This window comes from Chaetodon trifascialis, chromosome 5 (assembly GCF_039877785.1).
Source record: "Chaetodon trifascialis isolate fChaTrf1 chromosome 5, fChaTrf1.hap1, whole genome shotgun sequence".
NCBI lineage: Eukaryota > Metazoa > Chordata > Actinopteri > Chaetodontiformes > Chaetodontidae > Chaetodon > Chaetodon trifascialis.
The window spans coordinates 7,326,559-7,470,737 of NC_092060.1; the positions used below are offsets into that span (position 1 = coordinate 7,326,559).

A 144,179-nucleotide genomic window follows, 5' to 3' on the forward strand; every position below is an offset into this window, starting at 1 on the left:
TGTCCTGCCTTCAGGACATTTTCCTGCTCTACATCTCCTTACATTGGCTCAAACTGGCCTGTCTGCCATGCTGTAACATCAAGGTTATCCCCCACTGTTGTAAAAAACACCTTTGCTCATGCATTATGTTTGATGTAATTTAGGTTTCTGACTCCTGCAAATAGAGTGTAGCATTAAAGTAAAATGAATAGCAAATGAAGTATTGGTGAGCAAGACAAAATCAAGAAAACTGAGTTTGTGTCTACTTTAATTTCAGTTGTGTCAGTCTTGTGAGTTGGCAATAAAAGTTTGTTATATTATGGTCATTGTGTACGGAAATGCCCTTCTTTCTCCCCATTGTGCTTTAAATATTGTGTTGCTTTTGTTTGCATTTTTTTTAGAAAATCTGCATTTTAATCTTATCACAGGATCACTTTGCTTTATTATTGTCAGCTAAATTTGTACAATACACACAAAATGCCTTGAGTCTCGGCACAACATACAGAACAGGTTTCCTGACCTGGAAAGTACTGATATGACGCTGTTGCAACTCTCTGCCTGACCTGTTTGACCTATTCTCTCTTGCAGGAGCCTGAAGTCAGTGAGGGCTGTAAGCATAAAGTTGTACCTCTTCAGGACTCCACCACACTTATTAAACAGCCCTTTGTTCACTTGGCCTCATACAAGAACATGTTTTCTTATTGTCTTATTTTTTCCCTGTCATAGCTTCACTGAACAAACACATCATAAATTGTTTGTTTCAGCGTGATGAATGCCACCAGTTGATGAAGAGGTGCTCCCCTGATAGCAGTGAGAGTGCAGGGCTTGTTTAGTTGAATATGTGAGTCTGATCTGCTTGACTCATTCTTCCTGTATCTGACTGAAGTTTGTCCAAGTTAGAATCTATTGCGTCAACCATGGCTCTGAAATACCAGTAGCCTAACTGTGCTGTGTATTAATAAATCCATGGTGCTGTCTGTGGTGCTGAAACAGCAGACATTTTTGTAATTGAGAGTTTTTCTCTCAGGCCCCCCTTCTATCAGTTTCATGTCAGATCTATAATGCTTTCTGAAATATAAGATAGATAGATAGATAGATAGATAGATAGATAGATAGATAGATAGATAGATAGATAGATAGATAGATAGATAGATAGATAGATAATTTTTGCTGTTCTATAAATAGTACAAAGATGCTCATAGGTATACTTTAGAGGGCTAATGGTGAGTGAAATTGAAGTACTTGCTATAGCAAAATAAATGAATAAATACAAGAAATAAATGAAATTAAAAAGGCTGCCTTACGATGAGTGACAGCTGGCTAAAAATTGCTGTTGTTAGAATATTACATAATGAAATGAAATGTTCACAAACCTCCCCTGATTATTCATTGAGCATTGGGAGGCTATAAACTTACTCTTCGCTATAAAACAACAAATAGGCTATCAAAAACTTTTTATCTAAACTTTTAACAACAAACTTGATCATCAGAAAATAATGCACCGCAACTATGAATGAGGCGATCTCTGCTGTGATAAAATCAACACCTGGGTTGTAAACCATTTGTCAGGTGGCCTGCTGTGGCCAACCTACCTAACGCCTAGTCAACATAACAAAACCTGCACATTACATTACATAACATTATCTTACGGGCTCAGACTTAATTTAGTTAAGGAATTATCACAGTGCAGCTGACTTACTAACATTAGTCTGTTACTGATGTTGGTACCTTTGGTGCCACTTTATATCAAGGTGCACATACTCACCATTAACATGTTGCTTATTAGCATGCATATTAGTTGAATAATGACTTTTTATCAGCACATTGTCAATGACTTATTCTGCACGGCCTTTAATTAGCAGTTTTCAATCAATAACAATGTAATTACTGTTCATTGATAGTAAGGAATTTGTTGTACATGAATTTCTTTGCTTAGTATGGGCTTTTTTAAGGTTGTAATACCGCAAGAATACTCATTCTTCCTTAATGACATTAATGTCAACTAACTTGCATGTCTGTCTCTCTGTCTCTCTCTCTCTCTCTGACTGCATTTCTGTCTGTCTGTCTGTCTGTCTGTCTGTCTGTCTGTCTCACTCTCTCTCTCTTGCTCTTCCTCTCTCACCCAACCGGTCGAGGCAGATGGCCGCCCAACCAGAGTCTGGTTCTGCTCGAGGTTTCTGCCTGTTAAAAGGAAGTTTTTTCTCGCCACTGTCGCCAAGTGCTTGCTCATGGGGGAATTGTTGGTTTCTTTGTAGATAAAAGAGCTTGGTCTGTACCAGCTCTATATGGAAAGTGTCCTGAGACAACTTCTGTTGTGATTTGGCGCTATACAAATAAAATTGAATTGAATTGAATTGAACTTAGAATATGGAGGCCTATTGAGATGAACAGGTTCTATTCCCACGTTAGAAGAACAAAGGCAGCACAAGTGGAAATACGTCCTTTATTAATGGACCACTTCAGAGAGTTTCAAACATATTTATTAAAAGGTTTTTTGTTTAGTTTTTTTCTTTTTTCAAACTGTCTTCAAGGCCAAGAACAAACTGGACTTGCTGTTTAATTTTCAGCTGACAGATCTTTTGAGCATGTAAAAGATCAGAGATTTTCTATTTCTCAGAAACAGGCTCCATTTAAGCAGTCTAAATCCCACATCATAAAACCTACACAGGTCAAAATGAACTTGATCTTTTGAATTTTAACTAACATTTTTTTTTAATATTTAACACTTCCAGTACAACATATTAAAATTTGAACTGAACAAAGGAGCTAAGTAAGTATTTAAGACTTTATCAACAAGGAAAAGATTTGGCCTTTCAAGCTTTTTTGTCTTCGATAATATTCTGTTCTCGGAGGGTAAAGTGGGTCGCTCACTTCTTAGCAATGGACCACAGGGTCTCAGTTACAGGATCGAACTTCAGGCTGTAGAAGATTTCAGGGTCCATAATGTTGAATAAATGGTACTGAAAATAAATAAACCCCTCACAGGTACACTACCAGTTTAAAATTCATGATGCCACTGGCTTCTTTAGTTTTACTATTTTCCACATTTTGGAGCTACAAAAACAAATAATTCAGTGTCAAAACTTTGACTGGTTGTGTAAATCAGCTTGCTATCTGAAATATCTGCAAATACATTTCATACAGGCTTCATACTGAATATGCTTTTCTTGATGCCACGCAAAAGTATTCCAAATGGTCCATTTCTGTGATGGTTTCCATGCCAGTAAGTCCACTCATCTAAGTGATGGGTGGACTTACATTTAAGTAATCTTTCAATATATTTCAGGTACGGTTCCCTCATAGTCTCCACTTCAGAGTCTCTCCAGGTTCTGTGTATGTGCACCTGTAACAGCATCAACGAAAACTTCTTGATGTTTCACAGTCAGGTGATTGCAACCTCATCCTGAAGAGAGCAGTACAGGCTCCATCCATCTGAAATGACATGCTTCTTCATAAATGGCATACAATAATTGGCTGAACAATCTTAAGAATGGGTCTCATCCCGTCATCTTTGAGGCGTAGCGATACCCGGGAACTCCTGCTGCTTGCCCATCCCCAGTTGTACTAAAATTCTCAATAAGGCAAACATGTTAAAATAAGGACAGTGACATTCACAATAAAATGTTCTGCAGTCAGAGTGTAAGATAGAAAATAATACACAACAAATCTAAATTTCAGGAGTATACTGAGTATACCACAAGAGGAGGAAGGGTCAGATCCAGAAACTCTGGATGTGCAACATCTGCATGTGAATCTGAATGTGTCTTCAAAGCAGCTAGATCAAAAGGGTAAGTTTTGCAGAAAAACACCTGCAGTCTAAAGGCAACAGAAGCAATTTTGACATGAGACAGGAACTCCAGGAAAACGGAATCACTCAGCATCGGATCATCTTCCCAGCCAGGTTGCTGTTGTCTCTGATAAAGTGCAGGTGTAATATTAACTGGGTGACTCAGCATACAGGAATAATCTGCTCAGGTAAAATCACACCTCACAGGGATGGATAGCAGATAATCTATTACTCGTCAGAGGCCTGTGAAAAACCAGATGAACAGATGAATGGATTCTCATTCATTCGTCTTTTTGTTTTTCTTTGCTAATTGTTGGACCCTTATGCCACCTTCCATGATAAAGTTAATGGAATAGCATAGATATAGAATTAAACATGGTTAATGGAAAAAGAAAGACACAAGAAAAACAATAATAGCATTATAGACTTGTGTATTGTTCTCTCAAGTCTGTCACATTTGGATGAAAGCTGGTTTTGTCATATGCTCATCTATAGTCTGGGTTTCATCCAGCATAGTGTCAGGCTAACCTTCTGCTGCTAACAATAGCAGCTCAGAAAGGTGAAGGAAAGCTGGCGAAATGAAATGATATTCATTGCTGAATAAGATGTGGCGTCATCATCTTACAATGAATTGTTTGCCTGGAGTCTCAACCCACCACAATATAATTACATTTTGACATAAGCTTCATATGGTGCTAAACGAACCTATTCTGTGGATTATTTTTTCTTTGTATGTGCAGCAGCATCAAAATATGTTTATCATATGAAATGGTTGATTCTTAACCTCTATACCGCTACTGTTAATACAAAAAACACATTCTCTACATTTAAATATGCGCCTATTTTATATGTAAACAGTGTCAGGTGGTGAGTAATTTTAGAAACATTAATGCCGCATAAACACCTGTCACCGTTGTTGGTGAATATCTTGAAAGGAAGCAGTTCTTATTATCATCATTAAACACATGGCACATTGCTTGGATTAGCAGAGCTGCAATGAATTGCTAATATGTTTCCATTTAGATGACTCATTTTTTTCCTGTAATGGTCTACAACATGAATTATATCTAGTTGCCATAGTATCAGGCTTTTCTATCACTGACAACGGCCTTACATCACTGCTTTTCAAAAATGACCTGCTCCACACTCTTTGCACAAGCGTAGAGGTTCTGAGGAAGGGCTTACACCGATGTTAAAACCAGACATGCCTCTATGGTAGAAAGGACCACCTACGAATATCTGCTGCTGGGTGTTCAATAACTATAATTCGAATAGAGTGCACAATTTGGCCCTCAGTCAATGGACAGTTGTGTTTTATACAAAGGCACCTATTTCACTGTGGAGTGATTTCATGAGCAGGCTTGGGGCATTCATAATAATATGCAAGGTTCTACTATCTTATTACCCTGGAGGATACAGAATCTTTTATTCTTTTTTTATGTCCACATCACAGATTAGACTTTCCAACCTAAAAATGTGGCACAGCATTTTCACTTTGAAAATGTAAAGTGGCCTGAGAAATGAATAGAACCCATATTCCACGAGATGGACGTTGCCTTCACCTTTATTACTAAAATGAAGATGTTTAGGATTTGTGCCACTGGCGTCATGGCTGAAGGCCAAACGCTTTGTCAGCAGTTCAATTAAATCAGCAGTTCATTAAATTTATGAACTTTTTTGCGACGGAAATGTCATTACAAGGACTGGAAAATTCTTGTATGTGCAGTCATTTTACTTTGGACAGGTGGGAGCCCCAGTACTGAGCTAAGAACTAATCACAGTAACTGCTCTGTGGTTGCCAACAAGGACCAACATGAAAGTCTTCATCTACATCATGTCCCCACAACAAGTGGAAAACCTTGACCTCTGCAAGGTCAAGTATGGATTGATTTGTTTCTTCATCAGGTATGCCCTGATGGTAATAAGCTTCAATTGCAGCAATGGACAGTATGAGAAAAAACATTAAAGCATGTAAACCTAATCCAGTAGACAGCTGACATAAAAGTATGAACCTGAAAATAGCATCTAATATGGCACCTTTAAATCCTGTGAAATTGAATGAGCTTCGCTCTGGATGGTTGTCTCATGTTTAAAAGCTATTGGCTAGATTCTGCCCACTCAATTTGTCATCATTATGTCACTGAGTACTTTTACTAGTTTTGAACATCACCTGTTGGCCTGTAAACCATGTTCTGAACTGCTTCATCATGAAAGACAACAACCAACACCACACATTTTTACTCACGAGCCAATACGTAGGTAAATAAGTAAAAATATAAGCACTGTGGAAATTATTGATATCTTTGGCTTCTGGTAAATCTGTAAAAAACCACATTAAACAAAGAAAACATTCAACAGTAGTGTGTATATAGCACCATAGTTTGGGTCAGAAGGATTGAGGGAGACTGTTGTTTATCCCGTGTCCTTTTTGTCTTGATCTTTCTATGCCACTGCTTTTGCCTATTTTTTAATACTTTGGTGACTGTAACAACTTCATTTTCCCCAGTGTGGGATCAATAAACTTTTATCTTGTCATATCTTTTTTTAGATATTTCCAAATCTCCCTGATAATTATTAGGAGAAATGACAACACTGCAATCTGGTTTTATGTCCCCTATTAATCTATAATTAGTTTATGTGTGTCAAGCAATGCAAACTGTATTAATGCATGATTTTTCAGCACACAAGTATCGTACAGTGACTTCCGGAGGCTCTGGTGTCAGCTGTGGACCTCTACAGGACATGTTCAATAATGACAGATCATACACGTCCAATGATGCTTATGAAAAGGGTCTTTCATTAGACCCTCTCTGCCTGGAAGACATCCAGACCTCTCAAAATCCACATGCCCACTTTGTATCCACAGGCACAGAATACATTACACAAATGTTTTACAGAAGCTAATCCCATAGTGATTACCATGGCTGACATCCTCACAGTGTTACAGTAATCTGAAATACATGTTTGGCTCTTTTACCACTATACTAAAATGATGTGCTTTGGTGTCTACCCTGCTGCTGTTTTTCCTGATAAGCCCAGTCACTGTATGTTACAACTGTTGGTCAATGGCTGTCTGTATTTTGCCAACACATGGGTGTTTGTCACAATTTCTAGCCTATATTTCCTTTTCAGTAATGTCTTGCTTTCCTGTGGATCACTGGTCATGATGTTCTGTCAGCTGGGTGAATTATAGTCAATTGGTTGCATAATCAACCCACACATTCATCATAGATGCTGTTCCCCATGGCAACCCCGTTAAATAAATTAGTCCCTCACTCGTTTCTGCCTCACTCTGATTCCTGCTTCGCCCTTTAATTCTCTCTGTTGCTTGATCTGTCTCTTTCTCTGTCCCTCTCTGTCACTCCTGGTTGCTGTTCTTGTCTTTATCTGTCCCTCAGTCATTTTCACAGTTTCCAGCTTTCTATTTCTATTGCTCACTGTGTCCTTTCTTGTCCATTTTCTGTTAGTTCCCTGTTGTCTGCCTCTGGGTGTCCTGTGTCTTCCTCTATCTGTCCATCTATCTGTCTAGACATCCTCCCACCTCACGAGTGCTCTGTCTCCCTTTGCTTTCACCCTCTTTGGCTTTGTCTTTCTCCCGTTTGTCACTTTATCTGTCCTTTCTTCTCTGTCTCTCCAGTCTCCAGACAGTGGAGCAGACAGACATACTGGGAGCTGGAAGCGGTGTCTAATGGAGACACATTAACACAATGTTACTGATGCTCTGAAGACATTAATTCAGGCTCCAGAGAGCAACAGAGTTCACTGATGGCTTTGAGTAACTGCTCACACTCCCTCTGATTAAATAGTCATACTGAAAGTTCGAAGTGTTTCCAGGGGCCTCAAAGTTGAATTTAAGATGCCAAAATGAATATTTTGTGTTGTTCTTCTCAGCAGTATATTGCATTCACATTAAAAATGCACACTGCCACCTTGTTATTTTCACTGTGTTGTTTAATTGCAGCCAATTAAGGAAAATCGTCCTTTATATCTGTTATGAGAACAGCTATAAAATCTTGTACCGCATGACAATTTTGCACCAAATGAGTGTCCAAAATCTCAATTTATTGCTCAGTACATTACTTAATGTACTTTAGGGGGTAACACTTGAACAAGCGGTTGTTTTTGAACACAGCCTCAGTTGCCCTTCTCAGGCACATCAAGCTAAAACTAACTAGGTGTTGATCCAGCATTATGGAGGCTGTCGCTATAATGCAGCACAGTCAATGACTGTTTTATTCAACTGTAAGACTGTTAGTCAGCACTGCAGCAGCCTTTTCTGTTTTATATCACTGTAAACTGAAGTCAGTAAGACAACCTAAGATGTTTGAAGAGGTCATCTTGGGATCTTAGAAATTGAGGTGGGAACATTTCAGTCCATGACATTTAAACAATTATGGGTAGATCAAATATTAAAATCAGTACAACACAATTCAAAAATGCAGGCTTCAAAATGGTCATAAAGTGAAATCATCACCTTTCTAAAACAGTTTGAACAAAGGAAGGATTTACTGCAGCCTCTTGCATTATTGTGAAGACAAGAACACCCCTGTTTGCAGTATGCCGTTATCCTGAGATCACATATTAATTATTTTATTATCTGGAGAAAACAAAGTTCATTTTCTCCAGATAATGGGTTAATTTATGCCATTATATTGAGAAAACAAGAGGCAGACTTCTGCCAGAAATTAAAAAAAAAAAAAAAAAAAGACAATCAACCTGCTATCAATACAATTTTGTTTCCTCTTATCATTCGTAATGCCTGACATCTGGAGCAACTGATTTAAGATGTAAATGTCAAACCACGTATCACTGATCAACACATCAGACTGTACTTCAGTCTCACTTATTTATACACATCAACACACGTTATTACACAACTGAAACACCCACCAATGTGGATGTAAAAAGCAATCTTACAACAGACAGCAAAGGTTCATAAAAAGTTCATATGGTTTTCTTTGTGACTTCCAAACCCTCCCACAGAGCAGTGTGTCCGCTATGGTCCACTCTTATGAATCTCATGAAGCTGTTTTCCTGTGATAATGGGTTACTTAATCTTATTATCTTGAGAAATCGGCTGTTTGTTTTCTCAAGATAATGAGATAAATTAACCCGTTATCATGAGAAAACAAGCCTTGTTATCTCAAGATAACTAAATACTGTGATTAACTTGTGATCTTGAGATCATGGCATCGAAAACATAACTTAAAGGAAGGCTGTTTTGACTTCTGCAGGTCTCTGACCTCGCTGAACATTTTCCTTTCAACGCCATGTGACAACATAAACAGATAGCATGTACAATGGCATGTAATGCAATATAATAGCACTGTAATGAATGCTACACCGCATCAGAGAAAGAGTTAACTCATTCGTGATGCTGCAGTTTTTTAAATGACTCATACGTTGGAAGTAAACATCTTCCAGTACAGGCTAGTCTAATGTAAGACCACGATAAATTGCATTACATTGTACACATATTTATTTTTTCAAATTATTTAGATTCCTGTCTTGATGAGGAACTTCTTACCTTCCATTGGAGATGGAGTGCAATCTGCCCTCCACAACTCCACAACAATTTCATATTCAATGGAAGTCTGGTCATATTCATATTGTTAATTAATAAATAAATGATATTAAAGCAAGTGTGAGTGTGAATGGTTGTGTGTATGTGCCCTGCGATCGGCTGGCGACCGGTCCAGGGTGTACCCCGCCTCCCGCCCATTGACAGCCGAGATAGGCTCCGGCCCCCCTGCGACCCCGAAAGGAATAAGCGGTATAGAAAATGGATGGATGGATGGATGGATGGATGATATTAAAGCAGCCAAACCAACAATGAATGTATCCTTACTGACAAGTATGGTGCATGTACCCAAAGTGTGATATATCCTACTCCTCTGTACCACACATTTTAGTTTATCTTGACTCAATCCCATACACACCGTTCTGCTGCCCCAAATGCTCACCAGAACACCAAATCTAGATTAATCCGCCACTGAAAATAGCTGGTCCACATATGCACCACTTGCTAAAACCTACACTGACGACCTGCTTTATGACATTGCTTAGCCTTTTTAAAATATGAAACCATACATTTGTGAGCTTTTTTCAGAGACATACAGAGAGACAGAGGGAAGGTTGATATTCAGAGATAGTCTAACATTGTTGTTTTTGGCCTTTTTTATTTTTTATTTTTCTATTGTATTATTGTGTATTGTTTGTTTGCAATGTAGAATAACAGATATCAGATTTCAGAAATGAACTGAAATTAATATACTGCCTGTAATCCATTTTTAAGAAGATAAAAATATATCATTTCATTTGTTTAAAAGGCACTGTAATTGCCCAAAATAGCTGGGGAAATAGTGCATTTGTTGAGGACTATTTTAAGCAGTATAATAATCCACGTTTGGTGTTTGCTGTGTGTTTCTTTTGTAGATTAGCACAAACTCTTGTGCGTTGTAGCGTGTGTTTTGCCATTGAGAACGATGTAAGGGTAATCACTAGCTTCAAGACTGACTTCAGTTATCAAAGGTTAGGGTGCTGCTAACGTAGCTTTTGGTACTTAACACCACAAGTTGCAGTAGAACCCAAACATTCTGTGTAGTACTTTTCTGACTTGCAAATGATTTAGTGCATGTTTGAGGGAAATGCCAGCATTCACAAATATTAAGCTGTGTTCATTTTGCAGTTTTACACGAAGCAAGTGGTGTTTTGCCACATAGCACAATTAGCTAACACCAACCACTAGCTTCTAGTTAGCAATCAGCATGGTCTTCATATGCAAACTCAGCGACCAGGTCGGTCAAGCGATACATACACAGATGCTCCGCCGGGTTTAAGCTTCGGGAATTTGTGAAACTAATGCATTTGGAAATATTTTCTAAACTGTAGAAAAACTATGTATGTTAGAAAAACTAACTAAAAACTAACTCCATTTAAATTGCATGTTTAACAGTTTTAAAAATAATAATAATAATCATCATCAGGGATGGCTGGCAACCGGTTCAGGGTGTACCCCGCCTCTCGCCCATTGTAGCTGGGATAGGCTCCAGCCCCCCGTAACCCCGAAAGGGATAGGCGGTATAGATAATGGATGGATGGATCATCAGGGATTAATCCCTAAACCCCCTATTAGGTAGGTACTGATAAACACGTCTGAACACTTTCTACCATAACATAGGCCTTATCAATTTTGGTGAAGTGTCACATTCTGCGTCTGCCACTGACACACAATACTTCTTAATCAGCTCATTTAGTTTGGGTCTGTGCTGAAAAGGCTGTAGGCTTGATAGGTGGCTCTGAAAAGTTTGCATCTTGCAGCTTCACAGAGGACAGCTGCTGTAGTCATTTCAGACTCTAATATGTATCACAGAAGACATCAACGCAATTTCACAGAAAGTAAAGCATCACAACATCCGTAGAAACTTCTGAAAAAGCATAAATCTGCTTCTCTGTTGTCTATCTGTGTTGTGGCTACATACCAAGCACGCAGCAAAAACTCTCACAATGGATTTATAGTCATGTGACTCCTGTCAGCGATAACACATAATGAGGATAACTGTCTGAAATTATTTATTTTGCTTACTAGAATGAATTATTGAATGTCTATTAAAGATGGCTGAATGATGAAGTGGTTTTGGACTCATCATAGAAGGAAAAGCATGTGTAATTCATGGTAATGGTGATTTGGTTCCATTTAAGTGTCCCAGTAAGCCATGACTCATCATATATAACACCAGGTCCTGGAACTGACATACCTAAAGGGAATGCATCCATTACATCTGTGCTGTCCTGCTAGGACATGTCAAAATGTCTGCCATAATAAAGGTCTAATGCTAACTGGATAATGCCCAGACTACAGCTGTACTTGTAAGTTCTTTTTTAAAGACTGTCCATCTTTTGAAAGAAAGGAAAAAAATCACACAGTATTCCTCCTACAAATGAGAAGTTAAGCCCATAAGCAACAAAACAAACCAGTATGATTTTACTGGGACAGCCTTTTTAGGTCTAGTATGACCACTAGCGTATGGTGCCTAATGCTGACTAGCATTAGCTAAGTTTAAAGCGATATTGCTGTGAAACTTGTTCTCTATTTGCACTAATGTTACCTTACACTTTGCCTAGAAAGTCCACAGTAGCCGCTGTTCACCAAAAGCATGTGACGTTATGATGTAGCTGTGAGCAGAAACTACACATACACCTTTAACCCTTGTGTTACTGTATGTTCACTTTTTGGACTACTTTGGTACTGTTGGGGTCAAATTGACCTGGGACATTATTGTTGGTTTTAAAAGAAATACAAAAATAAAAATTAACATAAAAAACTCCAACATAGATTATCTTTATCTCAATTCCAAGCAATATAGATAAGATAAATGATAAATGTTTTCAATTAATCTCTGCTAGATAACATTTAACCATGGAAGTGTCATTCGTTTTTTTGTGATAAAATGATAATGTATGTAAGAAAAATCCACTATAATAAAGCCTTGGGTGGTATTTATGCTTATCTATGAAAAAAATAAATGAAACAATGTTTTCATTGATGTTTTTTATTTTAAAGTTATATTCTCAATTGATTTTCATCTTTATCTTATAATCAAAGCCGGAGAGCAAAAACAGGTGAATAACAACAAAGGGAACACGAACCAAACTCTGACTGTTACATGAATTACTGAATGAATTGAATTGAATTGAGTGAATTGAACGAATGAATGAATAAATGAATGAATATATGAATGAATCGTTATGAAATACAAATAGAACACATAGAGCACAGAACCTTGAAGGAAACGTGCACTAAACAACACGTGATGCACAGAACTTGAGTGTGTGTGTGTCTACTACATAAGTACTTTTTGCATTTGCTGCATGTGGTTTGTGTCACAGCATGAAGGAAGTGTGTGTTTACCACAGATGTAGTTTTTGCATTTGTGGCATGTGGTCTGTGTCTTTGAGTCCTTTGAGGGACCACACAGTTTGCAGCGTTTCCTCTTGCTGCCACCAGCTGCCCTCTGGAATAATGAAAAGGCTTTATTAGTTCATGAATTCTTTTTTCCACCACATTTCCTAATACTCTGAAAGCAGGAGCCTCTTGCATCCTCCTCACCATGGCAAGAGAAGCTGTGGTTTTGAGCAAATGTTGTCTCCTCTGTATGTGTGGTGTCACCAGTGCCTTGCCTAGCTCCTCCAGAAAAAGGTGTCTTCTTTGAAGCTTCTTTTGGTTCCAGTCTGGGTTAATTGCCGCCCAGATTGCAAACGCATTGTAGGCCGAGACATCCAGGATATTGAAGAAGATCACAAGTGGCCACCGCAAAGTTCTTCTTTGGCAGCCGTAGCAGGACAGCAGTTTGTCCAGATTGTCTACCCCTCCTTTGGTGGCGTTATAATGGAGTATGATCTCTGCCTTACAGTCATCCCGGTCACTGATCCTTCCATCCCTATGGAGGGTGCTCATGAGCACTACATTTTTGCTTTTCTTGGGTATGTAGGATACCAGAGCAGTGTTTGCCGTAAACACAAAGTCAGAGGAGTGGACTGGCCTGCTCTTTACAGTTAAGAGCTGAGGTGGGATCTCGTTCTTGTTTTATCTTAGAGTTCCTACCATTGTCAGCTTTCTTTCCAGAAGCTCCTGTCCCAGGCTGTAAGATGTGAAAAAAATGATCACAGGTGATGTTGTGGCCACTGAGGCCCTGTGACATATCCAGCACCACCCGTGCCCCCTGGTTTCTCTCAGGGATAAATTTGCATGTCCCATGCATAAGATGAAAAGGCATCACAGGCAGTCCAGATTTTAAATCCGTACCTCACTGGTTTGGAGGGTATATACTGCCTGAAGGGGCAACGGCCTCTAAACCCCACAAGCTGTTCATCTATGGTCACATTGGGCCCAGGGTTGTAAAAAAGGGGAAGCCGTTCCACCCACTTGTCCCACACAATTGCTGCCAACTTGTCACCTCGCCGTCTAGCCGGGCTAGATTCCCGGTCATCAAATCTGAAGACCCTCGAGAAAATATGGAAGCTCTCCAGTGACATTGTGGCTCCAAAAATCACTCTCCCTGTCTCAGCATCCCACAGATTTTCAGTCGACTCCCCTCTTGACCTATACACACCTGCAAGGATGAGGATCCCAAAGTAGGCATGTAAATGTACATTGTCCATCTCTTTCCAGTGCTCCCTGAAGACGCGTCTCCCCTCAAGGTTGGTCATATCCAGAATGATTTTCTGAATCGAGTCAGGAATCAGCAACGCTGTGGGGCTCTTACAGTGGCTAGCTGTGGGGCTCCTCCTGTGTCTAGCTGTGGGGCTCCTCTTGTGGCTAGCTGTGGAGCTACTCCTGTGGCTAGTTGTGGGGCTCTTACAGCAGCTTACTGTGGGGCTCTTCCTGTGGCTAGCTGTGGGGCTCTTACAGCAGCTTACTGTGGGGCTCCTCCTGTGGCTAGCTGTGGGGCTCTTACAGAGGCTTACTGTGGGGCTCCTCCTGTGGCTAGCTGTGGGGCTCTTACAGCGGCTTACTGTGGGGCTCCTCCTGTGGCTAGCTGTCCTTCTGGTGCATGCTCCGAGTCAAAATCATCTTCAGATTCACTTTCATACTCTATTTCTACATATTGCTCATATTGCTGGTGGAGATTGCGGGTGAAGTGACCTATGATGTATGATATATCTGGTACAGGTTCCAATGCTTCAGAGGGTAAAAAGAGCGGGAAAACTTGTATTGTGTGTGTGTGTGTGTGTGTGTGTGTGTGTGTCTGTCTGTCTGTCTGTCTGTCTGTCTGAAAAAGAGTGAGAAAGCTTGTATTGTGTGTGTGTGTGTGTGTGTGTGTGTGTGTGTGTGTGTGTGTGTGTGAGAGAGAGAGAGAGAGAGAGAGAGAGAGAGAGAGAGAGAGAGAGAGAGAGAGAGAGAGACTAGGTATTTATCACGTTGTGGGGACAAAAATCTGTTTACAGTCACATTGTTGGGACTCACCTGCCTTATGGGGACAAAATGCAAGTCCCCACAAGTGAAAAAAAAACAACGTGCGTGTGTGTCTTAGTGTGTGTGTGTTTCTGTGGGTGTGTGTCAGTGTGTGTGTGTGTGTGTGTGTGTGTGTGTGTGTGTGTGTGTGTGTGTGTGTGTGTGTGTGTGTGTGTGTGTGTTTGTGTTTGTGTGTGTGTGTCTGTCAGGCGTTGTATGCATGTGGGTCAAATTGACCCGAACATCCTATGAAGGACATAAATGTGTAGGGGGTATTGTATCAGGTAAAGTCTTTTTTTTTTTTTTTTTCACATGTTCGTCACATAAAATAAGCCAAGGCCATGGAGTTTCAGGTCAAAATGTCACATCTTTGTATCATTTTTCTTTTTGTAAAAATTTGAAACCGGTCAATTTGACCCGAACACCACATAATAAGGGTTAAATGACAGCAGCTTTTACACCATAATAGTTTTACTTTCAAGACATGCTAACTTAAATACTATATGACGGATTGGGCAGGGATGTCAAAACTGATCATATTTAATTCCTTCTTGTCCTTCTGTCCTACCTTTTGCCTATGTCCACCAAAAACGTTTCCTTCAGCCTTCATAATTCCAATGTTTGTTTATAACTCTTAGAAGTGGAACCCTTTCTGAGCTCCATCCATCCATCCATTTTCTATGCCGCTTATCCCTTTCGGGGTCGCGAGGGGGCCCCGGGGCCTATCTCGGCTGTCAGCGGGTGGGAGGCGGGGTACACCCTGGACCGGTCACCAGCCGATCGCAGGGCACATACACACACACCTAGGGGCAATTTAGAGTCACCAATCAACCTAATGAGCATGTTTTTGGTCTGTGGGAGGAAGCCGGAGTACCCAGAGAGAACCCACGCATGCACGGGAAGAACATGCAAACTTCACACAGAAAGGCCCAATCGGGAAACGAACCTGCGACCTTCTTGCTGTGAGGCACGCGCACTACCTGCTGCGCCACCATGCAGCCCCCTTTCCGAGCTCATCAGTATCAAAAAAATATACATGTCCATACAATTTCCAAAATCAAATGATTGTTGTCTATTGAATGCTGTAGATATGCCCGCACAGCCACAGCTCACTGTAGCTGAAAAATTCATCTTGTTTAGAGGACCTTTATTAGCTGAGCTCATGTCATCATCTGTCCAGTTTTCAGAAGCTGCAGTTTCCCTCAGCTCTACAGAGTTTTATAGTGTCCATTAACCTCTCTTTCTTTAATTTCATAGTGTCATTTCCAGAAGATTTTTTCAGCAAAATAAGCTGTGACAAACCCAGCATTTGCCACCTGCCCAGCAGGTACTTGAATACGTGCATAAAATATGTTTACTGAAACATGGCCAGTGGGTCTAAACTGGTTAGCCTAGTTCTGGGTATGGCCCTGCATATTTGGCACACAAATTCATTTTTATTTTCTAAGATGGACACTTCAGTGATTGAGTTTAGCCCTCTTGAGCAAGAACATAGCAGAGCATTTTGCAGCTTAAGATATTTCTCCCAGTTGTGAGTGAAAAGTGAAAATCCATATTTTGACTTAGATTCATCAGTTAGCCAGAAACACAGCTACAAATAAATGCTAATGCTGCTCCATGTCATCTGGATGTATACCAAAGTGTTTGTGAACAAGTTTATCATATCAACCTTAAATATCGTCGCTGTCCGATAAAAAGCACGTATCTCCAAAACTTGTTTTTTTTCAGGAGCATGAAAAAAGTGTTTTACTCATCAATTAACTTACAAATTAAACCCAAAACACAGTAATTAGACACACTTAGGACTCGAAATGAAAACCTATAGTTACATGGTGATTAGCAACCCGTTTAGTCTTTTAATTGGATTTACGTGCGTTGTTGTGAGTGACATTGGACATACGTATTTTTTAAATAATGCGTTCCAATGATGTCCGGTCATTTACGAGCCTCGAGTCTCCCGTTCATGTCCCACTAATACTGTATTAACGCACATGCATCAATCTGACTCCGTTCAAGGAAATCACAGAGTTTATCGTCTATCCCTTGCTTAAAACCTAACGTTATTTACCCAAAGATATCATCTAAACCCCTGTCATAATTTCTCTGTTCCTGCGTAACACTGCACCACACAAATTACTGCAGAAACTTACCTTTCGGCCTACGTGTATTGGTGGGCTATTAAGATGCTTTGTTACAAGAAACGGTGCAGTGTTTCCTCCTGAACAGATACATTTGGCATCGCTCGATGCAAGGACAACATTAGCCTAGCGTTAGATGCTATAATAAGTCTGCCAAGTACTGACGGTATACGGTCTGTGTTTACGGACATGACAAATCATCTGATATACAGGCTAAGGTTAGCTAGCAGTTAGCCCTCAGGATTGAGTTGTACAGAACGAAAATATGTGAAATACTACATGCAAATGACAATCGTGAATGTCTGTTAACTAGTTGAAAACTTGAACACAGTTGTCATACAATAGATTGACATACGCGCATACGGGAGATACGCGCATTGATGGACACTTCTGACACCCAATGGAGATACGTGTTAAATATATGATGTAATAAAACGTCTTTCCATTGGTCACTTGGATCCCCAATGCTACCTGTTGCTGGGGGAGAATGTGAATATTCCTTAGCCAATGGAAAGTCAAAATCGTTAAAAGTGGAGATACGTGTTTTTTATCGGACAGCGACAATATGATTATATATATTAACCTTTTCCTGCTGAAGGTGACCACAGGCTTTCACATAATAGTCAACTGCCCTGCACACCAGTCCACCACCCCATCCTCTGAAACTCTTACTACAAAGCTTCCACCAACCAATGGCTATAGCAGCAAAAGGAAAGATTCATGTTGTAATTATCTGTAGGATAGTAACCCTTCTTAGTGAAATTACCTCTCCAGGAAGGCAAAAAAATGGTCACTTCATGAACTGCTGACTTTTGAAGACACTAGGCTTCCATCCAATGCCCATCCTCTGTTTTCTTTCACACTTCAGAGCAAGACATCCCAGATTAAAGACCTCTTCTTTGGAAAGTTGCCATACTAGAATCACTTTACAGCCTTGGAGTGAGAAGTCGGGAAAAAAAAGGAAGAAGCCATTTTGGCTGTTAATCTTGCCCAGCATGCCTCACTGATTCTGGAAGGCATTTCTCTGGTGGCTGCCTTATTTGTTTCATCATCAAAAAGCTCTTTAGAAGGATTTGCTCCGTTTGGCTTGACTCTACAGGGAAGACCAGGGTTAGAAGGGAGAAAGAGGCAGAGCAGATTTGGACAGAGTTGGGAAAACATGTGCAGGGTCCCCTTTTCAACAACCAGGGCTGTGCTGAAAAGATGGCTGGCTGTTAAAAGAAGAAGGGAGGTGAAACAGAAGAGAGGGGACATGGGAAGGGGAAGGGGAGAGAGGGCTGGCCAGTTTTATTAGAATAGAGATCTTGGCAAGTGGCAAGACAGGCATAAAAAAGTCATGACAAGAAAGATATAATTATCTGCGACAAAAAAAGGAGATTTAAGATGAAAAACATTTCCCTTTATCCTTAAACACCTCCCTATTAAAAGTATGTATTTTCCATATTTGAACTTCTTCAACTGAATTTGGCAAAAAGCCCTATCTAAGCCTGCTGTAACTCCACTAATAAGCACATTTTAAAGTCTTTACTTTTCATGGAAAATCCATTAGCCTCCGACAGCTGCTAAAATGTTCATCCCCATAATGTCCGGATTTACAGTCAAAGCAACAAAGATAAAAATTTCATAAAGTTTTTCGATCTCCTCAGTCTTCTTTCAATAGAAATGGAGCTGGCTAAAGTGTCATCTCATGCTGATAGGTGTGAAATTTGATTAGTCATTGACTAGTAGCAAAATCTTTGACAGTGCTGATTTTTGACGGAAAGGAATTACAACAATGTAAAACAGGAAGCTGCTGTCCATTATTTGTTGTGTTACACAATATATTTTTTTATTTAATCAGCTTCTCTGTGGGAGTATAAACTGCTCCATGAAAGGTGCGTGAATTGTAGACAGTTATGAGACAGCTTCAATGCCACAAATTATTGGTAAAATAACTATAACTATGTAAAGTTATGGTCTAGTTAGAACCAAGCCAACTAGCTTGTTAACTGAACAAAGGAACAAGGTTAACAAGGTTTGTGGACAGTTCGAAGACTATTGGCTGGTTTCTTGGTGGGTCATGTGTCAGCGGTTTGCTTACCACATAGCTCAACAACTGGCCTTGCAAATAGTCACCAGGTTGCTATACTTCTTGAACCATTTATTTCAGATGCACAGATTAACTTCACTGTGCCTCTTTTTACTGTGACCATGGCAATAATGTCCTGCTGAAATAAAATTGCAATCTTTTTGTATGTGTGGCATTTGTTCTGCTCCAGTCAAGTCTTGGTAATGTTGCATGCACGTATGAACTTTTGACTTGCATACATTTTACAATTCAGTGATAATACTCCCAGAAGCATCATAACTTCCCTTCCTTTGGGGATTTATGACTTGACTCAGGTTGTTAGATCAATGTCAAAATGTAATGTTTGCAATTCTGTACTAATAAAGCTATTACATCTGTGGTTGTGAGGAGGTAAGGACATTTACAGTACGGTAAAGAAATGTATATAAGTATTGTTTTTTTTTTTTCGCTCGAGCAGCACAAAAAAGATGGACAGGTCTTTGAAGACACACATGAGAGGGAGCACAGAAGAAGTGATGAGAGAGGAAGTGACAGAAAGGGGGAGAAAAGTAGAGAGGGACAGAGTCACCATTACCCCTAATGGAGCAGGCTTCTCCAATGCTTTTCCCCCTGATTACACTAATGACCAATTTGAAGCAGCTTAAGAGCCACTTTTGAGTCTCTCTCTCTTTCTCTCCTTTTCTCCTCTTCCTCTCCATCCACTCTCTTTCTTGCTCTCCCTTATGCCTCGTCCCCCTTTCTTATCTCTCTTCTCTCTTGTTCTCGGTTGAGAGATGATATATCTACCTCTGTGTCTGTGTGTGTTCTCCAGCTAGCTGCCCATTCGTCTGTATCAAATATACAAAGTGCCGCACAGAGAGAGAAGAATATGGAGAGAGAGAAAGCAAGAGTGAGAATGGAAGAGAGGGGAAAGAGCAAAACACAATGAAAGAGGATCACAGAAAAAATTGTACACGGGAGTAGGTACAGCAGGAGGCAGACAGGAGTTTTCTAAAGCAAATATGCTAATATATCTTAGAGGCAAAGCTTTTCTGGATGCAGGAAGGACCTAATTGGTTGAGTTAGACATCAAGGGCTTCTGGAAATGTCCAATTAGGCAGCAAGAAGTCAAATTAAACTTGAATTATCCTTGGTCAAAATGTAAAAACAAGATATAAATAGAATTGTCTTGAAAGTTTAGTAATTCAAACTAACTGAGGTAACTAAAGTTGGTTTAAACTTGGCTGAAAGCTTCAGTTGCCTCTTTATTTGAAACAGGCTTATATTAAAACCAGACTAAGGCTGTCCTTGTCGCTGTAGGTTAAATACAACTATGAACTGCAACATCTCTGGTACAAGTTAGGTTGGGGGCGATTAATGGAGGGACTGCAGGGGGAAAGTGTCAACCGCCCCAGGGCCCACACTCAGTAGGGGATCCCTGCCCAGCTACTTTTTGCCTGGACTGCAGCAGCAGATGTCTGCAAGTGAGCAATGAAGTTACATTAGTCAGCCAAATTCCACGTGACCGATGTATTTTTTTTATCTAGCTAGGCAGTAAAATGGAGACAAAGTGCAAACTGGGTGCGTTAAAATGCAAGGAGTAAGAGAGTATGAAAAATTTTATTGCATCTACTTCTCATCTTGTTTGTTCATTCAACACAACTGCGATGAGATCATCAGTCTGACATTATGGCTAGCAGTACTACCCCGACAGTAATTAATGACATCACTAGCGTTGATCAAAGCAATCTTTCAAACCCTTGCCATGAAAAAACACACTGGAATTTACTGTCACAAGCAACTGGGAGGCACAAGCATGGAAAGTGATGATGTTTAGGACCGTTGCCCAGCCTATTGATGCTTCCAGCTGCAGTGGCAGCACACAACCTGGCCACCACCCTGGCAACCCAACCAACCCAAGGCTTCTCACCACTGAGGTAAGCTAAGAACAAGCATGGGATGTGTCAACCTGATTAGAAGGACAGCTATAATTATTTGCCATCCATATGACCAGAGGAAATGATGCTTCAATCTAGTATGGTATAATCAAATCAAATCAAGTCAAATCAAATCAAACTTTGTTTATATAGCACCTTTCATACATATTAAAATGCAACACAAAGTGCTTCACAGGATTTAAAAACAATATAAATCAAAATAAAGCAGCAATAAAAACCAATCCCTCCCACCCTCCGTATGTACCGACAGACCGGTGGACCCCACACCAAGGTAGGGAGTCCCCCAACCAGCCGGGCCAAGAGAGCCCGAGGACAGCGCCCTCTGCAACAGACCAGACACATCTCTCAGTATGGAGGACCTGCCGAGGAAACACTGGAATTAAAAAAATAAATAAATAAATATAGAATAATAAATAAATAAAATAAAATAAAATAAACATTTAAAAGAAGAAAAGTTCATAAGACAATAAGTAAAGTAAATAAAATAGTAAAATAATACAACATATAAAACATGAACATTGAATGAAATAAGATGAGTAAAGGAAATAAATAGTAAATAAACTATAAATGAAAGCTATAGATAAACTATAAATAAACTGAGTAAATGAAATAAATAGTAAATAGTCATGTCGTTAAAACATACAACTAAAATAAGATAAGAAGCCTGATTAAAGGAATGAGATAATCAAACATATCAATTAAAAGCCTGATTAAAAAAGTGAGTCTTGAGCCTCTTTTTAAAAACATCAACAGTCTCTGCGGCCCTGAGGTTCTCCGGCAGGCTGTTCCACAGTCGGAGGCCATAATGACTAAAAGCCGCCTCCCCATGTGTTTTAGTTCTTACTTTTGGTATGGTTAAGAGGCCGGAGCCGGAGGACCTCAGGGTCCGCGAGGGTTGATATGGTAAAAGTAGGTCAGATAAATGAGAAGGCCCGAGACCGTTAAGACATTTAAAAACTAATAAAAGAACCTCAAAATCTATCCTGAAACGCACGGGGAGCCAATGCAGCGATTTTAAAACTGGTGTAATGTGCTCCCGCCCTCTGGTCCTCGTCAGCACGCGAGCGGCTGAGTTCTGTAGTAATTGAAAATTTGAGATTCTCTTTTTGGGAAGACCGGAGAGCAGGGCATTACAATAATCTAAGCGACAAGAGATAAAAGCATGCGTCAGCACCTCCGTGCTGGCCTGAGAGAGAAACGGGCGGACTCTGGCTATATTCTTAAGATGGTAAAAACCTATCTTTGTTATATTTTTGATGTGTGGAGTAAAAGTAAGCTCAGAGTCAAAAATCACGCCCAGACTTTTTACAGAATGTGTTGGTTTCAGATCTTGTAGTTTTGGTAAAAGTTTCTCTCTCTGGCCTTCAGGACCAATGACTAAGACCTCTGTTTTGTCCTGATTGAGCTGAAGGAAATTTTCTGCCATCCATGACTTGATGTCTAAAATACAGTTAAAAAGGGTATCAATTGGCCCTGTGTCGTCAGGAGACAGGGCAATGTACAGTTGCGTATCATCAGCATAACTATGGAAGCTGATGCCGTGCCTCCTGATGACATCCCCGAGGGGTAGCATGTAAAGATTAAAAAGAGTTGGACCTAAAATTGACCCCTGGGGAACCCCACACTTGATCTCATGGGTACCTGAGGAACATGCATCCCAACTTACAAAGAAGTGTCGGTCAGTGAGGTATGAGACAAACCAGTTAAAAGCAGTACCTGAGAGGCCGACCAGGTGCCTCAGTCTGTTTAATAAAATGTGATGGTCTACTGTATCGAAGGCGGCAGTTAGATCCAGTAGTACCAAGACTGTGAGCTTGTGTTTATCTAAGTTGCATCTGATATCATTTAGAATCTTTAAAAGGGCTGTCTTGGTACTGTGGTTCATCCTAAAACCAGACTGATACCTTTCTAAAATGTTCTTTTTGTTTAAAAAATCATTTACTTGGTTAAAAACCAGTTTTTCTAAAATTTTACTTAAAAAAGGTAAGTTGGATACAGGTCGGTAGTTATTAAGAATATTGGGGTCTAAATTGCTCTTCTTCAGAAGGGGCTTCACCATCGCTGTTTTAAAGGAGGCGGGGAAGACACCTGTCAGAAGAGAGCAATTCACCATGTATAACAGCTGTTCCTCAAAGAACCCACAGAGCATTTTAAAAAATGGTGTGGGAATTGGATCTAAAAGGCAGGTTGTGGGGTTTACCTGGGAGAAAACTCGACCAAGTGTCCTTGCGTCAACCAGGGCAAAACTCTCCAGTGTTTCCTCAGGTAATACCTGTGATCCAGACGTATTGGTAGTTAAAACCTGTTGAGATAAAAGACTGGATCTGATGTTATCAATTTTGCGCCTGAAGTGGTCTGCAAAGTCTTCACGCAGGTTATTTGTTATTGTCTTATGAGGTCTGTTAAAATTACTGTTTATTAAAAGATCAATTGTGGAGAAGAGAAATTTGGGATTTTTTTTTGTGGTCAGAGATTAGCTTTTTGAAGTGAGAAATTCTTGCCTGTTTAATGGTGTTATTGTAAGTTTTGAGGTGATGACGTAAAATTTCATAGTGGACTGTCAGTTTTGATTTTCTCCATTTCCTCTCAGCACTCCTGCAGTTTCTTTTCAGATACTTAATATCTTCATTTCTCCACGGAGGTGTAGGTTTTTTCCTAATTGTTTTTGTTAAAAGAGGAGCCACTGAGTCCAGCATTGACTTCAGATTACTGTTAAAATTGTCAACGATAAAATCACAGGGTGCTGGTAAAATCTCTGCAGGAGTGCTCTGTAAAATCTGGATAAAATTTGCAGCCACTTCAGGAGTTAGGTAGCGTTTCCTCACTATTCTCACTGGTGCCTCCCGCTGAATAAAACTGGCGATGTTAAAAAACACACGAGTGATCGGACACAGCCAGATCCACAACACACTGCATGAAAAGTCACATTTCCAGCAATTTCCGTTACTGTAAATTGCCGTGGAAGTTCTCCCTCAGCCACTGTGACCATGAGGTTTTAAAATGCAAATGTAAATGCTGCAAAGCTATACAAATGCAAATTGAGATTTTGTGTGTGTGTGTGTGTGTGTGTGTGTGTGTGTGTGTGTGTGTGTGTGTGTGTGTGTGTGTTCTGTGCCTACAGAATACAAAGATTTTTTTTTTTCATGAGGATTTAAAAGTGTGTTCAAATAATTTTATAGGTTACATACAGGATAAGTGTCCTGACTCTCAAAGGTCTTTAATTTTCCACTTAATTTTTTGGCATTTTGCCACCACAACACCAGGTGAACAATGCTTGTGTGATTAGCTTGCAAAATTCCAGCAGAGTAAGTCCACTGATGATTCTTTAAGTAGGAATAAAAAGGGAACACACCAAAGTAACTTTTCTTTTTTTTATTTTTGATGATGTCACTTCAGAAAATCAATTTAGAAAATCAAAGTACCTAACAAAATCACAGCATGTTTTTCATTTACGCAACAAAAATGGTCTCGCGAGAAATTCCGAGAGCGCGACCTCGCATATGATTGGACGCCTCCTCTGACGCAATGACGTCGGCAGAAAACGACCTCGGCGCGTTTGTGAACACGAATCGAGCTTGGATTACAACAGTTACGTTTCGGGTCCTGCTAAACTTTAACTCTGTTCATACAATGGCCGGACGTCGTCTTCAGTTCATCCCAGAAGGCAGTCCTCTGCGACGAGTGGACGGCCTGGCTGCGGAGCGACCATATCCAGAAAGTCCAAACAATTTAGAGAAGAAACTGCTGTGCGCCTTCAGTGGATTGTCTCGGCTGCTAACGCAGCTGATGGCGCAGTTGGCGAGGAGAATGGCCGCGACAAAAGCCAGACTGCTCGCTCTGGAGGAGCAGCCCCGACCGAACTGCAGCTGCGGAGACGAAGAGACGGGTGCGCAAGTTACGTAAGTAACGTTAGCATTTAGTACCACATTGTGCAGTTTTTAGGGCGCCAAACCTTTATTATTCTTATTGCACTACGTTCTGAATGTTTGGTAATCGTTCACGTTACATTTAACATTACAATGTATTTTGTATTTTAAAGGAAAAGGTGCGACGTCTGCACGGACACGACAGGCGATATGAACCTGAGCAGGGGTAAGTTAATAAAATACACAGGAAATATTCTGCAGAATATAAGTAAACGTAAACGTTGCATGACCTGTACTTTTTGTGTTTTACAGACTAAACTCGCCCCACAACGAAACGGTGACGTCATATTTGATGGCGACTTTAACTGGGAGTCCAGACATGGATGGTGTGGACAGCAGTCTTTTAAACCCTTTCTGTTGTTTCTTGTTGTTGTTTTTACTGAAGCCTGTCTTAATTATTTCAAACCAATATATATTTTCTTCCAGTGGCCTGTAAGACATATTATGAGATGGTGTGGAGGAGCTCACCTGCTCAGGTTCATATCGCCTGTCGTGTCCGTCACTATTGTGCAGACGTCGCACCTTTTCCTTTAAAATACAAAATACATTGTAATGTTAAATGTAACGTGAACAATTACCAAACGTTCGTAACGTAGTGCAATAAGAATAATAAAGGTTTGGCGCCCTAAAAACTGCACAATGTGGTACTAAATGCTAACGTAACTTACGCAACTTACGCACCCGTCTCTTCGTCTCCGCAGCTGCAGTTCGGTCGGGGCTGCTCCTCCAGAGCGAGCAGTCTGGCTTTTATCACGGCCATTCTCCTCGCCAACTGCGCCATCAGCTGCGTTAGCAGCCGAGACAGTCCACTGAAGACGCTCAGCAGTTTCTTCTCTAAATTGTTTGGACTTTCTGGATATGGTCGCTCCGCAGCCAGGCCGTCCACTCTGCCTTCTGGGATGAACTGAAGACGACGTCCGACCATTGTATGAACATAGTTAAAGTTACCAGGACCCGAAACGTAACTGTTGTAATCCAAGCTCGATTCGCGTTCACAGACGCGCCGAGGTCATTTTCTGCCGACGTCATTGCGTCAGAGGAGGCGTCCAATCATATGCGAGGTCGCGCTCTTGGAATTTCTCGCGAGACCATTTTTGTTGCGTAAATGAAAAACATGCTGTGATTTTGTTTGGTACTTTGATTTTCTAAATGGATTTTCTAAAGTGACATCATCGAAAATAAAAAAAAGAAAAGTTACTTTGGTGTGTCCCTTTTTATTCCTACTTAAAGAATCATCAGTGGACTGCTGGAATTTTGCAAGCTAATCACACAAGCATTGTTCATCTGGTGTTGAGGTGGCAAAATGCGAAAAATTGTGACCACTGTCCAAGAACTGTAGATGCTTTAATTTTCACAATTTTGATTTAGCAATTTAAGTGGAAAATTAAAGACCTTTGAGAGTCAGGACACTTATCCTGTATGTAACCTATAAAATTATTTGAACACACTTTTAAATCCTCATGAAAAAAAAAAAAAAAAATCTTTGTATTCTGTAGGCACAGAACACACACACACACACACACACACACACACACACACACACACACACACACACACACAATTTGCATTTGTATAGCTTTGCAGCATTTACATTTGCATTTTAACACCTCATGGTCACAGTGGCTGAGGGAGAATTTCCACGGCAATTTACAGTGACGGAAATTGCCGGAAATGTGACTTTTCATGCAGTGAAACATCATTTAGATGAAGACTTTGTGAAGGAGTGCCTTGTTGTTGCTGAAGAGCTGAGACCAACAGACAAAGCAAGATTGCTCGAAAAAGTCTGTTTGTCTGAAATAATTCATAGAGTTTAAGAGAAAACTTGATGTGGAAACTCAGTGTTTTCAAGTATCTGTGTGCTTTGGCTTTCATGGTGAAGGTACCAAATTCCTCTCAGAGCTGAACCTCAAGCTCCAGCCAACATCTCAGCTCTCTGCTTTTAAATGTGAAATTATTTGAAGCAAAACTAAAGCTCTAGCAAGTGCAACTGAAAAGAGGAAACACTGTGTATTTTCCCACTCTGCAAACCCCTTCTATGACATCTGTAGATGGTGGTGAGTCTGAAAACTCCTTCAGGCATTTGGAGAGAAGTTCTGGGACACGTTTGCTGTTTAATGTGGAACCAGCCAATGAGCCAGACAACCTGCAACATGAAATCATTGAGTTGCAAAGCAACAGCTTAAGACTGTGAGCAGTTCTTTTCATCATCACTGCCATTCGGCATCAGATGCCTTGCAAAGCAGTCCAGAAATCTCCTGAACTTTGCAGGGCTGAACAGCCAAATGAGCATGTGTGTAATAGGCTTAAACACTGCTGTGGATCTCATTGACGCCACTATGAAACAGATCTAAGAATTATGCATGGATGAGGCCTTTGACACAATGGAGAGGAGCGCTAAAAAGAGTTTCTGGAGAAAGAGAAAGTCATTTTGATGCAGAGGATGACCAAATCCACAACAGTAGAAGTCATTTTAAAGTTTATTCATAGACTTCTTAATTTGATCATGTGTAAGGAAGACCTCTCCCTGTTGTCTGAATTTTACTGTTGATGCAAATGCATGTTTACCTCTTATATTTATTAATCCAATATAATTTATATCATCGATTCCCTCATCAACAGTGTCGTATTCACCACTATGCTGTTTTCAGTCACCAGTTAACTGCACAAATTGTGGTTGTTCTACTTTGTGGTCTTTTTGGTTAAACGTTAAGCTACAGTCAGTATAACTTGACGCCTCTGACATTGTTTCAAATTAAAAGCCTTTCAGTGGCTTAAAAGACATAATCTTTCCCTATGTAAAATATCTTAAGCAAGTATTGAGTTTCACTGAAAAGAGCTTAACACTGATCAAGAGAATGGCGAAGTTGAAGCGATTAGAATTGATTAGTGAACAAAAACAACATTTCCATTAAAAAGAGAAACTCAGAGCAACAAAGCAACAAGACTTGACTTTATTTGTATTTATCACGGAAACATGCATTATGCTGATTTACCATTTTCGCCGTTGTAGTACAGGTTGTCTGGACTGTGAAACAAGCATAGTATGTTTTTTTTTGGTTTGTCTGTTTTCCCCTCACAGTGGCACCCATTTATACAGGGAGTCTGACTGATTTAGGGGCCCACAGCTAGACAGGGACCCAGGATCACACTTGGGATCAAATGTGTTTAGTGTTTCAGGACCTTGAATTGGAACGTTGGAACAACTCAACGACTTAAACCCCCATCTTGTGATACCATGGCACAAAAGAGTTTGCAAGTCTTTCACTTCAGATTTAAGTATTCAGTCAGTCTTTGTTGAATTACCTTTGAATTAGACTGCCAAGAAGAAGAAGTTCAAGTTCAGCAGCCATGGAGTACTGAGCTGGAGGCCAAGAGTTAAGTTCTAATGTACACATTAGTCATACTGTTTGCTCTGCTGACAAGACAAATCCAGTTTATGATATTAGCTCTGTCCTCTTTTAACCTTTCTCATTTTTGACTCAGCAAAAATGTGTTACTTCAGTTTTCCACTGGAAAATGACAGACTAGCATAGGCAGATGGAATTGGTCTTGAAGGAAGCGGTCCTAAAGTTGCCTGATAGAGGAGAGCTGCGAGAGAGGGACACCGGGATAAGAAATGAAATTAGAAGAGAAGCAGAGAAGGAGCTGGGTGACAGAGATGGGTGTCTTTGTGCAGATAGCACAGACTGAGACTGCAGTCACCTGCAGCATGAAACAAGCTCCTAGCACACACAGAGAGAAAGGGGGAACAGAGGATGAAAGGGAAGGAAAGAAGGCCACAGTGTGAAGAAGAATGCAACTCTTTATTTATCCCTCATTGAGGAAATTCAATTTTGAAATAAGAAATCCAGAAATGTGTATTTGCATTGGAAAAAAGGAAAATTGTTTTCTGCTTGTTTTGGACTCCAGTCAGTTAATAGGGCCACTAGCTGCATGGCTAAATGAGCTAATTAACTAATGGCACCTAGTAGCTACTGCCACAGTAAGCTAAAGCAAAGAATATAGTGAGCAGTAGTTAGTGCTTACTCAGGTGACATACATGCATGCCCCCATTTGTTTTGGCGCAACCTTGACAGGTGGTCAATCTTTACACATTATACTTTTAAACTGGCCCAAACTCTGTGCAGCATTGTCCATTCGAAGCTTCTCAATTAGCATTCTATTTCAATTCATATTGCTCACAACCATTATGTACACACACCAGCTCATGCTGCAGCGTGACACTTCCCTCAAGCTCTGTGCCAGATATGTCAGCAATAGAGTAATGACACACCCAAGACACGTGGTATCGTCACGCACTAGGTGAGCTTCTTCTGCCAGAAAAGGAAGGAAAACCTTTCAGTTCTCTCTCCTCCTGTCTTCGGTGTCTTCTCTCATTTCTGTCATTCTGAGAGTCACTCCGTTTTGCTCATGTTACCCTCAGTGTCTTTCTCTACTTCTTTGACTAGAAGTAGTTTGAGAAACTATTCAGGATTTTTTTTTCTAATTTATTTTGACTCTCATTTTGCCGTCACATTGTTGCCGTCCTACTTGATCATTCTCAAATTTGTGTACCTTACATTCAGTTCCTATCTGAAATAATAATAATGAAAAGAATACAAATAGCAACAACAGAAATTACCTGTCCTTTTAAATGTCCATGCCCTGATCAGCAGTGGACACTTAATTTATTAGCCTTTATTAGCTGTACTGAGTGGAATGGTTGTAGGGATGGTGGTGAGGTCTCTCAGTTTGCTGGTCCAAATTTTTGTAACTTTTACAATTGTAACATTCACTCTCACTTAATACAGTGATTGTCCAAATGAATAACTTGGTGGGTTTGATCTTTCTCTCACTCTCTTTTTATTCTTGACGCAACTATTTCTGTCACTTTTCATGTGATCATCCAAGTGCAACACTATATGTTATCCCTGTATTAAAACAATATCACATCTCCTCTTTCAGAATTTCCCCTCACAGGATGAATAAAGGAATATTGAATTTCGCTGTGTCTGACAGGTACAAACAGGAGGTCAAACGGCACATACAAACTACCTCTCTTCAAACATAACCTAACAGTCCGTTTCAATTATACGAATCAAAATATCTGCTTTTGGAGCACACTCAAAACACAGAGTAAACATGCCCTCACATTTCTATCAGTTACAGATATGTGTCTTTTGGTTCCATAGAGCACTTGTGTAATAATTACACAAATAACACAATTTAAAATTAAATGCTACATGATTGTGTTTTTTTACAGAGTGTAGACAGATTCATGTCTCTACATCTTGCTAGTTTGGCCTCTGGATGAGATTGCTGACCTGCAGGAGAGGAGACCTGGAATATTTAGGGTTCAAGCCCGGAAGGAATCAAACTCAATTGGCTATTATTAGACAAATAACTGGAAATGATGTGCCGGTACTTCCCAAGAAATATGAGCCCAATCTGCCAAAAGGTGGTTTTCGGAGAGGGCAGGCACTTCACACTGTAAGTCCAATTGACTTGATATTGGACACACAAGTCTAGCTTAATGTACACAAGCCTGATGGACCATTAATCCATGACAGATTTCCCACTTTTTTTTTTCTTTTTTTTTTGAGAAACTGTAATATGAATAGAACTTGTTTGATTTTTACTGTATCAAGCATCAGGGAGCTAAGATAAATGTTTAAAAAATGAACAAGATCAATTGAAAAGACATGGCAACATCAACCAAAAAACTTTGCAAGGGCTGGAACTTATCAGAAAAATGGCCCTGTTAATAATTTGTCCAATCACCATTAATCTACATAGATATTTTTGGGCCATGATTGGGAATAGACCTACTGAAGCATAAAATCTGAAGTGCCATGTTGATTGGTGCAAGTAGACGTTGCCTAGCACATATTTGCTCATAACTCACGATGTATCTGCTCATTAAACTCACTGGGGACATTCTGTCATACCTCCTGAACATTGAGCATTCAACTGAAGTTTCCTTCAAATCCAGTGAAGGAGGGACAAATAGCAGTACTTTGAGTCCGTGATTATTGAAATGCTGCAGACTTTGTGATGAATCGAGTGTGTGATTAGTCTCACTGCTTCTTTAAACAGAATGAAACTGGCTGAACTGACTTTGCTCACTGTCATGAAGCCTTAAATCTGCTGGTTGCTGCTCATGGCTTTAACTTTGGTCCATTGAGCTGCTTCCTTCTGAGGAGCACAAAGGGCTTGAACCCAGAATTACTGGCTTTTTTTTTTTTTTTTGTCTTTGTATCTTTGAAATATACTTATTGAATAACAGACGTGCCCCTCTGTCTGTTTGTCTGTTAGGTCTCTCATTTGTCATTTCGCTCTTGTTTGAGTTGGATTTGACTGTTTGAGTTGGATTTCCAATGGTTGTTGTCTTTAATGTTAAAAGTGACACATATTTTGGCATGATTTCAAATTTTAACACCATTTCTTTTTTTTTGCAATTGTCATATAATTGTCTTTAAAAAAAAAAAAAAAAACCTGCAGACATCAACCCAAATGTAACATGACCATGGGCTGAATTTCCTCCTCTTCTTCTTTGCCATACCCAAGCTCTCATTTGTCATTCTTTGATGTGTTTGCACCTTTTTACTTTCTTACTCTCTCTATCTTCCTGTCTCCCACATGCACACACTCATTCATTTTGTCATGCACCCTCACTGTCTCATTTTGAAGCATTTCTCTTTATGATCCTGCTCAGCTGTCTGCTCCTTTTCCTCCTTTCTTACCTCCTCTATCTCATTTCTTAGCATTTTCTTTCAGTTCTTCACTCTCCACGCCTGATCTATCTCTCACTCTATTTGTCCTTGGCACACTGACTTCCTCTCAGCTCTGTTCTTACAGCTTTTTAAATTTTTCTTCTTTCTCAATGCAATAATGGGTGAGAGGTGCAGAGGGACCCTCGGGCCCCTGTCTTCTTCACTCCTCTATCCCTCTCTTTCCTCTTCCTGTTGCTCTTTCATTCATCTCTGGCTGTCTTCCCCTCTTTCAAGCCAGTATTAGGGGTGGGGGGTGGTGGGTAATTATACAGATGATATTCATGATGCCAGTTCCCATGGTGACTGCACTATTGCAATGCAGGGAAGAGTAAAATGGCTGACAGTCAGTTGCCAAGAGGTTCACTCACTGTAAAAAGTCCACACACAAGTAATACAAAGGTTAAATAAATGCAGGTTTTTGAGAGCGTATGTGGGAGTGACTCCAATAAACTGCTGTGGTCATCATGGAAATGAAGGAAAATGTCACTCAGTTTTTGGACAAGAGTGGAGCACCATAGGAATAATGTGTCAGGCTTACACTAGACAATATATGTTAGCTTGAGTTTGGTCTTTGTGTGGGACCTTAAGACAAATCTAAAATATCACCCGTCTCATCCATTTGTACAAAATAAGGGTATTTTGTAACTTAATAGTGATTTTTGTATTGTTTCATTTTATTTTTCAGTTAAAATATTACAGCCCAGTGAAGTCCACATGGCTAATGTGTTAGCAAGCTGCCCATTAACAAATCCAGCTGACATGAAACAACAAGAGCTTGAATTTGGAGTCGTGTTTCTAATGACCCTACAAACTCTCTGAACTCTGTTTGGTCTCCACTATATCCTCATGGAAATATCTGGCTCAACACTCGGTGTTGAAACTAGAAACAAGACTAATAACAGCAGTGAGACCGAGCCAAACAGTGAATTTATGGGCAAGAAAGGCAAAACTATGTGGTAAAAGAGTCTATTAAGCTCTGTGGAGCTGAGGGGAACTGCAGAGCTGAGTGATTATCACTATGAATGACCTCTTTCATACCGCACACATTGAGTTAATCCATTGTTTGTCAGAAAATATTGATTAGCGCAGTTTTAATGGCTGAAGTCCTAAAATGACCATTGGGGCCCATAATGGAACACATGCCTCTATTGTAGACTTTTGCATAACAACGTTATCATTACCTGAGCGCTAGAAAGTGACTGCATTTTTAATTTCATTTCCTTTTTGCAACCCTTCCTTTCCCAGAGGTTTCTCAGTGAGAGGGGTTCTAAAAAGGTGCTAAGCTGTCATAAACAAAGACTTTGCAACCCTCATCGAGTATGGTGGACTTTGTTTTGTGGGTTGGGAGGGTTCCTCGTCAGGAATATGTGCCAAGAAAGGCACAGCGGGGAAACACTGGCGTTTGTCTTCAAGAAGCAATTTCAAAAGAGGATGGTGACAACACTGTTCATGCCCTGAATGTTAAATTTACTATATGAGGTAAATGATATTCAGTCATTGGAGCAGAAGAATAACACTTTGTATCTTTTCCTGGCAGTCACTGGGAAGCAGTTCAGTGAAGATGTTACTGTGCATTTAAGCATGAGAATGGTATGAGAAGGTCCTGTTTTAGCAGGGTTCACATTTTCCTCAAGCCTGCCTTAAAACAATACTAACATACCCATATGTGCAGTAAAATACTTTTTGATAACTGTAGTCATTCCTCTTGAAGAGATCCCTCTCTACCTTAACTCATCCTAACTCTACCTTAATGTGAGAGATGGGGACAAAATCCACTCATTCTGTCATTCTGTGCAGAAATGCAGCTAAGTCAAAGCTCATGTGTGGCCTCAGCAGTCTAGAATAAGCCTTTTTAGCACAAAGACCCATCTTTGTTTCCACGCACAGCGTTTCACTGCAGAGCTGCTGTGCATGGGCTGGAACACAAAGAGGGAGTTTCTTGCTAAAAAGACTGTAGCTTTGATAGATTTCCACTCGATTCAACCAACTCAGACTACTACAGGCTTGTATCAGCTTCAGCTGGATTTTAAAATGCATTATTACACTGAATGAGCATATTGTTCTGAGACAGACTTGAACAAATGTGAACGTAGTCTTTAAACACAAAGTACAGCTGAGGATATTGGATTTTTTTTTTTTCTGCAGGCATTTGCCAAAGTACCTTACACGTGAAAATTTTGGCCTGACGATGGTATCAAACTTTATGCCAATCCATCTAGTAGATGTTGAGCTGGATGTGTGAAAAGTTGTGGCGCGAGACAAAAGGTCAGGAGATCAATATTTGTGTAGAATAAGAAGAAGAGGAAGAAGAATTCAGTCAAAACGGTTGACCAAGCAACTGACCAGCCATCACAGACTGCCATCCACACAGCCATGCTGCCCATGTGACTAAAATAATAATCACTGTTTGAAGTGTTGCTTTACTGTGCAGACCATTCAGAAACATTTGGAGACATAGTGACATAAAAAAAAAATATAGACATTGTAGCTTTAACTCATTGAAAAGGCAAAACAAAGAAGAATTCATCCAACAGAGAGAAATGACATAAACTATGCATTAAAAACCTTAAAATTTAAAGGCAAGAGCTACTTCCCCCTAATTTACAACTCACAATTCCAGTCACCCCTCACTCTAATCTGGATATTATATAACCTCTGGAAATTAATGGCACGTAACGACCACCATAAATACACTTCTAATTATCCCCGGTCGATCCCTCAGTGCACTTTGACTTCAGTGTAATAACACCATAAACTCTGGAGAACGTATGTACTCAGCGTTATGGGCACAGGGTTAAGAGCCGTGCAGAGACTGGCCAAATACAGCCATAACATGCTTTGCAAATTCCTTGATGGAGAATCTTTGCTGACTGTTAAGCCTGCTGCCGTGGCCTCTGATTGACGGCTGGGACACAAGAGCGATGAGCAAAGACACTGATCGTAAAAAGATAAGGGCTGTGACCCAGCGTGAGGAGATTGGAATCGACGAGGTTTCTCCATGTTCACAACAAAGCTGTATTTTGAATTTTATCTGGTCATGTCAGATTTAGATTCTTTTTTCTGTTTTGTTCATTTGATCTCCTGGCACTTTATCTTAATTAATCCACCCCAAAATGCACAAAAATTAGAAACTGCTGTGTTGCAGCCGACAACTTGAGGTGATAATGAGGAGTTTGCTTTTTGTTATTTGGGTTGACTGATGCACCCAAACACTGCACACACGCACACACACACACCTGGAATCAAAGCAGTTGGAAGTCATGCTTGTTGGCATTTATTTTCATGGCGTTGCCTTCGACCAGGCAGCAGCGTGGCTCCCTGCTGGGCCGGGTGGACACTGCCTGTCACTATTCGAATCCTAAAGGATTTACAGGCCAATTAGCCCACTGAAGTATGAAGGGAGTGCCATGAGGTCAGCGTCACAGGCAGACAGCTTACAGTTGGCTAATCACCCAAAATTCTGTACTCCTTATCTTAGAAGTGATCATCACACGAGGGACGGGCACGACATCAGTGCTCATATATTCTGAAGGCCTCTCCACTGGCCAGGCCAGCGAACTCTGGATCCATCTGGGTCTCAGTCATATAGAAAATACCCTGTAGAGTTCAATGCTAATTTTATTCAAAGCAGATTGAGTGCATAATGTGTATGTGCGAGTGTGTGCTCACAGGAGAGACGCAGAGAAGGAGAGACACTATGTGTGTGGCCTGCTGCCACACTGTAATATAAGATTACAGTAGAGTGTAATGGAGGAGACAGTTGAGCAGGTCACTGAGACCAAATAACTGTGTGGTGAATCAGATAATTTACTCTCTTGGTTTCCATGATGGCAGAGGGCAGTGCAGCTCAAAGGAAATGTTCAGCATATGCTCGATCTTCTGTTATGATTCACTTGTTTGGTCACACCTGGAGTATTGCCAAGTCATTTAGTCAAATACTGATGAGGAATCCCCCCCAAAAAACTTAAGGTTGCACAAAACCAAACAACCTGTTAACTCCTCATTGTTCTTTCTGTGCTAAGGTCTGTAAGATGGATATCATTACCTGTGCAGGCTAAATTAAAATCTACTCTAACTCATGCAAAACGTCATTTGGAATAATAGACCACAGTTCTTTTGTAAAAGAAACGAGAACATGCTGGTTTTATCTGGACATCTGCTGTCATGTTCCCAAACAAACTGTATGATTTCAATTTCAATTTCAATTTTATTTGTATAGCGCCAAATCACAACAGAAGTTGTCTCAGGAAACTTTCCATACAGAGCTGGTACATGATGAGAACTGTTCTTTACAGAGCATCTTGTGTCACATTAAAAGTACATTTCATTCAACCAAAGTGTCTTTAGACAGTGTCAACTTGTCAGATTTGGTCTGCATGACATTGTCATGAACGCCATATCACAAATCTGTACAACAGGCTTTAGAAGTGCAAGACTGCATATCTCATTTGGTGTCACCACATCTAGGAGTTTAAATGGTTGCTGGAGGAGAACGCTAATGTATCAGTTTATGCTAATTTACAATCATTATGGCTCATTAACCTGAGATTTATCATCAACCTCATTAGGGCACGGTGCAATAAATGAGGCTAAGGAGGCAGAAAGACTGCTATAGTAAATAAACTGATCATTTATAGAAATTACTTGTTTATATACTTGTTAAGACATTGAGTAGTAACCTGTTTTTTCTGCATCCAGTAGCCTAAATGCATAATTAGTTGCATCAATATGTCAGCGATTATTTATATTTTATTTAGGCCTGCAGTTGTTCCATATTGATCCATGCCTGTGTTAAGTAAGGCATGGAAAATATTAACTTAAATATATATTTTCAAATACAAATTTATTGAAAATGACATTGGAAGCGGCATATATTTAGGGTGAATACAAGTTTGAAAAAAGCCTTTTGAATATTGAATTTGGTGTGTTTCTTATAACATTAGACAAACATCTCTGTCCTCCTACCACCTCATGCCTGGCTGTCCCCTCTAACCCCATTTCACTTTTATGATCACATTCGTTGTGTATGTAAGTCTTCTGTTCACATCAATGATCACACACACACGCACACACACACACACACACACACACACACACACACACACACACACACACACACACACACAGTATGAATATGCAGAATTCAGGATCATGCCCCTTGTACAAAGTGACAGGATGACAAATGATGCAATGTTCTGAAATAAAACTGTGCTGCCTGCCTGGGACTGTCTATGTACGTGCATGTACATATGGTGTGGATGTGAGAAAGAGAAAAAAGTGACTACTGCGTGTGCATATATGAAAGAGCGAGAGACAGATGGAGTGTGGCAGGTGCTGGAAAGGAAGTGTGTACAATACGTACTGTGCATATGGCAGAGTGTACATGCTCTCAGCTGTACTTCTATGAAGAGCCATCTACTAGCTTCCATTCAGTGGGCTGCCATTTACATCCTCCTGAGCTTCAGTGAGCCCAAGTGCTGTCAGTGTTTCCATCAGCAGCAGCATTCATTTGTTTGGAAAAAGGATACAAGTACTTTCTCGATGCTCGAAGAGTGAGCATTTTTCAAGTGGCATGGAGATGAGAGTAAATATACATAATCAGTGTCTGATCTGAGATTCATGAACCGTGAATCTGGACGCCTGGGTATGTTTCCACAGACACTGACAAACACACACAGAGCCCAGGAGCTGGATCCCTGAAGCATCTTAAGATTCTCTTAAAAAATGCTGTTGATGTTTCCTTAAAGGAAACTTAAGTAGGACAAAAGCGCTTAAAAGTTGTTTCAACTCAAATGATTTAGTTGTTTTCTTTATCCAAAGAAATCCTGGAGATGGACACATAAGCAATCTAACACATCCCCAGATGATGTCATCAGGGTTTCTCAGTTGTGGCTTGGAGACTACAAATGAACACAAAGCCTGTGTTAGAAACTCTGTTTGAGAGATATGGGCTTAACCAGTCAGGGAGGATCTAATTAAAAAGCTGCATTGTGGCATCTTAGTTCTTGTTCAGACAGTACAAATCGATCCAGATTGTATCAAGATTGATTTTAGGAAGTTTGAACAGCAAAAAAGTTTAAATAAAATAAAAACAAACAAAAAACATTAAATGCACTAAATGCAAAAAAAAAAAAAAAAAAAGTTAAAAAAGAAAGAAAGAAAAGAAATTCTAGATTATTTCCCTCAGGGTGTATTCAAAATTCAAATTTTGTCAATTTGTACCTGTTTAATATTAGTATTTTAGTATTGCAATTGCGGCCACATTATTATGCTCATGTTAGCATTTAGCTAAAAGTGAAGCCTCACAATGCCGCCAGCGTGATTATTTACATTTTAGTTCCCTAAATGTTCATCTGTGTCATCGTCAATGTATCAAATCAGAGGGATCACAGCATCGCCTCAACTCGACTTAATTTTAAAGCACAGTGTCAGTAGAAACCTCATGAGCCAAAGCGAGACTGGTGGAGGATCTTTCTTCTGTTTTCTGTATATTAAAAGATATGCTCTTACAATATCACTCTGTGGGAGCGTTTGGGGCTCCATTTCTGCAGTCCTCATTGGCTCGTTAGACATGATGGACAAAGACGGGAATATGGAATCAGGCATGAAAATAGTCTGAATTACCCGACTCTCACAATGCCGTTCCTCTGCTCTTCTCTCATTTTCCATGTTTAACTGTGTAATTGAATACATTACACTCCCCACAGAGCACTCCAGCTTCTTTTCCCCATCTTCTCTTTGACACCAGGCTTCTGTGTGACCTCTACCTCACACTCGTTTTCCACTTTCCCCCACAAGGAAACAACATCTGTAGCTATGAAACATTTTCAGTCGGGAGATAATGTTCTGATATCAATTAAAGACTGAGGAGGAACGAACGGCAGCCGCCAATGATGTGGGAATTGAGAAATTAAGCGGTATTCCCCTTTAACCAAAGCTCTTGAAATGGTCCTCCCAGGTGTATTGGTTTCTGTGTCACACAATGAAATCTAATGAATTTAGTGCAATAAAATCCCCATACTACTTTCTTTTATCTTTAATTTGACGCCTGACTTTTGTGGCGACCGCCGTTGTACAATCACACTCTAATTTCCCCCCAAAGCAAAATTTGCCCAGTCTCATGACACGCAGGCACCAATGATTAACTGTGAGCAATTACTATTTGAATAGCAGGCCTTCCTTGTCTTCTCTCTTCGCCCCATGGAAGACAGGCTAGCTATTAATACCAAGACACGACACGTTGTCTTTGTGTGACCTGTCACGTTAACTGGATTTCTCTATTCTGGAAACAGGGACACAACCGTCATTTTAACAGTCTGCCTGAGTTAAAACACAGTTACGGGCTGAAAACAAGCACGAGTATGCACGTGAACAGAAGACATCTAGAAAATACACACAGAAATACATGCACACGTGCACGTGGATACATGGACATTGTTCTTTTTCATGCAGAAGACAATTGAAGAGCGGGATTCATTGTCTAGCAAACCACAGCTCATCAAGCAAGAACATTCACAAGTGGCAGCTCTGACTGATACATGCAACAGCATCTCACTGACATTTGTCATCATCTTCTTATTGTTTTTTTTATGTATGTCTTTTTGAGAGGCAGAGAGGATGATTTGAAGTACAATTACATCTCTCATCGCTATCCTAATCATTACCACTTTAAAATTTCAAACATTTAGTAGCAAACAGTTTGATAATAAAGTAGATCTTGTGAGCCCCCAGTAAATCTAAAAATAGGAGATTAAAATCTGGCGCTGTACAAAATTAGGTCTTGAATAAAACACAATGTGACAAGAGAAAGTCAAATATATTTAGAAGGTAAAAGAAATCTTGTGCTGTATCATAAACATATGCCACAGCTCATTTGTCCATTACCTCATTGTAAAGTGCTACAGTGTTGTGTTGTGTCTTCCTGTGCTCTCCTGTGTCTCTGTGTCCTGTGTCTCTTCAGATACCTCCCCCACCTTGCACCTGCAGTGAGTGATTGGTCACAGTTGTTTTCCATCATCTTATCAAGAACTGGAGTCAAAAGACCTGGGGAGAGCCTTAGACGGGGCCCGTGGGCCATTTGGCAGATTAGGCTGCATGTAGGTAGATGGCAGCCTGTGTGCTGCTAGGATGTGCCGGAGCCATCAATCTCATTCTGTGTTCTAAAGAACTGGGAAAATGTATGACCTCCTGCTGGTAAAATATACGACGGAATGCCACTCAGTCAGAGTTCCTGCTTGTTAATCCATCTACTCCAACTTCATGAAGAGGCAGTCGTCTGACATCACACAACAATGGCAGCACCGAGGCGCACATTCTAAACAGTGCACCATCAGCTAAAGGCAATTTAAAGTATATTTACCTGTATTTAATGTGCTAAGCCTTAAATAATTCCATCTTTTTTCTAAGTTTTTATGTTATGTTATGTTATATATATATATATATATATATATATATATATATATATATATTTGGAATTATTTTGTTTTCAATGACATATTTTCATTTCTTCTCTTCTTGTATGTACGCAGGGTAGGATGTGCTTGTAGACTACAGTATTTGTATTAGGCTCTTAAATGGAATATTTAGATACGCTTCCACATATAAAAGTGTTGTAAAATAAAATTTATACTGGCGTCCCTCCTCTGTTTATATGTACAAGGCGGCTGCATTGCAGAGAGTTCAATTGCACGTACACTTGCCAAATAAACACCAGCTTGTCGCAGTCAGCCATGTGTTTTATGTTTGGCGTCATGCACCTGAAACACTTGGAGGTCAGAAGTTGGAACTTCTTGGGAAATTCTGACGTCCAACAGTGACTGGGACACAACCCTCCTTGCCGACGCCTCTGGTGTATGTCAGTGTCATCAGAGACGTAAACAGCTGTCGTCTGTCACAGGAAACGGGGACATTTTCCTTTGACTTTCTGGACATCGATTCGGAATATTTGCCTCACCCTTCCTCCATCTCAACAGTTGATAAAGGATGACTAACATCTGCTCAGGCAGGTGTACATTTTAGTGACACGATCTTCTCTGTACATCGGAAATAACTTGCATATTCTTCTTGCACTTGGTGACATGACTTTCCACGAGCACCTATTAAAATCTTTCCGCGGAGCAGCAACACTTTTATTAGAAGTGTTTTCTAACAGTTTCAGTTTTACAGGAGTAAAGGCTTAAAAGATTAGTACCAAACACTGAGACCTTGACCACATGCATGCAGATATTTCTCTCCTATTAAAAAAAAAAAAAAAACCTGTTCACATGAACTTCATTTTCTAAAATGCAAAAACGATTCAGCAGAAACACATGAAAATGTTCAGCTTGCAAAATCTCTATATACATGGTAAAGGCCTAAATGTTTGTTTGGATGGTGTGGTTAACTTCCCCATCTCTCATATACTCTCTCATATAAACAGTCATGAAGTCTAGTCCACTGAGCTCCTGCCACTGCTTCAAAACACATTATAGACTCATTTTTAATTGGTTTTGTTTCAAGGTTTTAAAATATTCTGTGAGAAGGTGCTTACTGATGAAACCCTCTATCCCTCATTTGCCACATAAAAGCTGACAAGCTGCTCTAAACTGTATACCTCTGCAACATTTTGACGTTTTTCCTCAAAAAACTATGATTTGACCTGCAAAATATTCCTTTTTTCTTGTAAATGTATGGCTTTTCTAAATATATTTTGACTAATTCTAAAATTCTGTGATCATGGCTAAGAGGCTAAGATTCCAGTCCTTTATGCACACTATGCATGGGCAGATACAGTGCATCAACATAAAGGCAGAATTTAAGTCAGCACTGGGTGTAAAATAGGTTATATTCTGGTTGAATTATTTTGCTAATGTTGTTTTCAGCTCTGATCCATGAAAAACTGATACATCAAGCACTACTCAGAGTTAAATCCATAACTCAAGAGTTTCCTCAGATGATGGAAATTCAGAGCCTTAGTTGTAATGTTTTCTGGGCCAACACACTAATGATGAATTTAGACGGTTGCCCTGGGACTCAGATTCATTAAAAATACTTCATTTATGTCAGAACCCCAAATCTAAACCACTAGTATAAGCTTCACATCCTGTTTCAAATTGACCAGGATTTAAAGAAACATCCACCCTAAAGTGCATGTGCATTAAAAACAGCTACTGGCAACATGTGTGGGTAAGTGGTTAGTTTTTTACATCCCCGTTCACAGAGGTGAGGTTATGAAGGTTTATGAGGAATGGAGGTGACGGCGAGGAGATGATGACTGACAGGGACCAAGAACTGGTGAGGAGGGAGTCAGGCGAAGCGTGGCATGCAGAGGTTAGTTTGGACGCTAGGGAGGCAGGCAAGATACAGGCAGGCAGATGATGATCCTGGGACAGCGGAGAGACGCCCCTGAGCTGATGAAAGGCAGGTGAGCAGGCTGGGCGAGGGGGATGAGGCCGCTGCAGACACACCCACTCTGGGTATCATGTGTATCACATTATGTGTAATGCGTTTTATTGTATACAGACAGCACATTTGTATTCAATCTGGACGGCAGCAGTGTTTTTAATGTTTTGGCTGCGCACTCATATAACCTTTAATGTGAAATGACATGATCATTATGAGGATAAAGTGCACGCTGTCAGCTTTCATTTGTGGGTATTTTCCACACTATTGAAGAGACATTTACATTTTTGTATCATATCAGCCTTTCGCTATTTTTTCAGGAGCTTCTGTCTAATCACATTAATGCTTCATTGATGCTGTAATTGTTCTTCACGAGTGAACCAATGGAACCATGTGCCACAGTACAGCGTGGAGTAAATCTGAGGAAATGCTGGTTTATAATAGAGTAAATACAGACTCTCATTTATTATTCATTTTAGGAGTAATGTATTTTTTTGTTTGTTTTTATTAATTTTTCTTTTCAGCTTTATTTAAGCAGCAGCTAAGATACAGAGTAAATAATTCAGAGACAGTAAAGAGAGAGTGAAATATCAAGTTCTAAAGTAAGTTGTTTTATTCATTGATTTATTTATTTTATTCTGATTATCCAAATTACATATACATCACATTTCAAGCCTTGGCATCAATCTGACATTTGTTGTATTGCTTAACTAAATGCACTACATGCAACTAAAAGCCCCATATGAATGTGCTGTTACATAAGGAGTTTAGTATGTGTGGAATTAACAAGTTTGACCAAGTGTCTAAAGGCAAAATGGTGTATTCCAGTCTGAATGGCTACACTTGAAGGCGGCACAAAAAGCCTGGCGACATCACCTCCTCCTGGCTGCATCCCAGTGATTGCTGTTCGAGGGGCCTGTCTTCAGCAGGTCTTTGCAGCTGCAAGGCAATTAATCGTACAAATGGAAATAACAGCAGCGCACATTTTGAGAAATTCTCCATTCGAAGTCATTAATGGCGTTGGGCTTGGATGCACACAGAAGGTGACAGAAGTGAACACACCTCCATATGCCTGGTCGAGCACCGCTGGGGATTCAATTGTTGGTTTTGAGAAAGCGACAAAAATGGTTGAATGCAGATTTCTGAGGCTGGGTTTCACACGCGGTTCGGTAACTTTTAGGCCCTCCCACTTCCCTTGTATTATTGGCTTATGAATAGCAGCCAATCACAGACCGTTTGGGGGAATATTAAGTCTGAGGCTGAAGCTGGGCCTCTTGGCCGTTTTCTGCTGCCTGCTAAGAGATTCTCGAGCTATTTGTGTCAGGTTTCAGCCCACACAGGAGATGTTATGCATGTTGTTGCCAGTTTAATGTCAGAAAGTCATTGGTTGTGTTGTTAAATTTATTGATCACTCACGTTGCATTTATTTTTGAATTGTTTTGTATCCTAACCCTTTGTCAGGAAGCTCTGCGGTATTAATATTCCTTTTGGCCACAGCTAGTTGGTTTGTTATTTTGTCCCAAGTTCAGCTCCCCGGAAGAGCTAAGGGAAGTGTCTGGGGAGAGGGAAGTCTGGGCGTCCCTGCTCAGACTGCTCCCCCCGCGACCCGGCCCCGGATAAGCGGGAGAAAATGGATGGATGGATGGAAGTTCAGCTCCCACATTTAGCAGCGGATGATTCAATGATTTAAACAGTCTGACTCCTATACTCCCCGATAGATACTCCGGATATAAAGTACTTTTTTCATCAAATATTGACATTCTCCTTTCCATTTTGCTTCTTAAAATCAGTTCAAAGATGTGATTTAGGAAGATTAAGTACTTTATTCCTTGAAATGCAACTCCACGGGCAACAATGTGGTAATATGGGTCCTTCAAAGAAAAGCAATATTAGATTTTAGGCTCATAAATATGTCATTAGGTGCTGAATATTTAATTGTGGAATTGAGTTTTAGCATGGCGGTGAGGCCTCTGTGGGTTTGACTGAGATTCAGATAGCGACTTCATAAAGTTGACCTATCGACAGTGTCTTGCAGTCTGGGAAATGAGCTAAAAAGAGAAACCGCTTGACAGGCTGATGAAAAGGAGAAAGGAGAAACTCTTCTCTCCCTGGATGTCTTTTTAAAGTCTCCTTCTCCCCAGTTTTAAACTCTTCTGTCTCTGTCTGTCTCTTTCTTTACGTGTCTCTCCGGCTTTCTCTGTCTCCCCTGGCACTCTTAATAAATACTCTCTCTCCAAACATAACCTCTCCAACCTCTCCTTTTTTGCCTCTCTCTCTCTCTCTCTCTCTCTCTCTCTCTCTCTCTCTCTCTCTCTCTCTCTTTTCTTCCCCTCTCCTTATGTCTCTTTTTCTTCCCTCCCTCTCACTCTGGCTTTTTAAAGTGCCGTTCTCCCTCGAGGCCTTTCCATGTCATTACTCCAGTCCTGGATTCAAAATGTCATTAAAGTCATTGCTTTAGTCAGAATTCATTTCAATTAGACCCAGTCACCCTGGGACTCTCAATCCCTGTGTCTTCTTCTTCTTGTTCTGCTGCTTCTACTTCTCCTTCTCTCCCTGCCTTTATCTCCTCTCAATGACATTGATACGAACAGAATGATCCCACATTACTATCCACTTTGGTTTACATGCTAAATGCAGCTACGGTGTATCAGAAGGCGCAGTAGAGGGGGTCACTGGAGCCTCAAACGTGCTATATACATGCAGCAATTACTCATTTTATATCACTGCATGTCTAATTCATGTATTTTTCAAAGAAGCTTTTGATGATACAAACAAAAGGTGTCCTGATATTACTCTATTGGCCCAAAGATGTGAGACAACACTGTTTATAGGATGACTGCCACTGATTCTCTTTTCCAACACCTGGTTTTGGAAAAAGATTCTCTCAAGATGCAACACACTTCCACACTAGTTGTGTTGGGAAAGTTTCCCAGAGGTACCATTCATCCAAAGAGAAGAGAGTCCTGGTCCTTGAAGCCCTTTCTCTTGGCAAAGTGAAATATGAAATATCTCAGTTAAAGCAGAACGTAAATACATGACCGTCAGGCAAACCTGGACTGGCCATCAGGAGAATTTCTGCTGGCCTGGGGTGTCAGGCCAGTATTAAAAATGCTAAGTGAAATATCACTACTTTTTGCCATTTAAAAAAAACAGCAATAATAATCATGCTACGTATGCAAGTACAATGAAGCGTGATATAAGAATGAACCCTCCCTGAAGCTGTCGTCCACGTGGCCTCTGGGTCGAGGAGCAGGCCTGCAAGATTCATGGTGATGAACACAGGAATGCTGAGCACCAATAGGAGTTTATTAATCTATGACCCGCTTTCACATATTTCCTCACGTATGCTTTCCTGGCATCGACCTGCAGCTGACCCTTTTCAGAGTCAATATTGCACGATGTAGACTGAAGAACTGATACAGGGAAGAAAGGATACAGAAATTCACTTAGTAATGCACAGCTAAATGTCCATCAGTTGATACGCATCTTCAATAAAAGGAAAGTGTCATGTTTTGTTTCAACGTGCCCACTTTGGATGCAGAACTAACAGGAATATTAATTAATTAATTCCCTTATGAGAAGAAATGAAGAGTATGGTGTCTTTACAAGGCATGAATCACCATTTTCTTATGGTTGACTATTTTTCAGTGACACTGTGGATAATTTGGTTTCACGTAGGCTCTTGATTCAACACCATTTACATATTTCAAAGAATATTTCAAGTTGATGTGTGTTTTTCATTAACCTCAAACATATGTCTAAAGGTTACTTGATATAATCCCCCGATCATCAGCTCGCAGGGGATTTTTTCCTTTGGTTATTTTCAGCTAAAGGAAGATGAATGTAGATAAATAAGAGACAACAAAAACAGATTTTTAGATCTGTATGATTTGGGTTACCATAACCCTAACCCTTTTGTTATTCGTAAGGGTGTTTTGGTATCCTGCAAGGAATGAAAAGGCTTTTAAACATGGAAACTTGGACTTGATAATAAACCTAATCACTTCTTTGTGGAAGAAATTGGAACAGAAGAAAATGATTTGACAGCTCTAGAAGGAGGAGCTGTGAAGCTTTGCACATACGGCAAACGTCCCGTCAGTTGGTGCCTTGTCTGCTCTTCAGGTCAGTCTACTGACTTTAGAGCTCTTCAGCCTGGACCCCAGTGAGTCAGCCGCAGGCCTTTTCATCCGCAGACCAACTCGCGACCACCGTGCAGAGATCAGCTGAATCCCAAGTCACACCAAGCATGCCGAAGACACCCGGCTCACTAAAGGTAAAGCTAAAAGAAGAAACCACTCCACTCTGTACAATGCCTTCATGTCTAACTTGACTGAACCTAGAAAAGTCAGAACTGTGACAAATTATGTCAAAGCTGCCACCGCATCTGCTGCATAACCGAGTGGGTGCACTGTGAGGAAGTTCAGCCTGCCACCTGCAGACTGAGGGAAGAGTACACTGATTGAGTAGTTAGACTGTACTGTCGGCATAGATTCTTTAAGTGTCAATTTTGTAGTGACTTGTGTGTTTGTAGTATTCTGTAGTTTAGATAGCAGCATTAGACAGTTGTTTGGCTGTTATATTTTTTGATTTAGTATTAGTTAGTTAGTTTTGGTATTGTTAGCTAACATGGCCAGAGTGGGTCAGCACTGATGCTTTTAGCAGACCTAGAAATTACGTGCCACTGCACACATTGAGCCTGCTGGACAACGATCTCCTGTCTAGAGCTCAAGTTTTTATCCTCATTGCTGAATCTTTCCCTCTTTTCATATTGGCATGGACTACTTAGGGCTTTGTTGAAATCCAAATGGTAAGTGTTAAACTAACTGGCTAGACTATCTAGCTTGCTTTGTATTATTGTACAGATATACATGTAATCGAGTTCTCTGTTGTTGTTGTTGTTGTTGTTGTGGTCACTTTTCTAACAAACCAGTTTCAGGGATTCAATTCCCAACATGTTTTCTTTACCTTATTTATGTGAACTTGTTTCATTCCAGGTGAATATGAGAGTCTTTAATGTATTTGCAGCACAAGTATACAAAGCACAAAGTATAACACAAATATAAGCAATACACATTATGAAAACCAATGTAATTTGTGAGTGTGTGTGTGGTTCTTCATGTGTACATCTATACACACGGAGTATGATTCAAATCATATATACACTATATGATATACCAAATGTAACATACTATGTACCAGTCAAGGGATTTGAAATAATCATGTTGTAAGAAAGCAATGTACATGTTGTTACGAGCATCCTGGCGAGACACCTGTCAGCCAGAGAGGACATCTGCAAGATGAAAAGGAACGACACATGGAACGCTGAAACACTTGTAAGGACCATTCACTCACAGCGGATCATATATTGAATCTCCTTTGCCTGCTGGTACACTGTTCCATTGGTATTGAAAAGAGAGGCTGTGGGCGCACAGTTTGACGTGGGCTGATTCGTCTGTCGGGTCACTTGTCGGCCCAGATATACTGAATGATAAATGTGTAGCATTTAAATGTAAATGATGGCTAAAGTGAAACCACAATGCATGCAATAAAGATATCTGGAACAGTACTGATGTTTAATTTTTAATCTCTGCACTAGGAACAAGTCAAACACAGCGGTTAGGTTGGGAAGAAAGAGGAGATCATATACTCTACAGACGCAACGGCAATCTGCCATCCATTGTGCAAACTGAATCTGAAATGCAGATGGGACATTTTCTTTCCAAGGATGGTAAATGAAGTCTGCAAGAGATGATCCAGCCACAGCACACCATTATGAAAATAAAAAGCATTCATATAATGTAGCCAGTCCTTATTTATCCTCCATGTTTGTTTGAATTTTGTAGTGGGAGAAGAGCACTGCTGTGGGTCCAGTGTTGCTTGTTGCTGCTGTACATGTGGGTTTGTAAAGTGAAAGGTCTTCAGCCTCAATCATGAAATGGAGCTGCATCACAGAGGAGCATCAAGTCCTCTCTAATTATAAATCTTTACTATATTCTCGGTATCAGTGCAGAAATTTCTCCATCAACAGGAAGTAGCAGATGAAAAAGTCCAGACTGTCTCCTGAACGGCAGAAACAGTGTTCCTCTGATCTTGTTTCCATGTAAAGTGCCATTTCAGAGAAGAAGAGTTGTACAATCCTTGAACACTGATAACAACTGATTTACCGCAGTGGCATTTGTCAAGAGCAATTTCCATGACAGCATAATCAAATGTTCGGAGGCACACGTCCTATTGTACAGAAGGATGGCACAAAATAATTATTATTAGCATTTTTTATTCTTTTAATGAATTTGGTCCATAACATGTCCTGAAAAAGAAAAGAATGCTTATCAGTCTCAGAACATGACATTTGCAAGTCCTGCAGTTTGTATACCCACCACTCATCTCAACCACCTCCCTGCCACGATGACGTGATGCATAAAGGTGGCATTTCATTTAAACCAAAGCACTTTACCTCTGAGCATAATTCAGCCGGTAATTATGTTTGTCACAATGTGATTCAGAAAACCATTTAGCCCTACCTGAATGTAATTTCGAGACAAATTTAGAATGTTAGACAGGTTTGCAAAAACACAAAGCTATTCAGAAGAAGCAAATATTTCAATTTAAGAAGAAAAGTGTTTGTTTTGTTTGTTTTGTCTCAAAAAAATTGCTGTAATTATGCAGGTTATTAAAACTGGTGAGGTTTGAGGTCAGGCATGTTGTGATGGTTATGGTTAGGAGAAGAAGCCAGGTAATGCAGAGTGTCAAAGAAGCTCCTCACAAGGATAGAAGTGTGTGTGTGTGTGTGTGCGCGCATGTGTGTGTGAAGAGGTAACAGTGAGGAATGTCAGCTGTGTTCTGCTTTGTCTTGATATCAGCAATAATATCCCATTAGTCATTTCTACTGCCAGGCTCTAGTGGTGGAACAATGACAGTGGGAGAGGGAGAGCTGGAGAGAGAGAGAGAAAGAGAGAGAGAAAGGGTGAGAGGTAGAAGGGGAGATTGAAAAAGAGGGAGGAAGAGAATAGAGGGAATAAGAGAGGGAGAGAAAGAGATAGAACAGCCAGATAAAAATGAGAGCACAGAAGCTGAAAGACGGGAGAGATAAGAGGAAAGAGGTTGGCACAGCAGAAAGAGGGGTTGAAGACGAGAGATGAGAAAGAAGAGATGGGAAAGATACTGCCGGCTGACAGACACGGCAAAGAAAAGGCAGGGGAAGAGAGACGCTGAAAGAGGAGCAGAGGTGGGGAGGGAAACGTATGGAGTCTGAAGGGAGGGAGGGAGAGGGAGTCAGAAAGAGGAGAAGTGACATCCCGTTTTAAAGACGGAAAAGGAGATGCAAAAAGGTGAAGAGAAGAAATGGCTCACTGTCTCACAGAGACAAGTGATAAGGATGCGTCACTCTTCTTCTTTCTCTATCTCCCTTTTCTTCTCTGTGAGAAATCCTGTCTCCTCTCCTCCTCTGAATCACTCATCCTCTCTGCAGCCTTCATTTTCTTGATCTCTCTGATTATCTCTCTAATTATCTCTCTCTTTCTGTCTTCCCTGTCATTCTTTTCACGGCTGATTGTATTTTCAGATTCAAGTCAGTGGGATCTGACACCACTGGCATGACTGTTCAGAACAAGGACATTATTTAAAATGTACTTCATGATATGTTTTGTATCGAGTCTCAAAGTATTCAGTATGAAATTAAAAAAAAAAGGGTAAAATACAGAAAAGATGAAATAATTCAATCATTAAAATCAGGGGATTTTTTTTTTCCCAGTGACAGCCATCACATTTTATTTATGTCACTTTTGATGACAGTGCTCTCACTCTGCACACTAACCAGCTGCAGCTTGCTTGCTAGATGCTCTGGATGAGACCACAGAGACTCTCTCCCATCTTGAGTTCTTCCACTGAAAATAAGAGGTGTAGTTGCTGTTGCTGCTAACACTTGGCCTACAATTTGATGCTGAGTGATCACTGAATTTCACAACGAAGCCTAGCTATAGTTAGCCGGCAGGTAGGCAGCACCTGTAGCCTCATTAGGCTGAATAAAAGGAGCTGTTACTGTCTTTGTGTTTATTTGCAGGAGCAGGTGGTTTGGGAAATGCTTTGGCATTGGTGCTAACAGGAGCTAACAGGAGGTGACAAGTGCTGTGAACACTGTGCTGCCCCTCATAAGAGCTCTGGCAGAGGTAAAGATAAAATGGTTTGACCTTAAAGAAATGACAAAAAAAAGGAAGAGAAAAATGTAGCAAAAAGAAAAAACTTCAGTGAGGGAAGAGGAGCTGACACCTGTAGGTAAAAACGTACTCCATCACTCAACCTGCACAGAACTGTTTGCCTTCATTCTCTGTACAGTTAAAAAAATAGAAATAATCAAAGAGCTTCATGCTACGTGCACATAGAGAATACGCAGTGTGTACAAATATTTGAACTGAATGGAAACAGCAGCAACATAAACACAAGTGAATTCTCTGGGAAGATAATATGGTCGGCATCTGAACACTGAAAACTAAAAATTCAACATCTGGGAAATACTGTCCATCAATGTTTACTGCGTTCGAGCCCCATGTGCCTCCGCTCCTCCCACTGAAGTCTTGCTTGTCAAGTGCCATAGTTTTATCCATGATGTTGTGATGGAGCCAGGTCTGTGTAAATATGTGTGCACAACACTCTGATTTCCCATTGCTGAGTTAGCAGGAGCCTTATTTGGTCTATTTTCTCTTCCTGCGACCAGACATCAGTAAAGTAGCCGTCAGTCCAAGCTGGGTCACCTTATCTTATCCTGGCTGGCTCTCTTACTGGGACAGTCACACCATCCATGGAGGCCTTTGGTCCAGCCAGTCTGGCTGGGTGACTGTCCAAAGATCCACTGTGCTAGTACCGAGCACCTAGCTGCAAAGTCCCTCTCCAAGATCAATAAGAAATTGTTTCATCTCAAGTTTTCACCATATTTTGACTATGTAATTGAATTGAGCTTGTGATTGACTGTTCTGATGACGCTTATTGCCTATTAATGTCAAATGCACTTACACTCTTGTAGAATTAAATGACAAGCACATGATATAAATGTTGTGGTAGATCAAAAGCCATTTAGCCAAAGTACCAGCTCAGGTCCAACTAGGTTTGAAATGAAATTGAAGGTAGTGAGTCTGATAGTGTTTGGCAGTGAAAGGGATTCCTAAATCACCACATTTAAACATTATGGTCATTTAAACACAGCTATCCAAAAATGGAATTTGTATCTTTTTGTGGATACGGTATGTAGTTCTGACCCTGACAAAAACAAATGAAAACTACTGTAAAACTAAAATTAAATATAGAAAAACTAAAACTAAGCCTTTCTGAAAAAACTACAACAAGCAAACACACTGAAAACTAACGAAAATAAACTCTGAGTATGATAAAATGATGTAAGAACTAATTGAAAATTCAAAACTATTAAAACCGCAGTACTGTGGAGGAGGAAGGAGGAACAGCAGAAGATCGATGTTAATTTAAAAGAGCTAAATTGCACCCTGAGTTAAATTATTTTCATGTTCTCAAAATAAAATGAAGCATCTAAAGCACGAGTTTCAAGTTTTAAAAAAAAACAAAAAAAAACCTCTCACCTGAAAACGTTGAATTTACAGTGCTTAACAAATTTATTAGACCACCACCCACAGTAAGGTTTATGCCACAGCTGCCCTAAATTAACAGCATTGGTAATTACCAAAATCATTTTTTTATGTTTCTGTAATGGTTAATACACCAATATGTAGAAGCTCTTTAACCGAAATGATATTTGTAATGCTAAAATATAGTTATTATTGTTAGCCATGAATTTTCAAATTTACTGATTTACAAAAAAAAAAAAATAGTAAAGCACATTATTATTTCTTGATTAATATTTCAAATTATAGTTATGTACTTGCATTGCTGAACAGAAAAAATAGTTTTAGTGGTTGAATGTTATGCTTGATTAATTTCTGACTTCTCAGAAATAAAATAGGGAAAGACATACAGTGTTCTCACAGTTTGTCAGAAATGCTTTGGAGTCAGTTGCCGAGACTGGTACTTACAAAATGCGCCAAAGGAAGAGACAGGAAACGAAAGTTGATTGAAGCAGATGTCAGACACCTCAAGATTTTAAGTACTAGAGACAGAAGAAAGACCACTGCTGATCTTAGGGCAGAGATTAATGCTTCTAGATCAGAGTCCGAGAAAGTCTCCAGAATGACCATAAGCAGACGACTGAGGGAATCAGGCTTAAAGGGAAGAGTAGCTGCTAAGAAGCCATTACTGAGGCCTGCAAACATCCAGAAAAGCCTCAGATTTGCCAGGGAGCACAAACACTCAACTGTTGATGACTGGAAGAAGGTAGTCTGGACGGATGAGTCCAAGTTTGAACTCTTTGGTCAGCATCATCGTGTTTGTGACCGCAGAAAAGCTGGAGAACGTTTTGATGCCAGATGCATTGCACCCACAGTGAAACATGGTGGAGGTTCCATTATGGTATGGGGTTCCATTTGTGGAAACGGTGTGGGCAAATTTGTGAAAATCGACGGTATCATGAACAAGACCGTCTACCACAACATCTTAGTGCATCATGGAATTCCTTCTGGACTGACTCTGATTGGGCGTGGGTTCATATACCAACAAGACAATGACCCCAAGCATACTTCAAAGCTGTGCAGAGACTATTTGACCAAGAAAAGGAATCTGGAGTACTGGGACTGATGGACCGGCCAAGTCAAAGTCCAGATTTGAATCCTATTGAACAAATTTGGGATTTGGTAGATTCAAAGATTGATCGCACAAAAGTTTCATCTAAAGACAAGTCTGTGGGAACAGCTAGGAACTATTTGGAACTAAATAACAAAAGAAACTGTCGAAAAGTACATAAAAACAATGCCAGCAAGAATGCAAGCTGTTATCAAGGCCAAAGGAGGCCATACAAAATATTAAGTTTTTTGGTTATTATGTGTGAAAAGGGATTATTTAGTCTTTTCAGTTTGTAATTTGCCAAATAAATAACAATAGCATTTTTAGTTTTAAACACGTTTTTGAAAGATTTCTAAAATATTTATGTTTTCTTATTTTTGTGACAGTTGGTCTAATAAATTTGTTAAGCACTGTATGTCAAAAGATGTTTCCAGTGATAGCTGCGTCAGTCTCAGGGCCCTGATTTCTTCTTCCTTACTGTCCTCTGCTTCAGCTTCCTGCATGGTAGATGATGAAGATGCAGTACAATCTGGATTGCTTGTATTCACTATTTGGACAAAGTCATTGATCACGATGCAAACTATTTACATTGTTCATCCAGAGTGCAGACAGGAAGTTAAAAGACAAAACAAAAGAGTCCGTATTGCCTGAATGCATAAGGTCAATAGCATTATTATGTCTCAATTCTCAACCAACCACGTCTACATCTTATTTTGTGAGCTGATTCATCTCCCCGGTTTGTTATCATTCATAACAACAGAAGCTGTCAGATAAACCTGAACAGAGGGAAAAGGGGAAAAGTCTTTATGCTCAGAAGTCGTGTGCCTGTGAATGACTAAACACACCATCACCCTGCTTCAAACACACTGCCAATCCCACCATCCCTCTCCATTCCTGCCGAGTCTGAATGAACCTTTACTGATGATCACACTGAACTGCAGTGTGTCGTCACTTCCCTCGTTCAGCCTGAAACTGTGTTTATGGTAGTCGTTTCTTTTGTTGGCTTTGGTTTTGTCCCAACAAATCAGCAATGACTCATGTCATGTCAAATTCGTTCATGTTTTTATTTGAATTTTGTTTCTACATTATGGTTCATCATGTTAAGCTTTTAAAATTTCCTAATTCCAAACCAGCAGCTCCCTGGACGCACATGAGAATGCTCTTCTCTTAATACTGCCTGAAATGATGTGCCATTACTTTTTACAGCACTAGCAGCACTTTATTTTTTACAGCATCTAATTATGACTGCATGAGCATTAACAAGAATGCCTGCAACACCCTGTCTGTTCAACTTTTACTATGCCTCATTCTCAAAGCAGAATTACTCATTCTTGCGCTTTAAAGGTTTTACTCATATGACTCATCATTAACAATGTAATAGCTTTCCTTTACAAGGAGACTGGAATTTAATAGGAGGGATTAGGTAAGGCGCTGTGCGTAAGTTCAGCACAAAACATTAATCTGGCCACCTGAGATAATACGGAACAGGCGATAAGGGAGGTGGTGGGTTCATATTAATAGAGGTGTTTAATGTTTGGGAGTGATTAGTAATTGAGGTGTTTGTGAAGTTCCATGCAGCTAAGTCACTCTGGGGATATATTGAGAAATGCTGAAAAAATGTCAGTCACACATTTTCACCCATAGTTTGGAAACACAGATCCACTAGTGGAGAAAGTCATTTTCTGATTTTGGAAGACTTTAATGAGATGCAGTTAGGATGGACACAAGATGCATTTTCTCTTATTTTTGATGTAATGACAGAACTGAGGACATAACTCCACTGTTCAAAGTACAGCTGTACATGAAGTGATGCCTTCATTTAGGTTGAAAATACTCTCATAATATTCAGGAGCTTTGTAAAAAGTTTTAGACAACGGTATTTCCTCCAATTTTTGACCCACCCATCTGCATTCACACACACATTCAAATACCGATGGAAGCGAGCTACCATGAAGGTGCTGGCCTAAACAATTGGAGCTATTTGGGGTTCAGTGTCTTGCTCAAAGACACTCTGGCAGCTGCCAACCTTGAGATAAGTGGAGGGCCCACTCTACTTACTAAGCCACTGTGACCCTGTTGAACCAAATGTGCCAATGTCAAGGCAGAATTGACATCTAAAAAAAACAGGTATTGTCACGGTCACACATTTGTCATTTGCCATTTTTTATTGTTTACCGAGCTTCAAGAGGATGGATCCTATGTTAGGATCCTCTTTTATTTTGGTAGCCTTAGTTCCTGTCCTATTTCGGTAGCCTTCCTTCTTGTGTCTTAGTTTACTTTACTTCCTGTATGTTTTCCACCCTGGTGATGGTGCTATTGTGTCCACCTGTGTCTGTTAAGTTCCCCGTCTATTTAAGTCTGTGTGTTTCCTTTGTCTTTGTAGAATCATCTCTTTGGGTGTGGTTTTCCTTGTTCCCCGTGGCTTTAGTGAGTATCCCTGGCTTAGTCCTTGTTTTCCCCTTTTTGTTAAAAGTTTGTTGTTTTCTTAGTATTGCTTTTGTTCTTGGATATTGGACCGGTGGATTTTGGTTGCCTTGAGTTTGTTAAATAAAGTACTTGGACGGTTTTCACCCAGCCCCTTTTGTTTGGTCTGCATTTTTAGGTTCTTACCTTTTTTTTGCATGACCACTCAAATCATCACATCCTATCTAATATGAGCCTGGCAGAGGGCAGACATCATGGGGAGAGTAGAAACATGGACACCTGACAATTGCTTGGAGCAGATGAGCAGCCACTTCTGTATGATGAAACCCTCAATGAGGGCAACCAAATGGGCTCTTTGCACCAATTGGCTGTGAGCACAAGATACTCCACCTCATTCACTGCCTCAAATGTAAACTGACTCTAACAACAGGGGTAACTTCTTTGAAAACACATGAAGTAAAACAGTAAATACAATTTTACATGTTGTCTTGAAGTTAGTAACAGCTTTTTTTATTATTATTTTTTTTTTAAGAACTGAAACCAGAAAGTGAGTCACCGCGGGGCCAAACAGAGAAATAAATCCTTATGATCTTGCCTATCACAACAACAGTAGATAAAAACCAGAAGATGCAGTGGTATGAATGGACTGGTTCATTTTGTTAGGTTGATAAACACTTAAGGTTTTAGATAAGAGCAAACTTTAATTACCAAAATTAATTATTGTTTAAGAAGTCTGATTCTTTTAGAAGATATGGTTTCTTTAGAGATACGGGAAATGGGGAGGGTTAGTTTTATATGGGAAATACAATGCTTTTCTGTGTTAATGCACAAAGTGCTTTACAGTTTGCCTCTGATTCACCCAGTCACACACACACACACACACACACACACACACACACACACACACACACACACACACACACACACACACTCACACACACACACACACACACACACACACACACACACACACACACACACACACACACACACACACACACACAATGATGGAGACAAAGCTGCTATGAAACGTGCTGGCCTACCCAACGGGAGTAACTGTTGGTCCATTGTCTTGATTCTAGAAAAGTTGGGACATTGTGTAAAATGTACATAACAACAGAATGCCATCATATGCAAACAAACTGTGTTAACTGACAATACTTTTAGTGTTCCCCATGTAGTGACATCCTTTATACAATCATGTGTTCACAAAGTGGTGAACCTTGCTCTTGAACGACTGGGCCTTTTACGGATGCTGCTTCCATACCCTCATGATACTATCACCTGTTACCAATGAACCAGTTTACCTGTGAAATGTTCCAAGCTGCTGTTTTTGGAGCATTCAAACTTTCTTGAAATCAGAAACGATGAATGAAATGTCGTCTCTTTAGCCACTTCCTCTGTTCTATCTACAGCTCTCTATTTATCTCTTTCCCACTCTTCGCAAAGTTTGAACTTTTGGGATGTTAACTCTGCGATAATATCCGAGATAAGATAAGATAAGAAAAGATAACACTTTATTAATCCTCTGTAGGAGAAATAAGGGTGTTACGCAGACAGCATCAGTAGCCGGAATATTAAAGGAGACATAGAAGAGAAAAAAAAAAGTGTTTGGGTTGGGGGTTATTAAAAAATACTATTGCTATAGGAAAAAAGTAATGAAAATTGCACAGGGTAAGATAAGATAATTAAGTACACAGAGTGGATGCAGCAGTCTGCTGCTGAAGGTGCTGGTTAGGACCCCCGTCATCTCATGCAGGGGGTGAGATAGGTTGTCAATGATTGATATCAGCTTGGCTAACATAATCCTTTCACCCACCTCCTTGATGGTGTCCGGAGGGCAGTCCACGACAGAGCCAGCTCTCCTGACCAGTTTGTTTAGTCTTGTTCTGTCCCTCTCAGAGCTTCCACAGCCCCAGCAGACCACTACATAGAAAACTGCCGATGCCACCACAGTCATAAAATTAAATAAAATGTCCTCTTTGCAGGTGGAGACAACTTTGACCCATCTTGTACAGCATATCTGTGTTTTTAGTACAGTCCAGTTTGTTGTTGAGGTGAACAACCAGGTATTTTCAGTCCCCCACAATCTCTGTGTCCAAGCCCTGGATGTTCACCGGTGTCGTCTGTGGCACCTTCCTGTGGAAATCTATCACCATCTCCTTTGTCTTGCTGGCATTTATGTGCATGTGGTTAAGTTCACACCATTTGACAAAGTTGATGATGACCTCTGTCTACTTTTCTTCTCCTCACTCCGAGCTGTAGCTAAAGGGATCTCCCGATGTTGTTTTACATTGTCTGGAAAAGTGTAAAAAGCAAATCAATAGTCTCACCAGTTTTACATGCACACAATCGACCAAGACTTGTGATGAAGGAAACATGAGAAATGCACAAAAAACATTGGAGCTACACTAACTAGCTGCCACTTGCTATCTTGGAAACATGTGAAGCGAATGATTTTCTCTCTGTGGTACAATACATTATGGAATCTTCTGAGTTGTCCTTGAGAGTGAAGTGTGCTACACTATAATCTCGCCTGAACATATTGCTGGTTCTCCATGTATGGAAGGCATCATGTGCTCAACTTTAAAACTGTGTGTCATCTGTGTGTCCTTAAGTGATCAAACACAACAGCAACATTTTTAATAACTGCACTACATAAACCAAATGAGCATTTTCACATATGTGACACCCATCTTCGCTGAAATGATTATGAAAACACAGACAAAACCAAGGAGAGAGTAGTCAGTTAAATTTTAAATGGATTAACAAACTGATGGCAGCGAGCTATCATGCAAGGTGTTGACCTAACACTCTGGAGCAATTTGGGGTTGAACTATCAAGTCCAAGCAGATGAGTTGTGAACCGGAGAAGGGGATCTAAGTCCCAACCCACTGATTAGTGGTTGACCAGCTCCACCTGCTACCCCAAGTTAGGAAGGATTAACATGTTTCTTGACAATCAGAGAAATATGCTGACCTTGGTGAGTTTGGTAGCTATCTATATATGAAGTCAAGTTCCTATTTCCCCTTCAAAGCTTGATTGGTCTGTTTCTCCATCTTAATCAGCATCACACCAGACTTTCTGAGATCAAAGAGATGGGTGCTTTTTAGGAAGTCTGGAACCAGGCTTGGTGTGCTGTCACTGACATACTACATGTGTATTATTGGGGCTGTCCTCAACAGAAAATAAGAGTAAATACCTTGGTGTTGTTATTTGGCCACAAAAACCTGGATGGTGAGTTGTAAAAGCAAAAGACTACATCAGTGACTAACCTTAACCCCGACAGTTAACACTGCCTTCATTAAACCACAGTGCACATGACCACAGTAGGTGCCTCCCACACTTTAACCACAGTGGTGCCAGATTTGAAAACAGATGCCATTTTTGGAACACTTATATGGGTATTATGTGTCTTCACCTCACTTTATCTCTGAGCCTGAGTAGAACAGGAAATTGAAAGGTGACTATGAGCAAGTGGGTGGGTTTGTTGTTGAAGGCTTTTAAAGAGAGTCAGGGATTAAGGGTGAATTTGGTTTTTAAGTTTGGCTTTTCCCCTCATCTTTTTCTTTTTCTCTCAAATGCTCTCTTTCTTTCTCGCATTTCTCTACTCAACTTCTCCTGTTGCATCCCACAACCCCTCTGAGAATTCTTTGTTGTGGGGAGCTCAGTTGTCCAGACACAGTTGATTGGAATCTCATTAATCAAACAAAAAAAAAAAAAAAGAAGAAGAAGAAGAAACGATGAGAGAAGATTAAGAGCAACAGAACTGCCACCCTCTCAAAAACACTCACACACAAACATGCCACGTACCAAACAACGAAACCAAACCACTTGGTGAAAATCACTGCGGAGATAATTAGAGCCGCATCCAGATGAATTTCTCTCACTGCAAGTCCCAAACAGCACTGATTAGCATGATTTCAGTATCACAAACTCACAGAGGAAAACCAAGAGGCATATGCATATGAGTAGGTACACACAAACATATTCTCAAAGTTATACACATAGTATTAGCAGCACAAAGCCATTTCCCAGCCAACAGAGAGGCCACAGCACCCTCTGAACCAGTAAATCACCTTCATCTCCTCTAATGCAATTCTTCAACTTTCTCATTTCTTTTGTTTTGTATCTGTTTCTGTCTTTCTGCTGCTCTGTCACTTCAGGTCTTTTTCTTTCTCTCCCAGTGCTTCTGTGCCGCACTCTTAAAGTAGCACTACTGCCAGGCCGGTGGCTTGTGGAGAGTTAAGATATGAAGTTGACGGAGCAGTCATAATTTGGCCTTAAATTTAAGAAGAGAGATAAGAAAGGCAGTTGCTGCTCAGAAGGAAAAAGAAAAATAGAGATAGGACGGCTTTGTAGAAAGACAAAGATTTTAAGACAACAAATACAAGTAGTAGAATAACAGCAGAGCTAGCTTTGTTGGGGATGCTGTAAGACTCTAATTCCCCACAAACAAAACACACTCCTAGTCAGTTCCTTTGAGAAATTAGTAGACTTCAAACAGAAACTAAGGAAAGAGGACCCACAAACTGCCAGCCAATTACAGAGGACTGCAAAGTGAGCTAGCGGACCATTCATAATGTGTTGACACACTGTTAAAGTGGTCAAGTGGACAGGTTTCTGAGCTGTTTTTCATAGTTAAAGTTGCTGTGTGTAGCAGCTTAACATCAACAGAACTTTAACGTGGCAATTTAGAGACAGTCAACAAATGAGAGCAAGGCCAAGGACTTGTTTCTGTATTTTCATCTTACACGCAGTAATAATCCAGTTCTAGTGTTTGGACTGCACCACTTCACCTTCACATGAACTTGAAGGTGGTACTGACTCATTTGCTATTCAAACCCTTTAACACCCTTTAAAAAGAGCAATGCAACGAGCACAAGGTTGGCACTTATTTCCTGTAAGTGTTGTCTTTGCAGAAACACACAAAATGATTGAGTCTTGAGGCAGAAATACACTGTAACACATCATGAGATTCTGAAGCGAAAGAGTTGTTGAGTTAAGGAGCCGCAGGAGGCAGAACGTAATGTTAGCATAAATTTGATTACATTTGTGCCACAAGGTTGTTTTTTTCTGCTTATATTCTTTAATGTTTGCATCTGTACAAAGTTACAATGCACTTAACTTATCAACATAAATCTTTATTAATCTTATTTATATTATTATTGAATCAAATCATTCATGAAAGATGAACCCACAGGAAATGATTATGCAGTTCTACAGCTCTACAGAGCTTAACGACTCATTTAGCTAATTGTTTTTTCTTTTATCCTCCTTAAAATTTAGTGTTTGGTTTAGTCTTGCCATTGTCATCATCCTGTGTTGTCAAACCCACTGTATGCAATCACTGCAGAACACCATCAGCAGAAAGAGTTAGCTAGCTAGCAAAAGTTTTTAGAAATGAAAAGGAAAGTCAATTAAGGACTTAGATTCATCATGTGAACATAAATGGAAGTCTAAAATGATTTGTTGTAAGTGCTGGATGTGTAATCAAAGATGCTCTGTAACAAAAGATAATGTGTCATGAGCTGGTCCAATGGTATACAGGTCCTGTCAGCGAGTTGGGCGCAATCACCTCTGCTACTGATTTATTGGTCTGAAAATGCTATTTTATTGTGTTTGCAAAAATGGGTCCAGTATTTACTTCTGCAACTACTAAGTCGTAACCTGTGCTTACATTGACTTCTCCCATTAGAGTGAGTAGACCACTGAGGACCTGCCGATAGTCTCATAAAAAAAATGGGTCAGTGGCGACACCCACATTACACAGATACAGGAAATGACTCATAAGTGTGCCATCTCTTTTCTAAACAATCTATGGTGTAAGTAAGCAGTGTTTTGCTAACATGTTAGCTATATCGGCTTAGTAAGATGGTTATAGAACAGGGTTCTGTCAGGTTGTTGTGAAGTTCCTCTGTCTCTAAGTCGCAAAAGGTTGATTAATGCAGTTCTACAGCAGTTCACACTTCAACTGTTGAACTTGCAATCATTAGTTCAACTTGTGACCACAAATAATGAGCTCAATGAAGGTTCTAAAGTGTATTCAGATGTAAGCACACCATTAGTATATTTTACAGAATGCATTGTGATTGGTTTAGCTGTCGAGAAACTTTTTTTGACATCTTATTTAGATGAGTCATGGGTCTTCACTCTGATGAAAATGACGACAATTCTAACCATAAGAAGGGTTTAGAAAGAGGATAATGAAACCTTGAAGTAGTTCATTATTTAACTGGCCTAATTATGATACTCGTCAATATGATGTAACAGTTGCTGATTGAATTATTCTTCTAAGATCCTCAAACTTATCAAGTTGATTTTTCCATTAGGCCATCTAATGAAAAAAATGAACAAACTATCAAGTACTCATTCATTTGACTCACAACTTCAAGACAGGGGGAAAACTTCTGAGCTGAGAAAACTTAATGAGAGAGAGAATTGCTGCATTGACAGCGACATGGAGTCTGACTTTATGGTGGTAGGACTTTAATGTTTCTTCCTCTAAGTGCTTTGCTTAAGGTGCTTCAAATGCATAAAGCATGTGTTACAGGAGTCTCTTGAATTGTCTCGCATGATTTCTCTGCCTGTAAACTATTATCAGCCGTTCACTGCTCACAGACAGAAATGAGAAAAGTGTCCCCGTATACACTGTACTTTACTCTGAATTCACATTTAGGCTGGATTTTTCCCCTTTTTTATTTAAGAGGCAACATTAACAGTCTGACTTATCACTGACATTAATATGCTGCTGAGATGATGTTATTCAAAAGCCCACACTGGCAGCTATCACACACTCATGCACACACAAACTCCCGAAATGAGAGCACAAGAGCCACAATTAGAAAGTCGGGCAATTCCACATTTTCAATTAAAACTTGAAAGGCAAAAACCATCTGACATTAATAACTGAGACACACTCGGTCTCAGCTATGTCAAATCTTTCTTAATTAATTGTAACATCATGAGTTTAAAGGGTCAAAAATGTCCTCCAGTTAGAAGGGTATAATTGTCAATACTTAATTCACATGAAGAGATGCATATCATGTATTTGCATGTTAATTGAATCCTTTGCATTGCTAGTCCAGTGACATCAGTGTTTATGCAGAGTTAAATGAGACCATTTATCTGAAGCTGTCTCAGCTTAATGACTTTCATGTCCTTTCTGTCATGTGTTCACGACATCCGCAAGGTTAAAGACAGTCTGGGCTGTATGTGAAACAAGTCATTGATGACTAAGTTTAAACACAGGCTGGTAATCCATTAATAGGACTGGTTTAGCACTCCTCCAGATGGAACAGTTTGACTCAGACTATAATAATCCAGTCAGCCCTCAGCTGTGTTGAAATTTCAGCATTCAAGGGATAATTTTGTGAATGGATGATCTCATCCAACAACTCCAAGCTGGACAAAAGAATGATACCTGTCATGTGGAAAATCAGTAATCAGTGACTAGTCTGCTTACATAACAGTGCAAGGTGTGAAACTGTTTTTGTCTTTGAAACCTTTAACTAACCTTCTTTACAGGCACATGACACAGTCATTGCATATCTTAGTTATCCATGCCACATATTGTTTTGTGTAATTTAAATTTCTTGGAGCTTTCATGTTATCACCACACTGCAAACGTATAAGAATGTCAGTGTTCCAGGGACATAAGGACCATGCATTGTGATAATTTGTTCTGTCAAAAACCTTGCTGTGAGATTAGTTTGTCATCTTTTTCCAAGATCAAGAATGAACTTTTAATCTCAGCAAGGATGAATCATTATTAATAAATTAATAAATTAAATTAAATAAACATAAATAAATAAATTAATGTAGGCTGTTGCATGAAGTCATGCATGTTTCTAGGATAAAAATGCGACTTATGATTTCATAATTGCATGTTTGTTTAATTCATTTTGGGCCTGTGTGTGTGTGTGTGTGTGTGTGTGTGTGTGTGTGTGTGTGTGTGTGTGTGTGTGTGTGTGTGTGTGTGTGTCATATTTGATTATATGTGACTGTTACCTGACAGTCTGACTGACTGGTCATGGCCTGCAGGACCCCCTTGAAAAGCAGATTTTAATCTCAGTATCAATCAGGCTTTCCTGGTTAAATAAAGGCTGAGTTAGCTGTGGGCTACCACAGAATGCTATATTTTTTCACCTAATCTTTTCTACATTTTGGCAAATCTGGACCACAAAACTCATGTTGAATTCGCTAGTTGCAGTTCCTGTTTGCAGTGTAACTATGAAAATGCAGACATACTCACCTGGGCTGGACGACATGGCAAAAATACGAGCACATTACTATATTTTTCCCATATTGATTAATATCATTTATTACCACAGTAAATAATACTGCCTTTAATACTGAGTGACTTGGTAATGATTGAAATCTGAAGAAATCAGAGGATTCATTAGTTTATCTTTACAATATGGTTTATTAACATAAAAAAATAGAATAACATAAACTGTGCAAACATGGCTTGGTTTAGAATAAATTTTGTGCTAAAAAAAAAAAAATAATAATAATAATAGTTGAATAGCATCTAAATGCAAAGTGTGTTTCATTCCCTCTGCATTCCACTTTCTGTGTGAGAGGAGCTCAGCACTGCCCTTATGGAAACAGGCATTGACACAGCGGGCAGAGGCAGAGAGGCAAAAGTTGCTTTTGTGCCCCTTGGTTTCACTCATTTTGTCCAGAGGACATCCACATTCACATCCGCCTCACCAGTAGCTCAAACAGTGCTGTAGGGTGAGAAATGTTGGGAGGCATCTGTCTCCTCCTCCCCTTCCTTCTGTTTCCCTGTGTTTTTCCCTTTCCTGTGTGTATTGTGAGTCCTCTCCTTGTGTTTATGCCTGTGTGTGTGTGTGTGTGTGTGTGTGTGTGTGTGGGTGGGTGGACTGGGTGGTTCATTCTCTCCACCACTCACCTACACCCGCTCCTTGTGTTAATCAGCCGTCACAGCTGCAGCCAATCCTCTAATCACCAGCCACAGCATAAATAGCTGGTTCTCCTCACCAGTCTTTGCTAGATTGATGTACTCACCCGCCTGGTCACACATCTTGGCCATTAAGCTCTCCTCGTGCTTTGTTCAAGTTATTGTATTTCCTTTCCTAGCGATTGATGCCATGCTCTCCTTGTGTATCAACCTGCTGACTGTGCCCGGCTCCAGTCCACTACCTGTATTCCTGCTGACTCACCTCACCTGCCCACTCCTTCCTGGATCTGCACAGATCATCTCCCAGTGAACAACTAACTGTTTTGTAACAATAAATCCTTTTTTTCAGTTAAATCCATCTAAATCTGTGTCCTGCATTTGGAATCCAGCTTTACGCTCAGCCCTTAACAAGAAATGGGTGTGTATTTTGATGTGCAAGCCAAAAAGCACAGACCAACTGGCTGGTTTTTCAGGCTGTTATAATTTTCTATATAGAGTAAAAATGTCCAAAGTTTCTCATCATTATTGACATAAATTTTGTTACGATCTTGTATCATGATTGTTCCATGGCCTTGCCCTAACCTGGACCACATTTAATACTTTAATCAGCCTTTTTTTAACAGTCTTTTTCTTACTTTATTAAGTTGATAATGAGGTGAGATATAAGAGAGAACAATTTCTAAACTTAGCCTTAATGATGAGCAGACACACACCATCCCTGGAAAGAATAATTCACTGATTTACCCGAGTGAGAGAACCACAATGTGTGATAAAAAAAAAAAAAAAAAGTGTCAATTGGGTACAAAGGGTTAATTTAACTATTGACCTGACAATTTGCTATGTGTGGCACATTCTAAAATGTTACATTGCAGAGCGGAAAGTGTGTTTTTGGGTCGGCAGTTAGATTGAGAGAGGTTAGAAATACACCAGAGCACAGTCCAATTAGGTGATTATATGTTAGATGTGCAAAGACACCAAGTGTGCAACCCAATTCCATTCAAAGCTCCATTATTTTTTCTGCACTCAGTATATCAGCTTTCAAGTCCGACAGAGAGAAATAGCAGAAGAATTGGACTTGACACTTTTTGTAGCCAATTTTCCTCAATTTCAGCTCTTCATGTTTGCCTTTATTCCGGATATGGACATCCTCTGTCTCTGTGTGCCAGCCTTTCACTTGGTGCCGCTGGCTTATATAACAGGTTAGCAGGTCCTCCCTTTTTGATCCAGAGAGGAGAAGAGCAGGCAGTTTTTAAAAAGTGTGGCTATCCCAGACTGCTTACCCCAGGCTACTGTCAAATTGTCACATTTTCTAAAGCTCCATTTTTACAAATCAAACCATCTCCACGGTGAGATCACCAGCACAACAGTGGCATCCCACTGTTAATTTTTCAGTCTCTTTTTATCTGTCTGTCTGAGTCTCTGTCGCTCCCTTTCTTTTTTAAACCACTGTCTTCCACTCTCCTTTTCTCTTCCATATTTTCTCTGGGCGCTGCCAGTTCTTCCACTTATTCATTAGTTTCTTCCAGACTCTTTCTCCTCAAAGAGCTTTCTTCTGCTAAATCTCCACACTTTCTGTCTTTCTCCACTTTTTGTTTTCATACTCCTCTCTGCTCCCCTCTTCTTTGCACCCTTTGGAGTTTGCGCAGTCGCTTTCCACACGTCCAGAGGGCAAAAGTGTCGGCTGATGGTGAATGAAACATTAAACAGCGTTGAGCCTGACATTCTTGCAGCTCCTTTGGGCTGCGAGGAGAAGGCTGGGGTAAAGCACTTGACTGCTTCACATTCGTCCTGGCCCTCATAAAAGGCCTGCTTGGGTTTCAGCATAATGTTGCCACAAGGCAATATGTGAGCATCAGAGCAGTCTGCAGCACAAGAGCGTTTGTCCTCCAGGACATGTTGGCAATGTCTGTGTGAATAATATCACACATGCAGTATGAAACATATACTGTATGTGGATTTTAAATTCCCTCTGCGTGTTCTACATTTAGCCTTTTGTATTCAGTGAAAGATGTCCTGTCAGTTCAGGGAGGTAATTTCACTTCTCTCCTAAAGCAAAACAAAATAATAGTCATTACAGCAGAATGAGGACAAGACATCATTTTCCATTTTAAGGTAATTCAATTTGGAGTGAAATAAGTGAAAAAAACCTCCGCTCCTCAACACATTTTACCAGTTTATTGGAAAATATGATAAAGACTTAAAGTGAGGCTTTGTCTGGTTTGAAAGAATACAATTAGATACATTTGGATTTATAAGCAATTAAACACATCCTCAGTTCAGTACTCTCAGGGGTTTCACTTGATCTAGTAAGAAGAAGGATATTTAAGATTTAAGGTATACTTTATTAATCACCGCACACACATGCTACAGGGAGGAGACTGCACACACGCCATGCTTAGTGAAATAATTTTTCTCCACATTTGACCCATCCTGGAAAGTCCCCTCCATGGCGGACTAGGAGCAGCGGGCTGCCAGCTGACAGGGGACCCAGTTCCTTTCGTCACCATTGGTCAGGTGGTGATCTTCATGCATGTTTTTAGTGGGGGTTTTTTATGGAGGATACCCAGGTGAACACAGGGAGAACATGCAAACTCCACACAAAAAGGCCCCTCTGTGTGACTGACAACACAGAGTCAGTTTTACATTATATCATTTGAAAACAATACTCTGTTGTGTTCATTCATTTTATTTGAAATAATTATGTTTTCTTTTTTCTCAGCTTGTTTTCTCTCTCGCTTTTTATGGATTTCTTTTATTTGGACGCTTAACTTCACAACATACATAAAAGCTGTGCCATTGCTTAATTTATTTTATCAGCAAAACAGCATGTACACTTAAGCTGTAACTTCTATGAATTTTGAATGGGCTTTTCTTACTTAGAATTTCTAGTTTAACAGGCTTTTTGTGCTGGGAGTCGAGTAAACCATGTTGCTTCAGAGTCGGGGGTACTCCAAGAGATAAAAACAAACTTAATTCCAGATTTCTTGTGGTCTCTACTTGTGTTGCAGTCTTGGTAATTCCTGCACTTTAGCTGTCGCACTACAGTACACTTTACAAATCATAGGCTAACATTTGAATAGATTTATCAGATAACTAAAACAAAGAAGTTAACACATTACGTCAGCAGGAGACATAGTTGTTGCTAACGTCTTGTGGTCCCATTCCAGTCATTCCAGTCAGCTCAACCAGTGATGTTAAGGTGCTAAAGTGACTGAGTGGAATCTTGGGAAATGGAGGGAAAATTGAGTGGAAATGCCAAGTGTGACCACAGTAGCCACTAATGTAAAAGCTAATGTAACATAAAAAGTTACATAGCTTCCCCTTCAAAATAAAACTAATCCTAATCCGTAAACTGGATATTTACATGAGCAACAGGCTACAAAGAATATAAACAAAAAAAGTCAGTGTGTGCATGTGTGTGCTGTACATCCACACGCAAGTCCTACCAGCCAGTGAAGAACAAGTCTTTGCTCTAAAAACTAGGTTGAGAGTGCCACGTGTGCGTCAAAGTTTTTTCTTTTCTTTCTTTCTTTTTTTTTTTGATTGATGTGGTTTTCAGGTCGATTAATCTCCCAACTTGACCACCCTAATAGGGCCAAGGATAGCTGGAGAAGAGAGAGAGGAGTAACTGACACAAAGAGAGATGAGGAAGACAACTGGGGAGGAGGAGGCTCTGAAAGACATGATGGGCGGCAGAAGGGCAGAAATAGACACAGGGAACAAAAACGAGAGAGGGAGTTCCAGAAACGGCTAACCAGCGAGAGACAACATGGCACAGTCAGAGAGCAGCCTAATAGGCCACCGCTACCTTGAGAAGTGTAAAGTAGGTCTGGACAGTGCAGGCTATTTGCAGACTGAGCGGTATTACACATTGTTAATAGGTTCAACCAGGGCTCTGCTCATTAATCAGAGCCAAGAACAGACACCAGGAGCAAAGGAAGAGGCGAGGAGAGGAGGAGGTGGAGAGTGATGGATGGAGGCGGACATCACAGGAGGAAAATGAGGTTTCTTCGAGCAGAGGTGAATGCCTCATAGCGAGGGCTCACTCTTTCGTTCACCTCTTACTCTTTCTGCTTCACTGTGCTCCCATTTTCACCTCATTTTCACCACAGTCATCTCTTGCTTACTCTCTTCTTGGCTGTCTCTAAAAGCTTTTCTAATGCGTTAGTAATTTAGAGATATTGGCACAGACCATATAAAGGAAGGGTTAATTAAAAAAAAAAATGCACTTCTTGGTGAGAAGGATGATACCATTCTAGGATGTATATTGAGCTACCACCAGCAGTTGGTTAGCTTAGCTTAGCACAAAGACTGGGAACAGGAGCAAAACAGGTAGGCTGGCTAAGTCCGAAACTAACAAAATCTCCCAATCAGCACCTCTAAAACCGACCCAATCGCCAGAATAAGATATATTCTGGCATATGCACTGTACATTTCAGCAAACCACAGATATGTTGACACTTTCTGTGACTTTGCGTTGAAACTATTTATGTTTTTCATTTTCAATTTTATGCTGCGACAAAGCTGTGGTTAAGCTGGTCCTCCCACAGACCAAAAACATGCTCATTAGGTTAATTGGTGACTCTAAAATTGCCCTTAGGTGTGAGTGTGAGCGTGAATGGTTGTTCGTTTTAATATGTTGCCCTGCGATCGACCGCCGACCGGTCCAGGGTGTACCCTGCCTCTCACCCAATGACAGCTGGGATAGGCTCCAGCCCCTCGCAACCCCGAAAGGGATAGGCGGGATAGAAGATGAATGGACAGGAGTTGGCTCGCTATTTCCCCCAGTTTCGAGTCTTTCTGCTGATGGTAGTTGTACTGCACATGTAGATTCCCAAATGTCAAGCTAGTGATTGAAACAATGATTTTGCACAGAAAATGGAACTGCTTTGTGACACACAATGGGAAGAGTTTGCCATTTTCAAATTTTAGCATTGTTAAAAACCACATTTCTATCAGAGTCATAGTTGTTTGGTGGATTTCATCACATTTAATGTTAGACTTATATATGAATGCTTTATGGAATAAATTACCTATTTGCTACGCAGTGCACCATATTCATACTCCACCATTTAATATGACGTTTGACATTGAGGTGTGAAATTTATGCTCCATAAAGCTGTCAGTGATGACGCAAAATGATCATTCAGGAAATGTCTGAAAACTTGTGTAGTGAATAGTGAATGGGGAATGTGAGGGAGCAATTTCACACACAGCTGTGGATTGTTTACAGGCTGCTTCCAAATGGCCATCAGTGGTCCTGGGGGAATTCTTGATGGCCTGGCCTGTTGGTTGACCTTAGTGGTCGGGTCAGTGTAACAGTCCAAAATACAATAAGCAAATTAGATCAAAAGCAGCAAGGTGCAGCCACGTTTACTGATTCTCTCCTCCTTGACCTAAAATTACCTCCTTCCTGATATGCTGATTGGCAAGTTTCCCTAGTTTACATCCTTGCCAACCTATATGCATTTTGCATTATCGATGCATAACATAAAAATAAGCAAGTACGTTTGCACTGGACTGCATTGAAAATGTTTCCTATGCTACAATACAAGGACAGAGATGTAACAAAAGTAATAAAGAAAAATTAGACTTACATCATCCAGCCAGTCTCTGCAGTCATCATGCTGCTCAGGTTGGCGGTGGGCTGGAGCCTATCCCAGCATGTATTGGGCGAGAGGCAGGGTACACTCTGGACGGTACACCAGTCTATCACATAACCCAAATCTGACTCAAATTTCTTCAAAATTAAATGGCATAATGATACTGTCAACACTCATTCATGCCAATGGCGATGTGTAGGAGTCGTCATCTGGCATGTTTACTGTCTTACATCAATTAAATCTGGTGTGCCTTTCATAACTCGACAGATTTGGGCATCTTTCTTGATGAAACAAATGTAAATTTAGTGTGTTTGTTAACATTTGTTGTGGTTATTGCTGAGCTTTTAAAAGGACGTATTGTGCTTTTTCCTTTCATAAGAAGAAGAATCGGAGGGACAATCCCCTTTATTAGTCACACAACAACTACATACATGCATCACACGCCATGCACATTTGGTGAAATTTGTCCTCCGCCTTTAACCCATCCTGGTCATCCTTCCTCCATGGCAAACCGGGGACCCAGTCTCTTTCGTCACCATTGGTCAGGTGGTGATCTTCTTGCATGTTTTTAGCGGGGGTATTTTAAGGAGGATACCCCAGGTGAACACAGGGAGAACATGCAAACTCCACACAGAAAGGCCCCTTTCCTCAAGCAGCAGGCACCAAAGGCAAGGTGGAGGACACCGCCCACAGTGAGATTCGAACCCAGGACCTTCTAGCTGTGAGGCGACCGCTTGTAAAACATTTGCAAAGTTACAAAGCCCTAAGTCCAGTCCAGTCCAATCCAGTCTTTTCTTATATTACTTGTCTACGTCAGTATGTAACACAGCACCACCTACAGCTCGGTGACCATCCTTCACCAAGGTGACTGTCCTGCTCACCTCGCCGTCTGCTACTGCTTTATGACGATGTGGAAGATAATGTTATGAACAACAAACCAGTTTCTCTGCTGTTGCCTGCAAGAACTAACACAGGTTTTCATCTCCTCCCACCATCTGATGATGTCAAGACCCAGTGGTAAATGTAACAGAAGCGTCCCCACATCGACTGGAAAACTGTAGATGCATTTTAACGTTACTTCGCTGGACAGCTTTATCAACATGGGCTGGTAACAGCACAAGCTCAAGGATGGACCTGACTTCAAACTAAGAAGCTGTAAGTTTTGCCCTGTTTTATGTTGTTTTACTGTTAATTTTGTTGGTTAGCCTCTTTAGCCTGCTGCTAGCATGTTGCATGGCTAATGTGGCTACTCCCACACACTGTAAATGAGCATAAAATAAGACCTTGATACATCTTCAAATGTAATATCTTATTGAATGGAAGACTTCTGATGTTCGTTTCCTTTATCTGTTTGTCAACTATAACTATTTGGTGTGATGTTGCAAGTGTTTGTCTTTTAGTGTGGTGTGTGTTGAATGTAGGCCTTAATGAGTGTCTCAGTCCTCTTCTTTCAACTGTGTGATAAGACTTTGCTTCACTTGTCTTGTGTAAAAGTAACAATCCATTCCAAAGATAATATTTTGGAAGTGTCCATCACTGATTATAATATCAAAGCAAGTCTGCCAGTACATGACACTCTTCAAAACAGCAGAATTCTGCTAAATCTTTGTGTGTTTGGAACAGAGGAGCACCTGCTACAGTATCTACAGAAACTCACACTTTCATGTCAGAAAATCCAGTGAAGACAAAGCAGAAGAGGTTACTTTCTTTGACTGACATGTGATCTCTAAAAATTTGTTTTTTAGCCACTTATTAATGACCAGTCTGAGACTAGCAGCAATACAGCAGGACCCAACCCAACCTGATTAGACTGAAAGATAATAAGGACCTAGCAGCACTCAGGTCTTGTGTCCTGTCCTTTGAATTTAGCTGTTTGTCACAGCTTCCAGTCTTTCTTAAAAGTTAATCTGGCTCTCACTTCATACACGAGAGCGGCAACAATGTTTTCATCTCTGGGACAAAAACTCATTAAGTGTATATCCCAAATATTTATGTATTTAATTATTTATTTCAATTTCCCATTTATCTAATGAAACATAGCCTCAGCTAGTATTGAAGCAATTAATCGTATGGCTTCTCCATTGTCCCCAAAGCGCCCCAAAGGAAGGTGATGATCCATTTTAATTGAGCTGCAAAGACTGACAGGAAGACAAGATAATTTCAGGGGTATCGTAAGACATTTTTATTATCCTTATCCTATCCAATGCATCAAACGATTGACACCCATGAAACGTCCAGTGACACTTCACACCAGCAAACATTCAGACATAAAGTGACTGAGGCCAGCAGATGCATAGCCATTTTCCTCTTTCATGAGGTTTCTTGTAGTTTGATTATGCGGGGGCCATTTTACTTCAGCTGGCCTGTGGACTTTTTGGCTGACTATAATTCTACTTCCAGGAAAGGAAAGGAAAGGAAAGTAAATGTTTACTAATGAGTCTCTTCGTGCTTCTCCCAACCCAAAAGACTGAACAAAGACTTGGAATATGCACAAAATTTAGCATATTTTACAAAAAGATCTTCACTACACTGAGGCTGTTTGCCCTTGTAACGCACTGCCAAGTGCTGCTGCGTGCACAGTATTGTGCCAACCCTCCCACACACATGCACACACACACACACATGCATGCAAGAACTCACACACTGTCTTCAGATGCTAAGTTTCCCTCCCACAGAGAGTTTGTCTTCTTCATTCTCGAAAGAATGAAGTTGCATTAACTTGATAGGAGTAAAAACTGGAAGTCATACTTGATTCCAATAGTTCCACACATTCCCATTACCAGTAATCCATCACTACAGAGTGAAAAGCAGTCAACAGTTCAATCTATTCAGTGTCTTGGTCACGTATGAGATATGCGGTCAGAGTGAGGGCTGAAAGAAAAGACAGTCAGAAAGAATCAAGAAAGAAAAAAGGGGACATTCGAGAAATAGAACTGATTGATGCAACTGACAGAAAATTAAGCAGCAATGACTTTGTTAGCGAATTCACTGACTCATTCATGAAGCAACAGTGTCTATAGTCATGCTAACAGCTCTTTGAGGATGCACTTAAGCACAAGGGGTTTTCAGCTAAATGCTAACATGCTCACATGCTCCAAATGACAATTCCAACATACAAACATTGCTTCCAACTTCCCAAAATAGAAAATGTGATGTTTTATGTCACTGCATATTGAATGACTTTGAGTTTTGGACTGCTGGTTGGACAGAAAACCAGTCTGAAATACATATCTGTGGAAATTGTGAGGTATGAAGAGAATGAAATAATTGAAATCAGCAAAGTGATTTCTGTGTTGACTCTTTGCCTGACGAGTGCTTCCTCTTCAAATTACAAATGATTTCTAGTCCCATTTCATACTTTAATTGATATTCTCCTACTCTGGCTTGATTCACCTGGAAAACTACGTTCTATATTTGTTTTTCACAGTCACACAGTGTGATTTGATTAACAATTATCCTCTTTTACATGACGTGAATATGAGGTTCTGCAGAAACACTGTTGTGGATGCAATGATATTGTTTGTATAGAAGGCTGCATAAACTGAGAGCATGACTGTGAGTGCGTATCCTGCTGAGGTGATATGAAGGTTGAGGGTAGTTATGTAAAAACTGGACTCAGGTGGCAACAGGATTTTGTTTCTGTGCCAGCAGATGGAGAATTTTCACACGTTGACCCTCGCTAAATTCAGCATGGGAAAACACACAAGGTTGCACACATGCACACACACACATGCACACACAGAGTTGAGGCAATGGCAGTGTTTTGTACAGTGGTTGAGCTTAATGTTTGAGGTTAATATCTGGCATGAGCACTAAATCTCCTCAGAAATCATGATGCTCTGATGATGCTCTGCAAGGTCCTGCGAGGTGCGTGCAGCGGTCACTTTTGGTGCATGCACGGTGTGGAGCAGCAGCAGAAGTCAGGAGTCCACATCTTAAACATAAACAGATGAAAAATGGACCCAACTTCAATAGCTTCATAAGTCACAAACCGTGGCAACAACCATGTTCAGCACCCTTTAGTGTCCCATTTCAGCTGTCATTTAGTGTATTTGAAGCGTCTTTCTGTATTTGCAGTGCGCTCTAAACGCTGCACGTGTTGTCAAATTGACATTTTTTTCTTAATTTACTTGTCTTTTGTCTGTTTGTATGTGTCTTCTTAAGCTGCAATGCATTGAGCGCTCTCCGCCGCCATAGTTTTGTGACAAACACATACATTTACAGGCACAGAAGCTATTCACACACTCTCTTTTGAATCACAGGTACTTTAGACACACTCCCACAAATTTGCTCTGTGTTTACAAAACCCACAATTTAGGTGTAAATGTTTTCACTGCCCTCTGACTGATGACTAACAGTTCTGTCTACAGTAAAGTACTGCAGCATATCAAATGCCACGTTTTTGAATATGCATGAACACAATGTGGGCCGAGCTCCTGATAATGGTAACCTGTTCGGAAAAGTGGATTGAGAACAGGCAAATGGGGAACACGCATAGACATACACGGCTGAAATGACACGTGGAAACAAAGTTTTGCACTACCATGCAAAGCCAAACACTTGAGATTTTTATCTTCATTATTATTTTTTTTCTTGTCCTCCATCATAGCACTCAGCTTGCAGTGGTGTAATGTTTACCTATCAATCAAAGTGAAGCTAGTCCTCATGGTTTATGGAAATAGGTCAACAGAGGTGGCCTACTACATGACACAGCATATTATCTCCTGGAAATCAGATATTACAGTCTCTGAGCAGCTCCTTAAATTTGTAATGGGGAAAATAAAACATGAACTCACAGGTTGATAGGCAATCTCTTTAGTGAAAAACATGATTTACCCTGACTAAGAAGGGTCCCCTCTATTACAAAGCATTTCAAATAAAGACTGGCACAGCATTTCATCCTGTCGTTCCAACTGTAGATCTGCACAACAGCATACAAATCCTGCTCTGTGTTTACAGTTCGGCTCTCTTCCATGTTCTCCATGCTGTGCTTACAGGAGCATTAGAGCCAGCAACTGTCAATCTCACTTCAGACGAGAATGCGGTCCTGCTCCTCAAATCACGTCAGCTTGCGAGGCAGCTGGATTTGCAAGAACACGTGAGAATCCAGGCCTGATTTGCTACAGGGCCTGCCCAGAATATACAGTATAGACACCGAGGGATAGCTCCCGCACTGGAAACGATATTGTCAAATCTCTGCTGGTGGGCACATGTTATATATCATCATATTGCCAAACACAAACCCTATGGATGTGAGCAGACGCAGCAGACCCAAGTAAATCTTTGTGCTCATCCCAACACTGATTGGTTCTGCCTCATAACCAGAAGAACCAGAGTTCCTTGTGAGTTTTGACACACAATTGGTTTCTAACTAACATCTGGAGAGTCAGTACATTGGCTGTTTGGGTGGATAAAGACAGATTGCACAAACACTCAAGCGATGAAATTTGATGTGAATAAAACAAGATGAAACTCAGCTCCGTGTTGAGCTCCTCAAGGAGAAGCACCATGCCCAGAGATTTCCTCTCCAGTCAAAATAACAGAAAGAGCAAATTAAACGTCCACAGATTCAGTCATTAATTTTAAGCAAATTGAAGTCAAGTCAACTTTATTCATATAACTGATCAAGCACACAAAACACACTCAGTGCTTTAACAGTGCAGATTAAACACATCAGTCACATTTAGACACTCACAAAAAAATGAATAAAGAAATGAATATTTGTGTCAACCGTAAAAAAAAAATAGTTTAATTAGGAACAGGCAAAAGAGAGAAGAATGAGAGCGAGAGGTGTGCATCACACTGGGAAAGCAGTGCCTTCAGTCATGATGAAGCCTGCCTCTCATTTCCAGTGGCGTTCACTGGGAGATGCTCCCTCACCTCGCCATGAGCTGCCAAAGAAATCCTTCCAACCTTTTTTTTTTTTTGCTTTTAAATGAAACAGATCTACTGGCAGCTTAGAAACATCTATTTAAACCACTCCACAAGTGGTTCAGCTGCTCAAACAGCCACAGTCATTCCAACTCTGAGAGCACGAGACATGTTTATCTGTCAAACGCAGGTCTGATTCTCATTCTGAGTTCACAGCATCCACAGCATTTGATGGTGCGGAAATGCACTTGAGCTGATGTGTGTTGTTTTTGACACTTATTTTTCAAATAAAAGTGAATGCTACATCTGACATTTTACATATTCAATAACAATCTAGAAACACATGCTTTCCACATTAATGGTAGCCTCATAGAGAACTGAAATGCAGTGTAAATGTATATACACACTAACATTATTTAAGGTCTAATTTTGTTTTTGTTGATAGAAACCTCCTACTTTACGATAAATGCTTATTTCCTTCTCCAAAAAAAGCGCTGCCCTCTACTGTCCTTTAATATTAGGACAGTTATAATCTCTCATTATACTTTTCAAGTGAAAACAAACAAACAAACAAACAAACAAAAAAACCCCTCCATAAGTCTGATACTCATTAAATGTATTCCTGGGAGTGTAAGATAATAATCATTTTATCGCCTCCCCGCATCAAATTACACCGTTGAATAAATACGCTTTGAAAAAGAATCATAATCTTTTCAATATTTTCAGTTTGTCATTGACAAGATCCCCAAACTGTTAGTTTGGTTGGACTAAAAAAATGCTCCTGTCTGCGACTGTTGATCTTGAAAAAAAAAAGAAAAAAAAAGGGCGTCTGCGTACCAATGAAGTCTCTATCTCAAAAGGCTTGATCACCTGAATATTAATGGACATTATGGTAGAGTATACTCCACACTTAATGTATAGCACAGTGAATTGAGGCGACAGATGAGTTATTGTGTGTTCCGCGTCAGTTCCTCCTCCAATTAAAATGCAGTGGAAGTGAAATAGCCACATCCATATGCTGCCACTTTAGTCTGCTCTGTGTGAATAAACTGATTGCGCTTGCTTGATAGTTTACTCCAGCACTGTGCATTGTTAGAATCTAACTGACAAGAAAGAAACCCTTAAAAAACTTTACACCAGAGTGCGTGAAAATGAGCTGCAAGAGGTGTTTTGATCATTTTGCTGGAGCCAGAGTCCAGCTGCCGTTCTCCAGCGTTCCAAAACATCTCCAGGCATTTGAACTGAAATGCAGAGGCAGTCAAGTGGCCATGTTCAAATGCATTAGCTGAGAGGCCTCCTCATCACATGTAGAGGGTTAGAGCTTTGTTTTGCACAGGCTGGAGTGTCAAAGCCTCTGAGTGCAGTGAGAAGTAGAAACATATAAGTTGTAATGTATTTTAGGACAATATTAGACATAGTGCATCCAATAAGCTGTTCAAAATCAACACAGCAGGAGGTGGACATGTCTGGCTATTCCACCCTGTCTCTTATAATGTGTGTATTAAGACAGGTGTAATGCTGCACGACGTAATGAGAAAACTGTTTTCAATTAAAAACATTTTTTTTTACAATATCCATCTGTGGCTTTTAAAAGCATAATTATTATTTCTATGGGTCTGTTTAGGCAACTCAAAGCACAGCATTAATGTTAGTAAAAAGCTGAATATGAATAAAGTCAGTGATGACTTAATGCACCAGACAGGAGCCGTAAACAGCTCTCTTCATTCATTAGAAACATTTTCTCTTCATGATCCCTTATTTCCCAATTAAATTTTAATCATGGATAATATGAGAGTCAAGGAGAGGAGGTGAGTCTGTTGTCTTTCAGCAGTTTGATTATCAGCTCTTGTCACCCAAACTCCACCTCACGTTTAGCATGTTTTGAGCTGTATGACGCTCCGGACTCCTTTTTCATCCCTGTGAGTGCGTCCCCGCAAACTAGACATACTGGCCTCCACTCTGCATCTAATTGTCTTTTTCTGACAGTTGCCACAATGCATGTCACCGATAACACGTAAGCGCTGCGTGCATGCTGCACTCACCCTGACCGTGACCTGGGCTTTCAGCTGTAAGAGACCACCCTAAAGGCTGTGTCGGTCTACTACTTTGTGGGATTTTCTTCATCACAGAAAAAAAGTAATTGCTTTTTTGGTATTTCTGAATTGCCTGCTGGGCCAGGTGTCCCCCCACCCTCATCTAATCATTACTTGGATTAAGAAATTTCAAGATGAATAAAATCAGATACAGAGAGTTAAAAGTGTAGTGAGTCAAAACTCTTTCTCCACAATAACCCACCCCACCTTTAACCAATGAAACACCTGTAGTCGTGGTTTGACTGAATACAGTTTTTTTTTTTTTTTAAATATGCAGATGTTTAACACCTGCAGACTGACAGCTGCTCCAGCTGTGCTGCTGATGGCTCAGAGGAATGATATCTCAATTCTCTAAAAAACATCTTACATTGATTTCTCACGTCTTCAGTGGGACGGACTATGATGCATGGACAAGATGCAATTGAGAGAAACATGGATGCAGCCTAAGACTTTTGGATTTCATGACACCTCAATTATGTTGGGAACCAATCATGGTCCAATATCACAAAAAATTTCTAGTATGTGAAAGTTATTTTTGGAAGCATGCTCGGCCTTTTAATCCCTCATATGGAACTATGTGTACACTGGATTCTGCAGTCATGGTATGACTCAGTAGCATCTGCCCTGAGAGTTTACAGGTAAAGACCTGTCCTTGTCTTTCAAACATTGTATTAGCTTCATGTGTACAATCAATGTACGCATATTCACCTTAGTGTGTCTGCAGCTGTTGCTCTGTTGTTACAGTGGTAAATAATGAAAAGATTTGTCTTGGTGTTTGTAGGGTTGGAAAATATATAGGGTTGGAAAAATATTATTGTATTGAAATTCACATTTATATATTATGCACAGTAATTTCTGAAATTGTAAAAGTTACAAAATCAAACTATTTTTTTTAGTGCAATTCTGTGCCATGGAGTTTGCTTCTTCTTTTTTTAGCCTTTCAATACTGACTTAAATTAAGGCAACAGCAGAACAAAATGCAATTCCCATCTCTCCATCTGAAAACAAGATGTCCTAAAATATGATCAAAAAAAGCCCATGTCAAATCAGCCCATATCACATCTCAAACTCCCAGCTAAAGTGGAACAAATGAAGGAAAGCCTGGAGAAAAATGCTTATTACCTTTGCATAATTACTTTTTATGTAAATTTTTTAAGCTCTCCCTGAATTATTAAGCCGAATGTAATATCCTCTAAAGCAGTCGAGATTTATGTATGTATTTGTATTGTTTTGATACCAAAAATACTAATAATTATTACTTCTGCTCATTTTTAATCTGTTTGGGAGGCAGGGGAGTTTTAATTTTTCTGGGGCATGCACACACAAATACGTACACAAAGAGACTGACACACACACACACACACACACACACACACACACACACACACACACACACACACAGTGCATACACATACACAGTCATAACTGACTTGCACACACAGAAGCGCTCTCAGTGTTTACCTGATGCAGTAGTTTTTCATTTCCCTCCCAACAGCCTGTCGTCACTGACGGCTGAAATAAATGAATTTATCGCCCCCTCATTCACATACAAGGACACAGAGTCATTCACTGATCCGCGTATAAACACAAAACCAACTTATTCTGAGGTAAGCTCCCTTGTCCTTGTCTCTCCCCCTCTCTCTCTCTCCCCCTCTCTCTCTGATACTCTCAAATAACAGAGATGCATTGGTGCCTGCAGACATACGTTAGAGCAGTTGTCTGTTTTGGAAAGTAAACACATGCATTCCTATATGCATTTGCTGTACTTACAGTTTTTCTCAGTTGCTTTGGTACATTTCTCGAATCATCCTCGACAATTGCAAAACAGTAAGTGCATTTCTCAAACCAATTTGTTCAAATAGCAGAACAGCATGGATTACCTGCAAAAGGCAGTTACTTACTCGAAATCCTTAGTTCATCTCTCAAAAGTAAATATCTGTGTCAATGAACATGTCAGTGCCATCAGAATGACAAGTCCTTGTGTCAATGTGTACGGATAAGACAGTCAAATTGCTTAGTCAAAATAACTGTACTCTGGAGGGATGTTCTGATGTAAACTATGGCTAAAGTTTTGATGACAATTATTGTAAATACACCTTAGCGTATGTGGGAGATTGATTGCAAGAGACTGGACAAGATTCACATTCACGCTTTTACTGTTTGTACTGTAATTGACAGACCATGTCATTGCGATACAGGATGGAAAAGACAGCACTGTATAGCACAAAGAAGAAGAAGAAGAAATCACCTTTATTCATCACAGCACACAGGAGGAGGAGCGGTGGGCTGCCAGCCGACAGCGGCGCCCAGTTTCCTTTCCGTCACCATTGGTCAGGTGGTGATCTTCTTGCATGTTTTTAGTGGGGGTATTTTTATGGAGGATACCCCAGGTGAACACGGGGAGAACATGCAAACTCCACACAGAAAGGCCCTTTTTTCCTCGAGCAGGCACTGAAGGCATGGTGGAGGACACGCCCCCACAGTGTTGCCATCGTGCCACCCCAAAGAAAAAAACAAAAAAACAAAGGTAGAAATGTGAACATTGGACAATCTCCTGACGGAAAACCGTACATGCAGTCCTGTAGGAATTACAGTGCAGTCTTCCTATATCTCCTGACGTTTCACAAAGTCAAGATTCACCTGGGAGCAATTTACCAATTCAGGACAGATTTAGAAAAGAAGTCTGATGGAAATGTATAGAAATATGCTTGACATATTATGACAACTTGTTCAACCATTTTGCATATAAAGACTTATGCGATGCCCTGCAATCGACTGGTGACCAGTTCAGGGTGTACCCCGTCTCTCGCCCGTTGAAGCTGGGATAGGCTCCAGCCCCCCCACAACCCCGAAAGGGATAGGCAGTATAGAAAATGGATGGATGGATGGAGACTTATGCGATGAACTAATGCCTAAATGTCGTGGGGGGTGAGACTATTCAAGAGACCCATTAAAATACATTTTGATCAACATGACAGAAGCAATTGATAATGTAGGAAACAGCAGAGAATTGTACATAATGATTTGCATGGATGTACCAAAGCATTTAGAACTTGTTCAAAGAAATGAGAAACATTTTTTCATGTGCTAAAGTGACACAATGATGTGAAGATTGAACAAGTAGTTTTGAGAATTTCAATTCTGATCTGAGATATGCACCAAAGCGACTGAGAAAAACAGTAATATATGTGTGCCTGGTGTGCATCACATGCCGAATCAACGAGGGAAACGCTTTGAACTTTCAACGCAGTGCAACTCCGATCAAAGAACAGGCATTATCTTAACACATACATTGCTATTATTATTACCAGTCAGCCACAAAAGAAGCCATCTCTCCTCTGTCTGATGCCTCACACATTTCCAAGGACTCTGAAATCATTCTCACGGGTGATCTAAATTGGGATTGGCTTTCCTCTGCCTCTGATTGCATTAAAGAATTGTTTGATTCCTTAAATCTCACAGTTTATTAATGCTCCTACTCAGCTCAACCCAAAACATCTAAGCAAATCTAACATGACTAGATCTCATTTTTACGAACACGCCCCATGAGTCTGACTCGACTGCAGTATTTTGTAATCTTCAGGCCTTTTTAGTTGACTCAGTTGAACTTAAGATGAAAGATGATATTGTAGCATTTCATACCAGCTGGGTCTTAGAGCTCTAATTCCAGTGTGGTGACACCTCTATTCTGTACCGATTCACTTCAGTATCCTTTTGTTTTTTGACTCATTTCTTGTGTGGATATCTGTAAAACTTTGAAAGTTTTACAGATATCCACAGTTTTACAGATATCCAAAAGTCACCTGGATCCTTATCTTTTAAAGTTTGCAGTTGATTTTATTGCTGACTCTACAGACTATTTACATCCCCAAGATCAGGGAAGCAGTCAATGCTCTTATTGAAGAGCTCTATGATGCCCAATATCAAAACTTTCTACCCCTGCAAAGATTTTAGAATCTCAAATAAATTGTCAATCAAAACAAGTGTTGGCTGACAACAATATTTTCAGTGAAAATCAGTTTGGCTTTATGTCAGGTCAAAAGACTACCCTGTTTGTTGATCTGTCCAAGGCATTTCAATCTGTTGATCATGAGCTGCCATTCGGAAAACTACCAGTATGGGTGTCGAGGAGCTACTTTGCAGGTAGACCTTAGTGTGTATGTACAGATAGTCACAAGTCAAGCATGGTGGAGATCTCTAAGGGAGTCTCCCGAGGTTCAAAGACATGCCTATGGCTAAAGTGCATCTTTCTGCAGATGATACAGTTGCTCTTCTCTGAGTCAGGTTGCTGATGAGCTCCAGAGTGCCTTTCAAGAGCTGCAGGGCTTATTGTATGGTCTATAGTTGGTTCTCAATGCTAAGAAAACCAAATACATGATCTGTGGTTAGCATTCAAATCTTAGGAGGTGACTCAATTGAAACAGTATAATCCTTCAAGTGCTTTAGCCTTTGGGTGGATGATGGGCTCTCTTAGAGTGCATATTGAGAACTCAGAGAAGACACTCTGCACTTCACTGTGTATGACAGTTCACTGTGTTTTATAGCCAACTCATTGTCCCATACACATCAGTGTGTACTGAATGGCTGCCTGGTCTTCATTAGGCCTAAGCAGACAGCCACACTGTGTGTTTTTATTTAGAAAGCTACGCTCGATGAACTCCTTTCATGTCTGTGTCGTCTCCTGTCACTCATAACAGCTGTTAGGATTTTTGCTCTGCTAGATGGCTGCTCAACCTGATACACAGGACTTGCTCAGAACTTGATAGAGTAGCTCTCTCCTATTCCCTGAACTGGTATCGAAATACTTTTCAAAATGCCTGACAGCTTAATGATTTGTCTGCCTGGAAGAGTTCAAAGTACTCGGATTAAAAAAAAAAAAAAAAAAGTGTAACTGCTGCAAGTGCTATCTTGGCCAAGTCACCTTTGAAAAAGAGATTTCAATCTTAAGGGGCTTCCTGGTTTAATAAAAGTTCTCCAGCTTGAGCTTTGAGTTTAAAACAAATGCTCCTCAGAAAACTAAAGCATCACCTCATGGTTCCTAATGCTATCCCACCCAGCCCCACCATACTCCAAACCCACTGTTGCTGTTGGTAACTGCTGGCTCTGTTAGACTCTTCTCTCTGGACCACAGTTATGTGGTAAATAAATTGGTTATCTGCTCCTGAGTAAAGTTGTACAGCAGAGAACATGTTAATTTAATGACGAGGAAAACAATCAACATTTACCCATGGTCATGCACGGGTATGACAGTGAAACCTTTCAATCACTTAAGCATTCATTCATGTTGTGTTCATTAATGTTGGCAGTTAACACAAGCATATACAAGCATAATCTGCTTGGAATAGTAATTCTCTGTTGTTGTTGTTGTTTTCACAAAAGATTCAGAAAAAAAACAACTTAATATTAATATTAATATTACAGCTGCTCTTTCTCCCTCCTTGAAAATTCCTGAATCTATGAATGCAGTTCATTTCAAAAGTTGAACCGTTGAACATGAAATATCTCCTGTTTAACTGAAAAATCCAGTGTCAGTTTGTAATATGTGTGCTGTTTCCACATCACACTGGATTCTGCTGGACCGCGATTGGCTTCAAACTCATTTTATATGTATGAGGTTAAAGTAAGCACAGAGACGCTTTCCCCCTTCAGCAGATGAATGTGAAAACGAACTCAGCAGACATAATTCTGTTCAGGGGAGCTCAAATATCACAGTGAAGGAACAATAAGAAAAAAAACATTTTTGGAGGGAGACTTAAACAGGTGGGAGGCAGTATTCCTCATGATTTATATGGTAGAACGCTATGCTGGGCAAAGGCAGAGTGGATGATTGACATTAAATTCAATACAAGTCTAGAAAAAGATTTCTTCCTCACCCTCTGACTGGAGTGCTTCTAATGCAAATAAAGCTTCTTGATTAAATATCACAAAACAATACTGATCATTTACAAATTGACTGTATGATGAATCACCGCTGCTGTGTAGGTGGTCATGCAATACTAGGTTATCTGAAACCGGAGTTATTGAAATCCTATTATCAGATGAGTCACTGCTGCGTTCAGTAAGCGAAAGAAGAGATATCAAAATGTCCGTTTTAAAATCTCAAGTCTGATATTTAACCTGATTTAGAGCAAATCAAGTGCCATTTGGTCCAATCGTGCTTTGACATTTTACTATTTGCATGACGTTAGTCTGTGTGTTTGTGTGGGTGAGAGAAAGAGAGAGAGAGCTTTAGCACTGGTGTTGACTGGCCAACTGAAGAAGATATAGTACTAGTGCGATTAAGAACGGAGCACTAATTTAAATCCCGTACCTTTTCCTCGCGGTCATAAATCATGGTGTGTATTATAGTGGAGGCTCATTCACACTATGGCTGATTGAAAAATGTATTGCACACCTTGAGGATTGATCACCAGATATTTCATCAACAATTCCTGATTAATGGTCGAGTATTATACACAACTTGAAGTGAGGGATCAATTAATGTCTCTTTCTCACACACGCATGCACACACGCATACACACATTGTTGTGTAATCGAGTGTGTCAGTGCTTTTCTGCTCCATTGGTGCAGGTGAAAGTTAAATGCCAGTCCCTGCTCTGATATTATTGGGATTAAAGCAACCAATGATTCACTCACAAGGCTGCTACGTCAGCCTTTGTCCTACTGCAACCTCAGCTGAGCTGAAGACGATATTTACTGACTGGATGTACATAACAAGTAAAGCCAGCAAAAACACATTTGTGTCCATGGATCTGCCAAGGTCTGTGGCACACAGCATAACACATTGGAGGTGGTATGGGGGACTTTAGCCTTGACTGTGCAGAAACTTTCACACCACACACCTCTCAAGCAGCTGTTTGTGGAGTCTAACTGAAAGGCAGAGTTGTTCTGTAATATTACTGCGATTCTGAAGTGAGGTGTTAACACTTTTATGTGTGTTTATCAGCAACCTTTCCCAACTTTTACTGCACCTTTATGTGCAGTGAATGCTGAGACTTGAAGAAAAATAAGAGCATGTTTATTGTTTAAATTGGCCTTTCACAGCTGCACTCAGAGCAGCTGTTGTGCAGTTAGGCTGTGCATCGCAACGGTCCAATAAATATTGTGTTTGCACATTTTTTTCTGGCAAGCAGCAATGCTTCTCCTCGGTTTAGCTTTGCTTGTTTGTTGGCGAGTTTAATAAGAATTTGCATTTAAAAGACCAGCGTGTAGGATTTAGGGGGATTTATTGGCAGAAATGTAATACAATATTAATAGATCTGTTTTCATTAGTGTATTATCACCTGAAAATGTTTCTAAAAAGCCCAGAACAGACAAACCAAACACTGGCTATAGTTTTCCATGGCCACCAGGGGTGGGTTTAAGCGTCATATATTCAACTGTTTCACTGACCTAAAATGCATTCACTCGGACATCAACACGAAAGCCTCCTACATCTTCAACTATTCAACCAGGAAATATTCTAAGATACCCATCAGGCTTCCTTCCTTTCCTACTGTACACAAATGTGATGAGAGCTGTCTGAAGACTTTCGATGGACTGCTATGATCTGCAAGCTGAGTGTCACGTCACCTACAGGGGCAGCCAAGCTCACATTATTGCAAGGGAGCTAATCTGTTATCATGTTCACTGCCAGCTCACCACTAGAATACACTGACTGTGGGTGCAGTATATACACAGTTTGAGTTGTTTAAGAAAGTTTTACTTACCAAAATGTTGTAATGAATATGTATATCACAGAAGGAATTTGTGTGTTTTTGATGTTTAAGGATGGTTGTTGTCTATTTAAGGGTCATGCAACACATTTCAAGCTATTTATCTTGTAAGTAAAATAGTGAGTCACGGAGCTACTTCCATCATTGAGGGATGAGCAAACATTAGAATTTTAGTGGAATGACAAGCAATTATTAATCCATTACTTTTCCAAAGTAACCCTCCTAACACTGTCCAAATGTGTTTTCAAATGTCAATGGAGTGAAGTCACCAAACTGTCAAACACACAAACAAACATTACCTGTAGATGAGTCAGTGTAAATGTGAGACTGCAGATGGGCCAAAATCATCATAATCAACTCAAAGTCCTACAAGGGTGCTGCAGACCACACGTCTGCCCCGAATGCACCTGAAAAACCAAAGCTGTGAAATCTCAACCTGGCACCACGTTTTCTTCCATTTTACCCTCATACAGTATCACTGTATTCATGACCTGCTCAAGAGATTAGTGACAATTTCTCTAACACTCTCAATTTACTTTCAATAATGGCATATAAGCATCGCTCACATAATCAGACAAAAGTCATAGCTGTGGTAATTATTGGATTATTGGAATATTGGAACACTGAGTGCACACACACACACACACACACACACACACACACACACACACACACACACACGCACACACACACACACACACACATGCACAGACACACCACTTCAGTAATCTCAGTGATGGCAAGGGTTTGAGGAGATTAAAGAAAGACTAACTGTGAAGTTTCAATTCTGTCTCCTCTGATAAAGATCATTCCTAGGAGCTATCAAGAGAGAGAGCGGGAGAGAGAGGGATGATGGGTGGTGAAGGGGTAGACAGTGGAGTGTGGTGTGGAGGGAGAGATTTTTTTGTGTGTGTGTCACAGGTGACATCTATTGTTCTAAAATAGACAATCAGACTAGAGATGAATAGAAAGAAATATAGACAAGCAGCAACAGAGAGAAGATGAAAGAGAAGAGTGTGATAATCCAAGATGTGTAAAGACAAAAAAAACAAACATTTTGAAAGAGAGAGAGCATTAAATATTGATGTTCATTGTGGTCCCACGCTATAACTGCTGTTCTTTAATTTCAAGATTTTGTGCTGCTCTTGCAGCATGTGGCATATACGTATTTTATTTCTCTGAGGCACATTTGAATCATACATTTAATTTTAAACAGTCCTCAGAGGCAGTGACACAATTGCAGGATGAAAAATAAGCACAGAAAGAGACACAGATAGAGAAAACGCTAAGATATACTTCAGGCCTCAGGCTGATGATGCGATTCAGAGCAATTTACAGTGAAGGCAAACAGCAGAAAACAGTAAGACCTTATTCAAATAGTGACCATGTCTCAAGTAATAGCTCGCACAAAAAATGGAAAATAAAAATGCTGGCCTTTAATAAAGGCTATGTAAAAACATATCAGGTCAGCTGGGATTATGCTATACTAATGAAATATTTACCACTCAGTTGGTTTTTCTTTCCCTTTTTAACATACTATTTTCACTTCCTGATTAATTAACTGCTGACACGTTGCCCTTCTTTTGTTCACTACTGTCATTGAAATAGAACACTTCCTTCTTTCATGATAAGCCTCAAGGTGGTGTATGTATGAGGATCATACACCATTTTATTAATGGATGTATTGGATTACTCCCACAGCAGAATTTGCTGGAATGCACCTGAAAACGACTGAATCTTGTGCTGGTAAACAGGTTCATTGGCAACAGGCATATGAAAGGGGCATTGTACAAAAGATATTATCACATGGGCTCAGGAACACTTGGCAGCGTCCTGACCGTTTTGGAGTCTTTGTTGTAATTGGTGGTGTACAAGCTGACATAATTCACGGTAGAACTATATCTGATACACCTGTGTATCTGTCCACTTTACACTGTAAAACCCGATAAGTTAGTTGAACTCAAACCATTTGAGGAAACCGATTGCCTTGAACCATTTAAGTTTACTAACTTAAATCAAATATTTTTCTGTAGTTGAGCTGTTTAAGTTATATGAAATCAAACATTCATTGTCATGGTAACTTGGGTAAATTAAGTTAAAATTATCATTCCACTCAGTTAATGAACTTAAAACTAATAAGTACTTTATACTTATATGTAACAGTTCAATAAACAACTTTAAAATGTGTTAACTGAATTGATCAGGATCAAATAACAAAACTTAAATGGCTCTCATGCAATTAAATGTTACCCTTTAAGTTGAGCTACTTTGTTTACCCTCACCACATTAACTATTACATTCTAGTTCTGACAACTCAGTTCATTTGAGGGAATCAATACAATTTGTTCAATTAACACAATGCAAACTCAGAATGTGCGTCACAATCAAGATTTATTTAGTTACTAAATAACCACAATCAAAACAGAGCTGCCTCTCTGAGGTCACAGTACAGGCTCGTCTTAACAGAAATGACACCATACAAATATGAATGTCCAGACAAAATAAATTCAGAGCCAGCAGATTCAAATGATCAGCTTGTTATCAAGCCACTACAGAGCTTGATAACAAGCTGATCATTTGAATCAGGTGTGTTGCAGCAGGAAAACATCTAAAACATGCAGGACAGGGGGTCTTGAGGACTGGACTTGAGAACCACTGATCTAGGACTTTATTCCAGCTCATTTTTAAGGCCAGTTGTTAAGGCCTGAGCTGCTTCCTGCCATAATACAGTCTAGGAGGATAACATGAATGAACTTGAGCTTCTCCAGGTACTGTACTTCAAATTGAGTGCATACACCAGTATCATATTACCTGAACAGTGGTAACACCATATGCATAATACAATTATTAACCATACACAACCATTTCTGTGCAAACAATATAAATCAACTGGCAGCAACAAGTTATTTTGTTGTATTACCATTTACAAACAACTACAGCCTTCCTTTGGCACTTTACTCTAGCTCATTTTTTAAGGCAAGTAGTTTAGGCCTGAGCTGCCTCCTGCCATCATCTAGGTCAAGGAGGATGACCTGGATGAACTCGAAGAAGCCACTGAGCTTCTCTGGGTACTGCAAATGCAGTGCATACACCAATGCAAACAAAAGCACCAGTGCATCTGTCCAGGATCTATGTGCCATGACCACCATGTCTTCAAGAACAATCAACACTTGCTGTGTTTGAAAGGGAACTTGAAGCACCTCCTCCTCGTCCACTACTGCCACCAGAGCCAATGCTCCCTCCTGGGCGGCTTCCAGCTCTTCCTGAAAACAGAGAAAGGGATGTGTCATGTACTGTACAATTTTACAAATCAAATTTGTTAAAGGGATGGTTTCTTTTGACATGAATCTATGACATCCCCATAATCAGTCTTGTGAATCAACAGTGACTTTCCCCCAACTGTATCCTGTGAGTGGAGTTCCGGAAAGTAAACCAATCTGTTAAATTAATCTTGCGCATGATGAGACTTAATTTGAACCACATATTAAAAAAGGAAAGTGACCCTTGCATGCTTGGATGTCAAGAACACACCTTGCATGTTCTGAACACGTCTGATGAATCCTCCTTTAAATAGTGTGGTAGGCCGACCAGGGCTGCTGTTCGAGCTGCACAGATGTCATTTTTGTCCTGTTGCATAAAGACAGGAAATGCATAGGAAATGTTAGTGTTTGCTCTTTCAACATTCAATAACATAATGCATGAAATAATTAAAAAAAACAAAAACCTGTTCTTCAAATGCCATCATAACAGCTTCCATCTTCTGTCCAAAACTGCCAGTCTTCCTCTTTTTGTAGAGCTGTAGCAGCTGAGGTGTATACTTGTCAAGTGCAGCATAGAATGTAGATGGCAGATTCAGATTTGTGATCCTATGGAATTCACTGTAGAGCTGCATGAAAAACAAAAGACATGGCAAGACAAGTTTATTTATATATCCCATTTTAAAGAGAGTTTGTCTCAATGCTCTTCACACAGCATCATTACAACATCCTCTGCCCTTTGATCCTCACATTGACAGAAGAAAAACTCTCATGACCAATCAGAGGAGGATCTCAGTGAGAGACAGGGATCCTGCTCCCAAAACGGGCAGATGTGCAATGGATGTTGTGTATAGACAAGAAAAAACAACAACAAATGATATTCAGACAAAACAACATAACATAACAAATAGAACTACTTTTTTTAACTCACTTGTGCTTCACAAAACAGTGCAGGCCATCTTTCCTTTAGTACAGCAACTGGGGGAGCTGAATTGATTATTTCTTCACGCCTGAGTGCAAAGGTGCGTTGCATATGTTGGTGGATGGATATCATGTCTCTTTCCATCGAGGACTTCTTGAACTGCTCGACAACTGCCAGCCTTTGGGTCTCAAGTGACTGCGTTGTTTCTCCATGGGGATAGTTGGGAAGGAAGTTAATTTCTCCTCTTCTGGGTCTTTTAATTCTGGCCCTGGATGCTGCACCCTCAGGGTTTGTCCTGCTACGCTTTCCTGCATTCACAGCCACATCCTTTATGCCAGCTCTGCTCAGTTTCGTTCTGTAGTTTCCCATCTTAAATCGCAAACTGTTCTGCCAGCCCTCATAGCCTCTTTCTGATCCAGTTTCTTTCAAACACGGGTGTTTGCTCACGAGAGCTTCTGCAGCCAACCCAATCTGTTTGGTACTAGGATACGCTTTGTGCTTATATATTTCAGCAGCCATTACATCCAGTATGTTGTGCTTTTGATCCCTGGTCAACCTGACAGTTTTTCCCTCTTGCATAAAGGTAGAGTTGCCCTCTTTTAGAGTATACTCAACCTCATACGAGAAACTTGGAACAACAAAGGTAGCTGGCCAACGGCAAAGCCGTTCTGGTGAGTCTGTATTATCAGACAGTAACACAGTGTCATCTGTGCTAGTTGAACTCAGATCTGACTCAATAACTCGAACTATCTTAACAGTTGCCTTTGCAGGTAAATCCTCCATGTTAACTAAATTGCAAAGGGCATTGTCAAACTCTGGGTCTTGAAACTGGAGGCGAAAGTCAAAGGCCAGATTCAACTTATCTTTCACCTCAAATATGAGGGCATTTACAGTTTCAGGACGGGAGGGCAGAATGAGCCTCTCAGCATTGACATCATCAAGAATGACCCTAAGTTTGAGAACATCACTTGCTTCCATTTCTCCAGTGTTGGGGAAGCCTGAAACATACAAAGAGAAGAAGAAAAAATATGTCAATGCTCTTGTTTCCACTAGTGGCTAAACTACTTACACATATGGGTATATTCACTGAGGACATTCTTTTTATGTTGTACAGCAAGTTAAACACACATGTAGTCCAGCTAATAATTTTCTTACTTTTAGGATGCATACAAAGAATATGAGCCTATAATTGTGGCTCACAGTAGACATCACCTTTACTCACTCTGTCACGGGTGAACTTCTCTTCATAGAAGGGTGAGGGTCCAAAGATCATCAGTGTTGCTCTTTCATTCAGTCACTGGAATGAAGTGTTTAGTTATTAGAATCAGCCTGCCTGAAACTTTGTATGCAATATGTGGCATTTGATCAGTTAGCTGACTCAGAGATTTCACAGAATGGCTTTTGCTTTTATCATCTGTTAGCTCATACAACCGCAAATGCTGAACATACCATGTCTCATAGTCTTTCAACAGAAAGAAGATGTCACTTCCAATAAGCAATATGTTTCTGATCTCTTCAAACTTGGGCAAGGCAGCATGTGACCCACTACATACAAACATGCCTACAACAAAGGTTGTGCCTTGAATGGTTGCCTGTTTTGTGCCATATACACTGCTGCCGTCTGTGATGCTTGACAGTACTGGGTGTGTATCAATAGGCAATGACTCAATAAATATGGATTGCACGTTTGAAGTCTGTACTGGTGGCTTGAAAAATCTCTGTGATGACAGGTAGAAGGCCATCATGTTTTGGTGTCTCTCTGCCAAGGTTTTTAATACATTTTTGTAGTTGTTGGTGTCACGAACTATTTTCTTAAAAACCTTGTGCTTCCCCTCAAATCTCATTGCCCAGAGATGCACAAGAGGGCCAAAGCACTTTATGAGAAAAGGATAGTGTTCGATGTAATGATGCTTTGGTCGCAATCTTAAGTTGGGGAACACTTCCTGAAGGAGTTGCCTGTGATCTAAAATCTTGCTGGCCATGTACTGAATTGTATCATCTGTGAAACTATGACAAACAGCAAGCTCAACGATATCTTTTAGTTCCATTAGGACCTCCCATATTTTGTCCCCTTCTGGCACTCTGAAGCCAATGAGAACAGGTAACAGTCTAAGAAGAGTATGGTTCTCGTGCCCATTTCCACCAATTGTTCCCCGAGAAGCAAAATTTTGAGGAACTGGGTGAGGACGGTCAACCTTATCAGAATGCTGGTAGGGAAAACAGAGAATTGCTTTATTCAGCTCCTCCAACGTGAAATATTTTTTTGAAATCAAACCTTTCAAGCAGTGTGCCAGCTCCACGGGGACCACTCCTTCAAACAAATCGTGGAGGACATCTGGCGGAAATCCTGTAATGGGATGGAAGAAGGAGAGATGGTCAGACAGAACGCAACTCCGTTTTACACCATAATTGTCCTCAGTTTCATTTGTCTGTAATTCTTGAACCAGATAATCATGGGAATCTTTTCTTCTCATTTCAAATCCACCAGTCACTGCATCCGAGTTCTGCATTTCTGTCTGGGTGGCAAGGCAGAATCTGCAGAAATAGGTTGACCTGAAACTCTCATTAAAACCAGCTAGCCCATGGGCTGCAAGGTTATCGGCCACAACAGAGTAGACTGTGCCTTTGAGACAGTCACCAAATGTTTCAATGTAGACACCCACTTCTTCAAGTGTTTTGAGGTCAGCCAAGAGGGGTGCAAAAACCTTTTGATATCCAAACTGTCGTACATCATTTGAGTTGCACAAAAGAGCCAGCTGGGTAGAATGGAGGACTGAGCGATACTTAGCTGGTATATTAGCCAATGTCCAGTACACACCACATACTTTGTGAATTTTTTTTGACGTTCCGAGAGGGTTTGCAATTTCGAAATCATCAACATAGAGAATTATTGATAATTTATCACCCTCATCTGAAAGAAGCTGATTTTCCCGATAGTGGGAGCCATCACAATGGGAAAAGTACTGTCCAGGCACATGTGGTGTGCTTTCTTTCACTTTTTCATGTACATCACGTTTTTGCAACAACTGCTGTAAGGATGTAAGAACAGGCACATACATGTAGGTGTGCTGTGATGACTCAATTAGGTATTCAACAGGCTTAACATATGGAAACTTTTCCTCAACGTAAGATTTTCTCCTCTTAGCTGTTGACAGCGGTCCCTCAGAGGTAATAGATTTGTGTAGAACATTGCTCTCTGAAACTGCCTGGACAATCTCACTTACAAGTGAGTCAGTGAAAGTGCAGTCATGTTTTTTCAGTATTTTGATCACAGCTTCTCTGACGATTGGTTCTGACAGTGAAAACAACTCATCAATGTGGTCAATAATTTCCTGTATTGCCATCTGTGATACATGAAGAATTGTTTGCATTTTCAAAAAGAAAGCAGCCAGATTGTACTGTAACTGCTCTGCTAATCCCTCAGTGCTGATACCTGTTACTGGGGCAGCATCATCATCACCACCATCATCATGTGATTGCTCCACAGAGTCACGTTCCAGGTCACTATGGGAAACATCTGGAACACTTTGCACTACAACTGCTACATCATAGTCTGATGCATTTTGATGCTCTCTGCATTTGTGTGCATTGTATGTGGAGTAAACATTTGTTTTAAACTTACAAGCCGTAAATGGACAAGGTACCATTTCCTTTTTCCTTAAATGTCCCCTTAGATGAATGTACATTTCCCTCTCAACAAATGGCTGTTTAAATTCACAAACAGGGCAATGAAATGCTCGATCAGTCATCAAATCAGGACTATCACCACCTACCACTCTTCTAGCTGAATGACTTCGGGACAAATGGACTTTGAGTGAATTGAAAGTACTAAATGTACACATGCAACTGGTGTACAGGCAAGGTAGAGGTGAAACCGTCGAAAATTGGCCATGGTTGAGTCTGTAATGTCTCAGTAACTGTATTTTAGAGCAGCTGGAAAACGAACACAGCTTACATTTCCACATATTTAAAGCAAACAATCTATCTTGAAGTTGGCTGAGTATGGGTAAACTCGTTTTTTCTGTCCACTGTAGAACTAAGTTGTCTGTTTTTTTCTTTTTTTCTCCCTCACTGAAGCGCCAAATGGAGTCTGGGCTCTGCTTAATCAATTTCAGGGTTCTTACATTAACGTTACAATAACGTTCCTACATGGAAGCCCTGGAAACTAACACACATATATACATACAACTAACATATGCTGTACACTGGCACTCGGCAGCCGTCGTTCTTCAACAGGTTTCAAAAAATCACGACGGTTATTTTTTTTAATCAAGCTAGGCTATGGCTAGGACTCTGCATAAAGTTTGAAATGCTAATAACCCGCACACCAGCGCATACGCATATACTTAAGTCAAACAGCCTGACAAACAAAGAGCTTGCTCAACAAACGTACCAAATAAGAAATATATCGCAAGAAAGTGAAGTTACCTGGTGAGAAGCAGAGCTCAGGTGGGGCTGAGAGGAGAGCAGTGCAGCCGCAGTCGTTAGCGCCACTTCCTCTGATTACGCCGCCAGATATCCAATCAGGCTTCGGTCCCAGGGTCCGCGGCGTCGGTTCAAAACATACATAAAAAAATAGGCTGACGCAGTTGATGGCGGAGTTATCCAGGTGCCGTCTTAAACACACATAGTTTGACTGCTTCAAGTGTGGAAAAAGACAGCGTCATAGAGACAACCTACACACACTGCCACTATAGTTGCTATCACTCAGCACAAACTCCGCTAGCTCAATGCTAACATATAATGTAAAACGCCATAGACGGGCTAACGAATTAGCATCGCTATTGCCATTTGACAGCAACCAGACAGCAATAGTAGTAAAGCATAATTCTGTAGAACTGTGAATGTGTCACTTTATACAGTGAGAGTTTTAATATTTTTCATGCGAGAAAGACGCTGTTTAGACCCAAGTCTGTGAGCCAGTTTATCCAGATAGCACTAATTGGGAAACTTACTTCAACGTTTTGAAAGAATTGTAGAGCCACTGTGGGTGGTCCCCAGCAGCAGCAGCAGAGTCTGTTGAACCTATCGTCCGGCCGGTCCGGACCATTCCGACCAGTGTCATCCCAAGGGAGGAAAATGAGTGGAATAACGTATCTGCACTGCGCGTTTACTGCTGGTTGAATTCCATTCAGGAGGTAAATGTTTGATGGAATGATGACTGTGGCAGTATTTTTTTCTGAATTAAAAGTGAAGAAGAGCAGTGCTGTGTTGGCTATTATGTACAGAAATCACCAAATAAATGTTTTAACTGGTCGCTCTACGTGAATTCTTTATTGGTTAACATAGTTATGGTACAAGGCAAAGATGATTATTGACAGGACTTAAATTTCTTTATAACCCTAATGGTGTTAACTTAATCAAAATGAGTTGGGAGAATGAACAGAGTTGCATCACCAACACTTGAATGCTCCAAAACGTTAAGTTCACTTAAAGCAACCGAGTTATTACGTCAATATTTCACTTCTGAGTTGGTTAAATTTATGTGAATGAGTTACCGTGACTTTTTTCAAAGTTTGAGTTACTGTAACTCTTTTCTTTTATTAACATGTACTGTTAGGTTTTACAGTGTAGGAGGTACTTTACAATACAAATACAATGCAAAAATACATCTAATGGACTGCTTTATATTCAGATATTCTGATTCTAATATTCTGCACCCGCCCCCACCCCCTATTGGACATTGGACATAAATATGTGACGTTGGAATTTTTAGGAGAGCTGTTTATGAAAATGCAGTATATTCTGTCCACTGAGTGTGTATATATAGACCTTGTGCACATCCTGAGTACACCTGATGAAAATTTTATGTTGAAACGTCCGCTGTACTCAGTAAATCTTTTCGGGTGCAACAACTCACTGTGCAAGCACCTTTTTCCTGACGTTAACAGCCTACAAGGAAATGGGAGCGTTATGCTATTTGAACTGGAAAGCTTTTTTATGTGAAATAGGAAGTGATGAGTCCCCCTGACGACAGCATAGCACTAAATGAAAAATTACAAAGGAGAAACGGTTAGACTAAATGAGTGAGAATACTGTCTACTTAACGTAACTCGTATTCTTTCATTTTCTCGTGGTCTTGAAACACATGGTAGGCAGTGAAACAAATGCAAAATGGAGAATGAAGGAGACTAATTGGACACTTTTTTCTTAATAAATAATTCCAAAAAATGGGGGGGATTTTGCCCTTTGAGTTGCTAGAAAGCTTTTAATGTGAAACAGGAAGTGGAGACATCTACTGCCATTGGCTTGACAGCAAGCAAAAAAAAGAACTGCTGAGTGGAGACAGTTGGAATGAATGAGTGAGTGAGAGTAATACTATAAAACTGTTTTTCTTGAAAACTGATTATCTTGATTTTCAAGACAACGATTTTCTGCCAGAGAACAGGAATCAGTACAGGAGTTTGCATTAACAGCAGTTTGTATCAACTGCAAATTGAAAGTGGCAGTGTCATAGATTTCTGGTTCTGGTTGATTTGGCAGCTATTGGTGGTGACAGCAAATGTGGTTTAATCCAATTTACACAATTCTGGGGGCAGCAAAACAAACTATTGTTGTTGAAATACGAAGTCAGGCAATAATTGGCCTTCTTCTTCACCATGGCGTTGGCTCATTTGGCAATAGATAGACTGTGACTTAACAGGCATTTATTTAAATACAAAAACTTCAAACTTTTTTTTTTTTTTTTTTTCATTTAAAATGTTTGTTAGGAATTAGAATTAGAGACTTGTTTGTAATATTAGCCTGTTTCAAATAAAGGTTCTCTGCACTTCAGGCCACTACTCAGAAAGTATTTCCAGTAAGCTTCAAATCGTGGATTGGCAGCACAACAACCAACAATAGAAAAGGCTGCAAAGGTCAGGGATGCAGCTCCCAACATGAAATACAACAAACCAAGACTGACATAGAGGCCAGGCTTGAGAGGGAGACAAATATAAAGAAGGTGAGAGAGAGACAACAGCAGAGACCGCCAGAGAGAAAGAGGGAGAGAGAGAGAGAGAGAGAGAGAGAGAGAGAGAGAGAGAGAGAATGGAACAGAAATCCAGAGAAAGAGAGTTAGAGGGCTTGGCTTGATGATTCATTTATGTGCTTAAACCTATTTTACACTGCCGCCCCTGTTCATTCCCCAACAACAATAGGTGGTAATTTCCCATGTGTTGATAAATTACATGGCTCTCTCGGCGAGCAGCACGCACTGCTGCGCTATTATGAGAAAAAGAAAATGATACTTTAAAAGAGGAAGGCTGAGGGTTTGGAGGAGAGAGAGCAATAGGTTGGGAAGTGAAGGGATCAAAAGAAAGAATGCACATGTCAGGACTGAAAGGAGGGTTAATTATTGTACTGGGAGATAAAAAAAAAAAAAAATCAACAACAGTGCAGGGACACAAAATCCAGTCAGAAAAATGTGAAAGAGGCAAATGCTACCTGTAGATAAAGATGGATGAAGAGAATAATGGAAGAGGAGTAAGAAGGAGAGGAAGGCGGGAGCTGCTTGTTAATCTGGGAAAAGAAAATGAAGGAGAGAATGAGAAAGAGGAGAAGATGTGCCAAATTGTGTGGGCGTGCTAATTACTAACTACTCACTACCAGAAACATCAAAGCATGAGAGACAATCGGAGACAACAGGGACTATTTTAACTCCAACTGTGTTTCTGAGCGCCCCACGCACCACCAATCCCCCAACACACACACAGACACGCACACAGGGAGAGTATTACCATGGCTGAGAGCGTAATTAAAACACCCTGAGGCAGAATCAGTCAGGAAGGTGTTTCTGTCACAGCGTACGGGGCCCACAGGGCTGGCTGTGTGTCCCCGGCGTTGTGGGATCATATCTGGAGGCTTACCTTCGCCGCATGTCCTTCGCTGCCGCCTACCTCTCTCCCACATTGTTCCTGCCACTCCGCTGCGCACTGGCGACTCAAAAAGAAAAGGATGACAATACCATGCAAGAGCGTAAGGGATAAAAGAAAGCGTCGAGTTGTCAGAAGCATAAAACATTATCAGTATTTACTGGAAGCCTAAGAAATGTGCAGGCCAAGCTGCACGAAGCATGAAAGATGCACGCCTCTAGTGTGAGAGCACGATATCACTTGGTGTCAAGGGCTGTATGTTGGTGTAACATTTCTACAAGGAATTGGAAAGTGGGGCTCAGTGTCTTTACATTGGGTTTACAGTAATATGATTTGAATAATTTCATTTATGTGGTCTACAGTCTGTGTTTAAATTCATAGCGTAGCATAGCATCACATTTTGGCAGAAAATATTCCAGCCTCCAATCAGGATTGTACAACCTAATCAGGTTGTAAAGTACATAGTTCAACAGGACTTTTCTATTCATGCTGAGGGAAGACATTGTGCTCGGCATCGTGGTCAATTGCACCAATCAATGCTAGCCACCAGTAGCAGCATTTTTATTTTCAGGGACCTAATGAATACTGGCTGTGTTGGCTACAGCGCTGACATGTTTTTATATCAAAATCCCTGTCTTGCTGAATAATGTCAACTTGTTTTTGATGACTCATTTTGAACTCAGGGGCGTATACATAAATGTACCCAATCAAATACAATACAAATCAAATACAACCCATGACATAAAGCTGCACTTGCCGTCAGCTTAGAGCTTTGGTGGTAGCCAGCAGGGCAGTTAGCTGGAGCACTGACTTACACCCTCATCTAACTGACTGGTAGCTGATTAAATCTGTGGAAGGATGATTACTGGAGGAAAAGACAGCTCCACTGACCAACAGTCAATATCTGTGGTGCTTATCAGTTAACCTACGAGCTTCCTGGTGAATGTTATTAATGCTATCGGCTGTTTAAAGGTGCCTGTGGAATTATCATCTAAAACAAAATTTATGTTTATACTCAGTATTACTCACTAGAATGCACTGTGTGTATCCTTGAGGCCTAATAAACATGTTGAATTAATTCCCTTCCCTAAAATTAATGTTCAAAAGCTGCCTTGTTTACATCCTTATTTACTAGCTTGCAGGCCTCTTCCTTGCCTTTGCTTATGCGTTGCAGTGTTTGTTGGTGCCTTACTCCACCTGTACACCAGAGGACTCATGTGAAACCTCTGGCAGGGTGGTGTATGGTATGCACATGCACAATAACAAACAAAATGGGGACCCACTAACAAAATAATTCTTTCTTAGCACAATTGGTGTGCAAAACCCCCACAGACGGTAGAGTCGAGGTAGAAAGAGCACAATTGTAACATGGCATCATCACACAAATATGCCTGTCATCTTTATCCCTTCATAAAATCAGCAGGATCTGAGTTGTCATCGTCAAGATAAATGCTCAAAATCTATGTAGAATAACAGCCTGTTGGTTTGTTAGCATTGTCGTCCTGGCTTGTGCACATCACATTGTTAGCTGGTAGCTATTGAACAAGAAAGTGGGGGTGGAATTTACGGTGCCACATGTGTGCTCCATTCGAATTTACCGTGTGGTTAGAAGATATGAGTCCAGAAGTTGAAATTAAACCCCAGTTCTGTTTGAAAAGGGCCATGCACTCCTGTCCCTTCATTACGACTTTATTTCGATATTTTTCAAATTTCACTTTGAAGCCAAGTAGTCTGCTCCCTCTCAAAGAGCGTGCACAGGCATAAAATTCATCCAATCATTATTCAGGTGGAAGTTTGCATGCTGTGAGGTATGTCAGGAGGAATTATGCATGAAATAATGTTGTTTTTTGCTCACACTCAAACAAGTTCCTTCTGCATTTATGTGCAGTTACAACTGATTCGCAATGTTACAATTGTTTGTATCAGCTGAACAGTCGTAGCACAGCGCACCCTTTATTTTTCATATAATTATGTGGTTTCTGTTTACTCAAGGAATTGAATTCTACTTTAGAACAAGGGCAGACATGTCAGCTGTACAGGCGAAATATTTTGCCATTAAGTAGAAAAAATAAAAATAAATATTCTATCTTGTCTCCTCAAGGTCTCCAGTTTTTCAGTGGTGTTGAGAATTTTAAAGATCAGACTATTTTTCCATACATTTTTGAGGTAAGGCAGAAACATCTTCACAAACGTGTTCTTTTCACGGGCCAGCACATCTATTCTACTGTCTCTTGAGCACTTTCTTTGTCCGCGTTGTGCGTCCAGTGTCTCGTCCATGTGACAAATAACAAGCACTTTATATGTCGTGTGTTGCACTAGCTTCAACAGAGCAGTGAGTTGGTGTTCAGGTTAAGACTGAGTGGGGACAAATAGTTGTATTTCACAAAAGCAATGCCAGGAGTTCACGTACAGTATTCGTGCTGTGAGGCAGCATTCACACCCCCACCTAATTAGTCTACACTCACACTGCAATACAAGAGTGATCTCATTCTTTATTTACTTTATTTATCACCTTTTTTTCCTTCTTCTTCTTCTTGGTTTTACTGTTCAGCTGTTGGCTCTCTGTTCAGCTCCTGCACACCACGAAATTCTCCTTCCTCACAGCTGACTCCAGCCTGCAATGAAAACTCTCTGCTTTCCCACACCAAGAGCTCACACCTACGTATGAGCCCAAATTGCCATCACTTTTCAACCGCTTTTATAAAGATGCAACCTGCAATCTTAATACAGCACCCAATAGCACACCCCAAACCCCTAGCTGCTTCTCAGTTCATGTGCCCTGTGTTAATCGTTTAAAACTCAGCCGTGAATAGGCTGAGGAATGACATCTGCATGCATTTATTTATTTTGTCTTATCTCTCTGTATCTTCTGTTACATGAGGGCAGCTTTTGTCTTGAAAATGAAAAATCAGTGATGATACTGTAACATTAATTTATGGGCTTAAGATCCCTTTGCTAGAGTGAGAAACTGAAAACTTCGACCCATGGAAATGTAGTATTCGTTCTATAGATGTACTGTCTGGATGTGGATGGAGACAGACTGCATTCTGTGGCTGGAGAGACATTCGAATCAGATGGCTGGCCAGAAGATATGAGTTTTGTAAAAATTCACAGCCTCCCCCAAATGAGACTGTGCTTCAGTAAAAGGTCTAAATCTGTCATTACAACAATGCTGCCAGCTATACTGTGTCAGCAGCTCTTCACAGTGTGGCAGTGCATTGTTTTCCCTCATCGTCCCTGTGGTTTAGAAGTTGTTATTATTATACTATAAACTGGGACAAAATCCAAAGCAGGCCTTAAAATATGTGCTACAAAGGTTACGGAATGCATGCAGTCTTTTTCAGGCTATATGAATATCAATATGATCAAACAAGGCTCTATCAGCTGAAAAGACAGTTCACTCTGAGCGGATTTATTTTGGTCTTTATCTCCATTATGGCGGCAAGCTTCATCAAACCATAATTGACTTCTGAAATAACCTTGTTCCTTATTACTCATGCACTTGGGAGTCTTTCATTCATTTGTTACATTACTTTTCTGTGTCTACTGCTTATGCCCTTGACACCAGACATTCTTTGGGTACATCATTGCTGAAATAATAGTGTGTCTTACTGCTTAAGTGCTTGGCACACTTCTCAGCACATCGCCTCGCTAATTTAATGTCACTGTAGCTGAAATACATAAAAGAAACCAGGTTAAGAGATTGGCCATACTGTAATTCTTAAAGGGTTACACACAAATTATAAAATATGTAAAATATGAGTTGCCAGTTTATTAGGAACACCTAGCGAAACTTCTGGTGAACAGAAGTGGGTGAACAGCTTCAGAAACCCCTTCCGACATTCACTTCAGGCAGTGATTGGCCAGCTGTGTGGAGACGAGTCAGCTGGTCCTCTTTTTCATTCTTTTCTTCTTCTTCCCTACAACTGTTTCTGCAACTTTAACGCACATTTAACACCATGCATGCCTGTGTGATAGTATGCACAGTTATTTCCATATTTAACAATCATATCACATCAAGTGTCTTTTGTGATGGCCAGCTTTTACCGCACCCTCATGTTTGCCCACACTTTCATCTTCATTATATGATATAAACATTACCTCTTTTTAAGCACTATATATATAAGACAGATGAGATTACAGCTGCCCTGTTTAATTTAATTAATATATTTCCTTTTGGAAATATATTAAATGACGGCTATCGTACTGCAGGTGAACTTTTCATACTGTGCAGAGTGATCAAATCATCATTTATCATAAAGACTTTTTACCTCGGATGACATTTGACTGGATCAATTCAAGCTGAAGCTGGCAATCCACATAATTAATTTTCACCATCATCTCTTTGCATAGCGGGAATGAACGCTCATTAGCAAATGAATTCCATTTTCAGTTTCAGTAGGAACTGTCTGACACTGTTTCCAGAAACAGACTTTCTTTTGCTGCTTGATGTGCCTTAGGCTGCTGCAGATTTGCAAGTATGATTAAATCCTTGATCCACATCTTTATTGATCACGTGGTATTGATATTGAGAACATGTACAGATCTCAGGATCAAGCAGAACATTATGTACAATTAGATATATCATTTTCAGTGAAAATTAGAGGCATTTTTGTTTCTCAGTTCTTGAAAGGTTCTTCAGCTTTTATTTCAAAGATAATCCATTTGCTCTATATTAAAATCACGCAACACAAAACATCATAGAAAAAGACAACTAAAACGTTTCTGCAACCTTCAAGATTTCTCTGAATTTTTTTTTTTTTTTTTTTTTTTCCTGTTGTGCACCAATGCTCTTATCCTCACATCAATAGCACTATCTCTTCGGATGCCAGTCTTTTGTCCACTTGTGGCTGGTTTAGTGGTGAACCGATGTGTTGATATCAAAAGATTGTTGAAAATCATTTGGTGTCTAACATGATTTTTATGATCTTTTGTGAGTTATTCTATGGTCTCTCTTCATCTCTTTCCTCTCTGTTTTGGTCTAAACAGTACGAAGTAGTAAAACTCCTAAATGTGTCCTCTGAGGGTCTGTCTCTGGTGGTCTAAACATCATGTTTTATGCACAAGTTAAATACAACATTTGCTGAGTGAGTTGGAAATAGAGGTAGCATCTCTCTCTCTCTCTCTCTCTCTCTCTCTCTCTCTCTCTCTCTCTCTCTCTCTCTCTCTCTCTCTGTGTGTGTGTGTGTGTGTGTGTGTGAGCTTATGAACTTGCTGACAACATGTTAATTGTGCAAACAATTGTACAATGTAATTCCATGTGACCACTAAAGAGCTACTTCAGGTGAGCAGAAAAAAAAAAACATGTTTTAAAGATGAGCTACATCCAACTGTGTGTGTGTGTGTGTGTGTGTGTGTGTGTGTGTGTGTGTGTGTGTACTTGTACGCATGTGTTGAAATATTAACGTGCAGAAAAACACAAGGGACATCTGTGGAAATCTCCCCCTTGTGTGTTAACATGCTCCCTGAGGGTAATAACTGCATATGGCACCAGAGGAAGTTTGTTCTGGTGCGGAAACATGTAACTGTACAATATAGTGGATGTACAAGCTGAAACATGCATTCTCTCAGTAACTCGATCATTCATGTCCCTCTTTGCCTGTAACTTTCCTTTCATGGAAGACTGAGCATATGTGATTTACATCGGTCTGAGCAGGAAAACATTAGTATAGACATGAATTTACTGCAGAAATATATAGATACAGGTGAAACTTGAAACACAAAGTTTAAGTCTTGGGCTTGACTTGAGACTTGATGATCTTAACTTGGGCTCTTGAGTTCGGACTTGACCCGGGACTTCATAGCCAGGACTTGAAACTTCCAAAAGAATGACTTTGTCCCACTTCTGTCAACAGCTAGTAAAGGATGATACCATAATTCATTTGTAAATAAATCCACACCAGAACACAGGTCAGCATAAAGATGGGAATATAATTTTACTTGGTTGTGTGGGAATAGAGCAGCATAGTGGCTCAGATGTTAATAATGTGGCCTTACAGCAAGAGGGTCCAGCATCTGAACCCTGTGTGGAGTTTGCATGATCTTCCCTTACCTATATGAGTTTCTTCCCACAATCTAAAGATATATTTATCGGACAAGTTGGAATCCATAACAGATGTGAATGTGAGTGCCGATGGTTGTCTGAGTGTGGCTCTGAGACAGACTGTCCATGCTGTACTCTGCCTCTCAACCAATACATATGCGCTCCAGTGTGGAGTTTGGGTAAGCTCCCTGATGTGGTGGCACATAGAATACATAACAACATGTCAAATAACATCTCTCATCTCGATCCTATCTCAGATAATCTCCCAAATCCCTACCTCGAGCCAAAACATAAATCCACTATGTATGCTTTTATGTGGAACCATGCTGTCTAGGTTAAATTCTACTACACACTTTGTGATGCCTTTCTCATCTGTAAATCTGCACCAGCACCTCTCCCTGCGTCTGAATTTTATTTCCTCTGGAGAGTAGATACAAGCCCTGAGTGTTCAGAAATATTCCCTACAAACGTAGAGAAAAGCAGGCTACGTCCATGTATTCAGGGTTACCAAGATAACGAGAATCATTTCTTAAGTCAGTGGATGCTTCTGAACTGACTGCTCACCTCAGATCATGTTATCGTGCTGCAATTGCAAGATTTGCTCCAAGTAAGGCCCAGACAGCCTTTATTAACCAGCAACAGCTACAGTACTATCAAAGGATTCAACGTTGGCCAGCATAATGCCTGAGGGATTGCTGTGAAGCAGAGAGCAGCTACATTTATCATTTGCTTATGTAAAACAGTGAGCACATTGCAAGCTTGAAGCACATGTGAGCAGACAGCCAGCAGTATGTCAGCATCATCATACATATGTCAGTATACACTGGAGTACTGCATGCTGAGGCTCAGTGAATCACTCATGATGCATGATGCGTATGCAATAAGTGTAAATCGTTAAGCTCCCCTCGTGTAATGGCAAGGGCCCGAGCTTCATAGTGTGCAATGAAAACCCCATGGGAAAGCCATGGGTCCACGCTGCCTATGCAGAAGGTATAGCAGATGAGAAGAGAAGCCATTTTCAAAGGTTTGAAGTGACATTAACTGGTTGAATAATGCAGAATAAAATACAGCCCAGAGAGGGTAACTGCAGCGCAATCTTTGACCACTCTTTTTAAGGTGAGAATGGACTATGTTGGATGAACTTCAACCACAGGTTTCATGTCTCGCTTTGAGTCTCTTTAGAATCTGTACAAGCACTGTTCACCTGAGTCCAACGACAGCTGGACTCAGCTACTGACAAAAGAGCACAGCTGCTTGGTCAGACCTGAGGACATGTCAGCTTCAACCTCTATCCACTTTCCATTTCACTCTGATTGGCTGCACTGACTTTATATTTGTCTTTCTGTTCAACATGATGGTAGATGGAGGAAGCAATTGAGAATGACATCACCGCCAATGACAGCAGGTACGAACAACCGACAGCAATAACAGCAGTGAGCATTCTGCAGTATAACAGCATTACCAGCACACAGGTACGCTGAGATTCCATTGGGCCCGTCTCTGTGACGTCACATATACACAATGATTGTCTCAGTCAATCTGCTCTGTGGATGGAGATACACTTCCAGGACGCCCGGTGGAATTGCACACATTGTGCACAGAATGCGGATATTACATGTCCAGTGGAATTTAGGGGTAAAGATGAACATAATGTTTAGAAAGGTCAAATCAGTGCAGTGAGACGTGATGAGCATACATTTTAAAAACATTTTAAAATTGCACTTGCGTCGTCGGCATACAGTCACACCTTTCAACCCCACCACCTCTACCTTCACTGTTTGCATTGTATTGCATTTGCTAACTTCAATTGGTCAACATCACATGTATGAACTTGGGTTTAGTTGCTGTAACAGCTGATTTGGTCCTTACTTGCCTACCCTTATGAATATTGAGCGTTAGTTTGGTTTTTTTTACTCTGTCATAGCTGATTTTACAGCCATCTGGGGGCATTGTAAACAAGCAGTAACAACACTAACATATTATAACCTTTAGGGACAGCAAATTTATTAGCATACACTTACCTTTATACATACTTGTCTTTTACTTTTACTTTTGTTTTTGAACTCCAACAATTGCTGTGAGAAATACTTGATTCTTTAGCTGCTAAATGCTCCACCAGCTAATCTGCAACTGTGCCTATGATTGGTGCTAACAGCTGAATACTCCTGTCGAAAATGAAGTGGATGAGAGCATTAAGGCTGAATCAGACCTGTCAAAGTTTGAGCTGGAAAGCCAAAACAATGAGATGAAAGACATTAAAATGCTCCTTAGTATTTTAGTATATAGTATTGTTGTGACCCATTGATGCAATCTAAATGTTGATTGAAGAGCTTTAAATATATTGTTTGTAGTCTGGTGCAGTACACTTCTGCTTCCATTTGTTTACCTGATACAGCTGCTGGGTGAATAGAAACAAATTTTCCATTTACCATCCTGTTTATTCTCTCTCATTCCTTACCTTTCCTATCTTTCTGTCGTTTTTCTTTAGTCTCTTTGCTGTCCCCTCCATTTTTGTTAGCCTTCTTTCTCTATACTCTAACTTTCTAACTCATTGCAGTCATCATCACACCGGCTCACTTTTCTCTCTCAGAGAGAAAAGGCTTTTTTCTCCCCCTCTGTCACTTTGTATCTCCATCTACCACGCTCTGTCTTCCATTTCCATGTCTGTCCACATCACACTATCTTTCTCTTGGCCTTTCTACCTCTTCCACTTTCACACGGCGAGAAAACAACAAAATCAATCTCAAGGTCGCTGTTTCTCTCGTGATATCTGAGTCTGGCTCGTTCTCTGATTTTGTCATTCTCCTCACTTTCAGTGCAGGTGAGAGAAGAACGTAGAAAAAACAAACTGGCATTATATATCAAAATCAAACAAATATCAGTTTTGAAATAAATGGGCAAATAGAATACTGAAGGTTTGTATGTGTGTGTCTTAGTCACACATTGTCCCTTGGGCTGTGGCATTTATCAGCATATTGGCCAGTCAGATATGTTATTTGCTTCAGTGACATATTCATAGTTTACAGTTGCCATCCTGCTTTGTGTTTGTCTCTTAGTTGGGGCTGAAATAATTAAGTTCAGCTCAGCTCAGTTGGTGCATCATTGTTATTATGACACTGCACTCCCATACACTGCCATAGCAGTGGGTGACAGAATGAATTACACTCACTACAGAACAATAGCAATCAATTACATACAGATTATCTACATACAGCGTCACTCTTGCTTCTGTATTGTTGCCCTTTTCCCTTCATTTGCATCAGTAATTAAATTTCCTAGCCAGAGACTTTTGTCCCACATTAAACTTGGTATGTGGACAACATGCATCAGAAAGCTTAGCGGGCAGAGTCATACTGGGTTTAAAATGGTTGCTGTGAGTCCACTTAAGGCAGATTTTGCAGGTGTGCTGCTGATGAATTCAAATTGCTTTTAAACTTTGAAGTATTGTCTCCATGCTGAGGATTTTCATGAAGAAAAAAAAAAAAAAAAATCTTTTATAGACACTCAAGGGACACAAACCAAAATGCAGAAAGCTGCTGCTACATTCAGACACTCACTGGCTTTCTTAAAGACTTTTCTGACTTCTTTTTATTGCATTGTATCCGTAACTGGTCAGTCTGAAGGTTGTCATCCGTCCAAACCTTAAGCCCAGAGCAATATGTAACATATTAATAACCATGGTCCCTGGAGGATGAGGGACATGATGTTGGTGACCCACTGACTTTTAATCATCAGGACAAAACTTCCACTTGAGCAAAACATCCACAAAAAGGTGTTTGGAGTGACCGTCTGAACTTTTCTGTAGTACCCAAGGCCAAAATCTAATCCTTAAAATAAATTCTACTTTTAGTGTTGAAAAAACAGATTATTAGACACAAATATTTCAACACAGCTTGTTTTCATATGCCTTCAAACATGTCTTGAGGGGATCTTTAACTTTATTTGGCAAATAATTCATTCTGTTAATGAGATAAACCCTTGAATGCTCCAGGAATGGCAAAACCATCGGTATTTTGTTCATCCTGTCCAAAACATTTACACTGTCAGGTGTATTAACCACTGCAATCTCTAGGGTACGCTAGCAGGACTTTAGACTTTTATCGAAAATGGTGTAATACCATGTTATATACTGTATGATGAAAATTCTCTGTACATCCTGAGACTTGAATCACATGTGCGGTATGTAAAAGCTGACACTGCATAATATTGAGGTCAAGAAAAATACACAAAAACATTCTTTATATGTGTGTCATTGCTGACCTAAAAATATATGATGCAGATAGGAATCTGTGAGGCGGAGATGAGAGTCATACCCTGCAGGCATGTTTTCCCCACTTAGTCCTATCTCTGCATGTTTATCTGTGGTGCTACAAAGCTCCAACAATGGCATAAGGCAGTGAGCTGTGTTTCTTGGAAATGCTGTTTGATGCATTAATAAGATAAGAAACCCAAGAAGAGAGAAATCAAAACACTGAGAGAGCAAAAGACAGACTGGGTGAAGTTATGAGTGACAGAGAAATGGATACAGGAAGCCAGAGAAGAAGAAGAAAAAAAAGACATAAGAACACACAGTGACTGAAGCAACGCATTTGTCAATCTCAACTGTTTTATGTGTGTGGCTGAGCGAGATGGACACACATGCCAGCACACACAAATGCACACAAAGCGCCCGAGACGAGACATTCATCTCACTGTCCCATTCTGAACCTAGCTGAGTGAGATATCGGCATCTCTCCATTTAGCTTCAGCCATGGTCGAGACCAAGATACCATCTGCCCTTTCTAGAGGCCGGCACAAATCCATAGAGCACTGTGACAATTATCGACAATCAATGTCTATTTACCTGCCATTCACAGTGACTGAATACTGCTGCCTGAATCAAGCCAATGTCTGTCTCAGTTTTTTGAATAAAAGTGTGTATGTGGGAGCTTTTTTCCTCACAACAAGGGCAAATGTAAAATATAATGTAACCATTAAACTGATGACCATCATTGTGAATGGATGACACCCATGAAATGAGGTCATACGGTCAATGCAATCACAAATTCCTAAAGGTACATATCACCCACGAGTGCTGTTCAATAGATTCTTTTCTTTTTCTTATTTTTCTCTCTAGCTCGACTGTCATTTGTGATTTCCCTCAATGCCTTTAAACAAAACGACAGAATAGATTGAATAGATTTGTCCTAAGTGACTCTCGCCACCACCCAGGCTTCCAGGTCACCGTCCACCTCTGTCTTCAGCCAGTCCTCCCCTCCAATCATTAATCTCACAGACGTTTTATCAACTTTTTGTGGCCTCTGCAGTTGTACTCAGCCTTGTTCAGTGGACTAAAACCCCTTCAGCTACAAATATCTCCACTCGCCCTCGGTCAAAAAATCTTCATGGCAAAGACAATAAGACACTTCCTCTGAAAGTGATAAAAAATGTTCAACCCTGGCTGATTTCCAGCCAACAAACTCACGTGGTTTCATTAAAGAAGTCAATCAATAACTGGCCATTTTCCACCAAGCCATAGCAAACACAAACTGATTTCATGCTGCACACAGTGCAAGTAGTTTTCCAGCACGATACAATCAAACGAGCACTAACCTCAGTGACAAACACATGGTGTTTCCCCTGACTGCTTCACAATAAAGGCCACCCTGCGTTTCACCACTTAAATGCTTTTAATTGGGGCGGCTACAGTTCAAACGCTTTGAGTGGTCGTCAGACTAGAAAAGCGCTATACAAATAAAGTCCATTTAGCATTTTAATGTGAGGCAGCAAGCAGGAAATGTTGGGTAGCAGTGTGAACAGTGTGAAGTAGTTCTCGGTGAGATAAAATAATAACCGTAAATCTGAATTACATGTTAGATTGTTTCCTGTGAAACCCTTGTGTTTGTCTGCGATTTGAATCCCAATTTAGGGATGGCGGACTCCATCGCTAACCATGAAAACTGCTATATAGAGAGGTAATTACAGAATGTGAATACATTGAATTGTTACAGCTGAGAGAGAGAAAAAAAAACTAAAATTAAAACAGGATTTGATTTTCTAAAAATGTAATTATAATTCAATGTGACATAAGCTTAAGGAAACACCCCTGAATCACTGAGTGTGTAGATTCTCTCTAAGTATTCATTGGTGAGGTTTAAGACTTGCTCCATCTACCCATTTCTTTGGCTGTGATCAAGCAATTAAATATTCCACATTTAACTCAAAAATCTTATTCTATATTCACCGTAAATCAATATCCAATAAAGCTAGCTTCCACATTTCCCAATGTAACTGACATGTTTTCACTCATCTCTTAAGACCAGTTCACCCATGTTCAACTGCTGTTCCCATGGAACCCGTCTCCTCTTCAGCCTTCTCGTTTGAATGTCCAGCCTGTTCCATCAGAGCTTTTGTCTAATCTTGCTTGTTCTCTTCCTGTTCTTTGGACTCTACAGGGTTTCACTGTATGGCCATAACATCTCTGACCATCATAGCTCCATAGTTATTAGAGAAAGAACTGAAGAGAAGTTTAGGGTGTTACAGCTTGCTCTGATTCTTTATTTTACTGATGCCCCCTTAAAGTCTTATATATTGTCTTATGGTTGACTATTTCTATTCTTGTTGAAAGCTATATATTCAATTAGATTTTTTTGGCAGTAGAAACAAGTTGTGAACGCCTCACATTTGAAGATGAAATAGTGAAATTGTTAGCAAGCAGTTGCTCATTTACACATCCAGCAGACTTAGGGCAACATTATCGTTCATTTGCTGTGTTTATGTCCACCTGATGAGTCCAATATTAACTAACTTTTAGCTGTATTTTTTGTCTCTACCAAGTCCTGATGGAAATTTCTGTTGGTTTAGCTGCTAAATGCTCCACTGTGTTCACCAGCTAATTGCTAACTGTCTGTTTGCTGTTTGGTTGCGGGCAGGTCGGTGTACAGTGGCTTTTTCTTGCTGCCTCGTGTGGCTGAAAACAACACCGTGAGAGCAATGAGAGTAAACAGTAAAGCTGTGCACCATAAAATAAAATGTGCTGAAAGAAGCTAAAACGCTCTGCAGAGCTGAGAGAATTGACTGATCGGGGTCAATAGGTGTAGTCTTGCCAGTCACCCAACCAAGACATGGCAAGAGTTTATGGCACTGTGATCTGACATGGCGACCACAGTCATAAGGAAGGATATATTTTGTCTTATGTGGTTTAGAGTTGGGTGACAACTTGCATACATGCCATAAGCTGTTTTGTTTAATATGTGCTTCTACATGTGTGTGAGACCTGATGCAATGACACAATGACAAATACTGTACACAGACATGCAAGGGCGACTCAAAAGCAGACACATGAAGCAGGAGATGCAGGTACACTGACTCCCACATGCACAGAGGATGGAGAGACACACAATCACAAAGAAACTTATTCACACACAAACACGAGACACACTTGAATGCATATATATATATATATATACACCACCTATCCCTTTTGGGGTTGCAGGGGGGCTGGAGCCTATCCCAGCTGTCAATGGGCGAGAGGCGGGGTACACCCTGAACCGGTCTCCAGTCGATCACAGGGCAACACACAAGACAAACAACCATTCACACTCACACCTAGGGGCAATTGTAGAGTCACCAATTAACCTAATAAGCATCTTTTTGGTCTGTGGGAGGAAGCCGGAGTACCCGGAGAGAACCCACACATGCATGGGAAGAACATGCAAGCTTCACACAGAAAGGCCCCACCCAGGGATCAAACTGGCAACCTTCTTGCCGTGTGGCACACGCACTACCTGCTGCACCACCGTGCAGCCCTTATATATATATATATATAATTAAAAAAAACATGCGCGCCAACACAAACACAGACCCACACACCCACACACACCTACACACACACAGGTCTACTCCTCAGTGAAAAATGCTGCTGGCATAAACAAAACCAGCACACAAAGTACAGGGAGGAGTAATGTGCAGGCATGAAAACGGGACACTGACTATGTTTGACAGACCAGAGAATGTGTGTGTGTGTGTGTGTGTGTGTGTGTGTGTGTGTGTGTGTGTGTGTGTGTGTGTGTGTGTGTGTGTGTGTGTGTGTGTGTGTGTGTGTGTGTGTGTGTGTGTGCAGGCATGAGAGTGCGTGTGAACCTGCTGTGAGTGCAATTGAGATTCTAAGGTCACAAGCACTGTAGAAATATTTCACTTCAAACTAAAAGACACCCCTCTGAGAACACACACAGAACTGTAGACGCATCAGAAGTAGTTTAAGCCAGCAGTTCTCCACAAATAGGACACAGAAGAGAAGAAGAGAGGAAGATGAATTGAGAGGAAATGGTAGCAGAAGAACAGAGTTGAATGGAGAGGAAATAAATGGAAGGAAGTGAGAAGAGTGCAAAAGGCAAGGAGGACCCAAAAGAAGAGGAAGTCAGTGAAAGGGATGTCAAAAAGAAGACCGCAAGGGACTCCATGAATAAAGGTTTCATGTACCGCCCATGAGGTATAGTAAGCATTTCACAATGGCAATGCGTGCAATATGCAAAGCTCAATGCTAGCCCGCACAAATCTTACAAAATCACAAATCAAAAAAAGCTGCTTTGCCAACAAATGAAATTGATGTTTGAGTGACATCTAGAAAGCTATATGTGCGGCATGAAGCTACTATGGATCAATACACACGTCTCCACATTAATTTTGGCTGTTTAGCAACATCCAGAAGCAAAATACATTCTAATGCCATGAATACAGAGGTGATGGCCAAAATGAAGATCCAAAGGGAAAATAGTGGCAGCATGCAGTGAGAAAGAAACAATGAAACGTGAGAGATTAAATGATTAAATCCATAGTGGGGGGGGGGGGGACACGATGAAGGTATCGAAGTGGAGATATTTGGGACACGAGAGTCATGAAAAAGAAGAAACATGACACAGACACTTTATTTAGCTCTCTTGCCAGAACGGAGCAGCCTGTTTCCGGAGACCATTCTCCTATTCTTCATCTACAACTCCCTGTCATTACTGAGGAGGAGTTAAATCAAGGAGATTGTAGCTTTTACCTTGATTCACCCACTCTTTTAAGAAGTGAGTGGATGTGACTGTGATAGATCAGAGCAATGTGCAGCTCTTGATAGTACTGCAGACTCAATAGATTAGCAAACAAAATTTGGGTTTATTTTCTTCTTTACACCACCATGGGGTAGATTGGAGATGACAGCAGCGTGTTGCAGAACTGATTAGGCTGACTTCTCTGTGCTGTCTTGAGGCTGATTGACACATGATGCTGCAAAAATGCAAATTAGTCAACTGTAACTCCAAATCTGGTGATTTCTTTGTACTTGAACTAAAAGGTAGAGTACACTCATGATGCCTCAGGCACAAGAAAACCTTTCGAAAGCCTTGATAAGCAATCTGAATTGCAGAAGTTGAAGCTGATATTCAGCCAAGTTTTTGAAGGTTTTTATTCTACAGTACTGTGGTACAAATATTGTTCTTTGATTTGGGACAATCTGGGACGTGGGCTGGGGTTAGTCCATCTTTGAAGTGTCATTTACCAGTAAAAAATCAGTGGCCATTCAGCTGGTAAATGATACTTCAAAAGCTAAAAGAGGAGAGAAAATGAAATCTGCTGTTCATAGTGGCTCATGGGGATCTGCAGCTTCTAGCATCATTGTAACATTTCATTTGGCATGATACAGTTGGTGATCCTACACATGCCTTTGGACCTAAATGAGTCACTCACAAGCTGATCATGGGTCCTCACATCACTATATATATATTATCTATTTTATTTCATTTTTTCTGCACTCTATTTTATTTGCTGCAAGTCCCAGGATAAGAAGAGGCCTCTGAGCAGTGCCCTATTGACCCTCAAGATTAAAATGTAATATTCTTCCCCGCCGCACACATCGTTCGTGCTCTCTCTTCCCAAAATGATCTATTGGTTCCAGTCCAAGACAGTAGACCTTCAAGCAGTCACCATGGCCCATTGACCTTGCCTCAAAGCCTCCAATATCAGTATCCAAGGCTAATATACACACGCACAGGTGGAGAAGAAAAACACACACACAAGGGCATGTACCCTAATAAGTAGGGTTGGAGTTCAGTGAGATTTTATCAAATCTTATGCCTTTAAATCCTTTATAAATAACCCAAACCAAAACTAATGTTGCTGTAACAATAAGTGATAATTACATTGTGATGACAAAACAGATTTTTACACAACAAATTTGTACACCTTGTTTATGAGCAATCCCATCAGCCTCAGTAAATGTAGCAAATGTAAGCATGTTGGCAACCTAAACTACGATGGTAAACATGGTAAACATTGTAAACATCATTGTCATGCTAACATGCTGACAGAATGATGACAAATTCTTAGTCTTGTTAGAGCTCCATGCAGTAACCCTGCATGACTTTTATCTCAGTCATAATCCCTAAAATATGATCACTTGCCCCCTTATAGCTAGGAGGCGTCTACTACCCACATGCTAAGATAAAGAATGAATGAAGTTCCCGATACCTGAGAAATCAGACTGACCTCTGTTTCACACAATGTGGCAATTCATTGTTAGGTTTGTAGACTTAGATTATTTTTTTTATACATGCAGTTCCCAAAGGTCAATGAACCTCTCAGCAAAAATTTAAAACAAGTAATTTGTTAGGTTCAGATCTAAGCAAATCCATATTTATGTTGCCAACCTGGAACCAGATCAGAAAGCAAACCTAATCCTACTAAAAGTACACCTGAATATGCATCTTCAGCATCAACGACTCTTTTTTTTTTCTATCAGCCAACCTTAAACCCTGTGAACATAGTGACCTTGTCATCAATGTCCAGGACGCACCACACAGTGACAAGGTTACGGCCGTGGTCACGCACACTGGTCATATTCCTACACATACTGCATAAATGCATCTCTTTCTTTCTGCAACTCACTCAGCCTCCAGCTACTGGATTTTTCTCCCATCATGCAGTCATCTCTTCTTTTATTCCATCTCTCACCCTCTCTCTCTTTTTCTGTGACTTGTGCTCTCTCTCCACAGTGGTGGGTAATTAAAGTGGTCAGGGCCATTCCATTACCCGGGGGGTGGGAGACTTATTCAAAGGCTGCCGAGATCAAAATGAAAACCAATTAGCGCTGGGGTTCTGTCCTTTTATAATGCAGGGAGAGCCAGCCAGCTTATTGGCTGGCCTCTGTCTTTTTCCTCAATGCAAGAGAACTCACTAGCAAGCTTGGGCTAGATTTAGGGTTAAAGCAGAAAAGGTAGAAATGCACATGGGAACGGAGGAGCTGTCCAAAACAGGTGTCACTGAAGAGGTGCTTGTAGGGGCACAATCCTACAGAAAGGACACACATGAAGTGTTCATTTAAGAGCAGTGTAATTAAGCCAGAGTGACGTCAGACGGTCATGTAACCTTGCCCACAATATTTTCCATAAAGAATAAGATGAAGAAGATTGGAGAAAAGTATGTGCATGCTCTGTGAGGCTGTAATTAAATGCTGAGTGAATTGCAGCATACTAACATGCTCAGAATGGTAATGTGAGCTTGTTGATGTTTTGTGGGTAAAATATTTGCCATCAAGGTTTAGTCAGGGGCACTGTCACCTGGTGCATCCTTGTGGAGTCGAAGCTGGGACTGACCAATAAACAGACTAACATTGATGTCCTCAAAGCCATGCTGCTAACATGGCTAAAAATGCCTGTGGAGACAGTGTGGCATAGTTTTTTATTGGTGTTCACGCTGGACATCTAAAAAGCAAGTTCATTATTCAGGAGGACAGTTCTGACCTGCACGGGAAGGATCTAACACAGCCGACAGCGTTAGTTGACTTGTTTTTAGCATTTTTCTTGCTTTTAAATCGACATGCTATGCTTTAGCATTTTGAAGCATTGTGGCATTTCTTGATGATGACAGATGTAAGATACACTGGAAGATTAAGACTTTGTTCTGTGTTGTATTCACCTTCTGTCTTCTGATTGATGTGGAGTTCACTGGTTGGTTGACAAAGAGAGTGGGCCATAAGAAAGATAAAGACATCATTTCACATAGGCTTCTTCGGGTCGGTCGGTAACAGGTAGAGCTGTTTGGTCTCATTACTAACAATATACCACTATTGTTACTTAAAGGCACAATGATTGCTCCTATCATTCACTGTCCTGGATAGGAGCCAATGGTCCTCCTGGTCAATATCAACTCATACTGTCTTCTTAACAAAATTAAAATCAAAATGAGATAGATTTACATTTCCAACCACTTTGGAATTGCTTCCTCACATTGAAAGCTTTTTCAGTCTTTCCTTACTATTCCTTTGCCTGAATAAAAATTAGCTCAGTTGTCAGGGATCGCTGAAATTGTGCCAACTGCCGGTCCATTAGAGACCTTGGATGTGAGCCATCATACTTAATGTCTGTTTGATTAAAGGAATACCCTGACTTTTTGGCAAACAGGTTATATGATCAAATTATTAGCATGTGATGATATGATTGGCAGCAGTGTTACCTTTGTGCCATACGTATTAAGAGCTGTTGCGCCTCCATCATGATGCAAAGCTACAAATAGACCTTACTTGAAACAGTTTCATCTTGATGGTAACATTTTATGTCTTATGCAAAATGTACTCTAGAGACACTAGTAAATGTAATTACCATGTCCACATGAATAGTCATCTCGAGTTAGCTTGCAGGTGTCCATTAAAATCGTATAAAAGAACACCTAAAATAAAGATCATGTCAACCCTGTTCCAAACAAGACACATTAAACTGCAAGAACCGTGATTCTTGTTGATGCTGTGCGACTATATTTCAATGGTGTTTACTGAAAGACATTTAACCACAAGAGTGTCTTGTTTTGCTTTGGGAGGTGGCCATGACATTGTGGCATCAATGTGACAACACACTCTGAGCTGTAATAGCAGATATGAAAACTTCACTTCTTTGCTTCAGCCTTCTGTTATTTTGGTTTTTCACAAGACCTCAGCATGTACTTAAGCACATGCCCTCGAAATAAAATTGAATAGAATTGATAAAAAGGCTGATAGTACAGTCACATCTGTCCATTAAGGCTACAGTCAGCCATCTGTGAGCTTTTCTGAGCATGGAGACAAGAAACACTGGGGAACAACTAATCTGACACTCTTCAAAAGGTAAGAAAATTTGGCTGCTGTCATTTCTGAGACCCATTAACTAACAAGTTATATTAACACGCTTAGTAACAGCCTTCCCTGCAGGTTCACAAATAAGTTCATGCATATCTTCGGTGGAAGTATAATTCCAGCATTGAAGGGGGTTTGTCAGGACTAGTAATTTGCTAGGCAAGTGGCTTCTGAGCCATTTTAAGGTATAACTAAAGTAACGGCATATTCATATCTTTACTCCACAAAATGACAAGTTAATTAAGTCAAATCAAAATCAGGGTAGCAATTAGGTGCAGTTCTTCGTGCAGACAATGGGAATTGGACAAATAGCATGAGAAGTAATTACAGCGAATGTTGTGAACAGTTGATCAAAGGATGTGTCTGCTGTAATGTTGATATATTCAGTTCTTCTATTTAGAGTTACAGTGCGCTCAGCAGAGTGTGCTACAGATGAGGGAATATGAAAAGTATTTTTATGTCTTTTCTGGCAAACATGTAAGTTTGAAGCAGTGAGGTTTTTACTTCATGTAACAGCCTTCAGCAGAGAGACTGTTGTCAACATGATTGACCCTGTCTTCCATTTCTGAGATGGTCAGATTGTCCTTGTGTGGTTATAAAATTGTGTCCATGGCAAACATGATTTATTTATTTATTTATTTTTTTTAAATATTGTACTATTGAAAAGTTACATAAGTGTTAGAGTTATGTTAGCTTGATGGGAATTTCTCCAGCACTGTGTTTCTTCTACCTCTGTGGTTCAGAGGCTCACATTCAGTTGATGGAAATAAGGCCTGCCTTCAATTATAGTCCTCTTGGTCCCCCAGGCTTCATACAAATCAATAGTTTGGAGGTTTGAAGGCCAGGGTACTGATCAGTCAATCTTCTGTACCCCACTTAGCTTCTGTAGCATGACTTGAGACCCAATGCCAAGACAGATTCTGGCTAAATCCATCTAAATGAGCAATGGGAGTACCTATTCTTTTCTTTTGGGGTCAGTGGTTTGACCCTTCAGGTCACTGTGAGGGAGATGGGTAATTTATCTAGCCTGTGTCTCATTTGCTCTCCACTCTGTCCTTCAGGCAATGTACAGATCAATCTAGTGCATAGTGGACGGGAGGAGTAGGGCGCATGCGACTTGACTGCTACAGTTTGGCAAAAGCAATATCTTAAATTTACGCATAATTTTCACTGGAACAGGCAGTCAAATATTGATGCGGTTGACTGTAATAACTTTGGAGATCTTAGTGCCATCATCAAGTGAAAATTTCACAAAAGTTTGGTTTTTGAACCAATAATTGCACCAATAAGTGAACCAATAATTGCAGAATTAATTACATTCCCATTAGCTTATGTGTCTTATGTGTATGTTGTCTTTAGTGGTTATTAGCAAATGTTATTAACGCTAAATGATGGACATGATAAACATTCCATTGGTCAAATTTAGTGTGAACCATGGAGAGTGCGACATGTACTTTCAGTGAGAATATTAAGCATATTTCTCAACACTGGACTGTTTGTGCAGTCTGTGTTGATTAGCCTTGATTAGCTGTTAACTGTGCGTCTGAGTATGTGTGTGTGTGTGTGTGTGTGTGTGTGTGTGTGTGTGTGTGTGTGTGTGTGTGTGTGTGTGTGTGTGTGTGTGTGCGTGCGTGTGTGTGTGTTCGGTTCAGAGTCTGACTGATCTAAAACTCAGCAGGAACTCCAGATGTTTCTGTCATTTCCCTCTATTCCCTCTCTGCTTTCTTCTTTACATTTATGAAGTACAAAGTCTCAGGATAAGCGCAACATTTTTGCTCAAGCTGAAACATTTTGAACTTCCCTCAGTGCTGAGCACAGAACAAAACCTGTTCAACATTAGCATGTTGACATTGCCACTGTGAGTATGGTGCTATGCTGACATTTTTACTTTTTTCTAGTATCCTAATTGTCGTGCTGAAACTGTCAATTACTTACTGCTGCCGTATCTCCCAAATGCTGAAGAACAACAAACCATATGGTGGTAAAATGTCTCAAAGGTCAGAATCAGTGACAGTTACATCTAAATAAAATCCAGTATTAACTCAAATACATTGGAATTAGAGAATTACAAAAGGACCTATACACTGCCTTTTACTGGGAATCTGGTATGGCTTAATAACAATATAATAACATAGCACCAGAAATATGTACCAATAAAAACAGTTTGTTTTTTCCCCATTCTTTCAACATTGTGGGAAAACAAAACAATAATTATGTTTAGCATGAGCAGCAATATCCACCAAAGTGCGATGACTGCTTTGCTCCATTAAGGTCAAAGAAGATTACACTTTTATGCAGTCAATCTATAATTTAATAGGAATTAGAAGTATATTTCCCAAATCCTCTAAGCCACCACAAAGGAAAAAACTCCATGCACTGGGTGTGTGTTGAATTACTGCCCTTATCGTCCCTCAGGCATCCTACAAATCAGCTGTTTGGAGGTTAAGCTGATGATGGACTAGTCCTCTCAACCCCAATCAGCTTCACCAAGATGACTTACGGAAAAAATCCAAGCTGGACTGACAAGATTTCTGTCAGCTGGACAACAGAAATGCCCCCTCTGTTCATTCAAATTATTTGGTTTGACCCTAAAATCCATTTGCTTTTGACACAGCATTCATTCAAAGTTCCATCTAAACTGGCTTAAATGTGACAATCTGCTCAAGTAAAAGGGTGTTTTGAATATTTGAGGAAAACCGATCAACTTGCACGTGAAGAAACTGATTGAATTGAAAGCAAAATAAACCGTGCCTTGGTTATTATGGGGAGTGAGTCATCAGTCTTCTTGTGTCTGTTCTGTCCCCCCGGTGTTGTGTAAATCAATCTACAGCTGAAGTGGTCAGTGGTCAGTATTGCTTTCAGCAGGAATGGGGATTGGTAAATGAGACCAAACATATTCTGTAATGGATTGAATCTGAAAACAAGCTAGAGGTCATGATGGGGAAGATGGGGTATTCATTCATTCAGTGGCTTCCCTGTGAATGACTGTCCCTGTTCATTGTCAGAGCTCGAGCTGACTGATAAGGGTTATAGACCAATGTATTAGTTTCAGAAGCAGGCAGAGTCTGGTGACTGAAGTGGCTCAAGCAACTGTCATTTTGCCCTATTTGCCCGAAGTGCTTCGTATTATTAGTCACTTATTACCTAACTATTACACTACTCACGGTGGAAAAGTCTGCCCTTATCCTTCCTAAAATAGATCCATTACAGTTCATTGTGCATGATTCCACACAATGTACTGTAATTTGCTCTGTACCATTATGTTGATCATTTAATCAACAGCTCTGAGTTGGTTTACATGGTTGCCTGAAACTGAGTCGACATTGTATGATCACTGAATATTAAAGTGGTCCTCATAATCAGTTCATTCAGGAAGGAACAATATCTCTATAATATTTTGTAACTGATATCCCAGAAATACTTAATTTTACACAACATTGTAGCCTATGTACTTCATTGAATGTCACCTTCATGATCAAAAAGATAAGTAGCAACATTTATTCATAGAAGAGTGTGAGGATCATAGAGACACACTACTTCCTGTAGTAATCCTATAGTATTCTTACACCATTTCTATCATCCCACTGAGTTAAAAAATGAACAAATAACTGACTGTACCGGCTTCACAATTTGCCCATGGTGGTGATTGTTTGCTGCTGCTAACACATGGAAATGAATTTCACTGTCTGATTTGATTTGATTGTCAGTGCAGAGTTTAGTGTTTGATTATTTAAATGCTGTTTTAAAGGCTTTTCCATCCCATTTTGGCCTTTTGAGCTGGGACTCATGATTACTCATTGTCTTATGTACTGACAAAATTCCTGCTTGAATCAAAAGTTTAATTTACATAAATAAAAAATAATCCGAAAAGCATTACAAATGACAAATGAACAACTGAACAAATAACAAAGAGCAGATTAAACTGTACAGACAGGGGATATGTCAGAAAGACGCTCATTTAATGTTTTAGGAAAAACAATATTTCTTTACGCATGGACAGGTGAAATGGCCAAAAACAGGTGTAAGCGCTGCATAAATCAAGCTGCTCGATCCAAGCCCAAAAACAAATAACACACACACACACACACACACACACACACACACACACACACAGAAACACAAACACACACACACACACACACACACACACACACACACACACACACACACCGGTTAGGGTTAGGTTTGGGTTAACCCTAACTCTAACCCTAACCCTAAGAAAGTGGGAGTGTATAAATAGAGGTGCTTTCACACAGCTCAGTCATTTCTGCTCTGACTTGCAAGGAGACAGCATCTCTTCCAGTGACTGCCAGTTGCCAGATATCTTTTTTTAGGTGTGCCTTAGCCTGAAGACGACCGCTTTCGGCCGAAACATTGCGTTTTGGCACACATTTGATTTAGGGAGGTATTTTAGTTAAAAAGTTTTCATTAATAATTAAAATCATTTAATTTCATATTTAATTTTTATTTCATTTTATTTTCAGGAAGAATACATTTTTAGGTTGAGGAATAAATATTTTATTTTTTGAAGAAAAGAAAAAAGAAATAAGTAGAATACATTTTTATTTTGAGGAATAAATAAGTTAAAAAAAAGACAACATTTTATTTTGAGGAATAAATAAGATAAAAAAAAGACAACATTTTATTTTGATGAATAAATAAGGTTAAAAAAGACAACATTTTATTTTGACGAATAAATAAGGTTAAAAAAAGACAACATTTTATTTTGACGAATAAATAAGGTTAAAAAAAGACAACATTTTATTTTGACGAATAAATAAGGTTAAAAAAAAGACAACATTTTATTTTGACGAATAAATAAGGTTAAAAAAAGACAACATTTTATTTTGAGGAATACATAAGTTAAAAAAAACAGTTTGTTTTTAGAACAACTAAGTTAAAAAGCAGTTTACTTGAACATTTTATTTCATATTTTAAAAAAATGTCATTTTTGTATTTTGAAGAATACATTTTTTTTTCTTTTTTCTGGAAGTAAAAATTCAAAAACATTTCATTTCATTTTTTACACATATAAAAACAGTTAAAAAACATTTAATTTCTTTACATATATAGATAAAACACAGCATTTCAGATGAGCTACACAGCTCAAGGTGGGGAGTGGATGGAGGTCTGCTATGGGAAGCGGGCACGCTGCCCCCCAAATTCTGCTTTTGATACACGGTCCTGGGGTCAACGGGGGTTGGGACCCCAGGGGATGGTCCGTGTCTTCCTGGTCTCCCGTGAGGGAGTGCCGGTTTACAACCCCCTTTCCTAACCCTAACCCTGACCGGTGTGTGTGTGTGTGGGTTAGGGTTAGGGTTAACCCTATTTTTTTTTTCTCATTTTTAACCAAAAATCAACCACCCAGAAACCACTGTATTGTAAGAGACAGACTTTCTTGGAGGTTGTTAAAAAGTTATTTTTCAGATGTTACAATGTTTGATCACACTGGCTTTTCCTGTTTGCAACTGACTTATCACCAAACATGTATTCTGACTTATTCAAAGACAGCAAAAAAAATTCATTGTGATAGAATAGTTTCAAGTAAATTGTCTGTCTTACTATATTTAAATCTAGGACCTGAATGTGACATGCATTCAACACCTTCATGGTACAAACACTTGAGAAAGGCAGAAAAATTGGAATGTAAACAAAAAGTACAGTACTGTACCAGCCTATCCTTTAGTCATTTCCATACTATTGACACTGCTCTTTCCTTTTTTAGGCCGCGATGCTGTTATAAACATACAGTTTCAAGTTCTGCCACCTCCAGTTCTTGAGAGCTTCTGGTTCAGCCTATAGATATTTCTCGCAGTCACTCTTTGCTGCTGCAACACATCAACGGATGAATCAATTCATTTGCCAACCCACCGCCTGCACCTCTGTCAGCTGCCATGGCCTTTTTCAGGCAGCTTTAACTGGAAGTCAGCAGAAAATAATATTAGCAATAAAAGTATAAGGATGTGAGCTACATTTTCTAAAACCTGCATCAGTATGTACCAACTTCTGCAGTACAAGTGAAATGAAATGAAGTGGAGAAGAGGAAAACAAAAGTATTTATCATGCACGTTATAGATCTTCCTGTTCCACTTTGGCTACTGTGCTTGAGGGTGTAAGTGTTTGACCCAAGACTGACCCAAGTGGGGATTATGCAAACAAACCAAGAATGTACAGTGTGCTTTCAAATCTTTTGGATATCAGTCATTCGAAAGGACTATTAAGTGATCGTAGCTTCTTAAGTATCATTTGAATTAATATTAAAGCATCTTTAGCTACTTGAAACACTTAGTAATGTAGTTCTAGCAATAGCACTAACATACATGCTTCTACACAATAAGTAATTACTCATTCTGTCTATTCATCCATCTGTTAATGACTTTGTTTAAGCTATTCTATGTCTCTATTCATGCTCACAGGGACTCAAATCAGGCCCGTATTCAGGCACAGGCAAGCTCGGCTGTTACCTTGAGGGGCACCAAAGAGGAGGAAGAAATCTTTTGTGATTAATTTCAGCCGACCGCTCTGCTTACATTACTAGAATAAAACAGGAAGACAATGTGAAAAAAAATTCACCTTTGGAAGAAGGTCTCACAGCACTGACTCCAGAAGATACCTCATCCTCTGCTGCTGGCAGCTTGCATCTGGTGCGTTTTCGTGGGATTGCATCCTTTTTAGGAAGAGTCCCCTCAGCTGATGCTTCTATAAAATAAAGAAATAATTTAAATAAGATACAAACAAATGTTCCATAAGAATGCTGACCATATTCAATCAATGTGTCATTTGTTGTGGCAAAAATGCTTTTAATCATAAAATACCAAAGCATGTGTTCTTTCTCTCTTAGCAGAAATTTGGTTAAATTGTATGATTTAATAACTTTCTGTTTTTGGCAGCAAACCTAGTTCATCAAAGCTCGGCAGCCTGCACTAACAGTAATTTTCTTTTCTTTTCTTTTCTTTTTTTGGTCTGCTAATTTCAGAGAAGACAGACTCACTGTGAAAGTGTGTTTACTCATTAGTATTTTTTTTTTTTCTTTTTTTGAATGAATGAAACATGCCCACAAACAGAGAGGAACAGAGAGTCCCATGTGATAATTTAATGACTTTGCTTACGCTAATGATCAAATCTCACCAACATGCACGTTCTTGTGAATAGGTGGCATTCATCAGGCTGAAAGGAGGTTGCTAAATGTCTTTTGAAGGACTGGGACTTTAACAAAAGAAATACTCTTGTAATAGAATACTGATAGGATTCAATTGTTTGTATACCACAGTAGAAGCAAAATACAGTGCTTGTTTAGGAAATATACTAGAGAAAATGTGTATAACCTACACAATTATTCATCTTTAATTCATGAACTGACTGAAGTCTCACTAAATGATTGTGGTGAAAAATATCTAAATTGAAAAACTACCTACCATCAGCAATAGATGAACAATGCCCTTCCTCTCAGCACTCATCTTCCTCCACAGATGCACAACTTTTTCACTGGCAGCCATTAAAAGCACGGCTTATAAAAGTGGTCAAAAAAGAGAGAAAATTATTGAAAAAAGATGGACTAATGAAAATGACAAAACTCAAACATGCTATGTGGATCTATCCTGATTTCATCCAAGTTCTTGCCATCTAACTCAGTTAATCTTCTTTGCTTGAGTAGCATTAGACCTTTGCTGATCTTGGTGAGTTGAAGCATCTTCTAAGGGAGTCAGTAGGACTGGTGATGGATTCTGATGTCATGACCAAGAAAGTTGGCCAGCTGGTCCATCCATGTGTCTGTCATGTTCAGCACTGTTGAAAGGATTGCTGCTTGCTTTCAGAGTTTGGTGGATCTCGGTGCCTTGGGACACTTTGCACCACATGCTTTTACAAAGGCATGGATGCAGTCTGTACCACGACATGCACACGGGATTTTTGGAGTCAGAACACTGGAATCGATTGACCTGGCTTTCTCTTATGACAATCCTTGGGAATTTGACCCACTTCAGAGAGTCCCCAATCCAAATCCTGGGGATCAGATGTGTCCCTTGACAAAAATGTGCAGAAGGGCATGCTTTCCACCTCTATTTCTCTGCGCTGGTTAGAGGATGGTCTTTGGACAAAACTCAAACATACTATGTTGATCTATCCACAGTTCTTGCCATGTAACTCAGTTACAGCCACATCCAATTTATGTTTGTGTGCCCTTTCGAGATGTCTTGCCATCGTGGCATAAGGCTGACTGCAATTCAAGCAACAATATCTCTTGTTGTTCACTCTATTGCCTTTTCTTTTTTGGAAGTACTAACAACTATGATCTTAATCGCGTCCCGACTTGAGCAGGGATTTTCTGGTCCATGAACTTCAGATGTAATGCTGTTGCTGTCAAAAGTCACGTGACCTGATGTTGTGGTGTCACAGACTGGGGGACTCACTGCACCAGAGTTATGCAGTCCTTCATCAGTCATGCAATCAGTTTCATCTTCAAGTTTGGTGTAAGGTCAGCAGCACTAGCTTCACTTTCAGAGGGAGTTTCTGGAACAGATTCATCTTAATTCATTAAAGTGAGTCTTTCATCTAAAATAAATGAATGAGGTACTTAGACATGTACTTTAAGCTCAATACAATCTCAGTAAGTGCAGAACATTCTGACAGATTATTGAAAATTTCTTCATATTTCAAGTTCTTCTCAGTTGGTCAGTATGATGTAAACACTGCATAATAGTCAATTAGACTAATACATTTTATAAGGACATATCTAATACAACATAATTTTCTACAACAGTATTTTCTGCTGCTCCTAGTGCTGCTGCTGCTAGTTTGTCAGATATGTAACACAAAGTTTCTACTCAACAGACTGACATATGGTGTGCTGTCGGAAGATCAGAAATGTCCCAGAATAGAGTGATATTTTACCAAAAGGAAAATGTCTATCAGGGTAATTTGTCCCAAATATTATAAATATATAGAGAAATAATAAATATATGACATTATATTAGGATATTAGATTCCAATTGGTTTTGAAATAATGATGCCTGCAACCACAAAGCTATTCTGAGACATTCTGCAACATGTGAACACTGTGTGGTACTGACACATATTTGTGTTCTCCACAGGTACGTCATAGTCATGGTGATTTCCTCTCCTTCTTTAATATCATTTAAGACAAACAAACAGACATAGGTGTGGATTTCCATCGACAGATTTTTCACTCTGAAGGCATCAATACTAAAAGGACAAAAACAAGAGACAAGGGAAAAAAAACAAAACAACAACAACTATATTTCAGAAATATAAGGTCTCTCCCAGGTCTTCTACAAATAATTGTTTTATTTTATAAACATTTTAACCTCTCATACAATTCAATTGATTTACACTGCAGGATTACATTGACTCTGCTGATACCTGGCATCAACATACGCCTTGGGTGATCCGATTGCATGTGGACAGCTCTGTGTACGTCAGTTCACACCTGACATTACAATTTATCTCCAGGTACACTGCGAGTGACAGCATAGGGAAACAAAAAGAAACACCCTAATGTAGTGCTGTTACATTTGCAAGCAGGGAAACAGGACCCAAACAATGAACTCAGAACATGGAGACAGGTGTAGACTGAAAAGGTAAGCGTTTAATGAGTATTCAAAAATGTGCAACAGACAAGTCTTGTAGATCCTCAAACAAGGGATAACAAGAGAGTGGACTATGCTGGAGAGGAATCCAAATCCAGAGCGCTCACGGGGGACAGACTGACACGGCGCAGACTGGAATCACCATGAGGATGAACGGACGATTTGAGGAATACCGAGTAGGAGGCTTGTGCTTATGTGCTATGGAAACAGGTGAGTCTTGATTGGATGATTGAGAGCAGGTGTGCTCAGCAGAGGAGGAGGCTGGACCAGATCTGCCAGCCACACCCTGCAGTGACACAGACACAACAGACAGGGGAGAGACAGACAGGAGACAAGCAGGAAGGGAAACATAGGAACTCAATAGAAGGAGAAAATGGGAAACTGCAGACCCTAACAATTGCACGTAATGCCAAATTTACAGGATGAACAAACAATTCAGTTAAGTTTCTCTGAACACAACTCACAATTTCACAATCTTTTAAGGGAGTCTGGGGACTTTCTATATGAGTAGGAGTCTACTTTGATAATGGTTTACTGAACTGTAAAATCCATCTGTTTACTGTCAATAAAATGTTGTCCTCTTCAATAAATTTGGTGTAAATGGAGACATCAGTTGAAACACCTCCCAAAATTTAGCAGCTAAGACACGATTTTAACCACAAAGTAGTTCCCATGATGTGATCGTGAATGGAGCAATGTCCCCATAACATTGTGAACACCAGAACACACACACACACACACACACACACACACACACACAATGATGCAGGCAGAGAGAGCGGTAAAATGTGCATTGCTCAGCGGTTGCTGCTGCCTTTGGCCTGCAGACATGAAGAAGGTGGAAATTCAATCAGTCACACTCTGGCAGGAACCTCAAGTGTGTGTGTGTGGGGGGGGGGGTGTGTGTGTGGATGTATGATTGTGTGGCTTGTGCATGTGCATTTTAAAATGTGTGACTCTATGCATGGCCCTGCATGAGTGTGTACAATATCTGAGTGACTGCTTACTTGCAAGTATTAGTGCTTGTGTGCATGCATCTGGATTAGAGTGACTGTGCGTGTGCATGTTCTTGTGTTTGCACATGTCTGTGTGCATGTTTGTTCGTGTGTGAATGTGTGTTTGCATGCACAGCCATGCATGAGGGTGAGCCAGGCGGAGTGTGTATTTGTGTATCAGAAAATGCTTTTATTTATGGTAGTATGCATGTTGGTTGCATGCGTGTGTGTGTGTGTGTGTGTGTGTGTGTGTGTGTGTGTGTGTGTGTGTGTGTGTGTGTGCGTGTGAGTGAATGAAGGCCATTAAATGATGATTTTGCTTGTTCTTGAATTACAACATTTGTTCTCCGTTTATCTTCCTATAACTTAGAGCAAGCAAAAAAAAAGAAAAAAAAATACAATTTCAGAATGATTCTGTATTTTAAGATTTACCTGCTACCACAGAGAATGCAATTTCAATCATTACTTACAATGATGACATGACAATTACTTGATTAATGAGGACCTGATGAATTAGCTTTCAAAGTCTCTTTTGCTTCCTTTCCTTTATTTAACCATGTAAAAGTCTCATTAAAATCTTTTTATTAGAGACTTGCCAAGGCAGCAGTCAAACAGCGTTAGGGCAGTAAATACAATACAAACTACATGAACAGGACAAGAGAACTGCTGCACACACAGAATGTGATGACATTGTAATCAGATTTCAGCAAAGGAGGCATCACTTCTGTTGACCGAGCTCACACAATGTTCTTTAGCCACCTCACCACCTCCAGCTACCTAATTTGCAGATTAAACAACAACCACAATGCGTGCTGAGTTGAGGTAATCACCATCAGGTGTAAATGCAAAGACAAGCCATCACATGGCATGATCCAGATCACACTGAGATCCAGATCTGATGATGATACCAGGTGAGAAAGCGGTCTCTTTTAGACATTTATCTGCCAGGCTGGATTCAATGATTTCATAGACAACTAGAAGGAAACTCGTACAGTACAAAGCATCGCAGAGGCCAATAGTCCACTCTTCTATGATGTACAAATCTGCAGATGCCAACTTAATATTATTGCTTGTTCCTGTTAAGCATGAAGTTCATCTGTGGTGGAGTTTACTGCAGACAATTCACATTTGAATGTGAGCATCTGTGTGTGTACTTTGTACATTTCCATAGCCAAACCTTTGGTTGAGAGAAAAAAAAAAGTTGTTTCCATTGTATTGAGGTTAGAATTGTATTGAATGAAACCACTGTTGCCTGGTGCGAGGTACCCCAGAGGATTACTGGTACCCATCCATCTGGATTGCAATACAGAGTCATCACATTTCAACAACTGTCACTACTGAACTGTATCTACTGGATTTCAAGATGTTTGGCATTTTTTCCACCATGGCCACCTTGCCGCGTTTACAACAGTGAAATATAATTTGCGTGTCCGCTCCATGAGTCTGATCCACTCCAAAATTTAATGGGTTCTTCCTTGGCCTGTGCTACAGCCTTCTGTCAAGTTTAATGAAACTTGAGCCAGTATTTTTTTCTGTGACTGCTGACAAACAAACCAAACCAAGCACAGAAACCCCTGAGCAGAGGTAATGATGCTTTTTGGTGACTGACTGTCAGAGCTTTCTTAGGGCTTCCCATCAACAAATTGGCATTCGGCATAGAAAAATCAAGTTGAAGCTTGTACATAGGCTTCAGCTTTTTGGTGAGTTGAACATTTGCAGATGAAGAACATGAAATGTGACTGAAAAAAGCTAGAAAGTCCAGTGTTAAACTGCTATAGGCAAGGTCAAGAGAGAACTTACCTATACTACCAAATGGATATTTGTTTAAAAATATTAATAAGAATGACGATTGGTCGTCTGTACTCTTGCAGTGTAACAGGCTAACCACCAGGCAAACCACCTGTCGTGTGCCGTCTGGGACACATCACGACACCCCGACGCAACGACTAGCATGTCACAATTTTTTCTTCTTGTCTAGTGTGACATCTCCCATGACATTTGCAAGCAAGCTTACCAATCAGGTGCTCTCTCCAGAGTGCAGTCAAGTAACCAGAGTGGGGGGGGGGGGGTGCTGCTGATGCTGGGAACCTGCTGCTAAGGTTCCTGCTGTCAGGTGGGACAACGAAAGAGAGGAAAAGTTTGTTGAGCTGTGGCAACAGTACCCCTACCTATCTGATGTTTCCCGGAGGAGGACCAAGTCAAAAAAGACAAATGTACTCCAGATCTAACATTAAAGTAGCCTGTTTGATGCAGCCAACACAACCGAGCCTGCTGATTGTAGAATAAATAACTATGTAAATAAAGTGAATATATGTGAAGCTTGTAATTGTTATCCTTTTGCATTTGCTTTTAATGTTTCAGGCCATCCACAGCCTTTCTACTCTTTTTTTTTTTCAGTGCAGACCAGGGTATCACACACAGCACTTCTGTCAGTTTGATTGACAGCTGTTTCACCCACCTCCCTGATGATATGTAAACTGGTGTGTGATCATGAGATAAGACGTGCTGTGATCGATCAGGGTCATACGTGTAGTCTGGCCAGTCACCAGACCAAGACACAGAAAGAGTTTCTGGCAACGTGACCATTAAATCTGACACGGTGACCATCGTCAGAGACTAAAAGATAATGTCGTCTGAACCTGGTTTAATCAGAGCAAATTAACAATGTGACCATAATGCATCTGTCATGAAATAATACAGCAGATTTTTAAACATGAAATACAGGCAACGCATCTGGTGCTTGAGTGTGACTGAGGCTTCAGAGCAGACTGGTGTGTGGGCTTTTATACAGGTAATGCCAGCGTGTGTGTGTATGGCTCTGATGCAAAGCTGCTGTTTTTCATCAGTCTGAGCAGTCAAGTAGCTTTTTCCCCCTCCTTTTTGTCTGTGTGTGTACCGCCTTGTGTGCAGTGTAAGCTTGTACATGTCTGTTTGTGCGTGCACATGCATGTATACGTTCCCAGGGAGTTCTACCTCAGGCTGTCGGAGTGAGTTTCTGTCTTCTTTCCAGGCAAAGGTCACGTCTCCCAGGAACAACCCACTGCCGAACTGGCCTTTACACACACACACACACACACACACACACACACACACACACACACACACACACACACTCAGATAAGGGGCTAAGCCGCAGGTTTTGAACGCAGGTAAGATATTTAAGGTAATTTATTGCAGGGCAACATAAAGAGGGTGTGAGACAAGGTTGAGCCAAGCAGAAAGACCAAGAAGTGTGTAGCAGAGCCGAGCAGGTCCACAGTGGCATCCGGGAAGCTGCCGGAATGAAAAGGGGTATATGCCAGGGGAGCTGGGCGGACGAGACGGAGGGGCAGGAGACAGGGCCTGGAGCAGGGCACACAGGACTGCAGGGAGAGGAGAAATAGGGTTAGTTGCATGTAACAAGCAACAAGTCAATGGAAACTAGAAAAAGGGCTGGAAACACAGACTGACTGAGCTGTGATCTGACAGGGTCTTTGTAGTTGTCTTCATTACAGGATAGGATGCAGCTGAACGGGCTCTGCTTGGGCACACCTGTCTCCACTGAAGCAACCACACACCGCAGAGAGAGAGAGAGAGAGAGAGAGAGAGAGAGAGAGAGAGAGAGAGAGAGAGAGAGAGAGAGGCTCCTCAGGGAAACGCTGCAGATCAGACGATGTACTGGGGCAGATGTAACAAATCTAAAGACCCGTTTGCAGGTGTGTCCTGGCAGCTTTGTCCCACAGATAAATGTTGAGAAAAATTCTGTGCCTCTCATTTGAAAATGCTGTTATTTGTGGGAGCTGGATATATAAAATGACTGAGAAAAAAAAAAAATCTTCACACTAACTTTGTTTTTCATTGTTCTTTTACTTTCTATCTCTGATTTCCATTCCTCGTAGTCATTTTGCATCATTTTTCATTTTTGCCAGATTGTACTGAAGCAGTGTTTGTTGCCTTCTTTCCATCACCATGACAACTAAATGAGCCAGGCAAGTTGAAATGCTCCTAATCAATGGGAGTTAGCTCTAACTTCAAGTATGGCTGATGGGTTGATGCACCATATGCAGGCTGTTGAGCATTTTTCTGTGTGCTTATGGTCATGTACTTGCTGGTACGATTAGTATGTGTATCAGCTATCTCATGACTGATTTAGTACTTACTCGTGCTGCATTATGGGTGTGTATATATGTGTGTGTCTCTGGATTATACACTTTTCTAGCTCACTTGGCCTTGGGAAGACAAATAGCTCCCCTGCCCTTTGCTTCAATGCTCAGTGCTCTTCAGGGCATGCTGGCTAATTGGCTAACACCATTAATGCTGCTAATTACCATTAGCCCTTTTCAGGTATATCCACACACACATAAGTATTATGTAGACATGCACACAATGCTAGCATGCACACAAGTTGAGTTTAGCACACATTAGTAGGTACATTCACCACCCACACACTGCCAACACATACACACACACGCATACTGTACATGCAATTCCGACCTGCCAATAATGAGCCAGAGGATAATTGCTAACAAGCCAACCATGTCACATCTGTTATTACACCCTGGTCATCAATATGGACTGAGGCAAAGGACAGGAGTGTGTGTGTGTGTGTGTGTGTGTGTGTGTGTGTGTGTGTGTGTGTGTGTGTGTGTGTGTGTGTGTGTGAAATGGAGAGAGAAACACAGAAGAAGAGAAAGGCACAGAGGAAGGGAGAGAGGGTGGTGATGCAATTGATTGGCAACATGATTGAATGACTCTTACAAATGTAACAATGAAATGGAAAGTCCAAAGGACTGCTAGCGGCCCTCACAGGCTGCAGCGTTCATTACAGCTAACAATACAAAAAGAACATATTGAAATTTTGTATTTGTGAGGCTTCGCCAGACAGAAACTAGTTTGATAGCCACCAATAAAATCAAAAGGGTTTATCACTAAGGCAGCATGGATCTGATCAGGGAATGTTTTAAAAATGGGGGATTCAAAAGTGACATGATTCTGCAATGGTCATACAGTCACCAAAGTCATGAGGAATCCTCAACCAGAGACCATAACTATACAATGGAATGTATATGTTGAATAGAGCAGAATAAACAATGGACAGAAAGAACCAGGAACACACATGAAATTATTTGTCAAAGCTATGGGGCACAGATGGCAAAAACTTTGGAACATGTGCAGTAGCATTTGAGTTTAATTCATGTCATTTACCATTAAGCTTCAAATGAATATTGATAATGGTTAATTGCGAAGCTTCCCCTATTTTGGCATAGTATTAGTAGTTCCTGTTGGTGTCTGCAGTCTGTTTCAGTGCTCTGATTTCTTAGTTACTGGAAGGTCTGATTGCTTATTGAAAGGGAACTGGGAAGCAGGAGACTGTTCCAATCAGTTTTCCCTCCATTCATAAGAATTCATGAGAAATGAAAATGAGTGCCATTGTAGAACAATATTCACAAAGATGACACGTTCTCAGTTCTGATTTCTGGTGTAAATGATGACTGGCACTTACTGAGCCCTTCAGAGTCTGTGAACTGGGGGTAGAGTTAAGAGATCCAAAGAAGCAGGACCTTGAAATTTAGGTGGTTTGTATTATCCAATCACTGATCAAAAGTCCAATAAATCCCTTTGCTATCATTATAGTTTTACTGTTTCTGGCACTGACACTGTTCCCCTTCCACCCCCTCCTCCTGTCATCAGTATCGTACAAGAGGGGTTTTAACTGGATGTTTAATCTATATTGTTTGCACTAAATTTGCTTTGGCAAATAACCAGCTTTCCTTTTCATGTAAAAAAAAAAAAAGTGATTTGAATTAAATTAAGTTAGAGCAAAGGAAAACGCAAGTACAGAGATATTATCAGTGTGAGAAAAGGAGCAAAATGAGATAAGAAATTAAAAAGCTTTCCTCAAGGGTTGTGATCCACTTGGAGACAAAGAAGGGCTTTCCTCATCTCTCTCAACAATGCTCTTTTCCCCTCAGTCCAATCCTTTTTCACTTAGAGATTAGACTATTGTGTCCATCAATATGATGTGGCACAGAGAGAGGGGAAAAAAGAAGACTTCCTGGTCCTCAGTGATACAACCTTTGTTGCACTCAGGATCATTCGGGGAAGAGATGATTCTGTTTTTATAGCATTTAATCAATACAGGCTTGTTTGACTCAAAATCACCTCTACTGTGTTCCGCTTTGTGTGTTTTCATGACTAGTCACATTACATGTTGACATGTAGTTGCCTGCCAGGACATCAAGTCTACATTTGGCCCATCAGAAAGTACAATAGCACTTGCTTGCTTGAGTATTTTGTTACAGAAAACCTGGTCTTACATGGCACTCTTTTAAGGCGTGTCAAGTCTGGTGTTATGATGGGGTTCAGAAATGGATGGTCTAACCAGACGGAGTATTTCAGGGCTCAAAGGAAACGTGGAATGTGTGTGGTAAGTCACTGTGAATAGCCTCTGCTAGTTTCATAGTGAAGTATGTAATGTTTGTGCTTTGTTTTTGGTTTTACCAGTCTTTTCAAGTTCAACACAAGGTCTCTTCACAATTTCTTCAACTAGAAAAGCAAAGAAAAGCGGTGACAGTACTCTAATCCAGCAGTCAGACCAAGCGGACAGGTCCAGAATGGCTTCACTTCGTCATCTGCAATGTTGTTCCTCACTTGTTGATTTGGGAGCAGAGCTCAGGTCCTGATGGCATTAATTTAATGTTATGTACAGTACATGAGGTCCGAAGAAGGGAAACTGTACAGTGTGCAGTGGTGACAAAAGCTTCACAACTGCACATACCTGCTGGGATAAATCCATTAGTGACAGATCATAGAGGGTGAAGCCTGTACAAAATAGAAGTAATAGCTTTGTGACTCAAAAAGACCACATCGTACAAAGCTGCACAATTTTGCTTTGTCTGGCAGCTTATCTTGACTGCTGTTTTACTTGGCACTTGCAATAAATACACCATGAGTACCTATACATTCATTAGAGGGTGATGGTACTATGTAAGAAGTAAATGAGCAGATGCCATTTCAAATAATGGAAATTGTATGAATTGAATGTATGTATGGATTGAGAAGTGAATTGTATGTTTGCAAGGGTTACATTAAATTCATAGGACACTAAATCCAGTTCTGAAGTGTCATGAGACCAGATTTGATATACCTCAATGCACCAGCTGAGATTCAAACCTGGGTGAGCAAGTTTGTTTATTATTATTATTTATTTATTCACTTAGCTTGGAGCACTTGGGCAGTTTTGGTGTTTATGACAGCAGCAGAGGAGCTGTGGAACAGTGGGAGGAGGTTGTTTTTAGGCCTGGAGTGAAGGGGGGTGGGGGCATCAGGATATCCTGATGGGAAGCAGGTCGGTGGGACAGCTAGCCACATGGCTAACTGAGCAAACTAGCTAATAGCAGCTGTAGTTAGCAGTAGTTAGCTGTTACTTTAGTAAAGCTATCTATTAACTAGGAAACTCCGTAAATCAGAGATACAGAGAAGCCAGAGGACATCAGCGGGAAAACCAGAAAACATTTAAATGTAAAGAGACTCAAATGGACACCAGTTTGGGGGGCAGGCATGTAGAGTTGATCTATGAACTCTGGATACTCATTGAAGGACAGTCCCCTCATTTTGTATAAGGCAGAAATGCTTACAGAAATGTAAAAGAAAAAATAAAATACAGATATAAATAAGTCTGGGAAGAATGAGGGGAAATGCAAAGGGAAAATGGTACATAAATAAATGAAGAAATACATAAATAATTTAGATTAAAAATGGATATATGAATAAATAAATTGAATAAACAAGGTGGTTAACAGAAAAGGTAAATAAACAAAGAAGCAAATTAAAACAGAAATATAATTCATGTCACATTTGACGAATGGATTAATGGCTACATTTTTTATATATATATATAATTTTTAGCACTTTTAATGCCATGTTCAATTATTTATTGAGCCATTTATTTATTTATTTATTTATTTATATTTGATCCCCTGAGATAAAACCCCAGCTGCTGACTGGTCTCAGTCAAATGATGAGAAGGCTGCTTTTTTTCTTTCTTTTAGTCTCACACAGGGAAACTGAGTCTGAATGCAGCCATTAAAAAAAAAACAAAAAAAAAACAGAATCTTTTTTTTCTAATACACATCATCCACATCAAATACAGTATTTTAATCTTCAGCTCTGCATCGTTTCAACATTTTAGGGCAACATCATCAAACATTTGTTTGATATTACCAACTGCTGATTCCTAAAGCGGTGTGTGGATCCAGTTCAGGAAAGTCATATCTGTCACTTTAAAACCTTCCATCCTATTCTGCAGCTTTTCTTTGCATTTCATAATGCAGGCAGAATATTGACTCCATCACATTATTCATGAGCCTTGAAGCAAGTCACATAAAAACCTAGATAGAAAAGCCTATACAGTATGCAAAAATTTAAAGTGGCGATTCATTGTGTTTAGAGGGCAAATTCTCTCCTTCTCCTCTCTTCTCTGCATATACCACTCTCTTTTTCTCTCATTACTCCCATACTTCCCATCTGCATGAGAATTGCATATCAGTAGCTCACAGAGGCAGTGTAGTAGTTTCCTGTGAGGCGCACAGCATATTCAGATACCCTGCAGAAAGTCATTTTAATCTGAGAGTGGCATCCATGTACAGGGAGACAGTGAGGAGCGCGGGGGGGGGGCATTCATGGAGAGGGGAAAGAGAATAAAGATACAAAATATGTGCTTAGATGAAGACAAACAAACTGAAAAGACGACAACAGCAAATATGGCAGACAGATATATGTCTGCTCACACACCAATCAGCGTTGAAGTTGCAATGCAGTGGAGAGATGAATCGCTCATTTCATGAAAAGATGAATGACTGAATAGGCAAACCAATCCAATCCTAACTCTAGTGATGGAAATAAACTGAAAATGCTGTTATAGGCACTTAAAACTATTCAGATTTGAAGGACTCATAGTATCAAACCAGTTGACAGCAGGGGTGAGAGGAGCAGACTACAGCGAGGGCACTGGAGAAGGTTACTGCAGGTCATTTGCCTTTTTATGAGCAGAATATATATTTGTCCATTGCCTTGTTAGACATAAATCTTTCCGACATATGTTAAAATAAAATAACTGTTTGTCCATTTCAGATGTTTTCTGGCTTCACATCAGAACACCAATCGAACCAAATTCAGGTAAGCCTGCAGGTTCATTTGTGCAGTGCAGATTGTTTGCCAGTGTTTACATGAAGTATACACAAAGTACACACAAGCAAATGAATATGCCCTGCTACAGCAATGCTAGGTCATACGTGCAGGTAGACACACTAAAAACACCTTAATGAAGATGTTTATTACCTCAGTCAATGGGACAGACGTCAACAGGGTGATACAGCTAGAGACCTGTTGAACTGGGCAGCCATGGTGGGCAAAGACTGAACAGAAACTCAGTCAAAGAAAGACAGCTTCATCCCACTGACACCCTCACTGCAACATGTGGACCATCTGATCAGTGCTGCTCTGTGTTTTCACAATGTCAGATAACACTTTTTCAAATGCAACAATCTAAGAAGATGTTCCATTTTGTTTCATTCTTTGCAGACATGCAGAAAATGTGCTTGAAACTGTTTTGTTTTTTGTTTTTTTTACAACTGTGTACAGATCTGTGTTCTCACACAGTATTAGAAATAATCTTAGGGTGAGAAAGCAGGAATTTTTCAAATTGCATTAAGTCTTTGTGTATTTAAAGTTGAAATCCTAAAGAATTCATCCCTGGTTGATTTGACACCTGTGGTTACCATGGTAACAGCAAGAGCAGGTTAATACTACAGCAAACACTCTTTGAGCCGCTACTTTGACAGAAGTATAACAGAAGAGCAGCTGGTGTATCCACTAATGGTGCAGCCAAATGAACTCATGTTGATTTAATAAAGAGGCCGTTCAATAATAACAACAACAAGCTGCACATGGCGGACATGTGCACTGAGTGTAGTCACTGTTCCATTACTTCCTCCAGTATACGATCTGCTGGCAATAAATGCTGAAAACAAAGAGATTGAATGAACAGCAAACAGTCAGCCTGATATCACTAATATGAATGTATTTCTGCATCATTTCCTGTTCAGCCCTAATACATAGGTAGGTCATTTGAATCCAGCGTGAATGGGAGGAATGAAAACCACTCTTGAGCTGCTTTTCCAGAAAGAAAACTGCTGCACGATACCATATCAAGCCCTGTCTCAGAGAAATTGTGTTTGTACACAATGCAAAGAACATGTTTCATCTTCTTTCTCACCAAAATAAGCAATTTTGCAATGCACTCGTAGGTAGTACAGCTTTTTTTCTGTTCTTTTTTCTTTTTTTATGTTTCTGTTTATTCACTGACAGCACTTTGCTACTGTCAGGGAAGGATCATGGTCTGTTTTAATACAGAAAAAGTCAGCAGCAATCACAATCTTTCCCTACCTTTAACCAAAGTGCTGTTTTTGCTTAAATCCATCCAGTCTGAACGTGAACTCTGGATTCTGGTGTCACAGTCCTGCATTTTGTACACCAACCATGCACCCTGACCACCTCCCTTTGACTCCAGCATGGTACATAAATATAGTGTTTCATTCCCTCAGAGAAACATCGTCTCTGAACAGAATCCTGGCAGCAATTATATTGTCACCAGACAGAATTATGAATGCAAATTAATTGTATATAAATGTGATTTCTAAGAGACAGGGTTGACCATGCCATACCACAAATAGTATCAAAAACAGGGTTTAATATCACAGAAATCTTAAAGATTTTCAGTTATTTACTATCAATACACCAACACAGACCTTCATGCTTTCAGTTCCTGCGTGGACAGCTATGTCCTGTAGCTGATGGACACGTGGCCAATTTACAGTCTGAAAGATAAGTCAGACCTGGTGGGACTGGATATGCCAGGTTGCATCAAAAAGACGAGGACATTTTGGAGGACAAGGTCTGAGCATTTATGACAGTGTTCATTTTTTAGTAATAATTGTTGTTTTACAAACTAACTAACTATGTATTTAACCTCGAAATGCTTCCAAAGGCCGCTGGACTTGTGGTTCTTGAAGACGTTTCAGACAATTAAACTGACAAAGCCTTTTGGATGAGAGGCGAAATGTCTTCTAGAACCACAAGCAAGTCCAATTACCCTTGGAAGCACTTAGAAGTACCGTGACCTGGATGAATGAGAATCTTCACGGACGTATGTATTAAATGATAATTCAGCTCCAAAAAGTGTAATAAATTCATTCTGTCATGGTTAGAGTGAAAAGTGGTCCATTAAATACTGCCAACACAGGCTAAAAAACATGCTTTTTTGTTGTATAATGAAAATTTGATGAGTGAGTATTCAACAAAAGAAATAAGTATTTCTCTTTAACGACAGCATGGTTTGATCCCTCTTTACTCTTTGCCGTCTTTTCATCTTCGAGGGGAAGACCAACTGGGAGAGAATGGGATGGAGTAGAATAAAATAAGTTGAGGAGTAATGCTCATCTATAACAAAGAAAATACTGTATGGATTGTTATAGTCTGGTTAAAGGCGTGCTCTGTTCCTTTTGTGCTGCTTGCTTTAAACTAGATCCACAGGGAAAGAGAAAAGGGGGAAGTAGAGGAGAATGTGACGAAAAAGGAAGATTGAGGAGGACTTAGAGAAAAAGACCATGAAGAAAAAGGGTGAGACAAATTGAGGTGTGTAGAGACGATGAGAAAAATAATGAAAGAAAAGGGAATTACAGAATGAAGCTACCAAGAGTTGAAGAGTGAGTGATAAAGAGGGAAGAGGAAGAGGCAGAGAATGGAGGTAAGTAAATCCACTTCATCTGGGATCTGACAACACTCCACACCCCAATACTATTTTAAGGTAATCACAGGGGAGGAGGAGGTGACGGATGGAGGCAGAGGTAGAGATGAGAGCACGAGACACAGTTTGCAGGTCTTTTTTTATATGTGCACATGAGTGTAACCAAGAGTTGAGTCAAGGCAATTCGATATGTCCAGACAAAAAAGGGAGAGGGATTGAGCCGGGCAGATGAAGAGAGAGAAGAGGCTCCCAGGGAAGAGGAACAATGTTACAGGAAGAATCGTGCTTATGAAATGTGGATAGCGGAATTCTCATGTTAAAACAAAATTATGCAAGAACTGATATTTTTTGCAACTCCTACAGTTTTGGAGTGCAATTCACACAAAGCCGGTCGATTTACTCTTGTCCGGCCTCTTCTGCTTTTCTTAGTTTCCTCTGGCAATGTTCTCTGGTTTCTTTGCCTCTGCCATGATGTCCATACTGAAAATACTGAGCTAAGACCTATCGTTGGTGGTGTGGGACGTAGTGCTGTAAAGTGTTACACACTCCTTGTGAGGAATCATACCTGCTCAAGCCAAGTTATATAGTGCAAGAACAGGCGTCATTCCCACAGGGGTGGGAAACAAGAGGTGCCATTCTCCCTATTACAAGTCAGCGTATCATCAAACTGGTTTTCAAGTTATTTTAAGGTAAAATAAGAAGATAATGCTGCTTTAAACATGGCAAAAGACAGGTTCATTGCTGTATGAGTCTTGCCTTTAAAACATTCTGACATCCATGGAATTTTATTGAACAAATGGGATATTCTTCAGCTTTTTCTCTGCCCATTAGTGCTGCTAGGGCAATGGTTCCCAACAGGTCTAGTCTCAGCATCCAAATTTTCCCTTAGACATTAAGTCAGAATTGCAGTCTGTAGTTAATTACATCAGTAAAGCGCAGCTTGGGGGAAAAAAAAAAAAAAAAAACCTCTTTGAAAGTTTTATGAAGCTTTATGATATGTGTTTTTTTCAGTGTAAGTAAAACAAACTAGCCTTTTTCACCTCCTTTCTTTGTCTTTTGCACAGCGCAGTGATGCGGGGTGAGGTCAGGACTGTGCTGGGTCACAGCAGAGATTGGGGAGTGGCTATACAGCTTCACCGCATGGAAACCACAAGAGGTGGAAGTGAAGCTTATAGCCTTCTTGATGAGCAGCAGTGAAAGTGTCTGCAGCAGTTACAGCAGAACTTTCAGGTGAACCAAACAGCAGCAGGGATGCCAGAACAAGTGCTGTAGAGCACTGACGGCTTATTTGAACTGCCCAGTTCCAAGGATGGGGTGGCTATACATCGCTGTGAGTATAATGTGGGAGGAGTAGCAGATGGCGCAGCATTCCTGAAGTAGGTTGGAGGCTTTGCTTCACCAATACATAATAACATACAGTATACTACAAAAAATCTTGTCAGAAACAAATTATTGGCTGCTGAAAAATGCAGGAAATCTTGCACTGTGTTATGTTTTTAGAGGAAAGTGTGTGCTACAGATCTGGTATCAAAGTTTGGTATCAAAAAATGAAGAAAAACCTTGACATGAAATGAGAAGAAGAAGAAGAAGAAGAAGAAGAAGAAGAAGAAGAAGAAGAAGAAGAAGAAGAAATCACCTCTATTCATAATAGCACACAGAGAGTTATAGGGAGGGAACTGCACACGCAATGCAAGTGAAATTATTTTCTCCGCATTTATCCCATCCTGGAAGTCCTTCCTCAGCAGCAGACCAGGAGCGGTGGGTTGCCAGCCAACCGTTGCCCGGGGACCAGTTCCATTGTCGTTTCCATTGGTCAGGTGGTGATCTTCTTGCATGTTTTTAGTGGGGGTATTTTTATGGAGGATACCCCAGGTGAACACAGGGAGAACATGCAAACTCCACACAGAAAAGCCCCTTTTTTCCTCGAGCAGCAGGCACCGAAGGCAAGGTGGAGGAAAAGCCCCCAGCGCCCACAGCGGGAATCGAACCAGAACCTTCTAGCTGTGAGGAGACAGTGTTTCCACCGTGCCACCAAATACTTTATAGTCTAAATGTTTACATTAGGCTGAAATTGTCTTATATATTTAGTCAGTGACAAGCAGCGGGACACACCATACTGACCTGTTTTAAAGATCCAGTGACTGTAAAGGTCAACTGTGCAAGCAAGTTATTAGGACCCACAGGTTTACTGTTCGATGGCGACCTTTAGTGGCCACAGTAATTACGGTGCAGAAGTATAAACAGCAAGAAAGTCTGCATATGGAAAAAGGAGGGGTGGATGGATGGGTGAAACAAAGACAGGATTTTCACCCTGTTTGTGTCCTGTGTGAAACAAAAAGTCAGCCTTGACAAATTTTAAGTAACAAAAAGTACTTTGTTGCGTACACAATGATAAAGTATTTATTTCAACCTATGATCTTTTCCTTAAGCTTACCAAGTAGATTCAGTGCCTAAACCTAAGCAAACTGCAACCCTTTCACAATGTTATTGACATGAGGATGAAGGTGAAGGAATGAACTAACCTAGAACAAGAAACAAGAACAAGCACAGACAATCACAGATGTTCGAAGCGGGAAATTGGCGACCAGGAACAACACAAACCCATTCCCCCTTCAAATCGGACATGATTTGATTTCATGCATCCCACAGAGGGAGAGAGAACTCAAAAGGTCAAACCATGTTTGCTACCAAGAGGAGGCATTTCCATAGAGATCCTCACACATTCTCTGAAACCCTCTCCACTGCACAGGTTAAACAGAAAATATGAGTTGTTTTACCAGAGGCTATGCATAATGTGAAACTCTTTCCTTGTGCAATGTAATCATTTTTCCACCTGCAAGTCTAGCACACTGTCTCGTTATACATGCACCATATTGTGTAGAAATAACCTGTTTCTCATTAGTGTAGTGGGAAATGCCACGGTTGGGTTTGCTGATACATTTGCTCTCTCTTTAGTTGAAAGCCTCTGGCTACAAGCACAATGGCAGCACAGGACTCACCAGTTACATTTGAAAAGATGTTGTAGACTAAGCAATGAATTAGAAAGAGAATTGTTTTTAGTGACTCCTGCCCACATGTGCACCTTAAAAGGAGAAAAACATATATATAGAACATGATACTTTATGAGGGTGCACTTCTATACAAAAGACACACAACTGCTTTGATTTGATAGTTGAACTAAGTTTATCATAGAGGTTAATCAACAAAAAGCACACTTTCCTCTCAGTCTGCCCTCCAAAGTTTAATGAAACCTGCGGTAGACTGTCCTGTTGATGAGATTAGCCCAGATCTCATCACCCAGCTGTTGCAACACTCCCCAGACAATCCAGAGAAAGTATTAACCAGCCCTCTCCAAAGCATCTACCCATTGCTGCTTCATTTGTTTTCCATTAAAGCCATATTTCTCTGTAGTTTAATACTGAAACAGTGCAATAGTATTGATGTCTACATCTTTGAAGTCAAACTGCAAGTCGCCATTGATGGGATTAGCCCAGTTTTCATTACTGTGAATTTCATTTCTTTCTTTTTTTTCATTAAGATAAATACATTATTTAAACTTACATTTTATTTTCAAGAAGATCTGCTGAGCATGCATGCTCTCTTCGAGCAGTGCCTCACACATCCATACAGCTGTAAACAGTCACAACCACAGTCCTCTGCTGTTGGCAACTAAGCAGCACCACCATTTCACGGTTAGGATGCACTGAAATGCTCCCATGGTGGGCAGATTATTATTCTTATTGAAATATCAGTATTATACATTGTCCTGTCCACGTACCCCCACCTAGCTCCACTTCCCTACTGCACAGACCTAAAAGTCCCAACCGTGGCCCTGAACCTCAGAACTGACCCAACATAACCCACCTGGTATTGCTGAATTTGAGATCCGAACCCCACCCAACAACGACGACAATGACAACAGCAAAAGACCAACAGAGAAATGGGCACGGCCACCCACACCACAGAACACACTGAACATAACTTTTTTCATAGGAGGCAGTACACGCACTGCAGTCTGTACTGACATCCAACACTACAGCATCTCAAAATGATATATTATCTACCTGATTGGTTACCAGGTCAGCTTTCCAAATACCAGCTGATTAACATGGCTGGTGAACTCAAAAGGTCGCAAATCAATTTCTTATTAACTAACCCCCCCAAAACCATTTACACTTTCACATTAAAATTCATATTTATAATTGCATACCGGTACTAGTAGTTTAATATTAGTTTACACAAGCACAACACAACCAATGAACAGAGAACAGAAAACTTTAGCCAAATGAGGATCAGTCACTTCTGGCCAGTAACAAGTTCACTTAATATGGCCAGCAATGGTTTTGATGCTGATAAAATGGATCAAACTGGTGCATCCCTAGATATAAACAAGCCCAGATCAGATCACAGCAAGTAATGATAATTGTAGGGATGAGGACTGTGGCCAAGACCACAAAAAAAGAGGTTGTAAAAAACAAACATTTTAGAACATTTTCAGAATTTTGAGGAGACAAACATGCCAACCCAAATATTACAAAAAAAAAAAGCTTTCAAAAAAAAAAGCCTCCTATGTGATCATTGCCTGAGGCTACAGTTGCCCCTATTGACATTTCACATGACCTTTTGAATGAGTGTCACTGGGAGAGCACTGCCTGTGGTGATTTATAGTGTTGAATTTTATGACTGCATGATTACTGATTCAGCTGCATGATGTACCCTGGCCTGCACTGGGGGAGGAAACTGACAGAACACGCTCAAAGTTTCGACGTCAAAAGTGTTAGAGATGAAATCAAGGCTACTTACCATAGCGCTGACAGAGTCGTTTATGTTTTACTATTCCAAAATCACATTGCCACCAAGAGTTTCCACTCTTGTGGAATTAAGCCACTTGCCATCACACAGGCGTACGCTCGCTGGAACTTGACAGCAGGAATACCACACAGTCTCTCCAGTGGAGTGTGAACAGTTTTACATTAACGCCAGTGTATTTTGACATTTCCTCAGGCATTACGAATGGGTATACAGTAACCATTTCTCTCAAAAGTATGAAAAACACCAAGTTTTCAACTTCTGCAGAACTAGAGTCAAAGTGCCATTTGACTCCACAGTGCTGGGATTAACCCACTTTCCATCAAGCAGTGAAGTCACAGGGATTTGACAGTTATACCCACCAGGCTCTCTACTGGAACGTGAACTGGACTGACCTCTTTACTTTAAAATGTCTGCTTTTGAGGAACCGAAGGGACACTGGCAATGAGTTGTATGCACTCTGATTTTTCCCAATGCTTTCTGAATAAATATGGGCCCTACTGGTTCAGTTTCAACGCTGACACAAGATGAAAAAGTTAACTAATTTTCTTGTTGTT

The 144,179-nt window shown here is 40.2% G+C and overlaps 1 long non-coding RNA gene and 1 pseudogene across 1 annotated transcript; both read right to left on the bottom strand.

Annotated features, from left to right (window-relative positions):
• Positions 1-7,368: 7,368 nt before the first annotated feature.
• On the bottom strand, positions 7,369-88,520 carry LOC139330930 (piggyBac transposable element-derived protein 4-like; annotated as a pseudogene).
• A 238-nt stretch (positions 88,521-88,758) lies between these two features.
• Positions 88,759-89,972, bottom strand: LOC139331820 (uncharacterized). Its single transcript, XR_011602202.1, has 3 exons — positions 89,419-89,972; positions 88,955-89,116; positions 88,759-88,857 (listed from the first exon to the last, which is right to left on the bottom strand). It is a non-coding gene; the product is annotated as an uncharacterized lncRNA (long non-coding RNA).
• Positions 89,973-144,179: the final 54,207 nt, after the last annotated feature.